Below are 144,179 nucleotides of genomic sequence, written 5' to 3' on the forward strand. Positions count from 1 at the left end.
GACCTACTGGGGGATTGACTCAGGATTTGCTTCCTTTGGCAAGTGTCATACCTCCCTGGTTGGGAGTAAATGCAAATGGAAATGTGTTCAGAGAACTGTCCTTAATTCTTGAAGAGATTTCAGATCCTATTGCTAATAATAGCTGCCCAACAAAGATCCTTAGACTCTGGCCACAATTGTCCCTCATAATATTATAGCCCTTAATTATCTCTTAGCTTAAAAAGGAGGAGTCTGTGCTGTGGTCAACATCACCTGCTACATCTGGATTAACTCTTGAAGGTAACTTCAAACTCAATTCCAAATATAACTAAGTAAGCCATTTGGCTTAAAAAGGTGATTCCTTCAGCAGGGTCTTTCTTTGACTTATCTGATTTTGGTTGATTTGGGTCTCAGAAACCATAGCTCTAAAGTGCATACCAAACACTGGAAGTTATCCTGCTTATTATAATCATAATAATGCCCTGGAGCATTGTATTCTTTGGAAAGCTTCAACTTCATGCTTGTAGCCACTAACTGTCAAGCAAATGATTCCGTTAGGACTGTAACATTAAAAGAGTGAAGAGAATGATGATATTAAAGATTGTGAACTTGAAGCTATGACCTGTGAATATCACAGGGGTTAAGTGAAAACACCATAATTTACAGATATCACACAAAGGAACAACAGAACTGTGAGAATAGAAGAGGATTGTTGAGAGTGTGCTAATACCTTAATTTTGATTACATCTTTCAATTAAGCTGAGAGTCTGGTCCAAAAGGGTGAATCATTAAAAATAGAAATTAACAGGCCCCAGTGGAGTCACTTGTGCTAAGCCCATGATGACTCAATACCTAACCTAATCATAGTTACAATCTTCCTTAGGAATGTAATCTTAACTGGTCAATCTGGAATTCTCTGGTTAACATAATGAGATAATCTGCCCACATAGTCTCCTTCTATCCCTCCATAGGTAGGTTGCCTAAGCCTGAAATATGTATATTTCATTTATGACTTCCTTTTCTAGACTTTAAAAACCGTTCCCTTTCAGTAGTTCTTTGGACCTCATTTTCTATTTCTTAGATGGGATGCTGTGTGATTCATTAATCATTCAATAAAGCCAATTAGATCCTCAAATTTACTCAGTTAAATTTTTGCTATTTAATACATATAGGATGCATTAAGTGAGAATAAATACATTTGCTTCTTTTACATTTAGTATACTGAATAATGTAACAATCACCATATCAACTTCCCAGAAAGGTAGTGATATGAAATTTGGTATGATGTGATTTGGGGAAAGGACACAGAATTTGAAATAACTCAGCATGAAATTAGCCAAATAAATTTGTGAAATGTGTCATTATATGGACAATAGTGAGTTTTCATTAAGATACTATAAAGAAAGGAAACGTAATTATAACAAACTTCATGGTACTAGTCAGGTTTACCATTATTTTACACTTGATCATAACTGCCTCATATATGCACAGATAGAGACAGTGACCTCAGTCATGTTAGCAGAACCATTTATAATCACTATACCTAAGTGATATAGAATATCAGAAAAAACAAATACCCAAAATGAGGATGCTTATGTAGTTGTTTAAACTTCTTTATACCAAACATACAAATGGCATTAATATATTTGTGTATGTCTCTATTTGAAAGTCATCTCACATTTTTGACAAATCATAAAGACAAACATTGAGAACTTTGAAAGTTTACAGACATTTGGAAGTTAAGATTATTTCTGAAAAGTGTTCCTATTACGTAACAATGTCTTGGTAATAACACTAAACTCTACTTAGTATAAAACAAAGATTTAATGATTGCCTAAGCCTATTCTTTTCATTAAAGTTCCACTAATGAGCAATTGCTAAGGCAGTATTTCATTCTGAAAGAGGAAGATATTGCTTTCAAATTTAAATGAATTTAAATTAGCATTTAAATGTATCCTATAACACATGTATCAAGCAGAATTATTATTCAATAGTATGATCCATTGTTGTGATAATTATTATGTACCATTTAAGGAACACTCACTGTGTATTTGGAGCCTTGCTAAATAAAGTGTGCTTAATTCTGTGGAATTTGGATGACTTTTTTCCTATAAGAACAGAATATATCAGACACCTCACTTCAAGCATAGCACACAGTGATGAAAGGTTAAAGGACTCTGATATATTTTTAATTTTTGTTTCTTAACAGTTTTATCTATTTAGAATTTAAGAACTCAGGAGAAGTACATTTTAAAAGTTATAGGTCACTGGTTGGCTTGCTATTTTTTTGTGGATTTTGTAGGTTAATTCTGAAATTATATCTTTTCAAAAATAAAACATCTTTAATATTATTATATTTTATCTAGTTATTTGATTAGTATTCTTTTCATAAATGAGATTTCTGTTTTTATCTGATGTATTATATAATTTTAATTCAAGGGCATTCATATTAATTTGGAAAAAACACTGCAGTTGCTGATATTACATAATATAACTCTAAGAAGCAATATTGAATATCCTAATTGAAACAGTATTTTTTATATCAAAAATTGCTTTTTATTTTGGTTAGATTATCAAATATTTTGCTTGGTAATCTTTCAGTGCTTTCCTTCAGTTGTGTGACTTTGATATCAAGGCATTTTTTGAGACAAAACCTCATTGAAGAGCTGAAATAGCTACATTCAACCACTTCCCTTGTTCCCATGAAAGTCTATAAAAAAACAAATTGAGAAATAAACAAAAAGTCATCATAGAGGTAAGGTCATTGAACACTAAACACTGTTCAATATTAAATATTGTAGTTGGAAGTATGTTAACTTGGACATTTCTTCAAAGTGAAGAAATTTGCTAACGTCAAACCATTTGATTAGAATTATTATCTTTCAAAGGTTGTGGTTTAAAAAGAAAGAAATCTTTCTAAATCTTGCTATTTTAAATCATCTCAGTGAAGTAGGGATCACATAGTTTATGAATAAAATATTTTGTGGTACAAGATGTTAGGCTAAAAACCTACAAATTTAGCAATAAGACTGAATTGGTCATCTTGTAACTAAAAATCGTTTATCATTTCATTAAGGTACATTTCTCTTTTTTGTGTGTGTATGTATATATGTGTATATATATATATATATACAAACACACTATACATATATATGTAGATACAATATATACAATATATACACATACATGTATATATACATGAATAAAAATAAATAATATAAAAGTACAGGTAAAGGGCATTACGTTTTTTTATTAACAGCTATTTTGTATTTTGATATTTGAATGATTTCTTATTATAAATTCCTATGGAATCCACTTCCAAAAAATATACTGAGAGTTAACTAGTGTTTGGTAAAAGCCTTAGGGTAACTTTAAACACTAATAAGTATTCAATTAAATGCTGAATAAGCTTCAGAAATGTGAATACTGTAATTTATAAAATATTTTTTGGGAGCAGTAGATCAGATTGGGAGAGGTAGATCCAAGGTTCGAGTCCCTGAAATTTGACAGCTATCTGGGTAGTGAGAAGGATGGCCTCTTCCAAGAAGGTTCAAAAACAGTCTTTGTACTTAAAGATTCCAAATCAGAAGAATGGGAGAAAATTAGAAGTGTTGTTTCTAGACTCATGGTCAGATAATTGAGAAAACTGATAGGATTGGCATCCAGATCTCATTTCTAGCAAATATAATTATAGTAAAACTAATTTCTTTACAAAAAAAACAAAAAACAAAAACAAAAAAACAAGTCTGTTCTCTTTAAACATGGACTGATCATTTATATAAGTGCAGCAAGAATAGTGACTGACCACATAGGCTCTTTTTAAATCTGTTTTGCTGGAACTTTTCACATGATATTAGATTGGACTTTTAAAGCCTCTGCAGACTAAGAAGCCACATCAGAGACTTGCCATCAGGCTTCACTTGTTGTACCTATATAGTTTTAATTCCTTTCATCTTGAGGTCTTCAAGATATCCTGAGTAATAACTTTCCTTACTCAGCTGATGAGGCTGCCAGGAACCCTGTAGGCAAGATACAAGGCTCTTTTTTAACAAGAAACTTTATTGGCTCCATGAAGTCATCCTTATTTTTCTTTAACTGTGTTGTTTTATCTGATTTTATGCATATTCCCAAGTATGACATTCCATTTAAAGCTTTGGTTTCCAATTGTGTCCTGTTATAAGGAGAACAAATTCTTATTGAACTTATGCAAATAATAACATTACCAAAAAAATAAGGCAACTCAGTAAGTTCCCAAATTCTAGAAGGATGAGGTAGAGAGAAAAAGTAAATATTTCAATTCTATTTACAAAGGTATACTTACCAAATTGCTGTAAGTCATAGATAGCTTAAGAAAAAAGAAAAAAATATTTTCTTAAATCCAGGAAAATAACACATTAGGCACTAGCAATGTTTCAAAGAAAAAGTTGTAAGAAAATTTATAATCATGCCTATCAGTTTTTTCAGACTCATGTTATTATTTCTTATTCTGCTTGAATTCAGTTTTTTCACTTGTTATCAAGTTTCTTACCTATATCAGTGGTATGATCTGATAGTTATCAGAAAACTATATTCTAGAGTACTTGTCAGTCTTTTCCATAAATCTCTTTAGAGATGAAGCACTTTTGCAAAAGTGTCAGGGTCAAACTGCTGCAAATGATGAGAAAACTAAAAAAAAAAAAAAAAAAAAAAAAAAAAAAATGGCCATGATTAAAGATCTAATGATAATTTATTTAATAAGGAAATGCCATTGAGACGCCTGGGTGGCTCAGCACTTGAGCATCTGCCTTTAGCTTGGGTTGTGATCCTGGGGTCCTTAGATGGAGTCCCACATAGGGCTCTCTGCATGAGCCTACTTCTGTCTCTGCCTCTCTGTGTCTCTCATGAATAAATAAATAAAATCTAAAAAAAAAGGAAATGCCACTTTTTCTGTAACATATTTATAATAGACTGAGAGTATTGACAAATCTATGAATTTCAAATAATTTCTACAATACCTATGTTAGGAATGTATATGCATACACATACAACTTAGAGTTTATCATTGCTTCTGACAATGCTTCCCATGTAATTTAATATATTAAATAAATCTAATTAATTTTAACATCCTCTTTTACAGTGTGACAGAGAAATTCTCTGTAATTTTCCAGGGATCATCTGGGATATCTCAAGGTTAGTTTGAAGTTAAAAAGACCCCCATTTAGAAATTAATTTTTTTTTTATTTTTTTACTTTTTAAAAAATATTTTATTTATTTATTCATGAGAGACACAGAAAGAGAGAGAGAGAGGCAGAGACACAGGCAGAGGGAGAAGCAGGCTCCATGCAGGGAGCCTGATGTGGGACTTAATCCCCGGGACTCCAGGATCATGCCCCGGGCCAAAGGCAGGCACTAAACCACTGAGCCACCCAGGGATCCCTAGAAATTGATTTTAGGTAGTTGTCAAAAACATCAAAAGTTTTGAACATTTGACTAACTTGAACCACAGATCATTATGAAATAATACAAAATCTATTTAACCACAGTGACCACAGAAGTTTTTAAAAGCAAATATAAGACTAGATAATTATGAACAAAACTTAGCTCTTTTAATATTGAGAAATTTCAGTTTTCTAAGTAATCAAAGATCTGATAAAGACAACATGAAGCATAGGAAATTATTTGATAAGATTTAAAATCTTTGCTCTCCAAAAAAATTACCCAAAAGGTAAAAAAGAAAAAAAAACTTTTTATGTCTATCAAAAGCACATTAAAATAGCTTAAGAAAACTTTGTTCTTTTAACTGGAAGAAATGAAATTCTCATTTTACACCAGTGTACTCACAATATTGACTCATTATTTAAAAACTTAAATAGTCCATTTCAATCTAGTCAGCTTGACCATATATGAAATTCTCTTTCCAAAATTCCTTTTCTCTAGACCTACAACTTTTAAAATAATTGTTTATATTATATTTTTCCTCTTTCACATTCTGAAAACAAACAACAGTCATTCTACATTAGGACAAAATTAGTCTTTTTCTCTTAAAATATATACTTTATACTGTTTATTCAAAAAACACATTTTATTTTCCTTCCCTACTTTCATATACAGCTTTCTTTTGGCCTTATTATTTCTAGAAGCTTTAATTACAAGTATTGGTTAGAATGTTTCTGGGAAACAAACAAACTAATCTTTAAATTTGTTTAAGTCATAAAATGTTTGGGATTCTTTTAGGAAAATTAAGAAGTAGCTAGAAATGTCACTTAGCCATGTTAAGACTATCACACTGGGCCTTGGCTCTAAGTAACCAAGAGGTGATAATGAAGCAAAAGGAGAACCCCTCAGAAAAAAGAAAAAAAGAAGTTAACAGGCAGCAATAAAAGAGCTCTTAGAGATAAAAAAGTGAATTGTTAAGGATTGTTTCTTGGAGATTATAAAATATTATCATAATTGATGTTTTCAAAAACACATTGATGTTACAAACCATAAGTTCATTTTTTTCCCCACTGTGTAAACTGGAACAAATCACACAGTTTGAATGTTCAGAGTTTCTATCACTCTTTCTCCCATATCTTTAACTTTGTCAAAGAGGATTTAACAGAACTTTTCTGGTTAGTTAAAAGACAACTACTTCCTTGCTAGAAATCAACAAAGGAATAGACTCAAGTGTCTACAAAGTGTTTATTGGTAGTACTCTCTAAAACTTTTCACTCAACATTAAGGCTTCTTCTGCAGCAAAATGTCAATTCAATGGGAAATATCACAGGAAGAGAGTGTGAGTGGGCCACAAAGTGGCAGATGAATTTCAATAACTTCAAAAAAACTGCATTTAGATAAAAAATAATTTTTCTAATATCCTATATTGATAGAGGGAGTCTAAGCAATACAATGTGACCCTACAGAAGATGTAAATGTGATTGTACATTATTGTCAGAGATTCTGGCCAGAGTGAGTCATTAAAAAATGGCATAAAAATTGCTTCTGAATCAAAAGAATTTAACCACATTTTGGTACAAAGCACCAAGCCCCAACCTGGAATTATATATGAAACTCCAATAACAGACCATAAGTACATATAATGACACTGGGAGGAAAAAACAGGATAGAGAAAAGGAGCTGTGGAACCTATTAGAATAAGAATAGACCAACAAACAGACATTTATTTATTTATTTGCTTATTTATTTCTGGTTTATTTAAAAAAATCTAAAAATAGATATAATAAAAAGTTGAGAAACTCATCAAGCATATAGAGTCGAATACTTTTTCTTTCTACTTCTTTCACTTCTAGTCTGTTTGCAACCCTTTGACTGATTTAAATTCCTGTCATTCTGGTACAGTGGATACAGCATTGTCTTTTTATATTACTCAACTTCTCAGAAAATATAGTCCTAGTCCTCAGATATCTCCTCTTGAGACAGCATTGACTCTAGAGATACAAGACTTAGCTGATTCCCCTTCTAACCACTGTTGCTCCTTCTCTGTCTCTTCCTAGGTTTTTGTCCTCTATTTGAACTCTTTGTGTTGGAATTCCTCAGGATTCCTAATAAGACACCTATCTCACTAACCACATAGTTTTTGTGTGATGTCATCTAGTCCTCTTGACCAAGACTTTCAAATTTGTATTTTCAGGTCTGATATCTCAAGGGAGCTCTGGAATCGTATTTTGGCTGAGTCCTTGACAGATCCTCCTAGATATATTTTGAGTATTAAAAAAAAAAATTAAGGCCCAAAATGCAACTCTTCCTTTTTTAAAGATTGTATTTATTTATTCATGAGAAACACACACACACACACACACACACACACACACACACACACACAGGCAGAGGGAGAAGCAGGCTCCATGCAAGGAGCCAGACATGGGACTCAATCCCGGGTCTCCAGGATCACGACCTGGGCTGAAGGTGGCGCTAAACTCCTGAGCCACCCTGGCTGCCCCAGAAATGCAACTCTTAACTACCTTCTTCATCCCCGCCAATTGTTTCTCCTCCAGATCTTTACTTTTCAGACAATGGCGTGGCCATATACTTCAAAACTTAAGGGACATTTCTGATTCTCTTTATCTTGATCCCAACATAAGACCCATCAGCAAATTCAGTAATTTTACTTTCAGTATACTTCAAATTCCCTCACTCTTCACTATCTTTACAAATACCACATGATCTACCATTATTTCTCATTTAGAACATTGTAATAGCCTTTTAACTGGTCTGCCTACTCTCATGTAACAAAAGTTATCTAGTCTTTCCAGAGTAATGAGTAATGGCAGAGTGAGGAGAAAATCTTTCAGAAAAATGATAGAACATCTAAAAATATAAATGAAATAATTTCACACTCCTTCCTAAAAGAAACTGCATAAAACCTCCAGCGTTCCTTACAATAAAATTAATTCCTTTTACCCAGGCCTGCCTCCCAGTTGCTACCAAACCTGGCCTCTGCTTATTTCAAGGCTTACTTTGTAAACGTTTTCTTGTTTACTATACTCTAGTCAAAACGATCTTTTCTCCTGTTTTCAGAATTACTTTCAACATAGTGCATAGTACTTTCCTCTTAGGCAAAAAGTTCTTCACGAAGATCTTTGCATTACAGATTGCTCTTTTGTATTCAGGTATTGGCTCAAATGTAATAGTCCCCTTTATTGGGCTCTCAATTTTAACTAGCACAACTACTCAGTTCCAGAACATTTTATATCAAATATGAAATTAAGTGTATTATTTTTATAGCATTTCTTAAATGATCTTTTTATTCATTTACTTTCCACAACTTTGTTATCTCTATAAGTATTTTATTCATTTCATTCACTGTCCTGTTCCACATACCTACAGCCACTTTTGCCTCTTTTAGTTACCAATAATATTGCAAATATGCTTTTCAAATAAAAAAAAAAAAACGGTATTGTTTAGGAAATCATACCATTCCTGAAGTGACAATTATTCCTGGTTATTTGAGAGGCATTGTTTTTAGAGAATAATGTATATTTATATGATGCCATGTTACCACAATATTAATAAGCAAATATTGAAATAACTTTTGTTATTTCAATAAGTAATTGAAATAATGGGATACTTATTTAGAGAAATTATATGACTTTCAAAACTTAATTTAAAATAAATGCTTTAAGTTAATAATAAGGCTGTACTTTCCTGACATATGATAAAACTCAGTTTATTCAAAGTATGTTTAAGAAATGATTCTTCATTGAAAATTCCTATAGATTAGAAAGCATACCTATAACATAGAATTCATTTGAATTGGACTTTGTAAATAATTACAGATGGTGACAGAAATAAAATAATAAACCTTACATGTTTTACATTTCTCTACATATTTTGTAAACTTATTTTATAACTCAATAGTTTATTTTTGTTTACTCATTAAAATTATTCTAGATGACATAAGTTACAACTTTGCACTACTTCACAAACTATTGAAAAACTATGATAAGTAAATTAAAGGTAAGCAAATTTAAAAATAGACTATAAAGGATCAATAAATGCTACTCTTTCATATTATAAATTTATAATTATTCAACTTCACTATAAAAATCTTTAACTTTTATAATTTTGTCTCATCACTATGGATGAAAAGTATTCCTATAATGATGATTACTACAGTTTCCATGGTAGCACAATTTCCATTAATTACCTATGTTCATGAAATACTTGTTGAGCCCTCTATTATAAGAACCAAAATATTTTTGCTATTTCAAAATATATGATCACAAAAGTAAAAAATCTGAATATTAATTGTTGCTGTCAATCCTATTTTTCTGTAAAATGAGATCCAATTTGAATTATGAGAAATGACCCTGCTAAATAATAAATTTATGAATTAGCTGGTACAAATCAATTTGGAGGAAGAGACAGAAATAAATAGAATCAGGGACACCTGGGTGGCTCAGAGGTTGAGCATCTGCCTTCAGCTCCTGGCGTGATCCTGGAGTCCCTGGATCGAGTCCCACATCAGGCTCCTAGTGGGGAGCTTGCTTCGCCCTCTGCCTGTGTCTCTGCCTCTCTCTCTGTGTCTCTCATGAATAAATAAAATCTTTAAAAAAAAAAAAAAAGAGATAGAATGCAAAACTGGATCATGGAAATTAATTGTTGGAATTGCTTTCAAATGAGAGATGTACAGTTCATTGTAGGCCTTGTCATTCTGCTTGTGATGATTCTGGACATTTTTGCTTTTATTTTTTTTGAGAGATTTGAATATTTTCAATATTTAGGATGACTTTCAGTAACAGGAAGAGAGAGAATAGGCTTTTGTGTTTTTTTTTTTTTTCTATTTGTTAGGTTAATGATAACTGGGCACTAATGGATTAATTGAAGTGTTGTCTTTCTGTAGGGTAGACAATTGTGAATTTTTAACATAGTACATTTCATCTAGAATGTATTTATTTATTCATTTACTTATTTATTTGACTGAGCGAAACAGAGTAAGAGAGCACAAGCAGGGGGAATGGAAGAGAGAGAGGAAGGAGCAAGCTCCTCACTGAGCAGGGAGTCTGATGTGGAACTTGATCCCAGGACCCCGGAATCATGACCTCAGCCAATGGTAGACACTTAACTGACTGAGCCACCTAGGTGCCCCGCTCATCTGGAATTTAAACAGGATTCATTTCAATTAAGTTTGTAGCACAACATATGCATTTAAATAAACTGTACTTCTTACTATACTCAGTATTACTCCAGGCTATATGCTATAACCAAGAGGGTTTTTTTATAACCCATATCATTTAATATCATAACAGGATTAACTAAAATGATATTTGGCCTCTTACACATTCCCTGGCCTCACAAAACAGACATCGGACTGATGGACATGATTTGATAATTTAAGAAAGATGATCACAGACATGTGTGATACACACTCCATTTCTGTTTCCCTTTGACGATTTATTTATTTATTTATTTATTTTTTCCCTTTGACTTTTTATAGAAGCTTGTGTACTGGTCAAGTACGAGAAGTAAAATGACAGAATTTAGTTCCTTTGAGGACTGCTTCCTATACTTTGAATTTTTTTTTTTTTTTTTAGTAAGAGTTTGAAGTCACCACTGTGAGATCAAGATCTGATCTGAGTTCAAGAGTCGAATACTTTACCAACTGAGACACCCAGGTGCGTTACACTTTGAATTATTTAAGAAAAAGGAAATGCAAACTTATTTGGATTACTGTGTGTTTAACCTGAGAATAACCTCCCCCCAAAATAAACCAGAGTTTGACTTATAGGCCTATAGATATTTATATATGGATACAGATATATATAAATGTAATTCACTGGTGGGATCAGTGGGAATATCTTTCAGTGCCTTGCCAATAATTTAAACCTGAAATTACATTTTCCTCTCTGATATGAATACATATTATTGAGGTTAGGATTTTGGTTAAACTATTAGTTTCACATTGCTATTAATTTTAAAAGTTGATTTATTGTACGGCTTGATATTCTCATATATAGGATCATTGTTGACAAATTACTACCAACTATGGAATATAGAATTAAAGTATAAAATTATTATTGCAAGTTCCATCTAAACAAATTCATTGCTTTTGAATTTAGTATTGAGTCATGTAATAAAAAACACATGAGTTATTGTTTTGACTTATAAGTATTCTGTTCTCAAAAATTGATTACAACAATCATGCAAAAATGGAAATAGGAACTTAGCATTTAACATTATTTTCTAATTTATTCTGTTATTTATTATAATCTCCCAACTATTTTACGCAGCTAGTGATCAACGGACTTCCCAGAAAAAGTGGCTTTGTTTCAGACACAGTATTGGAAAACACTTTAGATTTACTTCAACAAAATGGTAGGAAAATTGCATTAAAAAACAGCTACTGGGTTCTGATGTTATTTCAGAGATGTGGAGAATTTGTGTTCCCTCCTACTTTACAATAAGAAAAAACAAACTTGAAAAACTGCAAGTTTGTGATTTTCTAATTAGATCATGAAAATTGCAATGGGAAAATATTAACATAAAATCAGGAATGTGAGAAGCACTCTCAGGGAGAAACAAGACCCAGGAATTTGCTTACTTGAGACAAAATATTGAATGGCGAATAAGCTGGTGAGAAGAATCAAGTAGGGGCACCTGGGTTTCTCAGTGGTTAGTGTCTACCTTTGGATCAGGTCATGATATCCGGGTCCTGGGATTGATCCCTGCGTTGGGCTCCCTGCTCCATGGGGAGTCAGCTTCTCCCTCTATGTCTACTCTCTCTCTTTCTCTCTGTACAATAAATAAATAAAATCTTTTTTAAAAAAATAAGAATCAATTAGAAGATTTTAACCGATTGCTAATGTCTGAATGCACAAGCATGAAAGCTGAATGCATCACATGGGACCAATGATGTTCACATCATTGTTCTTTTACAGGTTTTTCCTCCATGAACCCCACAAATGTTTACAGAGAAGACTGGAGATACATATATCTTTTTTTCTTTTTTCTTAAGAAAACTTCCTGATGATGCGATCTGGAGAGTGAAGCAATGTCTTAGCTAACATCTGCCCTGTCTCATCATCTCTATCTCCTTATGGAAACAGAGCCCTAATATGCAAAATCATCAAAATCTGTTGCCTGACAGTACAGATGAGAACCTACTGTAGTTGTGAGAGAAAAAGAAGGGGGAAAAATCCCCCCAGGGAGGGTGGAATGCATACTCAGCCCAACATGACCTCTGGAGGAGGGGAAGGGCTATTTGTAAAGGCATCATATCTAGGACATGTTTATAGTACCTTACTAGGATTGCAGCTTAGCCTGAACTGCAAAGAAAAACCCTCATCTCTCTAGCTCCTGACCACCACACTGAGAAGATGTGAGTAAAAATAAAAGTAGAATTTATTTGGGAAAGATGTAAGGAAAAGATCTGTTCCAGTGAGCAGCAGAGTGGAGGATAAAGTGAAATTTCATATAGAAAAAGAGTAAAGCTAGACCTGACAGAGAAACATTAAATCCTACTTAGCAAAGGCAAAAGATTTTCTTTAGAAGATCTTTCTTATAGACTCTTTCTTAATTCCTCACTTTTACATACTTTGAACAGAAAGAGTATTAGATAAATAATTGCACTCTCTTAGCTAAAAAACAACAGAGAAAAAAATAAAGTGGGGCAATTAATGAAATTTATCCAAGATGGAATCAAGTGACATTTCCTTTTATATAATAAGATCCATTTTCTCTAAATATTAAATGATAATCTTGCAGGGTTTGATCGATATGCCTTATGACATCTCTCATATATTCTAACACTCTTATTTAACCTCTCCCTGGGAGCCAACAACTATCATGGGCCAAGTACCTTCAATAACCATCAAACAGTTTATATGCCCAGCCCAACTGTTACCGTCAGACTTTTAGTTGAGAAACATTCTTTCCTCCTTTGTGACATCACATCCACTAACTAAATGGTGTAGTGTGGGGGATTTACTATAAAACAGATGCTCTCCTGATGGCCCATTCCTGGACATTCCTGAGGACTCATAATCAGGTCATAGATAATTTAAACAATGATTTACCTGTATTCTTAATAGAAGTCAAAGATCTAAGAAGTAATCATACTTCTGAGCATAAGTGATACTAATTTTCCAATATAATTTGGACTCAATCTATCAGTCCCTCCAAACATCTAGCAAGATTCACCTTATATTCTCTAAAACCAGAACCAAAGGGTACCAAAATCAAGAAGATGAAAATCTAATAGAAAAATGAGCCCTTAACCCTTGTACTCTTCCTTATAATGATTCTTTTCTCTAGGTTAAAAAAATATCCAAATAGTAGGGATATAGATTTGTTCAGAATCTTAGCAGCATACATATAATAATCATTCCCTACTTACCTGTAGTAGCAAATCCGAGTATTCTTTTATCTTTGTGCACCACAAAGCTGCATATTTCATAACTATAGATCTGTTTTCTGTTCTTTTAGCATCTTTTTTTATCCAAAGAGTCATTTCATTGCTTCCTCCTGGGAAAATCAAAGTCCTCAACAAGGATTCCTAAACCGTCCTATTTTTTTTTTATTTCACATGTCGATCATCTTTTACAGTACTCTAAAATGCAACTGAGCTCTGAAAGTAATTCTATTTACTTTATGTCTTATCTCTAATAGGCTATGCACTTTCTGAAAGAAGTAAAAATTTTGTTAAAGTTTATTTTTTTGGAACATAATTTATCCCAAGGAGGGATATTTTTCACTCCTAAAAACGTGTAACACTTCATAAATTTCCCAGATTAGTAAGTAAGAGATCACACAGATGATTCCTAAGTCTCACTGGAAAGCTATGAGTTCCAAAGGTATTAATTTCCTATTGCTGAACAACAAAGCACAAATTTAGGTGCTTAAAATAACCTACACCTATTATGTCACAATGTCCAGGGGTTAGGAGTCCAGAGAAGGCTTATATGAGCCCTTTGCTCAGTGCTTTGTAAACTGAAATCAAGGCATTAGCCACTTTGTAGTTCTCTTCTGGAGCTTGAGGTCCTCCTCCCAGCTCATTAGGTTATTGATAGAATTTAATTCCTTGTGGCTATGGCACTGAGATCCTCAGCTTTTAAAAACTATTGGGGGATCCCTGGGTGGCTCAGCGGTTTGGCGCCTGCCTTTGGCCCAGGGCGCGATCCTGGAGACCCGGGATCGAGTCCCCTGTCGGGCTCCCGGCGTGGAGCCCGCTTCTCCCTCTGCCTGTGTCCTGCCTCTCTCTCCTCTCTCTATGACTATCATGAATTTAAAAACAAAAACAAACAAAAAAAAAAAAAAAAAAAAAAAAACCTACTGCTCTCCACTGGCAGCTTTAAATCCTGCCTCTCTTTCCCCATAGAAGGGAAACTCGTAATTCTTTAAACACTGTTTCTTAAATATCTAATAGGCTTTTAAAAATGCCTTTAATAAGTTTATTACAACATGCCTAGAAATCTAGGTTTAATGTTTGTCTGTTGATTATATTTTAAGACTAAAACCAGGAAAACATCAGGCAGGATACATTGTAACAGATCTCAACTTACCGCTAGAATACGACTCCTTCCCAGAGGCAAAAATATGTCCAGATGACAGAATTTGTTGTCACTTCAGTAGCTTCCTGGCTAAGTAAAATGAAGTGGTTTTATATATACGCTAATAGTGGAAATGCTTTTGGTATAGTTTATTGTTTTGGAAAGCTTTATAGAGCATTAAAGTGCTTAACCTAAGAAGGAACCCTAATTTAGAATGGTCAGCAGATTATAGGCATTTAATAGTTGTAATGTTTTTTAATGAATTGGCTATTTTCAAGACAGAAGCCCATTCAAAAAGATATCAAAGTAAATGTAAATGTCCTGGTTGATCATTATGCCAAACATTAAGCCCAACCAAAATCCTACTTCTCAACAGAACAAAACAAAACAAAACAACAACAAATCGTGTCTGTAGAAACTCAAAGAGAATATTATGAAATATTATACAATGCAGTTCTTTTGTTCCAGAGTTAGAAAAAAGTATTTATTACACATGGAAATAATCCCTTTTACACCTAGAGTGGCTGCCTGTGACCTCATATGAAATCCTGAAAAAACTTTATATGTCATTACCCACATATTTAGGACAAATTGGCCACTGTATTCAATCAACATTAGTGAAGAAACAAACTTCATTATCTATTAATGAGTGGTGCCAAAACTATATAATACTATTTGATAAACCTATAAGGAAATTTTGATCAGAAACAGATCATGGAATAATCCCCAATAACTGACATTTAGTTGGCAGTATAAAAGCTTACTGGCTATTATCCAAAAACCAGACTGGTATGTGTTACCTTGTTAAATGGATATCTACATTAAGGTTTGTCACTGAAGACACCATCTGCTTTCCATTTTGGTCCATGAGTTTTAAATCTCAGAAGAAGAGTTAAATGAATTTAAGAATGAGATCAACTAGGGCACCTGGCTGGCACAGTCGGTTACACATTAGATTGGTTTTGGCTCAGATCATGATCTCAGAATCATGAGAGCCCTGTGTCAAGCCTTGTGTTGAGCCTCTCAGGCTCCTCATTTGGCACAGGGTCTGCTTGAGATTTTCTCTTTCTCCCTCTGCCTCTCCTTCCACTCACATTCTCATTCTCCCTCAAATAAATAAATAGACCTTAAAGAATGATATAAACCAGACCTTATTCTTAGGATCCAAATCCTAATCACTCAAAGGGAATTCTGGATTTTTTGTTCTCTGCTCAGGCCTTCTCATTTTTTATAAAAGAACCCAAAATAGAGTGGATTCTACATGCTATATATAATTCAGAGACTAGCCAGGGGAAATAAGACAATGTCATCAACTCTTAGCCAAGAATGTCACTTAATTGGAAAGGAAGCAGTAGTCCAGAATAGAGTCATTTTAGATATAATGTTGTGTTTTGAGGGTGGATATATGTGATTTTAGGAGAAGACTATTGTGCTTGCATTTCCTACAAGTTAATCTGGCATTTTAAATATTGCTATTAATATTACTATTCACTGTAATTACTATTAATATACTGGGGAACAAAGAATCATTAAATTGAATATTTTGGCTAAAACTCCCATATTGGTTCTGTAGACTCTTAGGATTAGGAAACAATGAGGTGAGTAGTTGCCTATTGACGATGACATAATTGTTTGTTCATAAGCAAGAAATTCAGCAACAATGTAGATCCTCCTCCAGGAGTATATTTGCCAAAGTGCTCTTGTAACTACTCAATGTAAGGATAATAGTAGAGAGTAGTGTTTAAAGAACCAATGTTGAAAAAACTAGCATCTCATGTGGTAGCACCCATAATTTTGTGTGTGTAACAAGGGACTGTTAGGCATGCTTAAGTGAGAATCACTGCTCTACAAAGGATAGCAATTTTTTCCATAGAAAACAATCATTATTGCCCTTTTATACTCCAACAAAATCAACAACACGTTGTTTTTTCCTGTATTAAGCTAAAGTGGGGAAAACAATATAATTTTGTCAACTTGGACAAATCAGAAATAAGCAATTACAAATAACAATAATCAATGTTTATATCCTTAGAACCTAAGAGTGAGCCTAAAAACATCAAAGAAATATTCTAAAAACTACAAACTACTCTGCTAGTTTTTTTTTTTTTTTTTTTTTTTTTTTTTTACTCTGCTAGTTTTCAAGAAAATAACTCCTGGGATATACAGTATGTATACTCAGCATGGTTCTTTGAAAATACAGAGTATCCAAAAGTGTTATATAATGAAATAAAAATGTTTCAATAGACCATTGAATGAGATGCTGTGGAACAAGGATTGCATAAGAATGCAGATCTATAGATTGCTCTCATAAAATATATAGATGAAAATATCAGTATACATTTAATAGGTAGTATTCCTTTCAATCATAAAAAAATTGACACCTGAATATTATGTTTGCATCACAGATATGTAATAGGAGAACATTCACTCTCATATTAAAACTTAATATTAAAACTAAAACATTAAAATCCATAATGATACTCATAGGGGATAAGAATAAAAGATATATATCACTGCATTATTAGTGAAATACAAATTTCATGTATGAGTGTTGCATATTCTAACTGTATACCCTGTGTTAATTTGGATCAATGTTTAATCTTTAAAAGATATGAAAGCACACAAAACAAGTACTATGAAAATATAAATCTATACAACAATAAATGGAAATATATACACCCACTTGTTAATGATTGTTACTTCTGGGAAGAAGCATGAGATTAAGAATAAGAAAAGAGTTTTCAATTCTTATTCTATAGAAGGCTGAATTGTTTAAAAATGAGTATGTATCCTTGAGTTACTTTTTTTCATTTTAAGGACAAGTAAAATATAATTATAATTTATATATCTGAATATATTTGCATAAATACTTGGTAATGTTTCAAGAAAATATTTAGTCAATTTAAAAAGATATCTGTGTTAAATACCATAAAAATCAAAGCAATGTCTCTTTCTGTCTTTCTGTCTTTCCATCTCTCTCTCCACACACACATGAAATGAAATGATTTTTTCTTAATCTTCAGAAGTATACATAATAATTGTATTATGAAACTTTTGTTTGAAAACCAATTTATTAAATTGGTCTGTAACATTTGGATAACTTCCAGTAGTATAAAGGAATAAAATCCAGAAATTAAGTATTTCCTATGAAGATAAGATTTATGCATGAGAATGCTCTGAAAGGAAATTCATCTTTTTCACAATGAGGATGATCATAAAGTTGAAACTATAGCATTGTTTAAAATGGAATTATGAAGAATAAGGTTAAAATATGAGTAAAAAATGCATATTGGATAATGAGATCATTTTTAAATAGGATTTTTAACACAGAGAAGCCGCTTTAAAAGAAATGATTAATGGTTCTTAACATTCACTTTATGTAGTGTTATATGGCTATGCACTGTAATACCTCTTTTTCATGTTTATATATAACAGAAGATAAAAATATTAAATGGTGCTTTCCCACAGAGTACTGAAAGATATATACAGAGTGACATCAAAAAGGAGAGTTACAGAAACTACTATTTATATAATGAGTACATATATTTTCCTGCAAAAGTAGCAGTGATGTATTTACTTATTATTTATATTTATATTTATATATTTTAGCTGTGGTGTTTTTAGTAATTATTTATTAGTAACTAATGTAGGCTATAGAATAATCAGGGCCATCCCTAACTGCTTCTTTGCCTTATTCACTAGTACTAACTCTCTTTATGCTCAACACATACATTTTGTACTGCCATACTCAAATATTTCCAATTTCCTATTCTTATATTTTCAAATGTGGCAAAATTTCTTCATTTTTTAAAATTCAGGCACAATGGCATATAACATTATATTAGTCTCAGGTGTACAACAAAACGATTTTATATCACAAAAGAATCATCACAATAAGTCTAGTTAACATCTGTCATAGTTATAAATTTGTATGTGTGTGTGATGAGAACTTCTAAGATCTACTTTCTTAACCACTTTCAAATATATAGTACAGTATTATAAACTATAGTCAACGTACAATACATTACATCCTCATGACTTGCTTATTTTATAACTGAAAGTTTGTATCCTTCAAAAAAATAGAAAGTTTGTATCTTTTGACCCACTTCATCCATTTCACCCATTCCCTACCTCTGGCAACTACCAATTTGTTGTCTGTATTTATGAGTTTTGTTTGTTTGTTTGTTTTCTGGCTTTTACATTTTTATTGTTGTCATTGTTTCTTATATTCCATATACAAGTAAGGTAATATGGTATTTACATTTCTCTGTCTGACTTATTTCACTTAGTGTAATGCTGTCAAGGTCTATCCATGTTGTTGAAAATGGCTATATATATATATATATTGTTTTTCCTTTATCCATTCATCCATTGATGAACATTTAGGTTGTTTCCATATCTTGGCTATTATAAATAATGCTATAATGAACAGGTGTCTGCATATATCTTTTTGAGTTAGTGTTTTTGTTTTCTTTGGATAAAAACTCAGAAGTGGAATTGCTGTATCATATGAAAATTCTATTTATTTTATTTTTTTTAAGGAAACCCCACATCTTTTTCTACAGTGGCTGCATCAGTTTACATTCCTACCCACAGTGTATGAGGGTTCCCTTTTCTCCACATTCTTGCCAATAACTTTATTTCTTATCATTTTGATAAAAGCCATTATAACAGATGTGAGGTAGTATCTCATTATGGGTTCATTGCATTTCTCTGATAATTAATGATGATGAGCATTTTTTTCATGTACATGTTGGTCATCCATATGTCTTCTTTGAAAAAATGTCCATTCAGGTCTTCTGCCCATATTTTGATCTGATTGTTTGTTTTGTGTTATTGAGTTGTATGAATTCTTTATATATTTTATATATTCCTTGTAAATATATATAATTTGTAAATATTTTCTTCTATTCCACAGGTTTCCTTTTGTTGATGTTTTCTTTACCTGTACAAAAGTTTTTATTTTGATTTAATTCCACTTGTTTATTTTTGCTTTTGTTGCCTTTGCTTTAGTTAGATCCAGAAAGATCACTCCCAATACTGATGTTAAGGAGGTTACTGCCCATGTTTTCTTCTAGGAGTTTTATGATTTTGAAACATATATCCAAGTCATTAACCCATCTCGAATTAGTTATTTGTGTATATTTAAGATAGAAGTCCAGTTTCATTCTTTTGCATGTGGCTGCCCAGTTTTCCTGACAGCATTTATTGAAGAAATGATCCTTTTCTCATTGTATATTTGTGACTCCTTTGTCCTAAGTTAATTGCCCATATATTCATGGGTTTATTTCTGAACTCTATTCTGTTCCGTTGATCTACGTGCCTATTTGTTTTTAAGAGTTTATTTATTGAGAGAGAGAATGAACAGGAGGGGAGGGGCAGAGAGAGAGGAAGAAGCAGACTCCCTGTTGAGCTGGGAGCCTGATGCAGGACTGCATCCTAGTATCCTGGGATCATGACTTGAGACAAGGCAGATGCTTAGCTGACTGTCACTCAGGTGCCCTTTTATGTGCTCATTTTCATGCCAATTCTATACTGTTTTGATTCTATGGATTTGCGATATAGTTTGAAGCCAAAGAGTGTGATGCCTCTGGTTTTGTTCCTTTTTGAAATTGCTTTGGCTATTTGGGGTCTTTCATGGTCCATACAAATTTTAGTATGATTTGCTCTATTTTTGTGAAAAATGCCATTGGAATTTTGATATTGATTATACTGAATCTGTAGATTGCTTTGGATACTATGGACATTTTAATATTAGTTCTTCCAATCTATGACAATGGAATATCTTTCCGGTCATTTGCCTTCAATTTCTTATATCAAATGTCTTATAGTTTTCAATGTATAGGTTTTCACCTCCTTAGTTACATTTATTGCTAGGTATGTCAACTTTTTGATAAAATTGTGAATGGCATAATTTTCTTAATTTATCTTTCTGACAGTTGTTTGTGTATAAAGACAGCATACTTCTGTGCATTGATTTTGTATTATGCAATATTACTAAATTTATTCATTATTTCTAAAAGTTTTTTGGTGGAGCCTTTAGAGTTCTCTATAGTGCCATGTCATCTGCAAATAGTGACAGTTTTACTTTTTCCTCTCCAATTTGTTTACCTTTTATTTCTTTTTCTCAATTAATTGCTCTGGCTAGGAATTCCAATACTATGTTAAATAAAAGTGGCAAGAATGGGCACTCTCACTGCTGGCGTTAGAGGGAAATTTTTCATCTTTTCACTGTTGAATATAATGTTAGATGAGGGCTTGTTATCTACAGCCTTTATTGTGTTGAGATACAGTCTCCTATATACTCCACATTATTTCATTATTTATTATTCTTCATCTCAAGAATAAAGTCCACTTGATCCTTCTAATGTATTGCAGAATTGAGTTTGCTAATATTTTGTTGAATATTTTTGTATGTTCGCTCATCAGGGATATTGGCCTGTAATCTTTTTATGTGGCATTCTTAATTTTTGGAATGAAGGTAATGCTGGCTTCATAAATAAGTTTGAAAGTGTTCCCTCCTCCTCTTCCTTGTCTTTGTCTTTTTTTTTATTCTTCTTCTTTTTTTTCTTTTTGAAAAAGTTGAGAAAGATTAGTACTCATTTTTCTGTCAGTGTTTGGTAAAATTTCCTAGTAAATCCATCTAGTCCTGGTCCTTCATTTCTTGGGAGTTTTTGATTACTGACTTAATCTCCTTACTAGTAACTAGTCTGTTCAGATTTTATGTTTCTGCATGATTCAGTTTTGGTAGACTGTATGTTTCTAAAAATTTATGCTTTTTTATAAGTGTTCATATTTATTGGCAAATAATTATTAGTCTCTTAGGATGCTTTATATTGCTGTGGTATCACTTGTAAAGCCAAATCTTTCATTTCTAAGTTTAAGCCTCTTCACCTTTTCTTGGTGAGTCTAGCCCTTTAGACTTTGATTCTCATTGTCAATATTTATATATAATTTTAAAAAAACAGCTTTTAATTGGATTATTTATTTCTTAGGTGTTAAATTATATAAATTCTTCATATATTTTGGATACTAACCCTTTATCAGATATGTCATTTGCAAATACCTTCTCTCATTCTGTAGGTTGCCTTTATTTATTTATTTATTTATTTATTTATTTATTTACTTATTTTGTAGGTTGCCTTTTAGTTTTGTTGTTTCTTTCACTGTGCAGAAGCTTTTTATTTTGATGTAATCCTATTAGTTTAGTTTTGCTTTTATTTCCCTTGCCACAGGAACATATCAGGAAAATGTTGCTATGGCCGATGTCAGAAAAATTAACTGTGCTCTTTTCTAGGATTTCTATGATTTTAGGTATCACATTTTGAATTTTTTGTGTGTGTGTGTATGTTGTAAGAAAGTGGCTCAGTTTCATTCTTTTCTATGTAGTTGTCCAATTTTCCTAGCACCATTTGTTGAAGAAACTGTCTCTGTTGAAGATTAATTGACTATATAATCGTGGATTTATTTCTCCGTTTTCTATTCTATTGATAGCTTGTATAGTAAAATAACTTGAAGTCTGGAATTGTGGTATCTCCAGTTTTGCTTTACTTCTTCAAAATTGCTTTGGCTATTTGGAGTCTTTTGTGGTTCTATATAAATTTTAAGATTGTTTGTTCTAGTGCTCTGAAAAATGCTGTTGTATTTTGATAAGGATTGCATTAAATCTGTAGATTGCTTTGGTAGTATAGAAATTTTGACAATATTAGTTCTTTCAATGCATGAACATGAACTGTCTTTCCATTTCTTTGTGTCATCTTTAATTTCTTTAAAAAAAAAATGCGCAGAAGGAATGAGCATACCTATCTCCAAAAAAGACATTCAGATGGCCAACAGACACATAACAAGATGCTCAACATCACTCATCATCAGGGAAATGCAAATAAAAACTACAATAAGATATCACCTCACACTTGTTGAGATGACTAAAATCAAAAACAAAAACAAAACAGTAAGTGTTGGCAAGGATATGGAGAAAAATAAATTCTCCTGTACTATTGGTGGGAATGTAAACTGGTGCAGCCACTGTGCAAAACAATATGTAGTTTCCTCAAAAAGTTAAAAATATAACTATGATTCAGCAATTATAATTTACCCTCAAAATACGAAAACACTAGTTCAAGGGATACAGGCACAACTATGTTTATGGTAGAATTATTACAATAGCCAAATTATGAAAGCAGCCCAAGTGTTCATCAATAAATGAATGGATAAAGAAGATATGGCATATATATATACATATATGATCTATATACATCTGAAGTAATTATTGATAGGTACATATTTATCACTTTTTGTTAATTGTTTTCTGGCTGTATTGGAGTTCCTCTCTGCTTCTTTCTTCTCTCTCTTCCTTTGTGCTTTGATGGCTTTCAATAGTGGTATGCTTAGATTCCTTTCATTTTTACCTCTGTGTAACTACTATAGGTTTTGCTTCATCATTATGAGGATTGTGTATAACATATTTATTACAGTCCCTTTTTATTTTAAAGATTTTATTTATTTATTTATTTATTTATTTATTTATTTATTTATGAGAGAGTGTGTGTGTGAGAGAGAGATAGAGCACAAGGGAGGGAGTGGCAAATGGAGAGGGAGAAACAGACTCCGTTCTGAGCTGGGGGCCTGATGAGGGCCTCAATCCCAGAACCCTGGGATCATGACCTGAACCAAAGACAGACACTTAACTGACTCACCTACCCAGATGCTCATTGTAGTCCATTTTAAATTGATAACAATTTAAGTTTGAATGGATTCTAAAGCTCTACATTTTTACTCTCTCCAACATTTTTCAGCTTTGGATGTCACATTTTACATTTTTTATCTTGATATGCGTAACTAATCATTAACACTCTCTTTTTTTACCATTAATGGTAACGAACTTCTTTAACTTTGCTTGTCTGAAAAACTCTTTGTCTTCCCCCCCAATTCTGAATGATTAACTCTTCTAGGTAGAGTATTCTTGGCTGGAAGTTTTTTCTTTCAGTACTTTGAATATATTGTGCCACTCCTTCTGGCCTGTAAAGCTTCTGCTGAAAAATCTGTGGTTAGCCTTATGGGATTTCCCCTGCACATAAAAAGTTATTTTTCCCTCACTGGTTTAAGATTCCTCCCCTGTCTTTAACTTTTGATATTTGAAGTATAATATGTCTTGGTGTATATCTCTTTGGATTCAACTTATTTGGAATAATTTGGGCTTTCTGGATGGATGTCTGTTTCCTTCTTCAGCTTAGGGAATGTTTCAGCTGTTATTTCTTCAAACATGTTTTTGCCCTTTTCTTATTCTCTTCTTTGGACACCCCTATAATGTAAATATTGGTCTTCTTGATATTGTCCCATAAAGCCATAAAGTGCCTTACTCTATCTTAACTTACTTTCTTCTTTCTCTCTTTCTTTCTTCTACTCTGATTGGGAGAGTTTCACTGATATGCCTCTGCATTCATGAATCCTTAATTCTGTTTCATCAAACCTGCTGTTGAACCCCTCTAGTGTATTTTTTTTCAGTTCAGTTATTTTAGACTGAATTCAGATCTGTGACTTCTACTTGATACTTAAAAAAATATTTTAGAGGTGCTGGGTGGCTCAGTTGGTTATGGTCCAACTCTTGAATTCAACTCAGGTCAGGATCTGAGGATCATGAGATGGAGCCCCATGTTGGGCTCCATGCTCAGTGTGGAGTCTGCTTGAGATTCTCTCTCTCCCTCTACCCCTCCCCCTGTTCATGTGCTCTCTTTCTCTCAAATAAATAAATAAATAAACCTTTAAAAAATTACCCTTTAGGGTTTAATTGATGGTTTAGAGGTTATAGAGTTTTGTAGCACCTAGGTAGCTCAGTTGGTTGAACATCTAACTCTTGGTTTTGGCTCTGGCCATGATCTCTAAGTTGGGAGACTGAGCCTCATATTGACCTTCATGCTCAGTGGGGAGTCTGCTTCTCTCTCCCTCTCCCTTTACTTCTCCCACTCCCTTTGAAATAAATAATCTTAAAAAAAAAAGAAGTTGTAGAGCTTTGCTATTTTTTGTTAAGTGCTTTCAGAATTCTTTCTCCCTATAAAAGTGGCTGATTTAAGTCAGCACAAAGTAGGTGTTTAGGGCATTATTCTTTTGCATTAAAGAGAGGACCATTTTGAATTTTAGAAATGAAATGTTCATAAAGTGGATGACAACTGGTCAGTCCATCAAAATCCCGATATATTTTCATAGTAGCCAAAGTTATAAGCCATAAATATTAGTTGATTCTGTAGAAATAAAGAAATATTCACAGATATCAGAGATACATCTATATGACTCCTCTCTGAAAGGTCATAAATATATTATAAACCTGCATTTACTAAATAATCACCCTCTGCCTTGAAAGTTACAGAAAGCACAACTTTTATGCAGATCATTATCAAAAGAAATCAGAATGCCTTTGAGTGATTACAATCTATATTGTAACAAGGGAGCATATATCGGATTTTAAAATGGTTTATTTAGGCTGAACTTAATCTCTCTTATTTAATAAAAGTGAGTTTTTTTTTAATGTGTTAAAAATAGTTTTCTGGAAGCCAATTGCTTTCTGCATAACAAACCTTTACAAATATTCATAAAATTTGAGCAGTTCTCTTTCTAGGACTCAAACTTAAGAGAACAGGCAAAATTCAAACAAAAATACAGATAAATAAATTAATAAAAATATAATTTACAATAATGAAAAATTAGAAAATACTAAGTATTCAATAATGAGAAATTGGAAGTTATGGCACCCTCATACAATGAACTATTAGGAAGCCATGAATGATCTTGTTCTCCAAGAATATTTAATGATGTAGGACATGCCTATATTGTATGTTAAAAATGAAAAGAAAATGAAAGTAAAGTAAAAAAAATTACTATTTGCCAGGTGTAACAAAATTATTGTTTTAGGAAGAATTATCAGTAAGTCGAAAAAGTATTTAAAAGATGATTTGTGATAAACCAAACTTTGGTTCTTTTTTTTTTAAGATTTTATTCATTTATTAATGAGAGACATAGAGAGAGAGGCAGAGACACAGGCAGAGGGAGAAGTAGGCTCCATGCAGGGAGCCTGACGTGGGACTCGATCCCGGGTCTCCAGGATCATGCCCTGGGCTGAAGGCGGCTCACCGCTGAGCCACCAGGGCTGCCCCAAACTTTGGTTCTAAGATCACATCACAAAGACTATTTTTGTTAGATTCTGTTTGGACAAACTTGTTATATGGAACATTTTGAGCATAAGTGGGAATTTAAATATGCACCAGATATTAGTTGGTGTTAAAAATAATAATTAATTTTGTTAGATTTAGTGTTATTTTAACTATGCAGGAAAATACTTCTTTAGAGATGCTTATGAAAGTATATGGAATGTAATATTATGGTTTCCATAATTTGCCTTAAAATAAGTTTAGGGAAAATATAGAAAATTAAAAGTCCATGTCATACATGCAAAAGTACCATATTTAAAAATAAAAAAACAAAATAATCATATAAAACAAATGAACAAACAAGTTTAAAATTTGACCATGAAAATAAAAATGATAAAAATTAGAAAGTTTTCCAAGATGGAAGGAAGTTGAAGGAAATTTCCTATTTTTTTTAATAATGAAAAATGAGTGTTTAAAGGCAGTAGATAAGAAAAGAAATGATGAAAAGAAGAGACTGAAAATAGTAGATAAAAAGTACTAATGAGGAACTAAGATAAAAGATTGGGTAGAAGATAGTAGATAGTTTCTATAGAGTAAGAAGAAGAAACAGTCTTTGAAAGCAAATCATCTGTATCTGATCTTCTGAAATGTAGAAGCGAGGATTTTGAGGTGCAGTCAGTATACAAAAGATGATTTGTTTCGTACTACTGTGATGTGTGTATATGTACCTAATGTTCTGAGCAAATGCACAGAAATAATGGAATTACTCTCTTATATGTTACTTTTGTAAATTTCATTTCTATAGAAATCAATTACTTTATACTACTTCTCTCACAAAACCTTCGCATGTATCTGCCAGCCCAGTAAGGTATATATTTTCCTTTATGTACAGCATATGTTCATATTCCCTTTTCCCAAATATGCTGGATTTGGGAGAAAAAAAATCACAAAATGCTTACCCTAAAACATGTTGATTGTTTACATACTATACATATCTCATTTCATACCAAATGTTTTTATTTGTTGCTAACAGAGTGGTACAACCCTCCTCATCTCTCCTCCCACCTCTTCTCTATGACATCTGATTCTGTGTTGAGAAACTTTCAACAGAAGAAGTTAGTGAGATAATCACGAGGTAACATTTTATTAAATAACTTCTAAATTTTTCTTCTTCGCTTTTTCTTTTTCCAATCCTCCAACTAATTACCAATATAAATCATGCGAGGTACTTAGAAAGTGCTGTGCTTTATATCCATTGCTTTTATCTGGACTCCAGCCAATTTTACTTTTCAACTTGGTACAATTTGGGTAGAATCTAACCTAATCTCAGTGCAAGCAATAGATTGTTTCCCCAATATCTCATAATACTATTCTTGATATAATATCCATTTTTAATAGTTTCTCTATGTAAGTTCTAGAGCATGAAATAATTTATATAATTCATATGAATAGGAAGCTTATTGCAAAATCTTTAATCCAATATTGTAAATAAATACCTTTTCTGTATATTTTTGAAAATAATGCTCTCAGTTCATCAGAATTATTCTTTTGGTTTTGTTAGTAACGTTCTAAAGTACTCAAGTATTCTGTATTTAAAGAAATAAAATAGCAAAACACTATCAACTAAAAATCTGTAATGTGATTCATTTCTGGTACAGCAACTTTTAGTCAAATTATATAAAAAATAATGTAGAATTTCAATATTGTATTTTCCTGTTGATGTTTTGAATATGTTAGAATACTGAAGTCTATAGTGGTTTTCAAATAAGTACATAATGGACAGATTTTTGAAGAAATAATTGAAGAAACATGTTACTCTCTTATAGTATTTAATCCATGATCTAAAATGAAATGGTGAACGATGAAATTAAAACATCAAATGGAAAGAATTCTTTTTTAACAATAAAATTATGTTTTAAAATAAATTGATTATTTACATTGCTCTTTCAAACTCTTGCCCCAGGATAATATTTTTTTCTTAAAATATATGTAAAATTTATAAAATATAATCAGAGATTACATAAGAAATATTTATCAATTTCTCCCAATTATACTTAATTTTTAAATAGAAAATGTAAGTTCAATAGAGACTGCATGTAAAATTATAGACAATTTTATGAATAGCAGATATAGAATAACATTTTGCATGTACATGTATAAATAACATTTACAGAATATTTAGTATTCCATTTTATGAGTATAATCATCAGAACCATATATCACATATATATACATGACACCTAAAATAACCTTAGTTATAATTTTAAAGTAAGCAAAGCATACACTTAAATATGATAGAGTTTTAAATTTAGATTTAAATCTAATTTGGATATGCACATAGCATGATTCTATCATTTGAGAAGAAATAGCACATGATATTATATATTATAAATTATGTGATACAAATATATCTCTGTGGTTATTTTATGTGTTGAGGATTTAACAAACCTTTATTAAATAAAGGTGTCAATGTGTAGAAGGCATATTATTACCTGTTACAGTGGATATATGTGGAAATAATTCCTATTTGTGTCTCTGGGAATGCTCACCTATGGTCAAATCTTAAAGAGCTTCTAAGCTACAAGAGTATAGAAGTCATGGGAAGTTTTTAGTAAAATAATTTTAATTTTCACGTGAAATTCTAAATATGCAATGAAAAGAGAAATAAATAAGTCCATTAGAGAGCCAGATTCAAACAGTTATGCTAACAATTAATCAGACCAAACTGGAATCCCTCTATTACTTATCCAACTGATAAATCAGCCTATGATTATTCTTTTTAATCATTAAGATCTTGGTTTGGCAGAAATGAACATTAAGTGTCAAAATTCCTTAAGTATTTCAAAATGTGAAGGCAATTTCAGATTCATATATAACTTCAAATAAAAAGTGAAATGTAACTGTCACCAGGGAATATTAATAATCACAACGTAAATAAAACACAATGTTTCCTTTTAAGTCTGTTGACAGCAGTAACTAATTAGTTGAAATATCCCTACAGATCCAATTATGATCAGCTTAAGTCCTAAAAATATCATGGCAGAATTCTGGTTTTGTCTCCAACATTTTAAGATCCTGAAAATTGCCACATACAATTTTTCAACAACAAAAAAAGTAAACAAACTGAAATAAATGACTTATTTGGGACCCATCAGAAAGTTGAAGTCACAAAACAAATTCTCATCTAAAATCTAGAGACAGGAAAATATAGTCACACTTAGGATCTGTTTACTTGGAGCAGAAGTTACTGAAGGCATAAACGTGTAGGAACATTTTCAAAGTAATTTTGATGAACTCTAGGGCTAGAGTGTAGGTTAGCATGAGAGTAAAAATCTCGTTGGGAGAGAAGTTACCTTATGAAGTTCCCTACCCTTTTGTGTGTTTTACTTCCAGGAACCCTACCAAGTTCAAATGGTGAAGAGCCAAAAGAGATATCCTCATAGCTCTGGAATGAGGCAGGGCAAAGACACAATTTTCAAATATTTCCAGAACACCCTCACAACAAGTGTCTACCTAACAAAGAAAAAGATTTGAGTAGAGCTTTATTTCACTTGGGAGAAGGACACTTAATCACCTGTACCACCTCTAGCTTTCCTGTCTCATCCAAGGGGATGTGGAAGCTACAAAACACTTGTGAAGATCGCAGACTGTGGACAAAAACCCATAAAAGACTAAAATGTAATCACAAAGTTATAGAATGCTTCCTTTCTCTCATATCTTAACACTACATTAATAGGGTGCAGTGTACTAGCAGGATAGCTATGACAGCTAAAAGTTACAACTCTAAGAGTTATTAGGAAAAGCTTTAAAACAAAGGAAGCAAAAATAAAAAAAGTAAGTGAAAAGATTTGATATCTCTGATATCTACAGCTACAGCAAACATTAGACACAACCCAATTCTAAGGTAAAGTAACATAAATCTTTACACCAAAGGCCTATTTAGCTTTGTTCCTTTACCTGGTACATCATGTCTAGCTTTTAAGAAAACAATTATAACTCATCCTGAAGGCAGAAAAAACAGCCTAAAGGGATAAAGTAAGCATCAGAACTAGACTGAGAGATGACATACATTTTGGAATGATCAAACAAAATTTAAATTAAACATAAATAATATGTTAAGGGCTCCATTGGAAAAAGCAGATAACATGCAAAAATAGATGGGTAATGTAAACAGATAGACAAAAACTCTAAGAAAGAGGGAACCCTCCTGGGTGGTTCAGTGATTTAGCGCCTGCCTCTGGCCCCAGGCGCGATCCTGGAGTCCCAGAATCAAGTCCCGCGTCGGGCTCCCGGCATGGAGCCTGCTTCTCCCTGTCTCTGTCTCTGCCTCTCTCTCTCTCTCGAATAAATAAATAAATAAATCTTAAAAAAAAACCTCTAAGAAAGTAGTCTTAAAATGCTAGTAGCAACAACAATAACAAACACAACAACAAAACACTTAAAGAAATGAAGAATACCTTTGATGGGCTCATCAATAGATTGATCATAGCCAAGGAAATAATCAATGAGGTTAAAGATGTGCCACTAAAAACTTCCCAACTTAAAAAGCAAAGAGAAAAGAAGAATGAAAATAAATAGAATATGCAATAACTGTCAAACAATTACACAAATCATAACATAACAAGAATACCAGAAAAAGAAACAGAAAAACGAACAGTGAAAAATATTTAAAGTAATAATCGCTGAGAATTGTCAAAAATCAATGAATATAAAAAACACAGAGCCAACCAAACACCATGTAGATAAATACCAAAAACTCTATACCTAGGCATGTCGCATTAAAACTATGGAAAATCAAGAATAAGAGAAAAACTTGAAAGAAGCCAGGGGAAAACATCTTACTTAGGGAGAAATGAAGATAAGAATTACATGTAATTTTTAAAAATCAGAATCCATAAAAACAAGAATAGAATGGAATAAGATATTTAAGCTATTGGGGAAAAAATTCACCATGCAAAAATTCTATATCCAGTGAAATTATTCCTCAAACAGAAATGCAGTACAAGAAATGGTAAAAAAAAGAAAAAATTTAAGGAAGAGAAGAAAAACTATATAGCTCAGAAGCTCAGATATACAAAATCAAGGACGAGTGTTGGAAAAGGTTAAGGTAAAATGAAATACTAAAAAAAAAATAAATAAATAAATAAAATAAAATAAAAAAAAATAAAATGAAATACTTCCATTTCCTTTTTTTGTAATTAATCTAGATATTAATAATTTAGTAGTTAAAATAATAAAAAAAAATGTATTGGGTAGTTATACCATATAGATGAGTGAAATAAATGGCAGCAAAGTTGTAAAGAAGAGAAGGGAAAATTTTAAATGCTGTTAAAATATACCTGCAATGCATGTGAAATGATCTAGCATTGCTTTAGGTAGAATTAGATTAGTTATAAGTATACAGTATAAATAATAAAGCAAGACCTAAAAAACGTTATCAAAAAAGAGTGATATGCTGAGAGAGGATAGAAAATGCAATCATAAGGGATCCCTGGGTGGTGCAGCGGTTTGGCGCCTGCCTTTGGCCCAGGGCGCGATCCTGGAGACCCGGGATCGAATCCCACATCAGGCTCCCGGTGCATGGAGCCTGCTTCTCCCTCTGCCTGTGTCTCTGCCTCTCTCTCTCTCTCTCTCTGTGACTATCATAAATAAAAAATAAAAAAAAATTAAAAAAAAAAAGAAAATGCAATCATAAAATGCTTAATTAAAACAAAAGAAGTCAGATAAAAAGGAGTAGAAAAGAAAAACAACAAAGCACAAGTGCAAAGAATACAAAAGTTACAAATATAAAAGATATTAATCCAATGATATCAATTATATACCACCTAAACACACCAATGAAAAGATAAGACTGCCAGAGTAGACAAAGCAGAATTCAGAAAAAGGAAATTTATCAGGGATGAAAATACATACTGATAAAAACTCAATTATCTCAGAAGATCTAACAGTCTTTTATATGCATACATCTAACAACAAAGTGTCAAAATATAGGAAACAAGAATGAAGAGAAATATAAGGGGAAATAGGCAACCCACTATAATTGGAGAGTTTAACATGCTCTTTTTTCAGTAACTGATAGATCCAGTAGGCATGATATCAGTAAGGATATAGCTGACTTGAACAAAACTCAATAAACTGGATCTAGCTGACATTTGTAGACTATTCCATCCAACAGCAGCAAAATACACATTTCTCAAGCTCATATAGAATATTCTGGGTCATAAACACAATCTAATAAATTTAAAAGAATATATAACATTCAAAATATGTTCTTAGATCACTGCATAATTGCATAGGAAATTTTAAAAAATAGAAAAATAGCTGAGAAATTCTTAAATATTTGGAGATTTTTTTTTTTAAAACTTCCCACTAGCTCCAAAAAAAAAGTTTAAATATAATAAAATATGTACAGAATCTATGTGGGGAAAAAGAAAAACTCTGATGAAAGAAGTCAAGGAATATCCACATAAAAAAAAGAGATTCCATGTTTATGGATTGGAAACAATACCTTTAATATATCAGTTCTTCCCAAATTGATCTACAGACTCAGCACAATTCCCATAAAATCCAGGAAGCTTTTTTGTAGATATTGAAAAATGGATTTTAAAGTTTTAAGGAAAGGTCAAAAACTTAACCTACAACATTTGAAAAACAACAAAGTTGGAGGACCCATGCCCTCTGATTCACTTTAATGTATAGTAATAAAAACAGCATAGTATTGGTGAAAGAATATACACTTTATTGAAACAAAATAGAGATCATAGAAACAGACCCACACAAACATGTTAAACTCTCCTGATTTTTGCCAAGGTAATAAAGGCAATTCAATATAGAAAAGACCATCTTGACATGGTGCTGGAAATATTAATCATCAAAAGACAAACTTTGCAACTTCCACAACTATTTATTAAAAATGGATTATAGGCATAAATGTGAAACATGAAACTGTAACACTTTCAGAAGAAAACACAGGACAACATCTAGGTGCTTTGGCAATAATTTTTAAGATAAAACACCAGTAACATAAAAGAAAAAGATGATATATTGGATTTCATAAAAATTATAAAGACATCTGTTCTGTAGAAGATACTATAAAGAAAATAAAAAGTAGTCACGGTCCCAAAGAAAATATATGCAAAACACCTATATGATAGTAGACATAATTTAAAACATACAAATCACCCATAAAACAGCAACAATAATACATAAGCCAAATTTTAAAATGGGAAAAAACTTTGAACTGACACTCCCATCAAAGAACATAGATAATTGCTGTTAAACAAACAGCAAACAGTATTATTTGTCATTAAGATTAAAATAAGATACTGCTATATAGGTCTAAGAATGGGCAAAATCCAAAAAAACCTGACACTACCAGTTGCTAGTAAAAATGTAGAGCAAGGGCAGTCCCAGTGGCGCAGCAGTTTAGTGCTGCCTTCAGCCCAGAGCCTGATCATGGAGACCTGGGATTGAGTCCCACATCAGGCTCCTTGTATGGAGCCTGTTTCTCACTCTGCCTGTGTCTCTGCCTTTCTCTCTCTCTGTCTCTCATGAATAAATGAATAAAATCTTAAAAAAAAAATTGCAGAGCGAGAATAACTCTCATTCTTACTGGTAAAGCACAATGGTATAAATAAACACTTTGGAAAACATTTTCTAAGTTTCTTACAAAGCTCAATATAATTTTTCCATAAAATCCAGCAATCACCCTCCTGAGTATTATGCAAACAATTTGAAAATTTTTTCAGTATGTCATCACATCAATGTTTAGAACAGATCTTTTTTTAATCACCAAAAACTGGAAACCACCAAAGTGACCTTCAATATGCAAGTGAATAAACAACCTGTGGTATATCAATATAAAGGATAGCATTCAGTAATTTAAAAAAAAAAAAAAAAGCAATTTATCAATGAAAAGACATAGATGAAGCTTAAGTACATACTGCTAAGTGAAAGAAGTCAATCTGGAAAGTTTACATAGTATATGATTTCATTTAAATAAGATTCTGTAAAAGACAGTGAAAAAGACAATACAAGGATTAGTGGGTGTTAGGAATTCAGGCGAAGTAGATAGTTCCTCAGTCCTTAGATATGGGCTATGCAAAATGACATATTGCCAAAGAATACAATATAAAAAAGGAGGAGGGAGTAACTTTACAGTAGAGAAATTGGACAAATGCTACCAGGTCAGCTGATCAAGGTCAATATCAATTGTGATAAATCATGTTAATAGGTACCCTTGATATAGTGTCATGAAATGGCACATTACTTTTTGTGGCCTTCCTTAGAAAAATGTATAGTTTCAGTCTAATCATGAAAAAAAAAAATCAGATAAGCCTCACATCAGGGATATTCCACAAAATACCTGCCAGAACTCTATGAAAGGCTTTTTTCTATCAAAAACAGTGCCACAGACAAAAGACCCTAAGAAGGCATTGGTGGCTTGTTTTCATATGGTATCCTGGATGGAATCTTGGAACTAAAAACAGACATTAGATAAAAATGTTAAAATCTGAAAAAAAAAATCTGAAAAAAAACATAGACTTGGTCTAATATGTCAATATTGGTTCATTAATTGTGAAAACACACCATATAATTTAATATGTTACTTATAGGGAAAAAATGGGCATGGGAGTATATGGGAACTCTCTGCACTGTATTTGAAATTTTTTTCTGTAAATCTAAAACTTCTAAAAAAGTTGGCATTAAAAAAAACTATTAAACTATCAAAGAGATCTTACTCCTTTCATATATTCATGCTAACAAATATAGAATTGATTAAGTGGTCTTTTTTAAAGATAGGATGAAAGAAAACACCCTATAGTGTGATAAGGTAGTGATTTTATGCAGTTTTCCCTTTTCAACTACTGAATACAAATATTCTGACAGAATTTGTTTTACATTATTAAATCTGAAAGAGTTTTCATACCTCTTATACTAATGCCAAAATTAAGAGGCCAGGAAATGTATCCATTTCAAAGGAAAAAGGAAGTCCTTAACCAGTTTCTGATGCAAAGGCCTGCGCTCTGAAAAACAGAGAAACAAACCAGACGGAAGATCAAATGTTAGATGAAAATTAATGACAAAATTACTTTAAAAGACTTAGAAAAAAATCTAGAAATTCATGATGTGTATTTTCTTTTTTTCTGGCTTACTAAAAGATAAGTGAAAGCAGAGTTCCCATACACATGTTTCTACAGATATGAGATCAAACAAAGAAACACTGTCTCAAATGCTCTAAACACTTAGTTTCCCTCCAAATACATTTATTTAGAAAATTGTTTCCTGTTCAGTATACAAGAAAGCATATTTTATTGTTAAAAAGAATAACCTGGAAATGAGAAACCACTTGTTGTAATTAAAAATAATAATAACTATTATTTATTAAATACATAGAGTATGATAGGTATTGCCCTAAATATTAAAGCTGGATTATCTCATTTAACCATCAAAACCTTAATAGGGAGTACACATTACTATTTTATTTCATTTCCATTTTACAAAAAAAAGAAACCAAACGTATGATCATTTACTCACATATCTAGTAAGTATAAGTGCTGAGATTTGAACTCAGGAATAATGCTTCAGACTGACGTCTACTTTGCTCCCTAGTCATAAATGAACAAGAATATTTAGCCTACAGAGAAACTTTTCCTCAGTCCAGGAGCATAGAACATTTGTAAATATCTCTGCATCCACCTAAATATATAAAGCAAATTTTAACAGACCTAAAGATAGAAAAAAAACAGCAAAGAATAAGAGTTGGAATTATTAAGGTGTAAAATTGAGAAACCTTTAATAGACGCACTAAGAAAAAAGAGAGAATGTAAATAAAATCAGAAATGAGATAGGAAATGTTACAGCTGATACCGCAGAAATGCAAAAGATTGTAAGAGGCTATAATAAACAATTATACACTAACAAGTTGGACAATTTAGAAGAAATGGATAAATTCTCAGAAATATGCACTCTACCAAGACTCAGTCGTGAAGAAACAGGAAACCTGAATATACCAATATTAGTAAGGAGATTGAATCAGGAACCAAAAACCTCCCAACAGGGGCGCCTAGGTTATTCAGTTGGTTGAGTGTCCGACTCTTGATTTGGCTCAAGTCATGATCTCAGAATCATGAGATCAAGCCCAGCCTCAGATTCTATGCTCAGTGCTCAGTACAGAGGCTGCTTGCTTATCCCTCTCCCTCTGCTCCTTTCCCAGCTTTCTAGAAAGAAAAAAGAAAGAAAGAAAGAAAGAAAGAAAGAAAGAAAGAAAGAAAGAAGGAAGGAAGGAAGGAAGGAAGGAAGGAAGGAAGGAAGGAAGGAAGGAAGAAAGAAAGAAAGAAAGAAAGAAAGAAAGAAAGAAAGAAAGAAAGAAAGAAGAAAAAGAAAAGAAAGAAAGAAAGAAAGAAAGAAAGAAAGAAAGAAAGAAAGAAAGAAAGAAAGAAAAAGAAAAAGAAAGAAAGAGAGAGAGAGAAAGAAAGAAAGAAAGAAGAAAAAGAAAGAAAGAAAGAAAGAAAGAAAGAAGAAAGAAAGAAAGAAAGAAAGAAAGAAGAAAGAAAGAAAGAAAGAAAGAAAGAAAGAAAGAAAGAAAGAAAGATCTTAAAAACAAAACAAAACAACCTCCCAACAAACAAAAGTGCAGGTACTGATCTCTTTACTGATAAAATCTACCAAAAATTTAGAGTTAATAGCAATATTTCTCAAACCCTTCCAACAAATAAAAAGGAATATATCCCATGTAAATGACCCAAACACTCCAGAGATTTTCAGATTGGATGAAAGAACAAGACCAAATTATATATGAGCTTCAGGAAGCTTACTTTAAATATACCCAAAGATACTCTAAAGTTTTAGGAACACCTGGGTGGCTCAGTGGTTGAGCATCTGCCTTCAGTTCAGGGCATGATCCCAGAGTCCCGGGATTGAGTTCCACATTGGGCTCCCCACAGGAAGCCTGCTTGTCCCTCTGCCTATATTTCTGCCTCTGTGTGTGTGTGTCTCTCATGAATAAATAAATAAAATATTTAAAAAAACACACAACTATATTACAAAGCTATAGATTTCAAAACAGTATGGTATTGTCATAAACATAGACACATAGATCAATGGAACATAATAGAGACCAGAAATATGTCCATCCATATATGCTAAATTAATTTACAACAAAGATCCCAAGAATACAATGGGGAAAGGATAGTCTATTTAATAAACAGTGCTGGGAAAACTGGGCAGCCGCATGCAAAATAATGAAACTGGACCACTATCTTATACCATACACAAAAATGAACTCAATTTGATTTGAATTCTTAAAGATTAAAGAAAGATAAAAGATTTGAATGTAAAATTTGAAACCAGACAACTCCTAGAAGAAATTCTAGATAGTAGGCTCCTAGACATTGGTCTTGGCAGTGATACTTTCAGAGTTTGACATTAAAAGCCAAGGCAACAAAAGAAGAATAAAAAAATGGGACTACATCAAAACAAATAGCAAAATAAACCAACAAAATGAAAAGACCACCTACTGAAAGGGATAAAATATTTATAAATCATATCTGATAATGGGATAATATATGAAATATAGAAAGAATTATATAATTCAGTGAAAAAATCCAAATAATCCAATTAAAAAATGAGCAGAGGAACTGAATAGCTATTTTCCCAAAGAAGACATACAGATGAGTAACAAGTACTTGACAAAGTGCTCAACATCAGAAATCTTAAAGGAAATATATAGCTGCTGCCTGAGGACTGCCTTCTAATTAGCCTTCATCTACCTGGCTGCTGATTGGGATCTTCCTGGAAGCCTGAAAAAAGGTAATGGTCACTTCCCCCAGAGTCTTCCTCCATCTTCTTCCAACAATAAAACAAAGCCACCAGCTTTCCCTGGAAAGATGTCCACACATCTAGCACCCCAACTTGGCTGCCACTCAAAGGACAGGCTTCCAAATAAACGAACTCCCTCACAACTCCCATAGGACTATAGTAAACAGAGAAGCAGTTTTTAAGTGGGTATATGTATATTCCCCACAAATAAACACTGAGCTCAGAGAAGAAGAAAGACAAAAACACTCATCTCCCAGTTTCTTTCAGAAAGAGACACGATGCATACATTTTCATCTGTTGCCTGTGGTTCTGGCTTCTAATTAGCCTACATGGGAGAGAGGCTTACTGGGATCCTCCTAGGAACATGAAAGAGCTAGTGGGCACATTCAAACCAAGTTTCCAGCTTTTTCCTAGAAGAAGGTTTTGTTGGTGTTGTTTTGTTTTAAATCTAGCACCCAACCGTTAGGGCTTCCAAACAAGAAACTGGTTCCTGAGTCACCTAGTTCTGGGAGCTAATGAGGTTTGACTTTTGTGAATTCTTTAGGACTACACATATTAAAGAAGTAGTTCTATATGGGTGTACAAGCATTTCCAGTGACTATTCCCTCTGGCTCAGCAGAGAATGAGTAGGCAAAAACACACAATTCTTGATTTCTCCTGATAGGGGCTGGGCTGCATATCGAACGTCCTGAGTTTCTCCGCTGCTGACTGAAGGGTCAATATCTCAATTAGTCTTCATCAGGGAGCTAAAGGCAGGCAATTAGTTGCTCTCCAGGAACCTAAAGAGATGTGTGGGCATTTCCCAAAACTTTGGAACAGTGACAGGTGTTAGTATACCCTAATCTACTGGAAGCCACTAAGAATCCACACAGCAGCTTGAACAAACACAAAGGTTTGAGAGATAACCAAGAGCTCAGACTAGACTGATTGACAAGATTTATCTCCTCCATGAGCCAGTCTTGTCAAGACTGGGAGAGGTGACTATTTTACATAATGTGTAGAAATCAATGGCAAGGAAAATAAACAAGCAAGAGAACATGTTCCAAACAAAAGAACAAAATGTTTAGATACTGACCTTCAAGAAGCAGACATGAGTTGTTTACCCAAAAAGAGCTCAAAACAATCATAAAGATGCTCACTGAAATAAGGAAAGGAATGCAGAAATAAAATGAGAATTTCACTAAAAGACAGAAAATATAAAAAAGGACCAAGCAGAGATCATAGAGCTGAAGAATACAATTATTGAAGTGAAAAATTCAGTATAAGGGTTTAACAGCAAACTAGATCAAATGGAAGAAAAGATTAATGAACTCAAAAAGAATAGAAATCATACAATTAGAAAATCAAAAGAGAAAGGAAGATGAAAAATGTGATGATAGCTTAAAGGATTTATGGGACATAATACATGATTTACAGGATCCCAGAAAGAGAAGAGAAAGAAAGAAGGCAGAAAGCTTATCCAAAGAAGTAATGGCTGAATACTTCCCAAAACTGTACAAAGAAAGAGACATCCAGATGTAGGAAGACCAAAGAATACCAAATAAGAGACTCCAGAGACCTATTATAATTAAGTTGCCAAAAGCTAAAGGCAAAGAGAACTTAAAAGAAAAGTTACTTCAAGAAACTTCAAGAACTTCAAGAAAAAAGTGACTTGCTATGTATGAAGGAACTCTTAAGATGAGTGTCAGTGGATTTTTCAACAGAAATCTAGCAGTCCAGAGGGAGTGAGATATATCCAAAATGCCGAGGGGGAAATGCCAAACAAGAATACTTTACCCAGCAAATTCATCCTTCAGGATTGAGAGAGAGCTAGATATTTTCCCCAAACAAGCTGAAGAAGTTCATCACCAATATGCCAGCCTTACAATAAATATTAAAAGAAGTTCTTCAAGCTGAAACCAAAAGGATGTTAATTGGTTACCAATTAACCAATTAACATCAGGTAAATATAGTTAAATTTAGAAGACACTAATGTTAAAATAGTGGTGTATAAATCACTTATAAATAATAAAAAATTTAAAAGACAAAAGCATTAAAATAACAATAGCTTATTTGTTCATAGATGCACAATATAAAGATATAAATTGTGATATCAAAAACATGAAATGTTTAGTAAGAGAATAAAAATGTAGAGCTTTTGTATGAAATCCAGTTAGGTTGTTATCAGTCAAAAGTAGGCTGTTTTAAGATGTTTTAAGCATCCTGATACTACAGAATAAAAACCTCTATACACACAAAAGATAGAACTCTATCAAAGCATACATGAAAAAAAAATCATCCAATCATAAATCAAGCAAGTGAGGAAGAAAGGGAAAAAAATATTAGAAAACAGCACAAAAGCAATTAACAAAATTAAAGCAGTAAATCCACATCTATAATAATTACTTTAAATGTAAATGGACTAAATTCCCCAATAAAAAAAAAAGTGATTGGATGAAAAAATTAAAACTCACTATAAGAGACTCTCTTTGGCTTTAAGACACACATAGACTGAAGTGAAAAGATGCAAAAATATTCAATGGAAATGGAAACAAAAAACGCAGAGATAGCTATGCTTGTCCATACAAAATAGAATTTAAGTCAAAAACTGTAGTAAGGAACAAAGAAGGTCCTTATATAATGATAAAGATGTCAATTCATCAAGAAGGCATAATAATTACAAATACTTATGCATCCAACATCTGAGCAGCTAAACATATAAAGTAAGTATTAACAGATTTGGAGGGAGAAATAAATAACAATACAACAAAAGGACACTTCAAAATTTTGCTTTTGATAATGGATAGACAATCTAGACAGAAAATTAACAAGGAAACAGTGGACTTGGCTATGTATTAGACCAGATGAATCTAATTGACACATAGAACATTTCATCCAATAGCAGCAGAATACATATTCTTCTCAAGTAGACATAAAACATATACCAAGGAAGATCTTATTTAGGTAACAAAGCAAGTCTTAACAAATTTTAGACTGAAGTCATTCATACCTAGTAATTTTTCTGACTACAGTGGTATGAAACTAGAAATCAAGTCCAGGAAAATCGAAGGAATTTTGAAAAATTGAGGAAAATTGAAAAATTCACAACTTCATGGTGATTAGACAACATGCTCCTGAACAAACAATAGGCCAAGGATGAATTTAATAGGGATGTTTTAGAAAATCTTGAGACAAATTAAAACAGAAACATACTAAACTGAGATGCACCAAAGCAGTTGTAAGAGGGAAATTTGTAGCAATAAATGCTACAAAATACATTAAGAAGAAAGATCTCAGGGAATGTCTGAGTGGCTCAGCAGTTTAGCGCCACCTTCAGCCCAGGGCATGATCCTGGACCAGGGATGGAGTCCCACGTCAGGCTCCCTGCATGGAGCCTGCTTCTCCCTCTGCCTGTGTCTCTGCCTCTCTCTCTCTTTCTGTGTCTTTCATGAATAAATAAATAAAATCATAAAAACAAAAGAAGATCTCAGATAATCTAAAAAATCACAAAGACCTAGAAAAAGAAGAATAAACTAAGCTAAAATCAGTAGAAGGAAGGAAATAACAAATATCAGAGTTGGAATAAATAGAGAATAGGAAGATGTTAGAAAAGAAACAAAAGTAGGAACTTTTTTTTAAAAGATAAACCAAATCAATGACATTTTAGCAAGAGAAGACAAAATCAGGAATGAAAGAGGAGACTTACAACTGAAATAATAGAAATACTAAGAGTCATAAAAGACTACTATGTACAATTATACCTCAACATATTGGACCACTTAGAAGAAATGGGAAAATTTTTAGATATATACAATCTACCAATATAGAATCATGAAGAAATATAAAATCATAACAGACCAATTACAAAGAGGGAGATTGAATTGGTTGGTAATCAGAAACCACCTATCAAAGAAAAGCTCAGCAGCAGATGGCTTCCTTGGTCAGATTTACCAAACATTGAAAGAAGATTTGATACCAGTCCCTCAAACTCTTCCCCAGAATTGAAGAGGATGGAGCAGTTTCAAACTTATTTTACAAGAGAAGCATTACCTTAATATCAAAGGCAGACAGACATTGCAAGAAAAGAGAATTACAGGTCAATATTCTGGATGAATATAGATGCAAAAAAAATTTTTTTAAGATTTTAATTATTTTATTCATAAGAGACATGGAGAGAGAGAGAGAGGCAGAGACACAAGAAGAGAGGGAAGCAGGCTCCCATGCAGGAAGCCCAATGTGGGAATCGATCCAGGGACTCCAGCATGACGCCCTGGGCCGAAGGCAGACACTTAACTGCTGAGCCACCCAGGCATCCCAGATACAAAACTTCTTAAAATATCAGCAAACAGACTTGAACAATGTATTAAAAGGATCATACACCAAATTAAGTAAAATTTATTCCTGGGATGCAAAAATGGTTTGACATACACATATCAATAAAAGAGATATATCACATTAATAAAATGAAGGATAAGAATCATATAATCAATAGATGCAAAAAAAAGTATTTAACAAAATTCAACATCCTTTCATGACAAAAACTCTTAATAAGTTGGGTTTAGATGGAATATACTTCAACATAATAAAGGTCTTCTATGCCAAATCCACAACTAAAAATAGTTCAATAATAAAAAACTAAAATTTTCCCTTTAAGATTGGAAAGAAAACAACAGTGCCTCTCTTGCCACTTCTATTTGACATATACTAGAAGTCCTAACTAGAGCAATGACGTAAGACAAAAACAAAACAAAACAAAACAAAAAACAAAACAAAACTAAAATGTATCCAGAGGAAGAAGCAAAATTGTCTGTGTTTTCAGATGACAATATTATACACATAAAACCACCAAGATGCCACAAAGAAACTGTTAGAGCTAATAAACTGGTTCAGTGAAGTTGCAGGGTACAAAATCAGAACACAGAATGAATTGTGTTTCTATACACTAATTACAAGTGATCAGAAAGAGAAATTAATAAAATAATCTTTTATTTATAATAGCATCTCTCAAAATAAGATACTCAGGAATAAAATTAACCAAGGAGGTGAGAAACGTGTACATGGATGATTATACACATTGGTGAGGAAGACACCAAAAGTGATCTATAGATCAATGTAGTTTTTATCAAAATTTAAATGGCATTTTTTAAAGAAATAGAAACAAAATAAAAATTCATTTGAAGCACAAAAGACCCCAAATAGCCAAAGCAATCTTGAGAAAGAACAAAGCAAGAGACATCATACTTATTTGATATATGTTACAACATGATGGAACTTTAAACTTTTTTTCTAATGGATAAAAGGGAACCCTCATGTGCTATTGGTGGGAGTGTAAACTGGTGCAACTGTGGAAAATTATGGAGATTCCTAAAAACAAATTATTTTAAATAAAATTATTTTTAAATAATTTAAATAATTTTTAAATAAAATAATTTAAAAATTATTTTAAAATAGTTTAAATATGATCAAGTAACTCCACTACAATTTGCCCAAAGAAAGTAAAAACACGAGCAGCCTGGGTGGCTCAGCAGTTTAGTGCTGGCTTCAGCCCAGGGCCTGATCCTGGAGACCTGGGATCGAGTCCCACCTCGGGCTCCCTGCATGAAGCCTGCTTCTCCCTCTGCCTCTCATTAATAAATAAATAAAATCTAAAAAAAAAAAAAAAAAGTAAAAACACTAATTTGAAAAAAACAGGTGTACCCTTCAATGTTTATTGCAAAATTATTTAAGTATCCAAGATACAGAATTAACCCATGTCCATCAATAAATGAATACATTAGTAGGTGATGTATATATATTTGTTGAATTATTATTCAGCCATAAAAAAGAATGAGATCTGCAACAATATAGATGGACCTAGAGAGTATTATGCTAAGTCGAGTAAATCAGAGTAAGACAAATATCATATGATTTCACCTATATGTGGAATCTAAGAAATGAAACAAATGAGCAAAGAAGCAAGCAAAGAAAAAAGTAGACTCTTAAAAGTGAAGAACAAACTGGTAGTTGCCAGAGAAGGGGGCAATAGGTAAAATAGATAAAGGAGATTAAGACATATGAACTGCCAGTTATATAAGTAAGTCACAGATATGAATAATACAGCACAGAGAATATAATCAATAATATTAAAATGATGAGGTTTGGTGACTACACTTGTAATGTATAGAATGAGAATGAGAATGTATAGAATGAGAATAATTGCTACTCCTCTATATTCTTATATGTTTATAAGTGCATCTATTCAATCCTTCATGATAGTCTGAAGATTTCATCTGAATTTTACTTTAATGGATTGAGAGTTCTGCACATATATAATTCCAGACTTTCATATAATTATGCCATATTCTTTCTCAATCATAAATCCTCTCTCTAGTAATCAGAGCACATATTTTTATAATAATTTTAAAATAAACATGTAAGATAATGTAATTTTGGAAATGTTACTTCAGGAATCTTCCTGCTAATTTGGTCTATAAATGAATGAAGAGGTTGGTTCACAATATTTTTCAGTGAATATCCTCCACAGTTTTCAACAGAATTGGGAATTTAAAATTCTACAGAACACTAAGGTCAATATTATTTTCTTTCTCTTTATACATTTTGTTCTTTTTGGAAATTGCAGCAATCTAGATTTTTAAAGGACTATTTTAACCCTGGCAAATTAACATTTTCCATACCACTATGTCTTAAATGACCTGCAGATTATGGTGAAACATATTTTTATGTAGCTTCATGGGTCTTTTATCAGCTCAGTAGAGTTTTATTTAATTACTTTTATCCTTTCAACAAGGAGAAATCTATATACACAAAGCAATTCCTTTCAGAAAATTTGCTTTTCACATCATACTGTTCCCCTGGGATCCTATCAAATTTGCACGTAAGAGATGCAGTTGAAAAGTCTGATTAATGTGCATTATTCTAACACATCGCTTTTCACTGTGGGCTGTGTATCTGTTGAGATGATTTAAGGTAATGTATCTAAGCTTCTTCTCCAGAGATTGACTCGGAAGTTCTAGGGTTTTACAGATTCTACAGGATATAGTAACGCATAGATAGAATTGAAAGTCGTTGTTATAGTTCAGTTTGAAGGGTCTATCAGCATTTTATTTAGCATGTCTATGAGATCTTCAACTTGCCTCATAACTAACTTCTCTGATACATAATTAGATGCAAAAAGACAGGTTAAGAGGTAAAAACAATGCCCTATTCCCTTAGAAAGATGTACCTACTAAGGAGAAGTAGTCTTTTCAATTTACCTGTGTAGTATATATTAGATTACTCAAATGTACAGAGAAAAAAATGTATGGATACATACGTACATACATATAGTTATAAATATATTTGTATATTATAGGCCTCATAACATGAAGAGAAAGAATTGCCAGATCTGTGGATTATTTTTCTTTTTTTGTTAAAGTACCCCAGTTACACCATTGATGGGGTTCTTGTCCGGAAAAGCCAGTAATCTCCTGGAAAAAGTCGATATTTGTCACCTTTTAACCGAAACAGTATTATAACACATACATAATGGAAGTATCTGCATTTAGTGCAAGACATGTCATAAGAAATGCATTGAATGTGTATTATATGCCAAGGTTCTTTCCCATAGGAAACTCGGTTTCTTGTGAGAATAAAATATGTAAGTAAGGGGGGCAAAGTCCATAAGCTCAATGATCACATGTACAAACAGCACATTTTTAGAACACTGTGAGAATTTTTAGAACTGTGAGAGTTGAGACCGTAGTGAACAATTCTTGGAGGAGGTTACACCTGGATTTTCTCTTTGTAGTATTTTTTTATTCAAATGTAATATAATACAATGTAGCATTGATAACATTTATGTCTTTTGTGAAAGACCAGACCCAACAGAGCAATCAATGCAAGCTGGGTAATATAGCACAGAACTTTTTTTTTTTTTTTTTTTTTTTTTTTTTTTTTTTTTTTTTTTTTTTTTTAGCACAGAACTTGTGTAGTATTCCAAAGTGTTAAAGCATGTGCATGCCTCACTATCATTAAAATTTATATCATTAAAAAAGAACTCTCTATAAATGAAAATTATATAATTGCAGTGTATCTTTCATAATATATATTATATATAAATATATTTTGTATATATAGTATAAATAAATATATATATAATAAATATATTTTTATAAAAATTACATTTTAACTAGTGGACCTGGGCCACTATTATGGTATCATTTTGAATCCCGGTTTTGAGAAAACTTGTTGAATTTTACCCATACTATTACAACAGTCTGGTACAAACTGAGACTTCTCTAACAGGGGAAAAATCATAATATCACAGTAAAATAAGACATAAGTGTAGGATTTAATGTTACAATTAAAAATATATTTTGTAGTTTCAATTATCCATTACAGAGAAGTACATACTGATTTCTCTATATATGGTATGTGTAAATGTTGGGACAAAAACAATATGAATACTCATAGATACATTTTTATTGAATACCTATGCTCCCTTTGGAATTGGAGCTTCAGGAATGAATGAGATGTAGGTCCAGCTCTTAAGGAGCCTGCTTATACTTCTTATTGAATTAAAATGTTTACTCTTAAAATGAATTTGTACCTCACAAATAGTTAATGGTAAGATTTTCTTTTTCCTCTTGCTGCTTTCCAATACACTTGAGGCGTAGGTATCTGGGAAGCAAATTAAATTCACAAAATTGTCAAATTAATCTGGTTGTCTCAATTCATATAGAAGTTTTGTTTGAATGGGTTCACAATATCATAGTTCCATTGATTACTCCCTTCTTTGAACATCTACTAAAGTATTTTGCTTCATCATTCATTCAATAATTATTGGAAAAGTTGTATAGCCCAATGATAAAAAAAAAAAGGTAGGATTGTGAGTCAGGAAATTTGGGTTTGCTTTTGGACTGCAGGAATCACATAGTTATGTGAAATTTGTGAAGATTTAGTTTCACCATTTGGAAGATGGGCATAGTAATAGGACTTAACTCTTAAGATTGCCTCGGAGAATTGTATGAAGTAATACCGCATTGTTTTTAGTGTACTGATAGAAACATAGAAAGCATGCCCCAAATGTTAACTAAACAAGATGACTATATAATTTATTGTCAAAACTTTGAGATACTTTTGAGAGCAAAAGGGGAAGAGTATTACTAAGTATGCTGAGACAACAGGTACAAATCAGAACCACCCAGGGGGGAAAAATGGATGTAAGCCATACCAATAACAACTACATTGCAGATGCTCAGTATCAGCAATTAAATATCCTACATTGGACTGTTTTTGAAGTTATTCTTCATCTCTCTGGTCAGATTTCCTAACTAGATACCTGCATTCTATACACTGTTAGTGGCATAATCACTAACCTAGTCTCTCAGTATAAACTTAAGAACTGTTTGTGTATCTGAATGCCTCACTGAGCTTATCAACTAGTTGAAAATTTAATATTTTTTGACAATGTCTTCTCTTCTCCATTCTTTTTTTTTTCTTTTTTTTTCTCCATTCTTTTAACTCCTGTTGTATATGTCCTCAAATGTGAGTAACTGAAGAAGCCTTCATACATATTGCTTAAAATGAATGATCTAAAGCATCTAACTTAAGAGACTTGTCCTACACACACAGACATACACACAAGCAACCTAAATGCAGTAATTCAAAAGGGGAAACTGAAACCTTCCCAAATTCAAATGGAATGCCAGTAAATACAGACACATGAGAATATGTTTAAAGCAGCAGTAGTTTATAGTAATTTATACCAGAAGAGTTTGCAGATGTCAAAAGAATGAAACTGGACCACTTTCTTAAACCTTCAGAAAAATAAATTCAAACAGATAAAAACCTAAATGTGAGACAGGAAACCATTAAAATCCTAGAATAGAACACAGACGGTAACTTATTTGACACGGCCATAACAACTTCTTACTAGATATGTCTCCTGAGACAAGGGAAACAAAGATAAAATTAATTATTGGCACTTCATCAAAATACAAATCTTCTGCATAGCAAAGGAAATAAAACTAAAAGGCAACCTTTGGAACGGGAGAAGATTTTTGCAAATGACATATCTAATAAAGGGTTAGTATCCAAAATATATAAAGAACTTATAAAACTCAACGCCTAAAACACAAATAATCCAATTAAAAATGAACAGAAAGCACAAATAGACATTTTCCCAAAGACATCCAGATGGTCAACAGACACATGAAAAGACGCTCAATTTTGCTCATTATCAGGGAAAATACAAATCAAAATATAATGAGATATCACCTCACACTAGTCAGAATTGCTAAATTTAACAACATAAGAAACAGGTGTTGAGGTTGTGGAGAAGGGGAACCCTCTTATACTATTGGTGGGGAGGCAGATTGGTGCAGCCACTCTGGAAAACAGTATGGAGGGTCCTCAAAAAGTTAAAAATAGAACGACTCTATGATTCAGCCATTGCACTACTAGGTATTACTCCCATAATACAAAAATACTAATTTGAAGGAGTACATGCACCCCAATGTTTATAGTAGCATTATCTATAGTAGCCAAATTATGGTAAGGGCCCAAATTCCATTGACTGATGAATGGATAAAGAAAATGTGATTATATATATATATATATATATATATATATATATATATATATATATATATTTACACATATCTTGGATATTAGTCATCTAAAAGAATAAAATCTTGCCATTTGCAATGACATAGATGAAGCTACGAGTATTATGCTAAGTAAAATAAGTCAGTCATAGAAAGACAAATACCATATGATTTCACCCAAAACAAACAAATGATCATAAAAAGAGAGGCAGGGATCCCTGGGTGGCGCAGCGGTTTGGCGCCTGCCTTTGGCCCAGGGCGCGATCCTGGAGACCCGGGATCGAATCCCACGTCGGGCTACCGGTGCATGGGTCCTGCTTCTCCCTCTGCCTGTGTCTCTGCCTCATTCTCTCTCTCTCTCTCTCTGTGACTATCACAAATAAATAAAAATTTAAAAAAATTAAAAAAAAAAAAAAAGAGAGGCAAACCATGAAACAGACTCTATTTACTGTAGAGAACAAACTGATGGTTATCAGACGGGAGGTGGAGGGGAATGGGTTAAATAGATGATGAAGACTAAGGAGGGCACTTGTGATGAGCATCAGGTGTTGTATGTAAGTGCTGAATCACTAAATTGTACACTTGAAACTAATATTACACTGTATTTTAACTAGAATTTAAACAAAAACTTATTTAAAAAGATAAAATGATAAACTTTTGAAAAAATGCATATAGAATCATAGTGTATAACCAGAAAGTTCAAGGAAAAGTCTAAATGAGCAATGAAGAGCACACTCCCTTTCAAAGTTCCAGGAAGTTTCAGAAAAAGAAAAAAAAAGATGTGGGAATTGAGATAGAAATAATAATGATACATAAGCAAATATCTGTACATGTGTTCCCAATATCTACTCATTCACCTTCAGTGTGATGGGGAATATATAATACAGGTTGAAACCAAAGATCTAGGTGAAGACTGACTGAATATATTATAAGGTCAGAACACCTAACATGGATATAACACCCAGGGGCAAAATCTTCTGTGATTTAGCACATGAAATCTTTCCTTATTATTTCTATTCACACTAAGTTAAGAGTACATTATTGTTGACAACTGATGTCAACTATCCAATTGTACAATAAAGAAATTGATGTGTCTACAAAAATAATCTTTTAAAACTGTCTATACTAAACCTATATATCCTTCAATCAAAAATAAGTCCAGACAACTAAAGATGACCTGATGTATGAGAAAAATTTAAAATAACAAATAGAAGGACCAATGTGGCAACAGTAAATAATGCTGAAGGGAATTGAGACAACTCAGGAACAGAAGAAAGTTTTTAAAACAATTCTATTAGTATAGAATTCTATATTAATTCTGAAAATAATTAATATTCAGAGTTTGATGGCATTCAAGGATTTCTTATATTAACCAAAAAACAACTACAAAAATGCTTACAGCAACTTTATTTTATTATTTTTTAACTTTATTTAAAATTGTTGCGGGGTACCTAGGTAGCTCAGTCAGTTAGGTGTCAACTCTTGATTTTGGCTCAAGTCATGATGTCAGGGCTGTGATATCGAGCCCTGTGTGGGGCTCTGCACTGAGTCTGGAGTCTGCTTAAGATTCTCTCTCTTCCTCCCCCTTTGCCCCTCCCCACCCCACTTCACTCACATGCTTTCTCTCTCAAATAAAATAAAATAAAATAAAATAAAATAAAATAAAATAAAATAAAATAAAATAATAAAATAGCCCCAAACTGGAAAAAGGCTTTTTCTGACTAGTAGAGTGGATAAACTACAATATTTGTACAGTGTAACAACATACAAAAACAAAAAGAATAAACTATTTCTAATAATATAAATGAATCTCATAGACATAATAAAGAGTGAAAGAAACCAGAACAAAACAAACATATACTCTATAATTACATTCATATGCATTTCAAACTTAGGTAAAACCTATCTACTGTAATAGAGGTTCAAATTATGATTACCTTTGGAAGCATTAGATAGTCACTGGGAGGAAGAATGAGGGACCTCCAGAGTGTTAAAAATAGCATATATTTTAATCTGAAAATTATATATATCTATATTCAATGTTCATATTACAAAATATATATTATAGATAATCTCACTTGGCTATGTCACTTTCTAATTTTAAGACCTCAGGATAATTATTCTGTCTAAATTCTAGTTTCCTCCCAAGTAAAGGTGGATTAACACTACTTCATAGAGTGCAAGCACTTAAAATTAAGGAATATAAAGTTAAAGGCATAAAATAATGTCTGGCATATTGTAAGTACTCAATAAATAATTATATATCTCTAATGTAAGTCATAAACCAACACATTTTTGTTTCAGTTAAATAAATGAATGCCTCAAAAAAATTCACTTGATTAATATCGTAAAGAGTCTGCAAATTATGTTCAGTATTAATTTGTAACAATTCAAAATAACAAATAATTTGTATCAATAAGGCTAATTATGATAGTTGAGATTTTGCTGAATAGATGTTTACTTTTAGTTATTTTTTGAGAAGTTCTTCTTAACTGGAAACTCTTGGTTACAACATTATGTAGAGAAAAAAGGAAAACCAACCAACCAAACAAAAACTGAAAAAAAAAAAAAAAACACCTTAAAACATCAAAAACAAATACAAAAAACCCAACGCAGACATATATATCAAGTACAAAATGTTAGACCTCTCTCTTACTAAATTATAGTTTTGCAAGATTACTCAGTACATATTTTAAACATATAATAAAAACATTAATTTTAGTTAATTAAGTTTATATGCAGAGGAAATTGAAATATTTAATGACCCACCTTTATTATATCATGTCACTTCAGCTGCTATGTTCTTCCTACCAACCATTACATAACATTTCCTCCTATTCAAAATGCAGCTTAAAATACAAAAATCTCACTGTGAATTTCAAGCTATAACTTCAATTAACCCCTACATGCATTTTTTTGTGATACTTCTATATTTATCTAGAAAAGATCATTTTTTATTCATTACATATTAGGTACCACCATTCCTTAAATTCATTATGTATTAGATATTGCCATTCCTTACATTCCTACCCTGAGTCTCTTTTCTCATTTTATATATTGCCTCAACCACCTATCTTTATTATTTATATATTGATGATGCCCAATGTTTTGGTCTTCAAATGACACATTTCTGAATAAGAAATGTTTTCTAGAGATACTTTTATTAAGATCAAAATTAAATGTACCGTCTCATCAAACTTGTTCCTCTCTTCCAATATTCTATTATAGTAAATGTCCATAGAAGTTGCCCGACCATCCATTAGCCAGAAATACAGAAAGGTGTGTGTGTGTGTATGTGTCTACCTTTCGCTTTTGTATTGAACTAGCCCCAAAAACTATAAGGACTGTGCTCCTATTTCCAGAACTTTTGTTCTGCCTTTCATTTACCACCTGAAGCATTGCAATACTTTTTGACAGACATTTCTGCTCCAGGCTTTGGTAACCCCAAGCTATTCTTCACAACAGCTAGAGTCACACATTGTAAAAGTATAAATCTGCCATATAACTCACCTTCTTAGAATCCCTCGGTTTTTTCTCATAACTTTGAAACAACTTTATATAATAAATATAAAATACAAACCTTGTAACAAATACAAGGCACATTTCGGCTTTCTATTCCTGTCCAAATCCTTACACAGGGCAATAAAGCAAATCTCATATCTCTCTGACTTTTTACACAATGGTATCTCTGTATGGAGCAACCTTCTTTTATCTCTTCCCCCCCATCAGTCTAATCGATATGTTTGTGATGGCCTTCTGTGTGCCAAATATTATTTTGTGATTCTCCTTGTGACTCTTCTATTATTCTTCACGACTCAAGTCATGTTTATATTCTCTAAAATCATCCCTAAAACCTTTTCTGATCATAATTATTTTCACAAGGGCTCATTTCCTTGTTAAAGCTAAATTGTGGCCTGTTGATGGAGGGGCAGGAAATGAGCCTTAATAAATTTCTTCAGCATCCTGAAATATTTCAAAAGTATATAATCTAAGTAAAATCAGCAAAATGACTGAGGAAATGCAGCTTAAAACAAGTCTCCTAGCTTCTCACAACCACCTCTTCTCAACCTAAGGTTCTTGTATATAGAAAATCTGGAGCCACCACAGCCCTGATCATATTTCATCATGATTATTTTATCCCTAATATCATTTGAACTCTTCAAAAATTAATTTATCCAAAGTATAGGCTTCTTAAAAATAAAGACTATAAGGATCCCTGGGTGGCGCAGCGGTTTGGCGCCTGCCTTTGGCCCAGGGCGCGATCCTGGAGACCCGGGATCGAGTCCCACGTCAGGCTCCCGGTGCATGGAGCCTGCTTCTCCTTCTTCCTGTGTCTCTGCTTCTCTCTCTGTGTGTGACTATCATAAATAAATAAAAATTTTAAAAAAGACTACATGTTTCTTATATATAAAAGTAAATATATAGAAGCAGTGTGAAAATTAGAAAGCATCTAGTCCAATATCCTAACTAGATGATAAGGAGACTGTAACTTCTCCAAGAATGAAAGTCTCTGTGTATTATCAAATTTTGGAATACTTTGATGCACACCTCTAGTTACATGTAAAAGTATTCTAAATTGAAGGAAGTATACAAGACTGCTTTGAAATACCTTTTCTCTAAAAGTAACGGCATTGACATTATATCTTAAAATATTCGTATAGTAAAATTTCCATAAAGACTTAACTTCTAGCTAAGCTATATATTCTAAAGAAAATATATGTCAAAAATATAACCTGTGCATGATACACAGAAAAAACTGTTGAGTAAAACTAGAAATATACTAGCAATATGAAAAGCATATTCATTCCATCAAGTAAAAAACCTTTAGTATACAATCACTTAATTGCATACTCTACTCAGTTTCCTTGATACATATGTCCTTCTAGAATATACATAGTTAATAAGAGTCTTTATATGTGCCATCCCATGTTATATTAAAAATTCACACTCTCAGTGATACTGGAATGCTTAATAAGTGCTAGGCGCTGTGCCATAAGTTTTAAATATACTATTGATTTCATTTTAATTTTTACTTATAATCACAAGTGTATAGTTTGAATGTCTGTATTTTCCTCAAATTTATAAATTGAAGCCCTAATCCCCAATGTGACAGTATTTTGAGTGGAGCCTTTGGGAGATAAAGGAGGTCATGAGGGTAGAGCCCTTATAAGGGGATGGGATTAGTGCCCTTATAAGATGATGAAAAAAGAAAAGGGTTTTCTCTCTCTCCACCATGTAAACACTAATACCCTGAATAACATTATAAAGGAAATTGTCTGCAAACCAAGAAACAGACTCTAAGCAGGATTAAATCCGTCAGTGCCTTGACCTCAGACCTCTCGGCCTTCAGAACTGGGAGAAATAAATGTCTATCGGGTAAACTATCCAGTCTATGGTATAGAGCAACCCAAAGTGACCCAGAGAAAAATTGGTAGGTGGAAGTGAAATGTTGCTGTTAAAAATACCTTAAAATGTGGAAGCAGTTTTGGAATTGGACATAATTACCTTAGCAGGAAAATTGCCAGTTTAAACTGAAGGGGGCAGAGAATGAACGAAATGTCTTAAAAAAGGTCGTGGGCTTTTCAGACCCTATACTGCCACATCATATAGCTATTTGGCTGCAAACATACACTACACTTTAAAACATGGGAAGAATGACCCTGAAGTCCTTTCAGAGATCCTCAGGGCTGCCACTCCCACCACAGGTCCGGAATATACAAGCTCACATAAGCTTCCACATCAGTTTCATAGTTGGTGCTGCCGGCCTTCAAATGCATACATGTATGTATATGTATATGTATATGTATATGTAGGCCATTATTATAATTTAGATTTTTTTAAATTTCACTGACTACCTATGTTTAGTTTTATGTCATCTTATCACATGAGTCCATATAAGAAAGAAATCTGAAGGAGAATATATAGTTTTAAAAAAAATAAACTTTCAAAAATGACCTTAGTACTAGTAAAAAGAAATATTTTGGCAGCACTGGGCCCAATATGACACTATTCTGACTTCCTTATAATGAACCATTAATTAAATGTGCATTATAAATTTCTACTGTCTAAGGGGGATATATAAAACTCTCACACATCATCATTACAAATAACCTACCAGTTCCTTGAATTTTATGAAACTCATTTCCTAATTTGAAACTTACTAGAAAAAAAAAGAAAAAGAAACTTACTAGAATCCTACTCCCTCACTGTTGCTATTGGTAGTTCTGCATGCAAGGGATAATCCTGGGGGAAAAGAGAGAAAAAGAGAGAAAGTAGAAAGTAGCTGCACACAGGAGAGTTCAGTGGCCACAGGGACTTTCCCATCACATAAGATCTGTCATTAGACACTTTAATTTCCTCATTTTCTAGTATTTGACTTAGAAAAATTACCATCAGCATCTTTTTCTTTTACAATGTCATCATCATTGTCCTTTTTATATCTTTGTACATTTTATTTTTTTAAGATTTTATTTACTTATCTGAGAGAGAGAACACAAGCAAGGAAAAAAGCAAAGAGAGAGGGGGAAGCAGACTCCTCACTGAGCAGGGAGCAAAAGGCGGGACTCCACCTTAGGATCCGGACATCATGACCTTAGTAGAAGGCAGATGTTCAACTGACTGAGCCACCCAGACACCCCACTATCATTGTATATTTTAAATAAAACCACATAACCAAATGCAAAATATAAAAACAACTTCCATATAGGATGTCAAAATTCTACTGCTGAACCCTGGAACCCTGTAAAATGTCTTCACTTAAAAAGAAAAAAAGCTTCCTTGTCCTGATTATAGAATTCATATGTATTTGAAAGAAAAATTGAAATTACATAAAAGTGTTACCAGGAAAGCATAAATAACACTTAAACTCACAATTCCAGAGAAAACCAAAGTTAATATTTATAAAAAACTATACAAAAATTAATAAATACAAATAAGAATATTTATAGATAGTAATGCACATACATAAACAGATGTGATAATTACACATCATTTCAAAAACTTAGGATCAAAAAAGTTTAAAAAAACAACAAAAAACTTGGGATCATATTACTTGTTTTCTATCATGTTTTATAGTTAAAAATAAATACCAAGTATTTTGACATATCAGTTAATATCCTTTGAAAATATGACTTATGTCAACTGCATACTATTCTACTTAAAAAATGAAGTATAATTAATATAACTTTCTCAGAAATTAGAAATTGCTCAAATGTATAAGTAAAGCTCACTGAATATTACTTTGGAACAATTACTTAAAAGGAAACTTTGGATCTTGACCATGTTGTTAGTCTTTCTCTGTAATGCAGTAATTTATCCTTCTATATTCTGTATTAGAAACACTTGTTTCCTCAAATGTCACTAACTGTGATGCATATGTATATATATAATTTTTATATATCATATTATATCATAAAATATATATACATACCAATATATTATATTTATTGATTATATAATTAATATAATTGATGGTATATAATAATACATTAATGTATTATAATATATTGATATTAATATAATAATATTATGTTTTATAATTTAATTATATGTAATTAATATAAAATAATTTATATGATTAATCCAAGTATACATTATATTTGTTATATATAATAATATATATATTATTTATATATATTGTATAAATATATAAATCCCCAAGCATTGTTGGTCAAGTTTCTCATTGTAATCTCTGTATCTGGCATTTTAAATTTCTCCAAGCTGAGGTAAATATAGCAGAATTGTTTGGGGGTCCCTTAATGTTAGGGAACCTGCTAGGGGCCTATCCAGCCTTTGCTAGTGCTGTTTTAAAACCATGGTTTTGGGATCCCTGGGTGGCGCAGCGGTTTAGCGCCTGTCTTTGGCCCAGGGTGCGATCCTGGAGACCCGGGATTGAATCCCACATCGGGGATGGAGCCTGCTCCTTCCTCTGCCTGTGTCTCTGCCTCTCTCTCTCTCTGTGTGATGACTATCATAAATAAATTAAAAAAAAAAAATTAAAAAAAAAATAAATCACTAGAGGCTTTAAAAAAAAAAAAAAAACCTTGGTTTTAACCCCATCAATGTCTGCATTACTCATCACATTTCTTTTTTTTTTTTTAAGACTTATTTATTTATTTATTCATGATAGAGAGAGAGAGAGAGAGAGAGAGAGGCAGAGACACAGGCAGAGGGAGAAGCAGGCTCCATGCAGGGAGCCTCACGTGGGACTCGATCCCGGGACTCCAGGATCGCGCCCTGGGCCAAAGGCACACGCTAAACTGCTGAGCCACCCAGGGATCCCCACTCATCACATTTCTTAACAACTCTCTAAAGGTTTCCATCCTTCTGGAACAAATCTCCTGACTTCCCTTTTTGGTTCTTCTTTGTTTCACTCATCACTATTTGCTTTATTCATCCTATTTCTTAATTGTCTTATCTCCACCTTATGAAATCCAATGCCTTGACTTTCTGCTCTGCCTTTCTGTCTTCTCCTGTTAATTAACCTAATGTTTTTGTTACCATCTGAAGACCCAAGAGGGAAAGCTCAGAGACCAAATTTGATCTGAACTTCCTTTTAGTTGTGCCATAAGTTTTAATGGGGTTTCTTTTAACCAGGACATTTATCAGGGCCTGGATAATTAGCATACTTGGTGGGTGATTATCCCAATTATCAAGAGCCTAGGAACACCTAACTTGCAGATAAAGTATATCAGCTGCTTCTTCTGGAGTGTTCCACTTGGCTTTTATAGGAGGTAGACAGGCAGTTTTCCCCTCTCAGGATAAACAGACCTTATAGAGGATTTTATTCAGACTATCAGGCTGATTTTTTTCTCTGGAAATAACCTACTTTGTGTCTGGATCATGTAAAGCCATCTAGGATTGTCGATAGCGTGCTGTGGGTCTTGTGTCAAGCCAAACATACTTTTTCACCCTGTGGCATTCAAAACCAAAGATAATGCCTCTGAATTACTCTTACAATCCATTTTAGTAAAAGTTCTTCAGGAAGTGATGATTGGCATCCACAAAATGACACAGCTCCTTCATGCTGTATCCCCAATTTTAATAGTTTCTTGGCTTTGCTCTTCCCTGACATGGACTATCTTCTTGATAACCAAAGAAGTCTTGGAGATACTTTCTGTTGTCTCTAACAATGTTTTCCCTCAGAAGCCAGCTTTAAGTTTAGTGGCTAAAACTGCTATTAGACTCTGAATGTGATCTAACATCCATAATCAAGCCAGTATTCTCTTAATTTCATTTTAGCTATTACATATAACAATAACCAAGGAATTGAATTTTTCTCACTTCTTTTGTTAGTTTGCATTTCCTTAGGCATCCAGTGGACCAACTCCCCAGGAGTTTGATCCACTTCTAAATTCTAAGTAACTTTTACCTTTAATAATTGATTGCAGTACAGCTGCTGCTGCATGCCATGGGTGACCATGTGACCACCCAGGATTTAAAGATTCCTCATTTCCTGCCCTTTTATCTTTTCTCTTCCCAAACCACATATTTCTGTTAGCTAGGGCCATTCTGATAAACCCCACCTTTCTGATATCAAGTGTAATAGAAACAAAACAAAACAGAGCTCTCCTCTACTCTCAATGATCTACTCACAGATGAGTGATGGGGGATAGCTTGGTTCTTACCTCGTGGAGTTGAAGAATGATTCTCGTGGACAAAGGAGAGTGAGTAAAAGCAATAGAAGTTTATTAAGCAAAGATACCGAGAAAACTCTCAGAAGTGAGAGGAGTCCCGACAGAGTTGCCACTGAGGGCTTTTTGGCTGGCCTTTTATAGAATACCTGACTAGAGAGTTGAAGCCTAGAGATTTCTTGAGTGAATGACATTTGACAGTTTTGAGTCTCCGTGATGACTTGATAGCCATCAGAGGAAGACACTCCCTAGCATTATAGAGCTAGGGGCCAAGATTTACTTCCTTGTCTCTGTTTTTGTTGCATCTCACTGTCCTGGGGATTTATGGGAGCCCAGAGATTTGTGAGAACCTGACTCTGGGCCTTTCCCTTATCTTTCCCTGCCCAGCCTTATCTGTCCCTAACTCACTAGTCTACTTCTCTTCTGGTTCTTTGATCACCAAATAGATGGGTTTATTTCTCACACCAAGCAACTCTGTAGCACCAACTGAGTGTTCTCCAATTTAACTTAATTCTGATATCATCTGCCCATATATAGTATCAGATCTCACAAGTTAAGGGCTCAGACCACAAGACAGCCCCTTCCCTCCCCTCCTCATACTCAACACCAATTTCAAGACCAGTTTGTCACTTGTGTTTTGGACCAGTTGGTTATAAATCAGAGATTTCCATGAACCCCTCCTTGTGTTTGATTAATGTGCTAAAGGAACTCCTAGAACTCAGGAAAACATTTTACTTTACTAGATCACGGGTTTATTATAAAAGGATATAACTCAGGAAATGTCAGATTGAAGAGCTATATAAAGCAAAGTATGTGGGCAAGTGTGTGAGCTTCCATGGCCATTCTGGGCATGCCACTTTTCCACCTCCATATGATGACCAACATAGAAGCTTGCTGGTATCACTTTTATTGTATGACATTTTGATAAATATAAAAGAGAAAGATATGAACTCTATATTCCCAGAAAAAAATAACAAATAAGAGAATAGATGCAGATTAAAAGACAATGGAATGAGTTCCCAGGAAAATGAATGGGAAAAGGTGAGTGTGGTAGGTAGAAAAACAGCCTTCCCCAAAAATTTGTGTCTTAATCTCTGAAGCCTGCAAATATGTTAACTTACCAAGGATAGGGAAACTTAGGTTGCATATGGAATCAAAGTTGCTAATCAAATGATCTCAAAATAGATTATCTTACAAAGCTGCAAACTTTCTATAATGTGTTTCCACTGCACTTTACTTATCCCATCCCTCTAATGTTCAGTATCAGATAAATACCACTCTCTCCTCTCACTAATAATGCTCTGATTTATTTCTCCTCCTGGATATCTATGATCATTTGAGGATATTTATCAGGGAGCAGGTTTTCTAGACCTGACAGTGTGTGTATATACTTGATTTTACATAGTAGAACACCATTGCTTCACCAAAATTGGAAACACAGTCTATATTATACCGAAAATTCTATATATATATGCAGGCTTTGCACACTTGGAATCTGTCTTCCTACTCCTGAAAGAACACTACATATTTCCCCTAAAACATCCCATCCATGAATCATAAGTATAATTTCAAAAGAGTGGAAGTCTGTATTTTTTCTGGTAAGCATATTAACAGAAGAGAAAATGCATTATTAAAAATACTGAAATTATTAACTATCTGGTAAGATCATATTATCATTGCAACATTTATTTGGAAGTTCTTTACTACACTGAAGTTGACAATGGGTAGGCCTCACTGTAGTGTGTGGAATACAAAAGGATTTGCTATCTAGGGGTGTTTTGTCTGTTGGTATGAGTTAATTATTTTGAGAATGAAATTTAGAAAGCTTAACTGATGAAGAATTTGCATAACTAGCTATAGAAACATTTTTTGACAACAACATTAAGGATTATTAGTCCCATAGGTTTCTCATGTAGTTGTACCAAGAATATTTTTAACATGAAACTTTTCCTTAATATTGAGAGTTTATTACACTTCATATACCTTGGTATTTCCTTCTATCTTTTTATTTCATTTTAGTTTATTGATTTTAGGCTTCTCTAATCATTCTAGATTACTCATAGTAATTCTTTCTCTCTTTAGCATAAATTAAGGTAAACAAATAATTGCATAATTATTGGAAACCTAGAATTTATCTTCTTTGTTAAATGAATGACTCTGAAATCTCTGGCAAACAAATGTATTGAGATCTAGAAAGAATCTAAAATATAGTTCAACTTAGGCATTATTTATATCACAATAGCTCATGAGCTGTAAAACTGATATTTGAACTCTTAAATATGACTTTTAAGGGTATTGTAAGTTTCGAAGATTATGTCCTTAAGAGCTTTCTCATGTCTGACAGAGCACATTAAAATAGCTTCAGCCTCTAGATTCTGAGATTTTTGCAATGGTGCTTTGTCTTTGGAGAGCTAATGGTTGGTTTTCTATTGAGGGGAACTGAAGTCAGGAACAACCCATTTCTCCATTTAATATGGTGTGTGGCAAGAGTTTATTTTTTAAAAAGATTTTATTTATTTATTCATGAGAAACACAGAGAGAGGGGAAAAGATATAGGGAGAGGGAGAAGCAGGCTCCCTGCAGGGAGCGTGATGTGGGACTCCATCACAGGATCACTGGATCATGACCTGAGCCAAAGGCAGCTCAACCGCTGAGCCACCCAGAGGTCCCAGTCCCTCTTTTTAGACTAAGTTTTCAGCCACAGAACCACCCAGGTGGCTCAAAAATCAAATGTCTATAGGAATAAAGATTTATCTCTGCATTCATAATTCTGTTTTATTCATCTATATATCTATCCTTACACCTGTACCACACTTTCTTGATAATTGCAGTTTTATATTTTTAACTCTGGAAGTGATAATCCCTCAGCTTTTTTTTTCTCAAAATTGTTTTGGTTATTTTAGGTATTTTGTTTTTCCATGTAAATTTTAGAATTACTTAGTCAGTATTTTAAAAATATCCCTCCTGAAATTTTGATAGGGTTTGAGGTGACTCTATACACTAACTGAGAATGATTTCCAACTTAATAATAATGAATCTTCCAACTTCTGAGGATACAATGTCTATTTATTTAAATCTTCTTTTGTTTCCTTCAGGAAAGCTTTCTAATTTTCAGTGTACAAATCTTGCTCTTTGTTTTATTTTGCTGTTTTTGTCAAATTTGTTTCTAAGTATTTTAATTTTTTATGCTCTGTTATTCAAAGTGTGTTCTTAATATCAATTTTTTATTGTTCATTGATAGTATAAGACATGTATTTGATTTTTTTAAATATTGACTTTGTTTGCTGTGGTCTTTCTGTACTCACTGTAAGTTTTTAGTGTGTTTCTTAGTACTTTTGATATAAAGGATCATGCTATTTGCATGAAGTTTTACTTCTTCCTTTTCAAACTAGATGCCCTTTATCTGTTTTTACTTGATTGTACTATGTTGCATTGTGTTAAATTGCTTCCATATATTAAGTACATTTTTCGTTGCAAATAACATGGGGATAAGTTCTAAATTTGTGTTTTCTCACTTTTCTCAAGTTTTCATTGCATAATCAGTGAATTATTATGAATATTATTTTTATTCATATTCTTTTGATTTTCTAATTCTCTCAATAGAAATTACTCCAAATATTGTATACTAGAAGGAAAATAACACTGTTACAAAAAATGTTTTATAAGATATAAATCAGTTTATGCTATATGTATACAAGTTACATATTTTATATATGTTTGCATATAAATACATATATGCTTAAATTCTAATAAATAACTTGTTGATTTGCATATATAAGCTCAATCCATTTATTCTCTTTTTTACTTCAGAATTTACATTCTTGTTCTTAACATGATTATACACTATTATAGGAAGAATTGCACCATCAAAAAGGTCATATGTTGAGGTCCAAACCCCAAGTATCTCACAATGTGACTGCATTTGGTAATCCTTTAAAGAGGTAATTGAGTTAAAAAGAGATCATTGAGGTGTACCCTAATCCAATATGACTGGTATCCTTATAAGAAAAAGAAATTTGACCCAGACATTTACAGAGTGAAGATAATGTAAAGAGTCAGGGAAAAGAAAGCTTAAAGATGGCTTGAGAAATAAATAGTCCAGACCCTTCCTCCATGACCCTTAGCAGAATCAGTCCTGCCAACACCTTGGTCTCAGACTTTTAGCCTCCAGAACTATGAGAAAGTAAATTTCTGTTGTTGAAGCCACTCAGCCTGTAGTACTTTAATATGGCAGCCTTGGCATACTAATGATACTTGAGTCCCAATAAAGTAGTATATACATCTCTGAAATGAATTATATTTTTGTCATCTTTATGTCTTTAATAACCAGGACAGTGATGGTTACTCAGTCTTTAGTTGAAAGTCATCAAATGTCAGAGAAAGTATCCTGTTTTTCTAATTCTAGATGTTCCAACTGGTGTATAGGAACTATTGCCATATCACTAATCCTAAGAAAACTTTTATAACTGCACTGGTTTTTTTATATATTACACCTATATATTATTATACATCTCTAGATATTATACATTATTTATACTATATATAAGCATATATAGTATATGCATTAAATCTACTATATATACACTATATATATAGATAAATATATCAGGTCAGAATTAAAGAACACCAGAGTATCAAGCAAGGCAACCTCTCCATACTCTATTCTTAGTTTTGAGATAAGCCTTTAGGATTTATACTATATTTTTCTTGGGAATATAGGCCGTTTTCAGACTTTTTGACACTGTGTTTCATAACTTGAGCTTCTTAATTCATTACAACTAATTAAGTAATTAACAGAATAAATAGACATGTAAATGTTAGGTATGACTCAACCCAACTCAATACATTCATATATATTACTAGGCAGTTGTTTTTGTAAGATATTTTGTGTGGGATAAAGTTCTGGGAAAAGAATACATTAATTAGAAGAAATAAAAATGGTATTTTACTTCAAGTAATATAAGTTAGAGAGATAAGGTTATAAATCTAAATAAGTTTATACTTATTTACTTAAATAAGATTTGTGCAAACCTTGCTATAGAAAAGAAGTTATGGTATAAGAGACAAATACATCACCAATGTGATATCTAATAAAATGTTTTTTAGCTTCTTTGTAATTCCCACTTCTTTCCATTGTTCTCTCTTAGCTAACAATCTAGCTTCAGAGCTTACTGAGAAATAGAATTCAACAAACAAAAATCCTTCATAGAACCACAGATAAATCTACAAATACAAGGTTTGGGGATTTCTTCACCCTAACAAAAACCATTTCATTTCAATTGGTTTGAAATTTCATTTAGAACATCATCCTAGGGGATCCCTGGGTGGCTCAGCGGTTTGGCGCCTGCCTTTGGCCCAGGGCGTGATCCTGGACCCTCGGGATCGAGTCCCGCGTCCGGCTCCCGGCATGGAGCCTGCTTCTCCCTCTGCCTGTGTCTCTGCCTCCCTCTCTCTCTCTGTGTCTATCATGAATAAATAAATAAAATCTTAAAAAAAAAAAAAAAAAAAGAACATCATCCTAGGGATGCCTGGTTGGCTCAGCGATTTAGCTCCTCCCTTCAGCCCAGGGCGTGATCCTGGAGTCCGGGGATCAAGTCTCGCATCGGTCTTCCTGCATGGAGCCTGCTTCTTTCTCTGCCTGTGTCTCTGCCTCTCTCTCTCTGTCTCTCATGAATAAATAAATAAAATTAAAAAAAAAAAAAACATCATTCTATTTGGTTCTGTTCAATATCCTCTTCAGTTTTTTCAAAGATATTTTCCTTTAGATATATAGCTCTCACTCCCTTTTCTCCACTTTACTGGTTTCCTACCCAACGTTATAGCTTTTCCTCTTTCTACTTGATCAATCTTTTCTGTACACAATTGTGCTCTTTCTCCATCATCTAAAATCACACCTTTATTACAAACACTCCTCTTCCTGTAGCCTTTATAATCTTGACAGCAAAATTCCTCTAAGGATATCTGTACACATATGCTCTCTTCCTTCTTTCATGCACTATGCTGCCCATCAAAGAGGTAAAACTCTTCTTATCAAGGTACCTAATAATTTGTGATCCATCATGTCAAATAGGCAGGTCCACTACTCATCTTCCTGACCTGGCAGGCTCTCTTTTTCCTGTTTTCATGACAACATATTCTCTAGTTATTAATTCTTTGTCTCCTTTGTTGCTTCTTCTCCTTTGTTCTCTAATGTTAATTTCTACAACACTTAGTTTTTTCTTTTCTCTAAATATGTTCTATCTTATGTGACTCCATAATAAACAGTGAGCTCCTTCTCTGAAATTTTCACTTAAGACTTTCATGATCTGGTGAATTCCTCCTCTGGCTCTTTGCACAGCTAGCTCTTTCTTACACTTAAATTTCACCCACTTGAGACAAGTTATTTCTATTTTTTTTTATTATTATCACTGTAACCCCAATAACTTGTTGAATTTCTGGCACATTGTCAGTGTTCAATAAATATTTTGGTTAAGTGGGGAAAAAAAGATTAAATCCTTTGTTCTTATAAAACAGATACTGAGGCCTGATTTATCAGAGAATTCTTTGTAAAGGATTTACTCTTTGTGTCATATATTCTATGGATTTGGACAATCATTAACAAATATCTATCAGTATAATATCATTTTCACTGCCCTAAAGATCCTCTGTTCTGTGCCTATCTATCCACACCCCACCCCAAACCCAGAAACCACTGATCTTCTTATTGTCTCTCTATGTATTTGCCTTAATGTGTCTTTTCAAAGTGGCCTGTGATTCAGATAGTTCAGATAGACTTTTATACTCTTGCTTTGCAAACTACATGCTCACCACCATTTGTTTAAATCATCAGAATTTTATGTACACTGAGTTTGGGGATTTTTAAGAGTAATGAAGGACATCACAGAGACATTATATTTGCTATTGCTAAGTAGCTATGGGAACCATTTTAAAAATAATATGTTAAGTATGTTAGATTTTGAATGCCATGAAGACAATGTCACAAATTTTCAGGGTATTTCTGAGTATTACATTATTTATTTGACTCAACTTGCTAGCTAAGAAATGTATAAAATATGACACTGTAAACAGTACCTGTTGCTCATAGAGGTAAAGAATTTAAAGAATCTAATATATATTATCTCTTTCAACCAATGCTTTGAGTATGTAGTGTCCATAAAATGAATCATATATATCCTCTTTAGGGTGCTGTTTACATATATATAGCATGTAATGTTACAAAATAGAATGAAAAGTCATCTTTAATTAGGATAATATTAATTCATGTAATGGAGATTTAAAATTTAATAGAGTATATAACTATTTGCTCACTCAATTCCAGGAAGTGATAAATTAAAGAATGGTTCACAGAGGAAGTGAGCCTTGTAATGACTAAGCAGACGAGTTTGATAGAACATTCTAGAGGGAGGAGAGGGTAAAATTTTTTTTTAAAGCTAATTACTTTTCATATAACCCAATCCATGGGTATAATGACAAGAAAAGGCATAATAAAGGGAGGCAAACAAAGAGCTTTCTGTTATAGTTGTATAAAAAAATAACGGTAAGGAAGAGTAGAATTGTCTGTCTCGGGGTCCCTGGGTGGTGCAGGGGTTTGGTGCCTGCCTTTGGCCCAGGGCATGATCCCGGAGACCCAGGATCGAATCCCACATTGGGCTCCCAGTGCATGAAGCCTGCTTCTCCCTCTGCCTATGTCTCTGCCTCTGTGTGTGTGTGTGTGTGTGACTATCATAAAAAAAAAAAAAAAAATTGTCTGTCTCAGCCTTAAAATTTAAGCACATCCCTTATAATTTAATTTTTCTTTAATGATTCTTCTATGAATTGTTTATTCATTTAAACATAAAACAGTTGCTATAGACTGACAACTTTGAAGTAATATATTATAAATACATTGAACAAATAATGCTACAAATAATTCTTCCTTGGACAGTGATATTAAGAAATTGGATCCTCTGGGAGGAAAGTTGCAATAACCAAGCCTTAGTGGTCAAAACACTGCTTAATGGAGCATAAGGCAAGACTCGTCGAAAGAAGGACACCATGGGATTTCACCATGGGTGAAAGAAGCTTCACCATGGGAGAAATTTCTAAAAGTACAGAGGCAATAATCAGATGGGTTCATGGTCACTGGGTGGACTGTCGCATATGGAGAATAGAAACCTATCACATATCAGCCCCAAAGATTACAGGAAACTTTCTTACCAGGCTATGTTGAGAAAATATTTAATACCTTGTCAGCTACATACTTCCAATATTTCCTTGTTAAGATTTTGATTACAGGGCAGCCCCGGTGGCCCAGCAGTTTACCACCAACTTTGGCCCAGGGTGTGATCCTGGAGACCCAAGATCGAGTCCCACGTCGGGCTCCCTGCATGGAGCCTGCTTCTCCCTCTGCTTGTGTCTCTGCCTCACTCTCACTCTCTCTCTCTCTCTCTCTCTCTCTGTGTCTGTAATGGATAAATAAATAATCTTAAAAAAGATTTTTATTACATTGTGTGCCCAATGAATGTGTATTATTCTATAAAAGAGGATACTTCTCTCAAATACTTAGAGAAGATGGGGATTTGAAATTTCTATCTGGTAGAATTTCATATATGCCTCAAATATTTTGACTATAAAATAAGTTTAGTATCACTAGGGATTTGTTTTGTGGATGGATCAGTGCTCTTTGAGCTTACATAAAATTGCTTCCTCAGTTGCTCACATTTCTTCAATAGTTAAATGTACTAACCTATCAGGAGTGATCCACAATACAAAATTCCATTGGTATGTACAGGTATTTCCAGAGTTCCTAAGCTAGAATATGTGATATATAATTTCTCTTTAAATAAATAAAACAACTTAAAATTTAGATATCCAGCAGGTAAGTAGAAACTCAAAGACTAAATCAATACTAAATAATAGAACTCTTCTTAACTATTTGCTGCTCAATAAAAATAAAATTATCTGGGTAAGTGCTTAGAAAAAATGATATTCAAAACTATCAAAAACACAGGGTCATTTAGTTTAATAACATGACTAAACTGATCATTATACTCTTTATTCTAATCTGGCCTAGAATATAAGAAAATTAATAAGTCCAATTTTTTCTCATAATAGATGTGTTTTGTTACTTTGGTCTTCTGTCTAATATTCTGGTAACAAAATGTTATTATATAGTCATTTTTTTAAGTTAAAGAACATGAAATGCTCATGTTCAAATTCGTTCCATTAGGATGGTTTGACTGAAGTCAGAGAAACAGAAAAAGTTCAGTGAGGAGAATATTGCTGACTTGGACTACTAGAATGGAAGACACCAACAGGTGTCAAACTGTCATATGTACCCAGAGAAAATCTCTTCTATGCTCCACAGCTAGCCTCTAAGATTAGAGGAGTCATAAATAACTACTCTTTCTGTGCATAACCTCAGCCAGCATTTCTTATGATTTCTTTCCAGCCTGAAGTTTAAGGAATAAATTTTTTTAAAGATTTTATTTATTTATTCATGAGAGAGAGAGAGACAGACAGAGACAGGCAGAGGGAGAAGCAGGCTCTATGCAGGGAGCCTGATGTGGGACTAGATCTCAGGCCTCCAGGATCAGGCCCTGGGCTGAAGGCAGTGCTAAACCGCTGAGCCACCCGGGCTGCCCTTAAGGAATAAATTTAATAAAGATTTACATGGTTTGGGCTATCAACAATGAAATATCTTTCAGAATTCCTTTCTTTCTTGAAAATGATATTCGATAATATGTAGCAAATATGTGTGTATGTGTATATATCTCAAGCAAATTATATTTAAATATTTTTTAAATCAAGGAAAGACAGAAAGCAAATAAAAATATTAGGGTTTTACTCATGCTAGACATGTTTGCCTCAGAAATTTTATCTAATGTTGTTCCTTTCTCCAGGTATTTTGTGAAATTAGATGTCTTCTTGTTAGCACTAGAAATGCTTCCAAGCACCATGAAGAAGTGTTGGAAGTCAGAGAGTTATAAAGGCACTGGATAAAAGAACAAAATATATGCATTGAAAAAACAGAAGGTTCAAAATGTGTCATGAATTTGTTAGTCTCAGGATATAACACACCAATTCTGTTTGTCTCCTGCTTTTAAGCTTCACCTAGAAGTGATATTCTCTGCTTGTTGTTGTTTCTTTTGTTCCATCAATGCTGGCCACTTTGGTGTCAGAGAAAGCAGGTGTCAGCATCAATCTAGTTTGTGTTGAGGATTTTGGCCAATCCAATTGGTTGAATTGGTGAAGTCTGAAATAAGACTTTCTAGGGACAGAAGTAAAAGCCAGTAAGTTACTGAAAAATTATGGTAATAAAAGAAAAGATATTCAGTTAAAGTTTCTATGATTTTGAGAAATAAATTTAAATAAAAAATACATATTTTGAGAAATAAATGAAAAAAATACATATTGAAGTTTATGTAGGATTGATTTGGAAGGTTTACAGAAGAGTAAGAACCAAAGTCAAAAGCAATTAAGTGGTTCTTGAATTTGTGATTTGGAATTGTCACTGACAATTGAAGAAAGGCTCTAGCCTCTGAACCATATTGCATATGGAAGCTTCCACATCATAAGGCTTCAAACTGTTGAGAGCCAGTTTTTTTTTTTTAATATTTTATTTATTTATGCATGAGAGACACAGAGAGAGAGAGACAGAGGCAGAGACACAGGCAGAGGGAGAAGCAGGCTCCACTCCATGCAGGAGCCTGATACGGGACTCGATTCAGGAGTCTCCAGGATCCCATCCTGGGCTGAAGGTGGCGCTAAACCGCTGAGCCACCAGAGTGGCTCCAGAGCCAGGTTTTTTGTTTGTTTGTTTGTTTTGTTTTGTTTTGTTTTGTTTTGTTTTTTATGATAGGCACACACAGAGAGAGAGAGAGGCAGAGACATAGGCAGAGGGAGAAGCAGGCTCCATGCACCGGGAGCCCTACGTGGGATTTGATCCCGGGTCTCCAGGATCACGCCCCGGGCCAAAGGCAGGTGCTAAACCGCTGTGCCACCCAGGGATCCCCAGAGCCAGGTTTTAATAAAAGGAGCAGGTATTGGGAATTCTCCATGAAAAAGTGTGAATAGAAATAATATTATTGTTGCTTTTTATGAAAGGAGAGATCTAGAAATCACAGAACATTCCTGATGAATTTCTTATGTTAGCCATTCTAACAAGTGTATAATGACAGTTCTGTTGGTCTAAATTTAAATTTCTCTGCTGGCTAATTATGTGGATGATACTTTTATGTTCTTGTTATACATCTATATAATCTCCTTGATAAAATATTTATTTATGCCTTTTGACCATTTTGTAATCAGATTGCTTATTTTATAAAATTGACTTTGAGAGTTATTTATATGTTATGGAATCAATTTCTTTTACAAATATGTGATTTAAAAATATTTTCACCCAGTATGTAATAACTCCTTTTTATCCTCTTTATTGAATTTTTGGCCTGGAAATTTATTTGTTTGCTAATTTGTTTATATGGTACAACCATCAACTTTTCCTTGATTGGATTTTGATTTTAAAGTCAAGTCTGAGAACTTCTTGCTTAGTCCTAGATTATGAAAATTTTTCTTTTTTCTTTTTTTTTTTTTTTTGAGAGAGAGAATGAGAAAGTGTGAATGGGTTGCATGTGGGGGAGGGGCAGAAGGAGAAAGAGAATCTTAAGCAGACTCCTCACTGAGCTTGGAGCTTGACATGGGGCTGGGTCCCATGACCCCAAGAACATGACCTGAGCCAAAATCAAGAATCGGATGCTTAACTGATTAAGCCACCCAGAAGCCCTGAAGATTTTTCTCTTATATTTTGTTCTAAAAGTTTTATAGTTTTCCATTTAACATTTAAGTAAGTGATCAATTTTGAGATTTTTTTTTGTTTAAGATGTAAGTTTTAGTTGAGGTTTATTTTATTTACCTATGGATGTTCAATTGTTCTTTTTTTATTATCGCTATTTCTCTGCTGAGATTTTCTGTTTTCATTTGTTTTAAGAGAATTCATAACTGCTTATTTAAGTTGTTTTTATAATGGCTGCTTTAAAATTCTGGTCACATAATTTTAGCATATAGTTTATCTCAATATTGGCATTGGTTAAATTTCATTTCTCTTTCATATTATGATTTACTGTTGGTACAATCTTATGGAATAAATATACAGAACTTATTGATCTTGTTTATCTGAAACTTTATACCCATTGATTGATGACTTCCATTCTATCCTCTCCTCTGTACCCCCTTATCAATTGAGTTGATTTTTGTGTATGGTATAACAGTACAATTTCATTCTTTTACATATGCATAACCACTTTTCCCAACATCATTTGTTGACAAGACTCTCTTTTATCCATTGTTGGTATTCCTGGTAACCTAATCAAAGTTGGGCTGGTTATATATGTGTAGATTACATTCTAAGCTCTCTGTCCTGTCCCATTGATTTTCTGCCTTTTTGATGGTACCATATTATTTTGATTATGGTAGCTTGGTAATATATTTCAGAATCAGGCCCTCTTGATTTTTTCTTCTTTCTCAAGATTTATTTGGTTATTTGTAGCCTTTTGTGGTTTCATATGAATTTTAGTATTATTTTTTCGATTTCTGTAAAATTGCAATAGAGATTTTGATAGAGATAGCATGGGAATTTTTTCTAATATTTAGATTTTGATGGGTAATGTGGACAATTTAACAATAGTAAGTCTTCCAATTCAGAAACTTGGGATGTCCCGCCATTGGTTTGTGTCTTCTTTAATTTCATTTACATATCTTTTATATATTTTTTAATAATAAATTTATTTTTTATTGGTGTTCAATTTGCCAACATACAGAATAACACCCAGTGCTCATCCTGTCAAGTGCCCCCCTCAGTGCCCGTCACCTATTCATCCCCAATCCCCACTCTCCTCCCCTTCCACCACCCCTAGTTCGTATCCCAGAGTTAGGAGTCTTTATGTTCTGTCTCCCTTTATGATATTCCCTACCCATTTTTTCTCCCTTCCCTTCTATTCCCTTTCACTATTATTTATAATCCCTAAATGAATGAGAACATATAATCTTTGTCCTTCTCCGATTGACTCATTTCACTCAGCATAATACCCTCCAGTTCCATCCACATCAAAGCAAATGGTGGGTATTTGTTGTTTCTAATGGCTGAGGAATATTCCATTGTATACATAAACCACATCTTCTTTATCCACTCATCTTTCGATGGACACCGAGGCTCCTTCCACAGTTTGGCTATCGTGGACATTGCTGGTAGAAACATTGGGGTGCAGGTGTCCTGGCGTTTCATTGCATCTGTGTCTTTGGGGTAAATCCCCAACAGTGCAATTTCTGGGTCATAGGGCAGGTCTGTTTTTAACACTTTGAGGAACCTCCACACAGTTTTCCAGAGTGGCTGCACCAGTTCACATTCCCACCAACACTGTAAGAGGGTTCCCTTTCCTCCGCATCCTCTCCAACATTTGTGGTTTCCTGCCTTGATAATTTTCCCCATTCTGACTGGTGTGAGGTGGTATCTCATTGTGGTTTTGATTTGTATTTCCCTGATGGCAAGTGATGCAGAGCATTTTTTCATGTGCATGTTGGCCATGTCTATGTCTTCCTCTGTGAGATTTCTCTTCATGTCTTTTGCCCATTTCATGATTGGATTGTTTGTTTCCTTGGTGTTGAGTTTAAGAAGTTCTTTATAGATTTTGGAAACTAGCCCTTTATCTGATACATCATTTGCAAATATCTTCTCCCATTCTGTAGGTTGTCTTTTAGTTTTGTTGACTGTATCCTTTGCTGTGCAAAAGCTTCTTATCTTGATGAAATCCCAATAGTTCATTTTTGCTTTTGTTTCTTTTGCCTTCGTGGATGTATCTTGCAAGAAGTTACTGTGGCCGTGTTCAAAAAGGGTGTTGCCTGTGTTCTCCTCTAGGATTTTGATGGAATCTTGTCTCACATTTAGATCTTTCATCCATTTTGAGTTTATCTTCATGTATGATGAAAGAGAGTGGTCTAGTTTCATTATTGTGCATGTGGATGTCCAATTTTCCCAGCACCATTTATTGAAGAGACTGTCTTTCTTCCAGTGGATAGTCTTTCCTCCTTTAACAATATTATTGACCATAAAGTTCAGGGTCCACTTCTGGATTCTCTGCTCTGTTCCATTGATCTATGTGTCTGTTTTTGTGCCAGTACCACACTGTCTTGATGACCACAGCTTTGTAGTACAACTGGAAATCTGGCACTGTGATGCCCCCAGCTCTGGTTTTCTTTTTTACAATTCCCCTGGCTATTCGGGGTCTTTTCTGATTCCACACAAATCTTAAGATAATTTGTACCAACTCTCTGAAGAAAGTCCATGGTATTTTGATAGGGATTGGATTAAACCTGTAAATTGCCCCGGGTAACATTCACATTTTCACAATATTAATTCTGCCAATCCATGAGCATGGAATATTTTTCCATCTCTTTGTGTCTTCCTCAATTTCTTTCACAAGTGTTCTATAGTTTTTAGGGTATAGATCCTTTACCTATTTGGTTAGGTTTATTCCTAGGTATCTCATGCTTTCGGGTGTGATTGTAAATGGGATTGACTCCTTAATATCTCTTTCTTCAGTCTCATTGTTAGTGTATAGAAATGCCACTGACTTCTGGGCATTGATTTTGTATCCTGCCACACTACCGAATTGCTGTATGAGTTCTAGCAATCTTGGGGTGGCTTTTGGGTTTTCTATATAGAGTATCATGTCATCGGCAAAGAGGGAGAGTTTGACTTCTTCTTTGCCAATTTGAATGCCTTTAATGTCTTTTTGTTGTCTGATTGCTGAGGCTAGAACTTCCTGTACTATGTTGAATAGCAGTGGTGAGAGTGGACATCCCTGTCTTGTTCCTGATCTTAGGGGAAAGGCTCCCAGTGCTTCCCCATTGAGAATGATATTTGCTGTGGGCTTTTCATAGATGGCTTTTAAGATGTTGAGGAATCTTCCCTCTATCCCTAACTCTGAAGAGTTTTGATCAGGAATGGATGCTGTATTTTGTCAAATGCTTTCTCTGCATCTAATGAGAGGATCATATGGTTCTTGGTTTTTCTCTTGCTGATATGATGAATCACATTGATTGTTTTACTAGTGTTGAACCAGCCTTGTGTCCCAGAGATAAATCCTACTTGGTCATGGTGAATAATTTTCTTAATGTACTGTTGGATCCTATTGGCTAGTATCTTGTTGAGAATTTTTGCATCCATGTTCATCAGGGATATTGGTCTGTAATTCTCCTTTTTGGTGGGGTCTTTGTCTGGTTTTGGAATTAAGGTGATGCTGGCCTCATAGAACGAATTTGGAAGTACTCCATCTCTTTCTATCTTTCCAAACAGCTTTAGTAGAATAGGTATGATTTCTTCTTTAAATGTTTGATATAATTCCCCAGGGAAGCCGTCTGGCCCTGGACTTTTGTGTCTTGGGAAGTTTTTGATGACTGCTTCAATTTCCTCCCTGTTTATTGGCCTGTTCAGGTTTTGTATTTCTTCCTGTTCCAGTTTTGGTAGTTTGTGGCTTTCCAGGAATGTGTCCATTTCTTCTAGATTGCCTAATTTATTGGCGTATGGCTGTTCATAATATGTTTTTAAAATCGTTTGTATTTCCTTCGTGTTGGTATTGATCTCTCCTTTCTCATTCATGATTTTATTAATTTGAGTCTTCTCTGTCTTCTTTTTAATAAGGCTGGCTAATAGTTTATCTCTCTTATTAATTCTTTCAAAGAACCAACTTCTGGTTTTGTGGATCTGTTCCACAGTTCTTCTGGTCTCGATTTCGTTGAGTTCTGCTCGAATTTTTATTAACTCTTCTTCTGCTGGGTGTAGGACCTATTTGCTGTTTTTTCTCTAGCTCCTTTAGGTATAAGGTTAGCTTTTGTATTTGAGTTCTTTCCAGTTTTTGAATGGATGCTTGTTATGCAATGTATTTCTCCCTCAGGACTGCTTTTGCTGCATCCCAAACATTTTGAATGGTTGTATCTTCATTCTCCTTAGTTTCCATGAATCTTTTTAATTCTTCCTTAATTTCCTGGTTGACCCTTTCATCTTTTACCAGGATGGTCCTTAACCTCCACGTGTTGAGGTCCTTCCAAACTTCTTGTTGTGATTTAGTTCTAATTTCAAGGCATTATGGTCTGAGAATATGCAGGGGACGATCCTAATCTTTTGGTATCAGTTCAGACCTGATTTGTGACCCAGTGTGTGGTCTATTCTGGAGAAAGTTCCATGTGCACTTGAGAAGAATGTGTATTCAGTTGAGTTTGGATGTAAAGTTCTGTAGATATCTGTGAAATCCATCTGGTCCAGTGTATCATTTAAAGCTCTCGTTTCTTTGGAGATGTTGTGCTTAGAAGACCTATTGAGTGTAGAAAGCACTAGATTGAAGTCACCAAGTATAAGTGTATTATTATCTAAGTATGTCTTAACTTTAGTTATTAATTGATTGATATATTTGGCAGCTCTCACACTCGGGGCATATATATTGAGGATTGTTAAGTCCTCTTATTGGATAGATCCTTTAAGTATGATATAGTGTCCCTCTTCATCTCTCACTACAGTCTTCGCGGTAAATTTTATTTATCTGATATAAGGATGGCTACCCCTGCTTTCTTTTGAGGACCATTTGAATGGTAAATGGTTCTACAACCTTTTATTTTCAGGCTGTAGGTGTCCTTCTGTCTAAAATGAGTCTCCTGTAGACAGCAAATAGATGGGTCCTGCTTTTTTATCCAGTCTGACACCCTGCGCCTTTTGATGGGGTCATTACGCCCGTTCACATTCAGAGTTACTATTGAAAGATATGAGTTTAGTGTCATCATGATATCTATTCAGTCCCTGTTTTTGTGGATTGTTCCATTGGACTTCTTCTTAAAGGGGAATTTTGAGAGTCCCCCTTAAAATTTCTTGCAGAGCTGGTTTGGAGGTCACATATTCTTTCAGTTCCTGCCTGTCTTGGAAGCTCTTTATCTCTCCTTCCATTCTGATTGAGAGCCTTGCTGGATAAAGTATTCTTGGTTGCATGTCTTCTCATTTAGGACCCTGAATATATCCTGCCAGCCCTTTCTGGCCTGCCAGGTCTCTGTGGAGAGGTCTGCTGTTACCCTAATACTCCTCCCCATGAAAGTCAGGGATTTCTTGCCTCTTGCTGCTTTAAGGATCTTTTCTACATCTTTGGAATTTGCAAGCTTAACTATTAAATGTCGAGGCGTGAACAGTTTTTATTGATTTTTTTGGGGGGGGGGGGCGGGATCTCTCTATTTCCTGGATCTGAATGTCTGTTTCCCTTCCTAGATTGGGAAAGTTTTCAGCTATGATTTGTTCAAATACATATCTGGCCCTCTGGCCCTTTCAGCGCCCTCGGGAACACCAATTAAATGTAGATTTTTCTTCCTCAGGCTGTCACTTATTTCCCTTAATCTATCCTCATAGTCTTTTAATTGTCTCTTTTTTCCTCAGTTTCCCTCTTTGCCATCAACTTGTCTTCTATGTCATTCACTCGTTCTTCCACCTCGTTAACCCTCATCGTTAGGACTTCTAGTTTGGATTTCATCTCATTCAATTGATTTTTAATTTCTGCCCGATTGGATCTAAATTCTGCAGTCATGAAGTCTCTTGAGTCCTTTATGCTTTTTTTCTAGAGCCACCAGTAGCTGTATAATAGTGCTTCTGAATTGGCCTCTGACATTGAATTGTAATCCAAATTTTGTAACTCTGTGGGAGAGAGGACTGTTTCTGATTCTTTCTTTTGAGGTGAGGTTTTCCTTCTAGTCATTTTGCTCAGTAAAGAGTGGCCAAAAACAAGTTGTATTGGGAAAAGGAGAAAAAGAAAGAAGAGAAAGAAGGAAAGAAAAAGAAAAAAGGAAGAAAACAAGAGAAGAGAAGAAAAAAGAAGAAAAAGGGGAAAAAAGAAAAAGAAATAAAAAAGGGGGGAAGCAAACGGAAATCAACAAGCAAAAAAAAACAAAAACAAAAACAAAAACAAAAAACAAGGGGGAGTATCCTCTGATTCTGTATACTAAGTCCCTTGACTTCCCCTGGAACTTTCCAGTGCTGCTTGGTCAATAATTTGTTTTTCCACTGTCCGTCTAGCTGGTCTTCTGGGGGAGGGGCCTGCTGTGCTGATTTTCAGGTGTTAGCACTTGGGGGAGCTGCTCTGTCCCCTGCCTGATGCAGGGCTCAGTGGGGGTTGTTTACCCCGTGAGGCCCCAGGAGGAACAACCGCAGTGGTTGCCGCAGCTCTGGAGCCCTGGAGTCAGCTTCCGCAGGAACTCCAGAGCTCTCCGTCTGCAGGGCCTGGAGGCTCCGGGGCGGGGCCGTTGCTCTGCTCAGCTCGGGGCAGGAGCGTCCTCGCTGTCCTGGGCCCTCCCGGCCTCTGCCTGTCCCGGGGGAGGCCGGATCCTGGGCTGTGTCCCGGCGCCCTGTGCTCCGGAGCCTGCGCTGGTGGATTCGCGCTCCTGCCCCGCAGCCCCCTCCGCGGAGCCGCCCCCGAGCCCCTCCGAGCTGCTCCGGGTCCCGCCGTGCGCGCTGCAGCCCTTAGGGAGCTCGGCGCACTCTCCTGGGTGCGCAGGTGTCTGTTACTGTCCCCGGGAGCCCGAGGGCATCCCCGCCCTCCCGGGTCCTGCTCCAGCTCCCCGCGAGCCCCTTTCCGCCCGGGAAGGTCGGTGCAGCTCCTGCATCTCCGGGACGGGGCTCTCCTGTCCTGGGGACACTCGCCCCGGCCTCAGCCCGGCTCCTCGCGGGCCCCTCCCCCTTGGAGGCCTTTGTTTCTTTATTTCTTTTTCCCCCGTCTTCCTACCTTGATAGAAGCGCGAACTCTTCTCACTGTAGCATTCCAGCTGGTCTCTCTTTAAATCTCAGGCCGAATTCGTAGATTTTCAGGATGATTTGAAGGTTATCTAGGTAATTTGGTGGGGACAGGTGATTTGGGGACCCTACTCTTCCGCATCTTGCCCCTCCCTGTCTACATATGTTTTATAGTTTTCAGTGTACAAGTCTTTCACCTGTTGAAATTTATTCCTAAGTATTTTATTTCTTTTGTGCAACTATAAATGAGATTGTTTCTCTAATTTCCTTTCAGATTATTCATCGTCAGTACATGATAATGCAATTGATTTTCACGTCAATTTTGTGTTCTGCATCTTTAATGAATTCCTATATTATTTTTAACTGTTTTCTTAAATAGAATTTTTATGGTTTTCTGTGTATAGGATCGTGTTGACTGCAAAAAGAAGACAATTTTACTTCTTCCTTTCCAATTTGGATGCTTTTATTTCTTTTTGTGGCCTAATTACTCTGGCTGGGGTTTCCAGTAGTATGATGAACAAGGATAGTGAGAATGGGCATTCTCACTTTGCTCCTGATCTTAGAGGAAAAAGTTTCTCTTTTTTTTCACAATTGAGTAAAATTTTAGCTGTTGGATTTCATACACAACCTTTATTATGCTGAGGTAATCTTGCTCTCTTCCTAGTTTTTTGAGAGTTTTTATCATGAAAATTGTTTAATTGTACCAAACACTTATTCTACATCCTTTTAGATGATCACATTTTTATCCTTAATTATCTTAATGTGGTATATAACAGTAATTGATTTTTACATTTTAACCACGTTTGTATCCCACAGATAAATCCTTCTTGATCATGGTGTATAATTATTTATAGTAGTGGATCATAAGGGATCATAAGGGACTACTGTGGTATCAGTTGCAACATCTCTTTCATTGTTTATTTATTTGAGCCCTCTTTTTTTTTCCTTGTTGAGTCAAACTAAAGGTTTATCAATTTTTCTTATTTTTTCCAAGAACTAACTCTTAGTTTTAGTGATATTTTTCTAGTCTTTTAAGTCTCTGTTTCATTTATTTATGCTCTGATGCTTGTTATTTCCCTCTTTCTACCAGCTTTCAGCTTTGTTTGTTCTGTTTCTAGTTCCTTGAAGTGTATAATTAAGTTATTTGAGGTCTTTCTATTTCTTGAGGCATCTATCACTATAAGCTTTACTTCTAAAACAACTTTTCCTGCATCCCATAAAGTTTAGTATGTGTGTTTTCATTTTTATTCTTATCAAGGTATTTTCTAGTTTATTTTGTTTATTGATTTCTTTGTTGATCCATGCTGTCCCAGAATGTTTCAATTTTTCAAACAGTTTGTGAATTTTCTGCTTTTCTTTCTGTTTTTGATGTCTAGTTTCATTACATTATAATTACAAAATATACCTTGGTGTAATTTAATATTTTTGCATTTGTCAAGATTTGTTTTGTGACCAAATATGTGATCTATTATGGAGAAATATCTGTGGGTACTTGAGAATAATTTGTATCCTGCTGCCATTGGGTAGAATATTCTGTATATGTCTCTTAGATAGATTTAGTCTTTAGTGCTATTCAAATCCTTTATTTCCTTGTTGATATGTAACCCGGAGGTTCTATTGTGTATTGAAAGTGGGGTATTGAAATTTCCTACTTTACTATAATGCTATCAATTTCTCCCTTCAGTTCTGTGAATGTTTACATAGTTAGATGTGCTGGTGTTGGATGCATATATATGTATATATGTATGCATCTCTTCTTTCAGTTTTGACTTAGACTCTCTTCCGCCAGATATAAGTATATTCATTCCTACTCTCTTTTGGTGACTGTTTATATGGAGAATCTTTTTCCGATATTTTCTTTTAGTTGTGTGGTTTTTTTTTAATTTAAAGTGAGTTTTTTCTACACAGCTTATATATTGAGCCTTATTTTTAAAATCCATTCAGTTACTTCGTGTCTTCCAATGGAGAGTTTAACTTTAAATTATTATCAATAAGGAACAATTTGATATTGATATTTTGTTACTTTCCTATTAATCTTTTGTGTTTTGTTGATTTTCTGTGTGCATATTGATATTCTTGGTTTCTTTTTTTCTTTTGTGTAATTGCTATAGTTTGTGTTTGTGTGTCTATGTGTGTGGTTACCTTGGGGCTTACATAACATATCTTATAGTTAAGGTAGTCTATGTTAAACTGATAACAACTTAAGCCCAATAACGTACCAAAATTCTATACTTCATCTTTTCTTCAGCTCATATTTTATGTTATTGTCACAATTTACATCTATTCTTACTGTGCATATTTTGACTTTTTATAGTTATAGTTATTTTGCATGCTTTTATCTTTTTTTTACTAGAATTAAAAGTGATTAACCCACCATAGAATCATACCATATCTGTATATATGTGTATGTGAATATATGTATATATATTTATATATGAACATACATGTATATAATCTATTTCATGTTTTTCATGCTTTCATGTTACTATTTAGCATTCTTTTATTTCAACATGAAAAACTCATTTTAGTATTTCTCATAAGGGGGTTCTTCTGTTTGTCTGGATATAAATATCTCCTTTATTTTAAAAGACAATTTTGCCAAATATAGTATTCTTGATAGGTTTTTTTTTTTCTTTAAATGTTTTGACTACATCATTTCACTGCTTCCAAACCTGCAAAATTTCAGTTCAAACTTTCACTCATAGTTTTAATGGTGATTCTTCTGTATATGACATATTGCTCTCACCACTTTCAAATTTTTTTGTCTTTGACCTTTTACAATTTGATTATGGTGAGTCTTGGCATGGATTTCTTTGGTTCCTTTTACTTGATACATTTGGGGCTTTGTGTATCTGAATGTCCATTTCATTCCTTAGATATTGGATATTTTCAGCCATTATTTCTTTGAAGGAGTTTACTGGACCTCACTCTTCTCATTCTGGGACTCCCATCATGTGGATCTTGATCTTCTTGTTGATGTTCTATAAGTCCTTTGTTTTCCTCATTCTTTTCCAGTCTTTTTCTCTCTTTTGACTGAATAATTAACAGTGATCTCTATCTGACTAGGAGTCCAGTGATCCCTTTTATCTGCTTGATCTAGTCTGATGCCTTTTCTGGACCACCTCGTGTCATTGGTCCATGCTCAGATCTGGAGGCAGGAAGAGCAGAAGCCCGCAGACTTCTGTTTCTTTATGTCACTTGGTAGAAAGATGGGAGATATCAGGCTTTATGAGAGCCTTATATTTTCTGCCCTAGTTGTTGAGTTGACATTGGGTCAGATTGTTTGGATTTTTCTGCTGCCTCTGAAGGCAGATAAGTTAACTAATTATCTGGTTATTGATGAGGATTAGGCTTGCCTACCAAGGCTATTATATTGCCAAAATAGGGGGATTAAACAGTCCATCAGTGCAGTGACTATGGACTATGTTTGGGATTAGCCTATAAGTCTTTGAAGTTGCCACTCTGAATCACACGTGTGTGTGTCTTGGCTCAAGAGCAGGTGTTAGAACACCTTACTATTTTTTTTATTATGCTTTTTTCATTCTCTGTCATTTATCCAGAAAGAGAAAACTATTCTTGAGGTTTTTGTCTGTGCTGGTGGTTCTGTGTTAAAGGCCTCTCCAGCACCCAATTTGGAAGATATACATGAGAAATTAAAAGAAAACTCAGTGAATTCACCTGGTTATCATTCCTCAAGTCTAGAAGTGTCTAGGCAGTCTGCCTTTTGATTTTTAGCTTTCAGAGGTTGTTTTATTTTTTTCACTGAATTACTTTCAGAGTATTTAGTTGTATTTAGAGGGAACAAACAGGGAAAATGAGTTTATGTGACCTCATTCCAGAAACTAAATTGGCCATAATTTTTGAATAATGTTTTGCATTAAAAATGTAATAAAGTATAAACACCTTTGAGTAACACTCCAAGGAATAAAAAAAGTCAAGTCAACCATTTTTGTTATATAAAGAGTTAAGATAGACATTATAGGAGATACTAAAATTTGTGAAAGACACAAATAATGTTCTAGTATTTCCAGAAAAGCTTAGTAAAAAGAACAATGTAGGGAAGAAAAAAGAAATGAAAATAAACATTTTTTTTTGTTCTGGGGAAGTATATGGTAAGCACCATAAGAGAGATTAAAAAATAACATAAGACTGATTTTTTAAAAATATGTATCTTAGGTAATAAGTAATTTATCATTTACGTTAAAAAAGAGGTACTATTATTTATGCCAATTTAGCATGTATAAACTGAAACATTCTCAGCAATATATGATCACCTTATCCTTAAGACTTTTTGTTTTATTTTTATTTTTTAAAAAAAAGACCCTTTTATTTTAACTACTTATTTTGGAAATGTTTATGCATATGCATATTTATAAAATAATACAGTAAATCCTTATTTTCTCATCATCTAGGTTTACTAACTATAAATCTATGGCCAGTTTTCATTCTTCTGTATACCCTTATCCCCCTTCTGCTCTTTCAATACTTAAGAACAAATTCTAGGTAGTTTCCTGAGTCATTCCTTGGTCAAAACACTAATATCTTTATTGTATGACTTTCTCTTTTTCTCCACCAGGCATAACCACGTTCAGCCATATGTTGCTTTTTGTTTTACTTATAGGGCTGATACTCTAATGGTTCAACTCTGCCAGAAGATAGATCCTTAACAATTAGCCCGGCACACTGACCAGCACAGGATAAGAAGCCAGAGCATCTATGACCTCAAGTTTTGCCTGCCTTCTTTTCTGGACCAATATTTCCATAATGGTGGTTTCATAATGACTCTGACTAAAGCTCTGCTGTACATGAGGATCATACCCCTGCTACCCTGGCTTGGGGTATTTCTGTCCTTTTGTGAATACCCCCAGGCTGAAGACCCCCAATATCAGAATACCCCAGAAGTAGTGATTCCTTTGAAGATACCTGACACCAGCAGAGGCATGAAGCCTTCTGGCTGGCTCTCTTACAGCCTGCGTTTTGGGGGCAGGAGACACATTGTCCACATGAAGGCCAAGAAGTATTTGCTGTCTAGACACCTCCCAGTGTTCACCTACACAGACCAAGGTGCTCTCCTCGAGGACCAACCCTTTGTTCCAAAGGACTGCTACTACCACGGTTATGTGGAGGGGGACCCAGAATCCCTGGTTTCTCTCAGTTCCTGTTCTGGTGGCTTTCAAGGATTGTTACAGATAAATGACTTTGCTTATGAAATTAAGCCCATGACTTTTTCTACTAAATTTGAACATCTGGTGTATAAAATGGATAGTGAGAAGACTCAAATTTCAGGCATGAACTCTGATTTTATGCAAGAGGAAACTGTATCCCAACTGGAGTCTCAAAAGATGAATAATTCTACTCAGAAGCAAAGTGCTTATTCCAGCTGGTGGGTCCATATGTATATTATGGAATTAGCAGTGGTGGTGGACCACAGTCTATATGTTCATATAAAAAAGAATATTTCAAAGTTTAATGAGGACCTATATGCTATGGTAAATATAGTGGATTCCATTTATGATGGAATGGGTCTTAAACTGTCATTGTTTGGTTTGGAGTTCTGGACTGAAAGAAACTATGTTCAAGTAAATGATGCACATAGATCTCTGAGATATTTCTGCGTTTGGAAAAATAGTAACTTTGGTTTGCGCCTGCAACATGATACTGTACATCTTTTTATAAATCAAACAGTACGAGGAATGAGTGGTTTAGGTTATCGTAATGGAATGTGTCAGCCATTGCAAAGTTGTGCAATTATTACTACTACAAATAAAACCTTGAACAAGATTGCAATTGCAATAGCTCATCATCTTGGCCATAATCTGGGTATGACTCATGATGATGCCTTTTGTAAGTGTGGACATCCTAAATGTATAATGCATGTTTCAAACCCACCAGTAACTGCATTTAGCAATTGTAGTTATTCTTATTTTTGGTCATATAGTTTACAGTTTGCACAATGTTTGTTCTACAAGACACATCCAAAGGACATATTTTCAAAGAAGCGTTGTGGGGATGGTATTGTTGAAGCAGATGAGGAGTGTGACTGTGGATCTTTACAGAGTTGTTCAACAGATGCCTGCTGTCTGACAAACTGCACTCTGACCTATGGGTCTATTTGTGCTTTTGGGCTTTGTTGCAAAGACTGCCAGTTATTACCACCAGGAATAATGTGTAGAAAAGAGGTCAGTGAATGTGATCTTCCAGAGTGGTGCGATGGAAGATCCCCATTTTGCCCAAAGGATGTATATGTGGAGGATGGAATTCCCTGTAATGAAAGTGCCTATTGCTATGAAAAGAAATGTAACAACCGCAATGATCAGTGTAAGCAGATTTTTGGCGAAGATGCAATAAGTGCAAGTCCTAGTTGCTACAATAGCATGAACACTCGTGGGGACCGTTTTGGGAACTGCGGCATCCTCAAGTCTACATATATAAAATGTAATGTCTCAGACAGCCAGTGTGGGAGAATTCAGTGTGATAAAGTGACACAAATGCCCCTTTTGAGAGACCATTCCACCGTGATTCATACTCACTTCAATAATGTCATCTGCTGGGGTATCGACTACCACTTCGGGATGACCATACCTGATCTTGGAGAAGTGAAAGATGGCACAGAGTGTGGCCCAGAACATATCTGCATGAACAGGAAGTGTGTCCATTTATCTGGCTTGGATAGTAATTGTACGCCTAAATTCTGTAACATGAGGGGCATTTGCAACAATAAACATCACTGCCATTGCAACTCTTTCTGGGACCCACCCAACTGCCTCATTAGGGGCAATGGAGGTAGTATTGATAGTGGCCCACCCCCTAAGAGAGAAAAGATAAAGAAGAAGTACTTGTTAATAGCCTCACTTTTTTGGTTGCTTCTTTTATTATGTTGTCTTCTTTGTCTTTGTATAAGGAGAAAGAAAAAAGAAGTTCCGGCTCAACCTGATAAACAACCGCAAATGGTTCCACCTCCACCTGCAAAGCCAGAGAAAAAAGTCCCACCTCCACCCCCAAAGCCACAGAAAATGATTCCACCTTCACCTGCAAAACCTCCACAAAAGGCTCCTACTCAGCCTGCCAAGCCACCGCAAAAGGCTCCGACTCAACCTGCAAAGCCACAGAAAAAAGCTCCGACTCAGCCTGCAAAGCCACAGCAAAAGCCTTCAGCTCAGTTTTCAAAATCACAGCAACAGCTTTCAGCTCAGACTTCAAAATCACAGCAACAGCTTTCAGCTCAGTCTTCAAAATCACAGCAAAAGCTTTCAGCTCAGCCTTTAAAATCACAGCAAAAGCTTTCAGCTCAGCCTTCAAAATCACAGCAAAAGCTTTCAGCTCAGCCTTCAAAATCACAGCAAACTCTTAAGAGTCAATCTAGCGTAACAGTTGGCCCAAGTGGGAAACAAAGGCCATCAGTCACAAAGAATGTACCCAAATAAATGTGCATTAAAAAAGGCAATCCCTAAAATATTTATACTTACTCTTCATTATTTTAAACAATTAGAAGATTTGTTTTTCCAAAAATTTGTCTATATTTTCTGGGGAAAGGCATGGCACGTGGATTGTGTATGTGTTTTTAAGTTACTGCTTCTCAGCTTCAAATCCCCTTCCCATTTTGTACACTGCATTACAGGGATCGCATTTCTGCTCTACCAGCCTTCTTCCTATAGGGAACAGGGAGAATGAGTGAGAGTTTGGAAATCCAGACATCTATCTACTTTTTGATGTCAATATCACCTCAACATGTTTTACATTGGCAGCTTTACGTAGTAAATGTATATACTATTATATATAACATTTATTTGTTTACATTATAGCTATAATAATTATTATTATTATTAAATTTACTCCAGACCAACTTCATTGTCAGACTGAGAGATAGCAGCATAGCTGTCTGGTGTGCTGTCACCAGAGTTCTGAGTCTCAGATTTTTTTAGCTTTCTACCAATATTGCAAATCTTCTTCATCAGCTTAGAAGAACCTACTGTCAGAGTTCGGAGTGTCACATCTATGCAGTCTTTTTGATTTAAGTAACCCCCAAGCTTTTCCCTTTGCTCCTCAACTCCTTGAATGAAATTACTCTCTTACAATTAGTATTTAATGGCTACTCACCAGTTAGCAGCATAGTATCTCCCTTAACTTGTTCTATTCTTCCATATATGTTTTTACCCAATTCTTATACTTAATTCTATCCCTCTAAAATCACTGATGTGGTTTTACTTTTTCTGAATGAATCCTGACTGTTACAGTACTAGTCTTGGCATAACAAGGAAACTGAAAGTGAGGAGGTGTCAGAAGTTTTTGTTTGATATATCTTTACTAGTGACCTTGATCATCTTGAGTAAAGTACTAAAATTTATTGCAATTTTCCAACCACAAAAAGAAAGGATAGGATAATAATATCAGTTGTCTCTCATTTTGGAGGATTCTTTGGTTATAAAATGAGATAAAGAAAATGCTTTTGATTCTAGGTAAGTCTAGGAAGATAAAGTCATTTTTCCCCTCAGAAAACAAAACAATTGTATAATACAGAACACATTTTATTTAATTATATATTTAAAGTATCAGAGAACTGTGAAGGAAATGGAGATTAAAAGACTTAAAAACTACAAAGAAAGGAAAACATTGAGAAATGTCAACACTTTTTTCCCTGAGACAAAACTGATTGTTCCCTGTAGTGTGATGATTCTGAATTCAAAGGGAAGATCCACTTGGCCCTTCCAGTTAGTAGGCCTCTTTTGAAGAAAGAGAAACTGAAACTTCTTAGTGTGTAAAAGAGACTAGGTTGATAGATTGGACACTTAATAGGGATCAAATTCAAAATCATTTTTCTCTACACCACATTAGCTGAATTTAAGTCCTCTGTGGGAGGCTGGGGAGAAGGTTGAAGCTTTTAAAGGAAGAAATATCTGTAATCTGTTTTACTCCGGAGGCAAAGACCTAGTGGAAGGGATTTTCCTAAAGGACATGTATTATCTTCCCGTTAAAAATTTAGCCTGATTTTGAAGGAGATTGGAATATAGGGTAGAGAACTGAGTTTAGAAGATTTGCGTATCAGAACAGAACATAGTTACTGATTGCTTTCATAGCTGAGAAAATAAAAGCATATGGGCTCTCAATAAAAAGTACAGTAAGATATATGTGTCTTGAGTTTCTGACAAAAATCAATTGTTAATTGTTTTGGAATTATCAGTCACCTGACCTATCTTCCAAACAGGAAAAATGAAAAGTTCTCGTCAAAGGAAATTCTACCCTAAACTCCTATGATTCTTTATACATAACATGTAGCAGACTATAAGATTATCACATGTATCGAGGAAGAAATTATGACCAATAATAAAGAGAAAATAACAAACACAGTAAAAGAGGAGCCAGAAGTCATCTAAAATATGATCCAGAGTGGAAAAGATAATAAAAAAATTCAGCATGATTACTATTTTAGAGAAACTGAAAGAAAAATAAATGAACTATGTGAAAGAGGAAAGATTCTCTTTACCAGAAAATTAGAATCTATTCAAAGTTATCAAATATATCATTCTAGAGCTGAAAAAATAAAATATCTAAATTTAGGAAATTAGTAAACACTTTGAAATATATATTGCATTGTTCAATTAACTATTAACTAGAACAGTCAGTGAAAAAAATTACACACATAGCAAAAAATATTAAAGATTAAGATAAGTGATATGTGAAATATATAAAAAAAACAAAAATCATTAGAGTCCTCATCGAAAAGGAGAAAGATAATTGAATAGAAATAATAAAAAAGATTAAGTTAGAGAATTTCCCAGAAGCATGGAAACACACCATCCAAAAAACTCAATGAATTTCAAGCAGTATAAACAAACACACACTTAAGAATATCATTGTATAACTTGAAAACCAGACACTGAGAAGTAAGAGCTGCCAGGTACATAATATCATATCTTAAAAGGAATGACAATGAAAGTTGGCTGTCCTCAACAAAATGTTTGAATGCAGAAGATAATGGAATAAGATATATTTTTTAAATATTTATTTATTTATTCATGAGAGACACAGAGAGAGGCAGAGACCTAAGCAGAGGGAAGAAGCAGACTTCCCACAAGAAGCCAGATGTGAGACTCGATCCTGGATCCCTTGAGCTGAAGGCAGACTCTCAACTGCTGAGCCACCCAGGCATCCCATGGAATAAGATATTTACTCAATAAATATAATTGCCAAATTAGAATTCTTTAATTTATGAAAACAATCTTCAAGAATGAAGAAGAACAAAACTTTCCTTTGGTAAATAAATCATTGCCAGCAGTTCACACTCAAAGAAATATGTTTCTTTTTAGTAAGTAAAAACCTACCAGGAAGAAGCATGAATATGCAGGTGGGAGTAAAATATACAAAAAACACTAAGTATGTGGATAAAAAATTAAAATTAATGTACAAAACAATACTACTAGTATCTATGGATTACAAATATGTACAGAACAAAATGCAAACATATTTATCACAAAAGCTGGGAGGCATGCAATAGGCAGTTAACAGGTCTGAGCATATAACAGTACTGGGAAGAGGTAAATCAATGATATGGATTGTGATACATGATGTTGAGAATGCATGCCACAATCTTTAAGGTAACCATGAAAATGATAAGATTATATAAATATAAGAAACTGAAGAAAAAGTGCATAATAAGTGGTATTTGATGACTATAGAAGGAAACAAGTGAGGGAAACAAATATAATGAAGGTATTTGAAAATAGAAAAAAAAAACTGTGGAATATTTTGCAATGATAAAAGGCAAATAATCAAGAGCTAGAACACCCTAAATGTGTAAGCATCCACTAATATAACTTCAAATATATAAGGAAAATTATGGAAATAGACAAATCCACAATCACCAAGAGGGATAATTCTAATCAATTCTCTTTATTGTGATAGATAAAGTAGAAAAATAAATCTGCAGGATAAGATTTTCAGTACATATTTAAAAACTAGGTGTATTATATATATATAAAAAAAGGAAATAATAAACTCAAAAGTGGCTAAATTAACTTTAATTCATCTGCATATAGATTCTTACCAAAGGCCACCTTATGGTGGGCCAGAAAAATGCATCAACAAATTTCATATTGCTTTAATCAAGAAGAGTGGTTTCTCTAAAGCTTACATATTTAATCTAGAAGTCAACCTCATTAGAGATAACTAAAAAAACTCCAGTTGCCTGATACAATCCTGACACTGGTCTCACTTTTGATTACCAACTAAAATTTTGCACCCATTCTAATGTACAGTGACAGTACCCAACACCACCAAGCAATTCTCTTATGCTAGCAGGGTAATCTACAATTCAATTCAGTTCTAATCTTGTCTACTGGGAAATAGCACCAGATCACATAGGGTAGGGCTCAGGCCTATAAGATTGCTGTTTTTTTTTTTTTTTTTAACTTCAACTTTTTATCTTTTTAGTTCATACAATAATTTATATCTGTGAAAGAAAAATTTATTGAATGAAAGCCACTGCTTATGATTTACAAAGCAATGAAATAACTTTAAGAGGTAGCATTTAGTGAATTAAATAATACAAGGTTTTTTGGATCTGTAATTGATATACATTTGATTAAAAAAAACAAACGGTTTGTATTAGGTCATCACATATATTTATTTATACAATAATCAAATGCATAAAACATAAGCAAGTAAGGTTTTATGGGACCCCAACAGAGGTATCTTTTCCTTAATCTTAAGAAAACCAAACAGTTTTAAAAGCTAAAGCTATTAAATTTACAGATGTGCAAAACATCAAAATACTTTAAACAAAAACTATTTTTAAGAAAAAAGTATGTTTTCTCATTTTCTATTCTTGGCATAAATGTTAATTCTTCCCAGTAGAACCAAAACCTCCTGAACCCCTTTCAGTGTCATCTAAAACTTGAACTTCCTCTATTTCTGGATAAAAAATCCGTTCACAAATGAGCTGTGCAATCCGATCGCCCTTATTGACTTCAAACTTTTCTTTGCCAAAATTAAATCGCACAACACCCACATTTCTGTATTATCTGTACTTCTGACAGACCAGCTATAGTTTGGAGGTTCTAATGAGCCCTTCCTTGGGGTTGATTAATTTGCTAGACTAGTTTACAGAACTCAAGAAACATTTTACTTACTAGGTTATGGTTTTATTGCAAAAGGATATAGAGCAGGAGCAGCTAGATGGAAGAGATGCATAGGGCAAGGTAAGTGGAAGGAGAAAGGAGCTTTAATGTTCTTATCAGGTATGCCCCTCTCCATGCCTCACCATGTATTCAACAACCAGGAAGCTCTCAAACCCCTGACCTGGGATTTATGGAGGCTTCACAACCTAGGCATAATTAAATTATTGACCATTGGTAATTTAACTCAATCTCCAACTCCTCTTTCCTCCATAGAAGTGGTGATGGGGGACAGGGTGAAACTAAAAGTTCTAACTCTCTAATCACATTGTTGGCTATGCTGGCAGCCAGCCACCATTTTTATGTGATTTCCAAAAGCAGCTTCATTAATGTAGCCAAAAGACAACTGTATTGTTCTCCTCACTTAGGAAATTTTAAGGGTTTTAGGTGCTCTGCCAAAAATAAGGATGAATGCCAAATATTTATTTTTACTATAGATCATAATATATCACAGCTGGAAATAAAATTATTTTTAATAATCTATGTGTCAAGGAGAAAATAAAACAAAAATTAAGAAATGTGTTGAACTGAAATATAAATAACTACAATATAGTAAGTTCCTTAGTATTCAACTGAAGCAGTGTTTTAAGGAAAATATAGTCTTATATACCTGTATTAGAAAAAAAAGACTGAGGGATCCCTGGGTGGCGCAGCGGTTTAGCGCCTGCCTTTGGCCCAGGGCGCGATCCTGGAGACCCGGGATCGAATCCCACGTCGGGCTCCCGGTGCATGGAGCCTGCTTCTCCCTCTGCCTGTGTCTCTGCCTCTCTCTCTCTCTCTCTGTGACTATCATAAATAAATAAAAATTAAAAAAAAAAAAAAAGAAAAGAAAAAAAAGACTGAGGATACATTGATTTAACTTTCCATGGCAAAAATTAAGAAAATAGCAACACTTTAGATCTAACATAGTTAGAGAGAATGTCATAATAAAACTAGAAGAAAAAGCTAGTGAAATTAAAACAGATGCACAATAGAGAAAATCAGCAAAAGTATAATTTGTTTCATTGAATTAAAATATTATAAAACCTTCTTTTGACTTATGAAGAAAATAAAGAGAGAAAATACAGGTTACCATGAGCAAAAATGAAAAGGGGATATCACAAAAAAAGCTGGTATAAGGAAAGAATAGGAAGTATTTTACCAATAAACTTGACAATTTGGATAAATAAGCAAGTTTACTGAACAATCTAAATTACCAAGCCAACATTCAAAATAAATATTAAAGAGATTGAATTAGTGTTCAAAGAATCAGCCTGTCCCAGATAATTTTTTAAGTCAACTATTCCAAAAATACAAGATATATATACAATTAATTTTCAAGAACTTTAGGGAAAAAACAATGGCTCAAAACTCTGAGTATGGGGTATCTTAAATCTCAAACGTGATAAGGGCAAAATTTGCAAAGCAATTTCTTTTATGAGTTGATCTAATACACTGTTTAAAGACTTTACTTATTTATTTGAGAGAGAGTGCACGAGTGGAGGGCAGGGACAGAGGGAGAGGGAGAAGCAAACTCCTCACTGAGCAGGGATCCAAAAGCAGGGCTGAATCCTAGGCCCCCAGGGTCATGACTTGAGCTTAAAGCAGAAACTTAACTGACTGAGCCACCCAGATGCCTAGATCTAGTATTCTTAAAATGTTTATATATCAAATAAATTTCAGTGTTTTTGTAAACTATAATGTATCATTATGATCAAATTGTTTAAGTTTTAGGTATTTTTGATTAAAAAAACTCTATAATTCACAATAACAGTAACAGAAAAATATCTCTCAATAGCCACAAAAAGTTATTTCATCAAAGTCAACATTCATTTGTAAAATAACTTATAAGAACCAGGATGGAATTTCCTAAATATAATTAGATTTCTCTAGAAAAAAAAATGACCAAAAACTACCTACAGAGAACATTATATATAATGGTGAAGTATATAAGACTTTCTAAGGACTTTGATGAAGAGACAGAAATGGCACCTTCTTGCCACTTCTGAACATGTTACTGGATACACTAGACAGAATAATACGATAAATACAATAAATAAAATGATAAAAGGATGTGAATGGAAGGAGTAAAACTTGTTATTTACAGATGACATTACATTATACCTAGAAAATACAAATTATTAGAATTATTATGTTAATGGAGGAAGGTAGCTGATTATAAGGTCAGTTTCCATTCTCAATTTCTAGCCCTCAGCAACCAAGCATAAAGAAATGAAATTAGGGGATCCCTGGGTGGTGCAGCAGTTTAGCGCCTGCCTTTGGCCCAGGGCGCGATCCTGGAGACCTGGGATCGAGTCCCACGTCGGGCTCCCGGTGCATGGAGCCTGCTTCTCCCTCTGCCTCTCTCTCTGTGTGACTATCATAAATAAATAAAAATTAAAAAAAAAAAAAAAAAGAAATGAAATTAAAAATTAGTTTTATTTATATCAGCATCAAATATAACATTTTGCAATATATACACATATAATATTTTGTAATATATACATTAATCATTATATTGTGTACCTGAAACTAATGTTATATGTCAATGATGTCTCAAAAAAGAAAGGAAACCAACTGAGACTTTGCCAACAGTATATAAACTGGTAGAACAGACTTGGGTTTGCAAGGACCCCAGTCACAGAAATCTTTATGTGACTTAGACCTACATCCTACCCCTGAGATTGCTAAGAAATCAGAAGCATAGAAAATGCTTTTGATAAGTGGAGAAAATTTACTCTCTTGTACATTCTCACTGTTCTTGGATTACTGGGCTCTGCTGAAGTTGAATGCAAAGGTAAACTAAAATGTTTTAAAACCATAGTCCATTCCCCTCTAACTCAAACATTGATAAGATCAATTCATAAGTTCAGTTCTTTGCAGGAGATTAGTAGTTGGGCTAACTGCATGTGAACTCAATCTAATTAATGCTCTAGCCCAGCACCAGCTCAACTCATTTTGTGAAGGAATCTGAATTAAAATAAAATAAAATAATAAAATAATAAAATAAAATAAAATAAAATAAAATAAAATAAAATAAAATAAAATAAATAAAATAAAATAAAAAGGTTTGCATCTATTGAGATGATTATAAGTTTTTATCCTTTATTTTGTTAATGTAGCACATCACATTTAAGGACATCACACACACACAGGCCATTATATCTCTGATGAAGATAGTTGCAAACATTTTCAACAAAACACCCCCAAATTGGGGATCCCTGGGTGGCGCAGCGGTTTAGTGCCTGCCTTTGGCCCAGGGCACGATCCTGGAGACCCGGGATCGAATCCCACGTCAGGCTCCCGGTGCATGGAGCCTGCTTCTCCCTCTGCCTGTGTCTCTGCCTCTCTCTCTCTCTCTCTCACTGTGTGCCTATCATAAATAAATAAAAAATTAAAAAAAAAATACCCCCAAATTGAATTAAACAGCACATTTAAAGAAGCACATGCTTCTTTAAATGGGATGCAAGGATGATTCAACATACACAAATAACTAAACCTATAAAATTCAACATCCATTCATGATGAAAACTCTCAACTTTAAACTTAGGTTTAAAAGGAGCATAACTCAACAATGTTGCAAGCCCACAGCTAATAACATACTAGATGAGGAGAGGTTGAAAGCTCTCCCTCAATCATCGGGAACAAGACAAAAATGCTCACTCTCACCATTTCTATTCAATATAGTACTGGAAATACTAGCCAGAGCAACTTAGCAAGAAAAAGAAATAAAAGACATTCAAATAATAAAATGAAATGAAAAGAACAAATAAAGAAAAAATAAAATAAAATGAAAGAACAAAGAAAATTGTCTCTATTTGCATATACCATAATATTTTCTGTAAAAAATGCTAAGAACTTTATTTAAAAAACTTGCTAGAGCTAATAAGTAAATTCAGTAAAATTGCAGGATACAAAATCAACACGCAAAAATAATTTTCCATCAATGCAATAATAATAAACTAGCTGAAAAGATTTTTAAATAAGCCCATTTAAAATAGCTTTACTTAGAAATAAATGTAACCAAGAAGGTGAAAGACCTGTATACTGAAAACTATGAGCTATCAATGAAAGTAATTGAAGAAGACACAAATAATGGAAAGATATTTTCTATTCATGGATTAGAAAAATTAATATTGTTAAAATGAACATAATACTCAAAGCAATCTACAAAGTCAATGCAATCTCTATGAAAATTTGAATGACATTTTTCACAGAAATAGACATTCCTAAAATTTGCATAGAACCACAAAAGACTCAAATATCCAAAGAAATATTGAGAAAGAAGAACAAAGCTGGAGGCATCACAGTTCCTGATTTCAAATTATATTACAAAACTACAGTGTTAAAGCAATATGATATTGTCATAAAAACATAAAATGGAACAATATAGCATAGAAGTAAACCCACAGATAAATGGTCATTTAATCTATGGCAAAAAGCCAAAAATATACAATGGAGAAAGGATAATCTCTTCCATGAATGATATTGGCAAAACTGGGACAGTCACACGCAAAAGAATGAAACTGATAACTGTTTTGTGCCATACACAAAAATAAACTCAAAATGGGTTAAAGACTGGTTCCTTGACATTGATCTTGTTAGTATTTTTTTTTATTTAACAACAAAAGCAAATTAAACAAATGGGATTAAATTTAAAAGCTCTGTGCAGCAAAAGAAGCCAATGAAATAAAAAAGCAACCTATCAAATGAGAGGAAATATTTGCAAATCATGTATCTGTTAAGAAGTAAATATCCAAATTATACAAATAACTCAAACAACTACAAAAAACAATCATATTTAAAAATTAGGCAGAACATATGAGTAGATATTTTTCAAAATAAAACATTCAAATGGCCAATAGGTACATGAAGAGGTGCTCACTATCACTAATCAGGGAAATGCAAATCAAAACCACAATGAATATCAACTTACATTTGTTAGAATGGCTATTATCAGAAAACAAGAAGTAAGTGTTAATAAGAATGTATATAAAAGGGAGCTCTTGTGACTGTTGGTAGGAATGTAAATTGATGCAGCCACCATTGAAACAGTATAAAAGTTCTTCAAAAAAATTAAGATAGAACTACCATATCATCTAGCAAATCCACTTCTGAGTACAGGCATACCTTGTTTTAGTGCACATTGCTATATTGCACTTTGTAGATACTGCGTATTTTACAAATTGAAGGTTTGTGACAATCCTGAGTCAAGTAAGAATATGGGGACCAGTTTTCTTTTTTTTTTAATAAATTAATTTTTTATTGGTGTTCAATTTACCAACATACAGAATAACACCCAGAGCTCATCCCGTCAAGTGTCCCCCTCAGTGCCCGTCACCCACTCACCCCCACCCCCCCGCCCTCCTCCCCTTCCACCACCCCTAGTTCGTTTCCCAGAGTTAGGAGTCTTTATGTTCTGTCTCCCTTTCTGATATTTCCCACACATTTCTTCTCCCTTCCCTTATATTCCCTTTCACTATTATTTATATGGGGACCAGTTTTCCAACAGACTGTTCACTTCATGTCTCTGTGTCACATTTGTGGTAATTTTCACAATATTTCAAACCTTTTTATTATTATAATATTTAAATGTTGCAGTCTTATGATAAAACAGTAACAGATGAGGAGTTGCTTCCTATGGATGAGTGAAAAAAATGGCTTTTTTAGATGGAATCTACTTCTGGTGAAGACACTGTGAAGATTACTAAAATAACAACAAAGGACTTAGAATATTACATAAACATAGTTGCCAAAGCAGTGACAGGGTTTGAAAGAATTGAGTCTACTTTTGAAAGAAGCTGTACTGTGGGTAAAGTGCTATCAAGTAGCATTGCATGCTACAGAGAAATGGTTTGTGAAGAAAGGAAGAGTTAATTGATTTGGCAAACTTCACTGCTCAGTCTTATTTTAAGAAATTGCAACCCTTCCCCAGCCTTCAGCAACCACCACCCTGATCAGTCAGCAGCCATGAGCACTGAGGCAAAATCCTCCACCATCAAAAAGATTACAACTTGCTGAAAGCTCATATGATGCTTAGTGTTTTTTAGCAATATAGTATTTTCAAATTAAGGTATATATGTTGGGTTATTTTAGACATGATGCTACTGTACATTTTAAATAGGTTGTCAGATAGGGTAAACATAATATGTACCAGGAAACCAAAAAATTCATTTGACTTGATTTATTGTGATATTTGCTTTATTGTGATGGTTTGAAACCGAACCTAGAATATCTCGCAGCACACTTGTATTTATCAAAAGGAAACAAAAACACTATATCAAAGAGATATCTGCATTCCCATGTTCATTGGAGCATTATTATAATAAGCTAAACATGTAAACAACCTAAGTGTTTACATCAATGGATGGATGAAGAAGAAATATATATATATATATATGTAAATACATATATATATAATTTAAATATATATATATAAAACCTTAAAATTATCTGATGACTAATATTTCCCATATCCTCAAAGAAACCCAAAGACATCAGAAAATAAAGGGACACGAAACTAATTATAGAAATTACAGTCCATTCGGGACCTAAGTGGCTTAGTCGGTTAAGCATCTGCCTTAGGCTCAGTTCATGATCCTCGAGTCCTGGAATCAAGCTCAGGGCATGATCCCAGAGTCCTGTAAGGCTCCTTGTATGGGAGTGAGTCTGCTTCTCGCTCTCTGTCAAATAAATCTTTTTTTTTTTTTTTTAATTAGAGCCCAAATATTTATTTAGGAAATCATACAAAACTATTGCATGATTTGTTCAACCTCCCCCAGATAATTTTTTCCCTCCATAATCAGATCTATTAAATATAGGTAATTATTTCTTACCGTAGCCATAATAAAACATTTCTATCTCCTCAATATAAAACCCTTCCAATGTACTCTTTAACTATTCAAAAGGACTTCTCAAGTTTATCATATAAAGATGTGTTCTGTATATGGACAGGTGGGCATTTTAAGTACTTATGTAACTCCTTCAGTTGTTCACTTTAAGAACCAAATGTAGTAACTTATCATGAGTGATCCAAGACCCTAGATTTTTATCTCTGTGTGTCAGGCTTTACTCTGGCCCAAAGTTCCTAGATCAAAATATGTGATCACAATTTTTGTTTGTCCCCACCAAAATGAAACAACTTAAACTTTAGACATTCAACAGGCACATATAAAGTCAATGCCTAAAGTAGTCGTGGGGTTTCTGGATGGTTCAATTGGTTAAGTACTGAACTCTTGGCTTAAGCTCAGGTTATGATCTCAGGGTCATGACCTTGAGCCCCACATCAGCTCTGTGTTCAACACCCTGAGTCCGCTTGGGATTCTCTTCTTTTCCCTCCCCTATCATCCCTCCCTCTGCTCAAATTCTCTCTCTAAAATAAAATAAATAAAATCTTTTAAAAAATCGTCTTAAATAAATGAGTGATTCTCAAGTATAAAATTCAACTAAAACAAAACTAATACATCTTTTATACTTGCCTAAGATTTGCAAACAAATAAAACAGTCAGTTATGAAAAGAAAACCATGGCTAAATAAAGTTAGCCAATTAACCATTAGTCTTACCCATCTGATTAAAACTAAAGTGTATAGAAAATTGGATAGATCCAAATTTTTTGCACTATGCATATCGATATTCTCATGCATGTATCCCTCCTACCCACTTAATACCTAGGCAATTAAATATGTCTGTATAAAAAAAAATAAAATAAATAAATAAATATGTCTGTATATTAAATTAAGCCAAAAATATTAAAATCATCATGGTCCAATTTTGTCCTTTGTGAACTGGTTGTGACCAAAACTATGGAAAAATGAGAAAGTCCAATTAGGGAGAAGGAACAGGTCTACACTTATTTAGATAAAAGCATAAAGGAAAGATGTTATCAGATCATACTGGCAAACAATATCAGAAAAAATCTCCCCCTGTCCTAAAGCTGAACTCTCAAAGATAATAAATAGCTGAACTTGTTTCTGTAACTTATCCCAAACAAACTGCTAAATGTAGACTTCCCAGATTAACATTTTTAACTGCTAGCTAGTCCATCTACTTATTAAATTTATTCCCACACTTTTTTTTGTCCACTTCTCTCTTCTTCTGAATTTTACTTTTATTTTTTTCTTGCTGACAGTTCAACAGTTCTCTCTTAGAGGTTGAAGCATATTTGTGTGCAGATACTTAAAGTCTCTGAGATATTGTTTAATTATTAAAAAGAGATTTAGAGATAATTATTGATGTTTGTTTTCCTTAGAGAAGGTTTGATAATAGGGGCAAACTTTCTGTCTAGACCTTCAAGTATTCTATAATATGATTCATTTTTTAAAAGATTTTATTTATTTATTCATGAGAGACACAGAGAGAGAGAGAGAGGCAGAGACACAGGCAGAGGGAGAACCAGGCTCCATTCAGGGAGCCTGACGTGGGACTCAATCCCAGGACTCCAGGATCATGCCCTGGGCTGAAGGCAGCGCTAAACCGCTGAGTCACCCAGGCTTCCCAATATGATTCATTATTAAGGAAACAATCCGGGAACAGGAGAATAGTATGAATGAAAGTACAGAAACTGAAGTGCTTAAACAAGAATGTAAGATGTGGGTAAGAAAGCTAGTTGGATTTATTCATATTGGAAAGAAATTAGAAGTAAAGCTTGGATGGGTGTGGTAAAGCCACAGTTGGGAGGGACTTTAGCCAGTTGCCATGGTGTATGAAACTGAAAAAGTCCTGTTGCTAGGCAGCTAAATCTTGATCTTAATCAAATGAGAGATACTGGGCAAGTCTTTGCCATGTGAAGTCTCCATGTAAAAATCTTTGTACATAAGATTGGTGATAAAAACTATAAGCAATATAGTTAGAAAGAATCATGAAGACCTTACTAATTTTTCTGTTAGTTAAGTCATTTAAGAAGTTTAACTGTGAAAACAGAATTATCCACTACATGTGCATTCATGAATAGGTGCACAAACACATGCACACACACACACACTTACACACATACAATTGGATTATTTCTTGCCAAATTTTCACATCTTGTTTAGGATTCATTCCCTTTAATATATCCTTTCAGTTGTATTTTATTTTGTTGAGATCCACAAAAAGGTGTTTTAGGAAGTTATTACAGTTTATAAAACAGTGATTTAGGCTATGAATGAGAGTAAGAGAGAGGTGGTAATTAGGGCTCAGATATTGATGAATTTGAAGGAACTGGAAAGGAAAGGCATTTATATAAGATGCATAGAAAGTCTGGCACATACTATTAGTGGCATTATTACATTTATGAATGAAAATGTTATACTCTCAGAAAATTTGATCTCTGGAGTCATCAAATACTAATTAGTGAGGATATCCTAATTAGTGAGGATAAAGATTCTGGCTCAAAATTTCTTTGACATCTACTCTCCTCTTATTATCTGATCCCAAACTGAGGTGTAAGGAATACATTCTGATGAAATTTTATATAGGTTAAGTTTCTTTATAACAGTACAATATTTTTCATTAGTAATCCCTTTCCATTATAATGACTTTCAGGACTCCATAGCAAGTATGGAACAAATGTATATCATTAAAACATAAAGATCAAATTAGTATTTTACTCACAATTTAGAGATGCTTATCCTCAGAGGTTTCATCTTGTGATCTTGAGTTATTTTTTATGTGCTTTTGGCACTTTGCATGGTGCCTACCCATTAATATCAGGAAAGTACTTATGTAAATGAGGTGTTCTTTTCACCTTAATAATGAAGATAATGTTTAGCTTGAAACAAGTTCTTTCTTCTTATCTGAAACCTGGTATCAAAGTATAATACAAATATTGAATCCTGTATTAAATAAGAGTAATGAGGAACTCTTGATTTAAATATTTAAACAACCATGATTGAAACTCAATGTGAACAACTTGTGGGAAAAAAAATGTAGAATTGTAGCAGTGAAAGAATCAGTTCTTTTTAGATTGAGGAGCAGGGCAAATCGTGGTTGGATTAATGGACTTCAGAACAAGGCTGCATGAGGATGGAATGGAAAAAAATGTGTTACTGAGGGGGATCCCTGGGTGGCTCAGCATTTAGCACCTGCCTTCATCCCAGGGCATGATCCTGGAGCCTCGGGATCAAGTATCGCATCAGGCTTCCTTCATGGAGCCTGCTTCTCCCTCTGCCTGTGTCTCTGCCTCTCTCTCTCTCTCTCTCTCTCTCTGTGTCTCCCATGAATAAATAAATAAATTTTTTAAAAAATAGTCTATTTAAAAAAATGTGTTACTGAAAGAAGTGGAATAAAATAGAAAGAAAAGTTATTTGAGACCCTAAGAATTATTTCAAGAATAATTTTAGACTAAGAATAAAAATTTTGATCTATTTAAGATGGAAGAGCCAGGATGGTTGACAGGGATAATGCAATATAGGTCATGGCCACAGGTTGATGGCTAGAGATAATGAAAGTGAGTTGTAAAGGTAAAAAACAAAACAAAACAAAACCCCGAATCTTACAAAGATTGTCCACTTGCTTGCTAAGCATAGTCAGAATATGGATAAGATGGTGGAAAATAAATTTATATAACAGAGATGAAATTCTTTGAGAAGTAAGAGTTAGAAAAAGGTAAATAGTGATTTAATGAGATGGCTTCCAAGTTTAGTGTTTTGGAAGTGGCTTTGGTAATCAAAGAAAACTATAACCAAATATCTAATCTGTATGACACATGGGGATTCTGACAATGGGAATCCTCCCCTCTATAGGGCTTCAAATTTTTGAGATATAAGTTTTAGTAGAATTAAGTAGAATTAAAAACAAGGAGCTCTCCATGAAGAAGTGTGAAGAGAGAGTCAATTGGTGTTGCTTTTCATAAAAGGAAGTGACAGGAAAATAATTCCAGAGAGAGAAGAGGTCAAGACATACTGAATCAAGGTAGAAAATGTAGACAGACATGAATAAAGCATTCAGGAGATGATAGGTGCTGAATTAGGCATCTTTCATTTTCATATTACCTTCTGTGAGAAGTGATATTTGATCAGTGTGTTTTAGATCTCTCATAACAGACTTCTCTTTCCTCTATTTCTTTTTTTAACTGGGCAGAGGTTCTTACTGTCATTGACTTAAATAATCTCATATCTTTATAACCTGATAAGGACTATGGATTCTCTCTCTAAAAAAATAAAACAGGCACATTATATGTAAAATATGGAATGCAATTTTACAAGCCCTTCAAGTCTCTTCGTATCCTAACTACTCTGCCCAAATTAGTAAGCTAGCCATTAGCTTATTTAGGCCTATAGCATTCATTTACTTTTTCCCAAGTGTGTAGTAGTGTCTGCACCATTATCTGGTTATATTAATTCTTTAATAAAGAAAGACTGTAACAAGAGAGTATTCCAGCTGATGTGATAGTACCAGATATTTCATTTTTACAAAGACAAAATAAATACATTTGAAGATTGATCTCTTGCAATTCTAAAAATGCTAAAGTTTAATGCTTTTCCCCCACAGAGAAAATCCCACCTTTCACAAAAATTTTCCTCTCCCTTTTTCAGATTCATTAATTTCCTCTTCGGTTCTTTTTTTTTTTTTTTTTTTTTTTTTTAAGATTTTATTTACTTATTTGAAAGAGAGCACAAGCAGTGGGAGCAGCAGGCAGAGGTAGAGGGAGAAGCAGGCTCCCTGCTGAGCAAGGACCCGGATGCACACCTGGATGCTGGACTTGATCCCAGGCCTCTGGGACCATGACCTGAACTGAAGGCAGACACTTAATTGACTAAGCCTCCCAGGCGCCCCTTACTCTTCAATTCTAAAGCCACTTCCTTTTGTCCTTACTTCCCTTGTCCCTCAATTTCCAACTATTTCCTAATTCATTTAGTTTATTTTACATTTCATATGGTCACAGAACTTGAAATATGTTCTTTTTCTTAAGAATGAAATAAATCATAAACACAGTTTGGTAACATACATCTATCATCTAAAAATACTTCCCATTTAAATTATGCTATTGTTTATTATTAATTGAACTAACCTAGCATTACAGTGAATACTAACAGTTAACACCTTGAAATTAACACCTTGCAGTTTTACAGGGTTAGAAGAGAATAATATGGGGGAAATAATAAATAAGTTATTGTGCTATAGGGCAGTATATGTGAACTACCATGAAAGAGTTTTCAAAATAATTTATTACTGTTTCTTACATATACATCTCTTGAGTAGTGTGACCAAATAACTTACTATTTGAAATTCAAAGCAAAAATTATTAATATTTATGTCAAGTCAACATATATAAATTTAAATACCCTCAGAAAAATACAAATCAAAACCACAATGAGATACCACCTCACACCAGTGAGAATGGTGAAAATTAACAAGACAGGAAACAACAAATGTTGGAGAGGATGTGGAGAAAGGGGAACCCTCTTACACTGTTGGTGGGAATGTGAACTGGTGCAGCCACTCTGGAAAACTGTGTGGAGGTTCCTCAAAGAGTTAAAAATAGACCCGCCCTACGACCCAGCAATTGCACTCTGGGGATTTACCCCAAAGATACAGATGCAGTGAAAGGCCGGGACACCTGCACCCCGATGTTTCTAGCAGCAATGTCCACAATAGCCACACTGTGGAAGGAGCCTCGGTGTCCATGGAAAGATGAGTGCATAAAGAAGATGCGGTCTATGTATACAATGGAATATTACTCATCCATTAGAAAGGATGAATACCCACCATTTGCTTCGACGTGGATGGAACTGGAGGGTATTATGCTGAGTGAAGTAAGTCCACTGGAGAAGGACAAACATTATATGGTCTCATTCATTTGGGGAATATAAAAAATAGTGAAAAGGAATAAAAGGGAAAGGAGAGAAAATGAGTGGAAAATATCAGTGAGGATGACAGAACATGAGAGACACCTAACTCTGGGAAACGAGCAAGGGATAGTGGAGGGGAAGTGGGCAGGGGGATGGGGTGACTGGGTGATGGGCACTGAGGGGGGCACTTGACAGGATGAGCACAAGGTGTTATGCTATATGTTGGCAAACTGAACTCCAATAAAAAAATAAGATACAAAAGAAAAAGAAAGAAGAAAGAAAGAAAGAAGAAAGGAAGAAAGAAAGAAAGAAGAAAGAAAGAAAGAAAGAAAGAAAGAAAGAAAGAAAGAAAGAAAGAAAGAAAGAAAAAGAAAAAGAAATACTCCCAGAAAAGCAAGATTTATGTTCATCTTTTCCCCAAGACGTTTTTGATTTAAAAACTGGTTAGATAAATACTCATAGATATATTTAGGGAGTAGTATAACGAATCCACGTGTCCATTATCCAGGTTTAATAATTATCAGGTTTAATTATTATCCAGGTTTAATAATTATCCAGGTTTAATAATTAACCTATAGTTGATAGGTTGATAATTATTAGTAGTTCATCACTGTCTCTTTTACCTTTCCAATCTCATTCAGCTTCCCCAATATTAAGAACACATCCAAGGCAGTATATTGAGTCATGTCTTGAGTCAAATACTAATCACTTTCATCCCAGACACTTCTTCTTCATTCCAGTAAGCTCATAACTGCCCTCATTCCCATACCTATTTTAATTTTTATAGTGTTGCTTATCTGATGGTTCAATCTCCCAAATGATACATCCTTAAAAATCAGCACTGCATACAGCCAGCTTAGATGGAGGAGACAGAACAGCAATATTTCTATACTTGCTCTCTTTTGTTTTCATCAGTGGATCCATATGATTCCTCAATAATGGTTGTGAATGAGATGCTGGTACATGTGAGGATCACTCTCCTCTGGAAGGAAGAGTTTCTAGCCCTTTCTGGGTGGTCTTTGGTTGGGTACTCCCAATGCCATGGTCTTTGTAAGTAGTAATTCCCTTATTTTTAAATTTAAATTTATTAATATATAGTGTATTATTAGTTTCAGAGGTGGAGTTCATGATTCAACAGTAATAATACTCAGTGCTCATTACATCAAGTGCCTCCCTTAATGTCCATCACTCAGTTACCCCATCTCCTCCTCTCCTCCTGCTACCTTCAGTTTGTTTCCTATGATTAAGAATCTCCTATGATTTTTCTCCCTCTCTGATTTCATCTTGTTTTATTTTTCCCTCCTGTCTCCTATGATTTTGTTTTGTTTCCACATATGAGTGAGATGAGTAAGATCATATGATTATTGTCTTTTCTCTGATTGAGTTACATCACTTAGCATAACACTCTCCAGTTCCATCCATGCCATTGCAAGTGACAAGATTTCAGTTTTTTGGATGGCTGAGTAATATATATATATATTCAACTGTTGACGGACATCTGATCTCTTTCTATAGTTTGGGCTATTGTGGACATTGCTGCTATAAACATTAGGGTGTGGGGATCCCTGGGTGGCTCAGCGGTTTGGCTCCTGCTTTTGGCCCAGGGTGCAATCCTGGAGTCCCGGGATCGAGTCCCGCGTCGGACTCCCTGCATGGAGCCTGCTTCTCCCTCTGCCTGTGTCTCTGCCTCTCTCTCTCATAAATAAATAAATAAATAAATAAATAAATAAATAAATAAATATTTAAAAAATAAAAAAATAAAAAAATAAACATTAGGGTGCAAGAGCCCCGTCAGATCACTAAGTTTGTATCTATTGTGTAAATACCTAGAGTGCAATCGCTGGATCTCAGGATAGCTCTATTTTTAACTTTTTGAGGAACCTCTATACTGTTTTCCAGTGTGGCCCTACCGTCTTGCAACTCACCAGCAGTATAATAGGGTTCCCCTTTATCTACATTCTCACCAACATCTTTCATTTTCTGACTTATTAATTCTAGCCATTCTGATTGGTGTGAGGTGGTATCTCATTGTGGCATTGATTTGTATTTCCCTGATGCCAAGTAATGTTCAGCATTTTTTCATGTGTCTGTCGACCATTTATATTTCTTTGAAGAAATGTCTGTTCATGTCTTCTGCTCATTTCTTGACTTGGTTATTTTTTCTTTCATGTTGAATTTGACAAGTTCTCTATAGATTTTAGATATTAGCCCTTTATCTGGTAAGACAATTGCAAATATCTTCTCCCATTTAGTAGATTGCCTTTTGGTTTTGTCAACTGTTCCCTTTGCTGTGCAAAACCTTTTTATCTTGATGAAGTCCCAATAGTTCATTTTTGTTTTTTTTTCCCTTGCCTTAGGAGACATGTCTAGCAAGATGTTGCTGTGGCCGAAGTCATAGAGGTTGTTGCCTATGTTCTCCTATAGAATTTTGAGTCTCATATTTAGGTATTCCTTTCATTTTGAGTCTACTTTTTAGTATGGTGCAAGAAAATGGTCCAGTTTCATTCTTCTGATGTTTTCACAACACCATTTGTAGAAGAGACTGTCTTTTTTCTATTGGATATTCTTTCCTGCTTTGTCAAAGATCAGTTGAGCATAGAGATGAGTATCCATTTCTGGGTTCTCTAATCTTTTCCATTGACCTATGTGTCTGTTTTTGTGCCAGTACCATACTGTCTTGATGATTACAGCTTTGTAATAGAGCTTAAAGTCTGGAACTGTGAGGCCACCAGTTTTGGTTTTATTTTTCAACATTCCTTGGCTATTCAGGGTTTTTTATGGTTCCATATAAATTTTAGGATTATTTGTTCCAGCTCTGTGAAAAATTTGATGGTATTTTGATAGGCACTGCATTGAATGTATAGATTGCTCTAGGTAGCATAGATATTTTAACAATATTTGTTCTTCTAATCCATGAGCATGGAACATTTTTCCATTTCCTTCTATTTTTATATTTTGAAAGAGCTTCAAAGAGTAAGTATTAATTCTTCCTCAGTTTCTTTCATGAATGTTCTATTGCTTTCTAAGTACATATCCTTTGTCCCTTTGGTTAGGTTTATTCCTAGCTATTTTACAGTTTTTGGTACAATTATAAATGGGATCAATTCCTTAATTTGTCTTTCTTCTATCTCGTTGTTAGTGTACAGAAATGCAGTTGATTTCTATGCATTTATTTTACATCCTTTGCTGAATTTATACCACTTTGGTGAATATTTGTTTGAGTTCTATCAATTTTTCTACTCTTTTGGATTTTCCACATAGAATATCATGTCATCTGTGAAGAGTAAGAGTTTGACTGCTGAGGCTAGGACTTTTAGTACTATGTTGAACAACAGTCATGATAGTAGGCATCCCTATCATGTTCCTGATCTTAGGGAAAAAGCTCTCAGTGTTTCCCCATTGAGAATAAAAACTGTGGGTTTTTTGTAGATGGCTTTTTGATACTGAGGTATGTTCCCTCTTTCCTTACACTGTGGAGCATTTTAATTAAGAAAGGATGCTGTACTTTGTCAAATGCTTTTTCTCCATCTATTGAGAGTATCATATGGTCCTTGTCCTTTTATTTATTTATTTATTTATTTATTTATTTATTTATTTATTCATTTATGATAGACATAGAGAGAGAGAGGCAGAGACATAGGAGGAGGGAGAAGCAGGCTCCATGCCGGGAGCCTGATGCGGGACTCGATCCCGGGGCTCCAGGATCACACCCTGGGCCAAAGGCAGGCGCTAAACTGCTGAGCCACCCAGGGATCCCCTTAATTCTTCTTTATATGTTTGGTAGAATTCACCTGGGAAGCCATTCGACCCTGGACTCATTGTTGGGAGATTTTTGATTACTGCTTCAATTTCCTTGCTGGTTATGTGTTTATTCAGGTTTTCTATTTCTTCCTGTTTCAATTTTGCTAGTTTATACATTTCTAGGAATTCATCTATTTCTTCCAGATTGCCTAATTTGTTGGCATACGGTTGCTCATAATATTGTTCTTATAATTGTGTTTCTTCAGTATTCATTGTAATCTCTCTTCTTTCATTCACAATTTTGAGTCTTTTCTTTTTAATAAATGTGGCCAGGGTTTATCAATTTTATTAATTCTTTCAAAGAATCACCTAATTTCACTGATCTTTTGTACTGTTATTTTGTTGTCTATTTCATTGGTTTCTGCTCTAATTTTTTTTTTTTTTTTTTGTCTGCTCTAATCTTTATTAGTTCTTTTCTCCTGCTGGGTTTAGGCTTTATTTTCTGTTCTTTTTCCAGCTCCTTTAGCGGTAAGGTTAGTTTGTATAATTGATACCTTTCTTGTCTTTTAAGAAAGACTTTTATTGCTATATATTTCTCTCTGAGGACTGCCTTTATTGAATCTCAAGGGATTTGAACAGCTTGTTTTTTTTTTTTTCATTTTCATTTGTTTCCATGAATTTTTAAATTCCTCTTTAATTTCTTGGTTGACTCATTTATTTTTTAGTAGGACGCTCTTTAGCCTCCATGCACTTGGTTTATTTCCAAATTTTCTCTAGTCATTGAGCTCCAGTTTCAAAACACTGTGGCCTGAAAACATGCAGAGAATGATCCGAGTGAAGTTGAGACCTGATTTGTGACCCAGTATGTGATCTATTCTGGAAAATGTTCTATGTGCACTTGAGAAAAATGTGTATTCTGTTGCTTTAGGATGGAATGCTCTGAATATATATGTGAAATCCATCTGGTTCTATGTGTTATCCAAAGCCCTTGTTTCTTTGTTGACATTCTTAGATTATCTGTCCACGGCAGTGAGTGGGGGTGTTAAAGTCCCCTACCGCTATTGTATTATTACCAATATGTTTCTTTAATTTTGCTATTATTGGCTTATATAATAGGTTGTTCCCATGTTAGGGGCATAAATATTTACACTTATTAGATCTTCTTGTTGGATAGATCTTTTAATTATGATATAGTACCCTTCCTCATCTTTTATTACAGTCTTTGTTGTAAAATCTAATTTGAGGGCATCTAGGTGGCTCACTCAATTGAGTGTCCAACTCTTGGTTCTGCTCTGGTCTAAGGGTCCTGGGATTGAGCTCACATCAGCTCCATGCTTAACAGGGAGTCTGCCTGTGAATTCTCTCTTTCCCTCTGTCCCTCCCCCCACATAGACTATTTCTTTCACTTTCTCTCCCTCTATCCCTCTCTCTATCTCTTTAAAATAAAAAAATAAACCTTTTTTAAAAAACTAAAAAATAAAAAATCTAATTAGTCTAATATAAGAATTGCTACCCCAGCTTTCTTTTGATGTCAATTAGCATGATAAATGTTTTTCTACCCCCTCACTTTCAATCTAGTGGTGTCTTTGGGCCTAAAATGAGTCTCTTGCAGACAACATATTGATGGGTCTTGCTTTTTTATCCAATCTGATACCCTGTGTCTTTTGATTGAAGCATTTAATGCATTTACATTCAGCACAACTATTGGAAGATGTGAATTTAGTGCCATTTTATTACCTGTATTACATTTTATTGTTTCTGTATTGCCTCTGTTCCTTTCTAGTCTATGTTACTTTTAGATTCTCTCTTCGCTTAAAGGAACTCCTTTAGTATTTCTTGTAGGGCTGGTTTAGTGATCACAAATTCTTTTCTGTTTGTCCTGGAAGCATTTATCACTCCTTCTATTTTGAATGATATTTTTGCTGAATAAAATATTGTTGGCTGCATATTATTCTCATATACCACCCTGAATGTATCATGCCAATCCTTTCTGGCCTGTCAGGTCTCTGTAGATAGGTCTGCTGCCAGTCTGATATTTCTACCCTTGCAGGTTATGGACCTCTTCTCTTAAGCTGCTTTCAGGATTTTCTCTTTGTCTTTGAGATTTGCAAGAAGGTGGAGTTGACCTGTTTTTATTGATTTGAGCAGGGTTTTCTGTGCATCCTGGACTTGAATGCCTGTTTCTTTCCCTGGATTAGGGAATTTCTTGGCTATAATTTGCTTCAATATATCTTCTACCTCCCCTTCCCCTCTTTCCTCTTCTTTTGGGATGCCAATTATTCTAATATTGTTTGACTTTATGGTATCACTTATCTCTTGAAATCACCCCTCATGATCCAGTAATTATCTCTCTTCTTGAAATCACCCCTCATGATCCAGTAATTATCTCTCTTTTTCTCCATCATTTTGTCTTCTTTGTCAGTAATTCTCTCATCTGCCTCATTTATCCTAGCAGTTAGAGCCTCCATTTTTTACTGCATCTCATTAATAAATCAGGGACTAGCCTTTGGTCAAAATGACTGCTACTATTGTGATTATATGAAAAGGGACCTGAAACCCTTGGTTTCCCTCAGCTTTGGTGGCTTTTGAGAAATGTTATAAATAAATGATATTGCTTATGAAATTGAGCCCAAAAGGCTTTTTGCTACATTTAAGCATCTGGTATATAAGATTGACAAATTGATTGAGGAGACAAAATTTCCACCCATAAAATGTGGCTTAACAGAAGTAGAACAATTGAAGTTTTAAGAGAGGAATAATTCCTCTCTGAAACACAATTCTTATGAGGGACAATAGAATCACATATATCTTGTTAAACTGATAGTTGTTGGTGGACCATATTTGATTTCTTTATTCAGAAAGTAATATCTCAAAGATGCAAGAGGAAATCTGCGTTGTAACTGATATAGTGAATTCTTATTTTGATTCACGGGCAACTGATGCAGTTTTATTTGGGTTTGTGATATGGAGTCAAGGAAACCCCATGCAAACAATTGATAAAGATAAGTCACTGAAAGATTTTTGCACTTGGAAGATAATCAGCCTGAATTCTCTCCTGCATCCTGATGTTCCTCCATCTTTTTGTAAATAAATATTCTGACATTACTTTGAGTATCACTTATGTGCAGGGATATGTAAGCATCAAGTTGATTGTGTATTTGAAAGTTTCAGAGGAATCAATTTGAGAGATTTTGCATTCACTGTGACTCATGAACTCAATCATAATTTGGGTATGAAACATGATGAAAAAAATGTGTACATATGAGTAAAAAGTGTATATAATGTATCCAACAAAGTTAGAGATGAGTAAATTTAGCAAATGCAGTTTTTAAAATAAATGCAGCAAATACAGCTTATTTTTATAACACCATTGTATAAAAATGATCTATGCATAACTCTTAAAATTCAAGAGATATCTTTCTACAGCACAGTGGCAACGGTGTGGTTGAAGGAGAGGAGCTTGAAGAGATCTCCCTAAGAAGAGATCCTTGGAGCACTGTATAAAAGAGAGGTGTTCTTTCAAACTCTGCTGAGTCCTGAGGCTTACTGTGCTTTTATATTTTGTTGCAGACTACAAATTCATGCCATCAGATGAAATTGTAGAAAAGAAGAGAATGAATATGAATTTCCATTGTGGTGCAATAGGATATCTTTTCAGTGTCCAGAAGATGTGTATGTGCAGAACAGGATCCCATGAATGTGGCTACTGTTATGAAAAGAAATATAATAACCATGATGAACAACTTAGGGAAATTTTTGGCCATGAAACAAAGAGTGCAACTCAAAGTTGTAACAGAGAAATAAATACCCAAAATAATTGTTTTGGTCACTGTGGTAAGCATGTAAAATGTATTTTCTAAGATATCCTGTACAGAAGAGTTCAGCATGAAAAAAAATTCACTTTTTAAGAGATCATTCTACTATTCTTTAGACTCATTTCAACACTGGGATGCAGACTACCTTTATGGGATGATGATACCTGATATTGGATGAAGTGAAAGCTGGCACAGAATGTAGTTCAAAATATATCTACATCTTATGTCCAATTCTCTTTTTTGAAAAGTGATTGTTTGCCTCAGACCTATAACATAGAGGGGATCTAAAACAATAAAAATCAATGCCACTGCAATGTCAAGTGGTCCTTTAAAATGACAAAAAACGTAGTGACGCTTGTGCTGAAAGCTGTCCTCCGTCCACCCCTAACTCCTGAAAAGAGGTACCTGCTACCATTTTGGTTGAGACCTTTCTTTATTTTAATTTTTACATTTATTTTCCTTTTTTAAAAAGTGAACAAAATAGAGGCACCAGTGGCTCAGGCAATTTAGCATCTGCATCTGGCTTAGGTCGTGATCCCAGGGTCCTGGGATCAAGCTCTGCATTGGGCTCCCTCCTCACTATGGAGCCTGTTTCTCCCTCTCCCTCTGCTTCTCCTGCTGCTTGTGCTATCTCTTTCTGTCAAATAAGTAAGTTTTACATTTAAAAAAAATTGAACAAAATAACCAGAGGAAGAAAATCACAGTAGTTCAGATTTACTATAAGAAAGAAGAGGACAAATTTGAGTTTAGAAAATAAATCCGATAAATCTTCCCACAACTTAAGTTTTAGTTTGCTAGCCAAACAATGTTAGTGTACATGTCAGAGGTTACAGATAAATATTATTCCCCTTTCTGACTTTAATTTTTTCTGTGTATTCGAAATGATGTCTATCCTTATTCTAATCCAACTTCAGTCCTACCCTCCTGTTTTGTGTTGCTATTGTCAAATACATCACATTCCTATATTATAGGTCCAACAATATAATTTTATAATTAATGTTTTGTGCAAATAATTTTAAAATCAGAGGAGAATAATATGTACTTACACTATCTTTTATCAGTATCTAAATAATTACCTTGAGTGGTATTCTTTGTTTTGTGTGTATGTGTGTGTGTGTGTGTGTGTATGGGATTGAATTACAGTCTGGTGTCACTTTCTTCCAAAAGAAGTATCAATTTAAAAAAAAAAAAAAGAAGTATCAATTTCCTTTGGTATTTCTATAAGGCAAGACTCCTGAAAACAAGTTCACTCTATTTTTTTCTTTTTGTATTTTGTTTTATTTGTTATGTTTTAAAATCTAAAACATCATTGATTATGCTTGGATTTTGAGGGGATATTTTTGCTAGATATAGGATTTTTATTTGATTTTTTTTTCCCATCAGCATGCTGAGTATGTGATTGCACTGCCTTTGGAGTTTTATTTTTTCTGAGAAGTCAGCTGTCAAACTTACTGTGCTTTCCTTATACTTGATAAATCATTTTTCTTTTTGCTTTTAAGACTTTCTTTATTGTCTTGGACTTTCATAATTTTTAGTATGATATGTCAGTCATTATTACTTTGAATATTTTTTCCCCCAATTTCTTTCCCTTCTGCTTCTGAAGCTCTCATCATGGGCATGTTGGTCCAACATGTTTTAGTTGCATTATTTTTCTTCATTTTTGATTATTTTTTTCATATTGCATCCTCTCTATTTATATATATTCAAGTTCACTGAATTTTTTGTGCCAAATCAAGTCATTCTTTTAGAGATTTTTCATTGGATTTGTTGCCTTTTTAACTCTGGAATTCACATGTGGCTCTTTTTTGATAATTCTTATCTTTTATTGATATTCTCTCTTTGGTTATTACATTTTTATCTATTCATAAAGTAGTTTCTTTTGAATAGTAGTTCTTGGAATAGATTTATAATAGTTGTTTTGAATTCTGGATCTGCTAATTCTAGCAACTAAGTCAGCATGAGTCACTTAGTTAAAATAGTTTGTGCCTTTCTCTGACTGACTTATTTCACATAGCATTAAACTCTCTAGGTCCATCCATATTGTTGCAAATGGCAAAATGTCATTCTCTTTATTGCTGAGTAATATTCTATTGTCTATATATATATACCACATATTCTTTATCCATTCATCTATCAATGGACACTTGGGTTGCTTCCATATCTTGGCTATTATAAATAATGCTGCAATAAACATGGGGCTGCATACATCTTTTTGAATTAATGTTTTTGTTTTCTTTGAGAAAATACCCAATAGTGGAATTACGGATTAATATGGTAATTCTATTTTCAATTTTTTTTTGAGGAGTCTTTATACTGTTTTCCACAGTTGCATTTCTACCATCAATGCATAAGGATTCCTTTTTCTCCATATCCTCACCAATACATGTTATATTGTGGTTTTGATTTTATCTCTTCTGAACAGGTGTGAGGTGATATCTCATTTTGGTTTTGATTTGAATTTTCCTGATGATTAGTAGAGTTGAACATCATTTCATGTGTTTGTAAGCTGTCTATATCTTCTATGATTTCATTCATATGTGGAATTTAAGAAACAAAACACATGAACAAAGAAAAAAGAAACAAATTAAAAAAGAAAAAAACAGATTCCTAAATATAGAAAACAAACTGGTTCTCTATATGGGCATAGTCTATGCCTTGATATTTCGGTCTTTAGTATAATGGTCTACTTCTGAAGTAACTCTTCCACTGTATAAGGCCTAGTGTTTCCTGGTCTTCTTGATTTGCTGGTCTTAACATGAAACCTTGGAATGAGGTTTGAATTCTGGATCTGCTAATCTGGAGCAGAACCAAACTATGTGTGGGAGCTGAGTGGTTGGGCTAGGCCATGGCCACCTGGCGTGAGCTTCCACAACATTGCATAAGTGGCTTGCACCTGCTTGAATGAAACCAGAGTTCCATGTTTGGAGTTGAGAGTTAAAGTGGGCACCATCATTTTGGCCACACCTGTTTAGAACAGAATTCATATGACATAAAACCTGAGAGGGGTAGGAGATTAGAGCTCACAGATTATCCCTCTTCTTCCAAAGAATTAGGATAATCTATGGGTAGATTTTCTCCAATTGTTATATCTCCTTAGGCAAATTCCAGATATTAAAAAAAAAAAAAAAAAAAAAACAGCTTTCACTAGATAAGTGATTGATGTGCTGGTGAGAATGTATATGGAGCTTCTGACACAACCAATCCAAACTTCCACTCCTATAGCAACTTGAAGAAGAAAAAAGCAGGGGATTATGCTACCAGGCATCCTGAACTATGATAAAACTATAGAAATTAAGAGTGTGGACACTGACCAACGAAATAGAATGGAGAGACCAAATAGTCTTTTTAATAACTTGTTCTGGGTCAATTGGGTATCCATATGGAAATGATATATCTTTTTCTCTGTTCACACTATATAGTTCAGAAGAATTTAATAATAAATGCTAGAGGTAAATCAATAAAACCATTGGAAAAGAAACCCACAGGTCAACTTTATAATCTTGGGAATGGCTAAGTTTATTCAAACCAAAAAAAAAAAAAAAAAATCTGTAAATTTAAAAGAAAAATTCAATCACACTTTGAAGTTAAGAGGTTCTCTATCAAAAACTTTCATTAAAACAATAAAAATATAAGCCATTAGGATATTTGGAGAATGTATTTGCAAAAAATATTAAAATGGTATATATTCATAATATATAGAACTACTTTGAACCAAAGAGGTAAAAGAAAGATGACCCAATAGAAAATTGGGTCTTGATGGATTCTTGATGGTCAGTAAACATGAAAAAGTATTTAGTTTTTATAGTTAAGGGAATGGAAATTAAAACTGCAACAATTGATAACATATTACTTACACAAATGTGACTAAAATAAAAATTTTGGAATGGTCAAGCGTTAGTAAGGATATGGACTAATTGGAACTCTCATTAATTGATGTTAGATATGTAAACATGCCTCTATTTAGAGAACTGCTTTTGAAGTATTTACTAAGTTTGATGGTACATACTCTGGAGCAATTCCAATCCAAGTTATAGACTCAATGGGAATGTCTCCATATTGTTACTGAATGACATGTAATAAAATGTTCATAGAAATACTAATTATACGATGCCTGGGTGGCTCAGTGGTTGAGCTTCTGCCTTTGGCTTAGGTCGTGATCCCCGGGTCCTGGGATTGAGTCCCAGGTCAGACTCCCTGCAGGAAGCCTGCTTCTCCCTCTGCCTATGTGTCTGCTTCTCTTTCTGCGTCTTTCATGAATAAATAAATGAAATCTTTTTTTTTTAATGAAATACTAATTATGATGGCCAAGAAACTAGAAACTACCAAAAAGTCCATCAACAGTAGCCTGGATAAGTAGCTTGTCTTATATTCATTTTTTTTTTTTTTTTTTTTTTTTTTTTAATTTATTTTTTTATTGGTGTTCAATTTACTAACATACAGAATAACACCCAGTGCCCGTCACCCATTCACTCCCACCCCCCGCCCTCCTCCCCTTCTACCACCCCTAGTTCGTTTCCCAGAGTTAGCAGTCTTTATGTTCTGTCTCCCTTTCTGATATTTCCCACACATTTCTTCTCCCTTCCCTTATTTTCCCTTTCACTATTATTTATATTCCCCAAATGAATGAGAACATATAATGTTTGTCCTTCTCTGACTGACTTACTTCACTCAGCATAATACCCTCCAGTTCCATCCACGTTGAAGCAAATGGTGGGTATTTGTCATTTCTAATAGCTGAGTAATATTCCATTGTATACATAAACCACATCTTCTTTATCCATTCATCTTTCGTTGGACACCGAGGCTCCTTCCACAGTTTGGCTATCGTGGCCATTGCTGCTATAAACATCGGGGTGCAGGTGTCCCGGCGTTTCATTGCATCTGTATCTTTGGGGTAAATCCCCAGCAGTGCAATTGCTGGGTCGTAGGGCAGGTATATTTTTAACTGTTTGAGGAACCTCCACACAGTTTTCCAGAGTGGCTGCACAGCTTGTCTTATATTCAAATGCTGGGATACACAGAAATGAGAATGAATGATGTAAAGTCATATAAAGATATGAATTTTACAAACAAAATACTGATGAAATAACTAGCCAAAAGAAAATGCATATTGTATAATTCCATTTTTATAAGTCACAAAATAAGTGAAAACTCTTCTATGTTCTTGGAAATCAGATAGGACCTACTCTTCAAGAGGGGTAAAAGGAGAGGGAACCTAAAGGATTCCTTTGATGTGCTGGTAATTTTAGGATTCTGGAGTTCAATATTGGTTAAATAGACATATTTCACCATGAAAATCCTTTGATCTATATCTGTGATATGTTCATTTTTTAGTGTATGTTATACTTTAATCAAAATTAAAAATAATTCAATGCACTCAAAGTTTTAGAATTAAAAAAAATAACAAAATCTGCAAACTTTGTTCCATTTGCTTCATGGCCAAGCTTGATGGCTCTAACCTCTTGTCTTTGTTTGGTTTAGTTACAAATAAAAATCAAAATTTAACCCTTAAATTGTGATTTCAATGCTAAAACAAATATTATATTAGGATAGGCAGGAATTCTTACCTGTTTTCTTCCATTGTATATTTATAAATATATTATTTTAAATATTAAAAGAAAAACTTTAAAAAATGGAATAACAGAAAAAAATAATAAAATCAATTAGATAAGTCCTTTTATAGAATGAAAGTGAATCTAATTTTAAACATATAATGGGAATTGTATTAGAGAGTGCAGAGGGGAGAACTTTTGAATATTAAGATCAAAAGCCGGAGGAGGGGCAAGACGGTGGAAGAGTAGGGTCCCCAAATCACCTGTCCCCACCAAATTACCTAGATAACCTTCAAATCATCCTGAAAATCTACGAATTCGGCCTGAGATTTAAATAGAGACCAGCTGGAATGCTACAGTGAGAAGAGTTCGCGCTTCTATCAAGGTAGGAAGACGGGGAAAAAGAAGTAAAGAAACAAAAGGCCTCCAAGGGGGAGGGGCCCCGCGAGGAGCCGGGCTGAGGCCGGGGCGAGTGTCCCCAGGACAGGAGAGCCCCGTCCCGGAGACGCAGGAGCTGCACCGACCTTCCCGGCGGAAAGGGGCTCCCAGGGAGGTGGAGCAGGACCCAGGAGGGCGGGGATGCCCTCGGGCTCCTGGGGACAGTAACAGAGCAACTGCGCCCCGGGAGAGTGCGCCGAGCTCCCTAAGGGCTGCAGTGCGCACTGCGGGACCCGGAGCAGCTGGGGGGGGGCTTGGGCGGCGGCTCCGCGGAGGGGGCTGCGAGGCCCCGGGAGCAGCTCGGCGGCGGCTCCGGCAGAGGAAGAGACTCCGTGTGGGGGCTGTGCAGCCCCGGGAGCATTGGCGTGGGACACAGCCAAGGATCCGGCCTCCCCCAGTGGACAGGCAGAGGCCGGGAGGGCCCAGGACCGCAAGGACGCTCCTGCCCCAGCTGAGCAGATCAGCGGCCCCGCCCTGGAGCCACCAGGCCCTGCAGACGGAGAGCTCCTGAGTTCCTGCGGGGGCTGACTCTAGGGCTCCAGAGCTGGCCTCCGCCACTGGGGCTGTTCCTCCTGGGGCCTCACGGGGTAAACAACCCCCACTGAGCCCTGCACCAGGCAGGGGCACAGCAGCTCCCCCAAGTGCTAACACCTGAAAATCAGCACAACAGGCCCCTCCCCCAGAAGACCAGCTAGACGGACAAGTTCCAGGAGAAGTCAAGGGACTTAAAGTACACAGAATCAGAAGATACTCGCCCGTGGGTTTTTTTTTTTTTTTTTTTCGTTTTTGATTTCTGTTTGCTTCCCCCACCCTTTTTTCCCTTTCTTTTTCTTTCTCTTTTTCTTCCCTTTTTTTCTTCCTTTTTTCTTTTTCTCTTTTCTTTCCTTCTTTCTCTCTCTTTTTCTCCTTTTCCCAAATACAACTTGTTTTTGGCCATTCTGCACTGAGCAAAATGACTAGAAGGAAAACCTCACCTCAAAAGAAAGAATCACAAACAGTCCTCTCTCCCACAGAGTTACAAAATTTGGATTACAATTCAATGTCAGAAAGCCAATTCAGAAGCACTATTATACAGCTACTGGTGGCTCTAGAAAAAAGCATAAAGCTTTTTTCCCCCCGTCTTCCTACCTTGATAGAAGTGTGAACTCTTCTCACTGTAGCATTCCAGCTCTAGAAAAAAGCATAAAGCATAAAAAAAAAGCATTCTGGAGTCTTCATGACTGCAGAATTTAGATCCAATAAGGCAGAAATTAAAAATCAATTGAATGAGATGCAATCCAAACTATAAGTCCTAACGATGAGGGTTAACGAGGTGGAAGAACGAGTGAGTGACATAGAAGACAAGTTGATGGCAAAGAGAAACTGAGGAAAAAATAGACAAACAAGTAAAAGACCATGAAGTTAGATTAACGGAAATAAACAAATAAATAAATAAATAAAAAATAAAATAAAAAAAATAAAAAAAAAAGATTAACGGAAATAAACGACAGCCTGAGGAAGAAAAACCTACGTTTAATTGGGGTTCCCGAGGGCACCGAAAGGGCCAGAGGGCCAGAATATGTATTTAAAGAAATCATAGCTGAAAACTTTGCTAATCTGGGAAGGGAAACAGGCATTCAGATCCAGGAAATAGAGAGATCCCCCCCTAAAATCAATAAAAACCGTTCAACACCTCGACATTTAATAGTGAAGCTTGCAAATTCCAAAGATAAAGAGAAGATCCTTAAAGCAGCAAGAGACAAGAAATCCCTGACTTTTATGGGGAGGAGTATTAGGGTAACAGCAGACCTCTCCACAGAGACCTGGCAGGCCAGAAAGGGCTGGCAGGATATATTCAGGGTCCTAAATCAGAAGAACATGCAACCAAGAATACTTTATCCAGCAAGGCTCTCATTCAGAATGGAAGGAGAGATAAAGAGCTTCCAAGACAGGCAGGAACTGAAAGAATATGTGACCTCCAAACCAGCTCTACAAGAAATTTTAAAAGGGGACTCTTAAAATTCCCCTTTAAGAAGAAGTTCAGTGGAACAACCCATAAAAACAAGGACTGAATAGATATCATGATGACACCAAACTCATATCTTTCAATAGTAACTCTGAATGTGAACGGGCTTAATGACCCCATCAAAAGGCGCAGGGTTTCAGACTGGATAAAAAAGCAGGACCCATCTATTTGCCGTCTACAAGAGACTCGTTTTAGACAGAAGGACACCTACAGCCTGAAAATAAAAGGTTGGAGAACCATTTACCATTCAAATGGTCCTCAAAAGAAAGCAGGGGTAGCCATCCTTATATCAGATAAACTAAAATTTACCCCGAAGACTGTAGTGAGAGATGAAGAGGGACACTATTTCATACTTCAAGGATCTATCCAACAAGAGGACTTAACAATCCTCAATATATATGCCCCGAATGTGGGAGCTGCCAAATATTTAAACCAATTAATAACCAAAGTGAAGAAATACTTAGATAATAATACACTTATACTTGGTGACTTCAATCTAGCTCTTTCTACCCTTGATAGGTCTTCTAAGCACAACATCTCCAAAGAAACGAGAGCTTTAAATGATACAATGCACCAGATGGATTTCACAGGTATCTACAGAACTTTACATTCAAACTCAACTGAATACACATTCTTCTCAAGTGCACATGGAACTTTCTCCAAAATAGACCACATACTGGGTCACAAATCGGGTCTGAACCGATACCAAAAGATTGGGATCGTCCCCTGCATATTCTCTGACCATAATGCCTTGAAATTAGAACTAAATCACAACAAGAAGTTTGGAAGGACCTCAACACGGGGAGGTTAAGGACCATCCTGGTAAAAGATGAAAGGGTCAACCAGGAAATTAAGGAAGAATTAAAAAGATTCATGGAAACTAATGAGAATGAAGATACAACCATTCAAAATCTTTGGGAAGCAGCAAAAGCAGTCCTAAGGTGGAAATACACCGCAATACAAGCATCCAGTCAAAAACTGGAAAGAACTCAAATACAAAAGCTAACCTGACACATAAAGGAGCTAGAGAAAAAACAGCAGACAGATCCTACACCCAGCAGAAGAGAGTTAATTAAGATTCGAGCAGAACTTAACGAAATCGAAACCAGAAGAACTGTGGAACAGATCAACAAAACCAGGAGTTGGTTCTTAGAAAGAAGTAATAAGATAGATAAACCATTAGCCAACCTTATTAAAAAGAAGAGAGAGAAGACTCAAATTAATAAAATCATGAATGAGAAAGGAGAGATCACTACCAACACCAAGGAAATACAAACGATTTTAAAAACATATTATGAACAGCCATACGCCAATAAATTAGGCAATCTAGAAGAAATGGACGCATTCCTGGAAAGCCACAAACTACCAAAACTGGAACAGGAAGAAATAGAAAACCTGAACAGGCCAATAAACAGGAAGGAAATTGAAGCAGTCATCAAAAACCTCCCAAGACACAAAAGTCCAGGGCCAGATGGCTTCCCAGGGGAATTATAATAAACGTTTAAAGAAGAAACCATACCTATCCTACTAAAGCTGTTTGGAAAGATAGAAAGAGATGGAGTACTTCCAAATTCGTTCTATGAGGCTAGCATAACCTTAATTCCAAAACGAGACAAAGACCCCACCAAAAAGGAGAATTACAGACCAATATCCCTGATGAACATGGATGCAAAAATTCTCAACAAGATACTAGCCAATAGTATCCAACAGTACATTAAGAAAATTATTCACCATGACCAAGTAGGATTTATCTCTGGGACACAAGGCTGGTTCAACACTAGTAAAACAATCAATGTGATTCATCATATCAGCAAGAGAAAAACCAAGAACCATATGATCCTCTCATTAGATGCAGAGAAAGCATTTGACAAAATACAGCATCCATTCCTGATCAAAACTCTTCAGAGTGTAGGGATAGAGGGAACATTCCTTGACATCTTAAAAGCCATCTATGAAAAGCCCACAGCAAATATCATTCTCAATGGGGAAGCACTGGGAGCCTTTCCCCTAAGATCAGGAACAAGACAGGGATGTCCACTCTCACCACTGCTATTCAACATAGTACTGGAAGTCCTAGCCTCAGCAATTAGACAACAAAAAGACATTAAAGGCATTCAAATTGGCAAAGAAGAAGTCAAACTCTCCTTCTTCGCTGATGACATGATACTCTACATAGAAAACCCAAAAGCCTCCACCCCAAGATTGCTAGAACTCATACAGCAATTCGGTAGCATGGCAGGATACAAAATCAATGCCCAGAAATCAATGGGATTTCTATACACTAACAATGAGACTGAAGAAAGAGAAATCAAGAAGTCAATCCCATTTACAATTGCACCCAAAAGCATAAGATACCTAGGAATAAACCTAACCAAAGAGGTAAAGGATCTATACCCTAAAAACTATAGAACACTTCTGAGAGAAATTGAGGAAGACACAAAGAGATGGAAAAATATTCCATGCTCATGGATTGGAAGATTAATATTGTGAAAATGTGAATGTTACCCAGGGCAATATACACGTTTAATGCAATCCCTATCAAAATACCATGGACTTTCTTCAGAGAGTTAGAACAAATTATTTTAAGATTTGTGTGGAATCAGAAAAGACCCCGAATAGCCAGGGGAATTGTAAAAAAGAAAACCAGAGCTGGGGGCATCACAATGCCAGATTTCAGGTTGTACTACAAAGCTGTGGTCATCAAGACAGTGTGGTACTGGCACAAAAACAGACACATAGATCAATGGAACAGAATAGAGAATCCAGAAGTGGACCCTCAACTTTATGGTCAACTAATATTCGATAAAGGAAGAAAGACTATCCACTGGAAGAAAGACAGTCTCTTCAATAAATGGTGCTGGGAAATTGGACAGCCACATGCAGAAGAATGAAACTAGACCACTCTCTTGCACCATAACACAAAGATAAACTCAAAATGGATGAAAGATCTAAAACTGAGACAAGATTCCATCAAAATCCTAGAGGAGAACACAGGCAACACCCTTTTTTAACTCGGCCATAGTAACTTCTTGCAAGATACATCCACGAAGGCAAAAGAAACAAAAGCAAAAATGAACTATTGGGACTTCATCAAGATAAGAAGCTTTTGCACAGCAAAGGATACAGTCAACAAAACTAAAAAACCTACAGAATGGGAGAAGATATTTGCACATGACATATCAGATAAAGGGCTAGTTTCCAAGATCTATAAAGAACTTATTAAACCCAACACCAAAGAAACAAACAATCCAATCATGAAATGGGCAAAAGACATGAAGAGAAATCTCACAGAGGAAGACATAGACATGGCCAACATGCACATGAGAAAATGCTCTGCATCACTTGCCATCAGGGAAATACAAATCAAAACCACAATGAGATACCACCTCACACCAGTGAGAATGGGGAAAATTAACAAGGCAGGAAACCACAAATATTGTAGAGGATGCGGAGAAAGGGGAACCCTCTTACACTGTTGGTGGGAATGTGAAATGGTGCAGCCACTCTGGAAAACTGTGTGGAGGTTCCTCAAAGAGTTAAAAATAGACCTACCTGCCCTACGACCCAGCAATTGCACTGTTGGGGATTTACCCCAAAGATTCAGATGCAATGAAACGCCGGGACACCTGCACTCCGATGTTTATAGCAGTAATGTCCACGATACCCAAACTGTGGAAGGAGCCTCGGTGTCCATCGAAAGATGAATGGATAAAGAAGATGTGGTTTATGTATACAATGGAATATTACTCAGCCATTAGAAACGACAAATACCCACCATTTGCTTCAACGTGGATGGAATTGGAGGGTATTATGCTGAGTGAAGTAAGTCAATCGGAGAAGGACAAACATTATATGTTCTCATTCATTTGGGGAATATAAATAATAGTGAAAGGGAATATGAGGGAAGGGAGAAGAAATGTGTGGGACATATCCGAAAGGGCGACAGAACATAGAGACTCCTAACTCTGGGAAACGAACTAGGGGTGGTGGAAGGGGAGGAGGATGGGGGTGGGGGTAAATGGGTGATGGGCACTGAGGGGGGCACTTGAAGGGATGAGCACTGGGTGTTATTCTGTATGTTGGCAAAGTGAACACCAATAAAAAATAAATTTATTGGGATCCCTGGGTGGCGCAGCGGTTTGGCGCCTGCCTTTGGCCCAGGGCACGATCCTGGATATGCGGGATCGAATCCCACATCAGGCTCCCGGTGCATGGAGCCTGCTTCTCCCTCTGCCTATGTCTCTGCCTCTCTCTCTCTCTCTCTCTCTCTCTCTGTGACTATCATAAATGAATAAAAAATTTTAAAAAAAAGAAAATAAATAAATAAATAAATAAATTTATTATAAAAAAAAGATCAAAAGCCTCTTTTAGTTAGCAGGATTCATTAATTAAATAGCACTGATATTTTGAAATAAAATAATGATTGACTTAGGAAAGGAGCCCTTTATAAAATGAAAAATTTCTAATAATTTTAAAATCATTTTTGTTTTGTTTAATAGGGGAAATTAATCATTACATATTGTCTCTGCAATTAATAAATCCAATTTGTTCTAAATTCAATAATTTTGCAAAAGACATTCTTTGTACCAATAATCAGCATGATTAAATTCAAATGACCTAGTAATGTAGTTATGTAATGGGAATTTTATCAGGAAAATTAGAATGTAGAGGAAGATATAATATAGCTGACCCTTAAACAACATGGGTTTGAACTACATGGGTTCGAGATCTTTTTGATAAGTATAAAACTTATTATTTTCTCCTTTTATGATTTTCTTAATATTTTCTTTTCTTTATTGACTATGTTATGGGTAGGACTTTCAGTCAAGAGTAGGATATTAGTAGTTAAATTTTTGGAGAATCAGAAGTTACATGTGTATTTTCTACTTCACAGGAGATCAATGTCCCTAACTCCCATTGATACAGGAGAGCTTGGTTCTTGTCCCATGGAGTCTCACAGACAAAGGACAGTAAGTAAAGTGATAGAAGTTTATTAAGCAAAGACAGAAAGATCTCAGAAGTGTGAGGGGTCACAACAAGGTTGCCACTGAAGTTTGTGTGGTTGGTCTTTAATTGCATGCCTAATCAGAGAACCTAAATCCTTTTAAACATATCCATTGATATTACCATGGAGTAAGGACTAGTGATAACATATATATTTTTTAAGATTTTATTTATTTATTCATGAGAGACAGAGACAGAGAGAGAGGCAGAGACACAGGCAGAGGGAGAAGCAGGCTCCATTCAGGGAGCCCGACATGGGACCCGATCCTGGGTCTCCAGGATCACACCCTGGGCTGCAGGTGGCGCTAAACCACTGAGCCACCCTGGGCTGCCCCAATGTGATAACATCTGTAATGGCTTACTTCCTTGATAAAGTCTGGTTATTCTTTGTGGGTCACAGATAATTATCATTAAAAAAAAAAAAAAAGACACCCTCCCCACCCACATGTAGGGCAGGGTAGTCTGGCTCTGTCCCTAATTCACTGTCTTGTCCAAAGGTCAACTGTACTTGGAATAATTATACTAAACATGGGACCACTAAGCAAAGTGTAAAACAAAAAATTGATAATCTCACTATTTGACCTATGAACATTCTTACCTCAGATCACAGCTGCCTAAATATCGATCTAAACTTTTTTCATCGGTCTGTTATACTAATAATAATGAAAGAAAAATAATTGTGAATCTTTATTTTACTTTTTGTCATACATATTGAGTTAGGGACAAATAGGACTAGGCAGGACTAGGACGGGACCACAGATGTAGGCTCACAAAAGTCCCAAAATGCTGAGGTGTAAGGAAACTAGAGATAAGAGAACAAGCCAGACCACCTTGCCCTAAGGTAACCAAGGGAATCATTGACTCTAAAAAGGAAGTAAGTCATTTAAAATGTTACCATTAGTCCCTACTCAATGGTGATATGAATGGATATGTTAAAAAGATTTAGGTTCCCTGGCTGGCTTTTAATAAAAGACCAAACCTACAAGCCCTATGTGGCAATCCTGTTGGGCCCCTCACTCCTGAGAATACAGCCTCAGTGTCTGTAAAAAGATGCATGTATTTTCTTTAATAATGTAACATTGATCTATGGTTTAACAACTTCATTAATAAATTTTAGTTATTTTTGCAAGCATTAATTTCATGTCTTTCATTATCTCTCTTTAATCCTAAAGTTCTATGCCAAATATAAATGATGATTTCAAAGAAGCATACAGTAGAGAGTATAAACTTTGTAAAATTATTGTAATCTATTTTAAAACAATCATTAAAGGAGATTTTTAAAAACTACAAAAATCATACATGGAAGGTATATAAAGGAAAGATTTAAAAGCCAATGTCATTTCTGAACATGCATGACATTAAACATAATCAAAGTTGTCAGTTGTTTCCCCCTAGATAGTCATAAGAATAAAAATTACACATGAAACTGTGGTCTGGCTCCCTACTTCAATGCTAGAGTGATAAGGTAAACTTATTTTTATTTCTTTATTTAAATAAATTATTTAGGAATAATTTTAGGTTAAAAACATATTGCAAAGATAGTTCAGAGATCCTGGAAACCAAATCTTATGCTGAGTTTATCCTATTGTTAACTGTTTGCATTACTATGGTACATTTGTTACAACTAATTTTTATAAAACTAATACAATATTATTTACTAAAGTCCATATTTTTAAAAAAAATTAATTTTACCTGACCTTTTTTCCTATCCCAGCTTTCTATAAGAGATAAGACCTTACACTTGGTGTTTTATTTCTTTAGACTCTTCTTAGCTGTGACTCTCAGATTTGCCTATTTTTGATGACCTTGACATTTTCAGTGTATTGGTCTGATTTCTTATAGAGAGTCCTTCAATTTAGGTTTATCTGATTTTTTTTTTTGACTTAACTGGGATTATGGATTTTAGGGAGGAGGATCACAGAGGTAGACTGCCATTTTCATCACAATGCTATCAGGAGTACACGCTATCAGCAGGATTTATCAGTGATGATGTTAACCTTAATTATCTTGCTGAATTAGCCTTTGGTTTCTACAGGTAATGTTACTTCCTTTAATCCTATTTCTAGACTGTACTCTTTGAAAAGTAATCACTATACATAGCCCACAGTTATGGGGTGTGGAGACATATTCCAACTCCTTGAGGGAATATCTATATAGATTATTTAGAATTATTCTGTGTAGGAAATTGGTCCTCCCCCATTTATTTATTTATTTGGTAATTTATCCATATCAGTACGAACTCAGGATATTGACTTTATACTTTGTCACTCAGATTGCTCTAGCTTTGGTCGTTGAAGGATTTTCAGTTAGTTGCTGCATCCCTTTAACATAAGAAGGTCATTTTTTATTTGAAATACTCTGGTATTATAAGATGTATTAGGCTCATTTTGTACCTGTGTCAGTTCTAGAATTGGTCATCTGTCCAAGAAGCCCTAATTCCTTTTACTGTAGAATAGCATTAGAAACTAAGATATAGGCAGTGAGTTTGCATGTGTGCCCATACGCAAACACCCACATAAAGATATAGTAACAATCTATATTAAGCTACAAATGAGTTCATTCTGATGTGCTGATATATCTTATCCTACTCTACTACCATATGGTTTATTCTTGTCTTTACCTCTTGATTATCTGTACTCTCTCACCTCAAACAATGCAATACTGAGGGATTTCACTCTTAGCATTTACTATTTATTTACTTATTTGCTCAAGATCACTGTATATGCACTGTATATGCAGAGGATATAACCACTGGATATCCTCATGACAAACAAATTTACCACACAGAATTTGTTTTCCAGTTTTCCACCCATTCCAAAGTTATTTAGGTTATCATCATTTTTTCCTTCTCACTTCAGTGAAATATCATATTTGCAATACAGTTAAAATTTTCTTTTGCTGTTGTCAGCATTGCATTGCAGAATTCTATAACTTAGCATTGATTTTTGAAAGTTGCTTAAGTTTTCTCTTTGTGCATTAAAGATACATTCAAGTATCACATATCTTCCATTATAATATCACACAGAATAGTTTCCCTGTGTTAAAAAAAAATCCTTAGTCTTCACGTTTTCATTTCTCTCGCCAACCTAGCCCATAGCATTTTTAAGCCACTGCTCTGTTTTCCATCTATATGGTTTTGACTTGCCAAAATATCATAAACTAGGGATGCCAGGGTGTCTCAGCAGTTAAGCATTTGCCTTAAGGCCTAATCCTAGAGTCCAGGATTGAGTCCCACATCAGGCTCCATGCATGGAGCCTGCATCTCTCACTGCCTTTGTCTCTCTGCCTCTCTCTCTGTGTCTCTCATGAATAAACAAATAAAACCTTAAAAAAAAAATCATAAACTAGACTGAACTACCATATAATGTGTTGCCTTTTGAGACTCCCATTTCTCAGTGCTATGAATTTAATTTTCATCTGTGTTGCATAGTTTGATAGTTTATTACTTTTATCACTGAAAAGAATTGCATTGTTCTATGTACCATAGTTCATTTAACCAGGCACTTATTGAAAGTCAGCTTTGTTACTTCTAGGTTTTGGCAATTATGAGCAAAACTGTGATAAACATGCACATACATTTCTGCGGATATATTTTCAGTTTCCTAAATATCTAGAAGCATGATTGTTGGATCATGTGGCAAAACTATATTTAAAGTGTATTTATGTACAGTATCATGTCATCTGTGAAGAGGGAGAGTTTGACTTCTTTGCCAATTTGAATGCCTTTTAATTATTTTTGTTGCCTGATTGCTGAGGCTAGAACTTCTAGTACTATGTTGAATAGCAGTGGTGAGAGTGGACATCCCTGTCGTGTTCCTGATCTTAGGGGAAAGGCTCCTAGCGTTGAAGAAAGAGAAATTAAGGAGTCAATCCCATTTACAATTGCACCCAAAAGCATAGGATACCTAGGAATAAACCTAACTAGAGAGGTAAAGGATCTATACCCTAAAAACTACAGAACACTTTTGAAAGAAATTGAGGAAGACAAAGAGATGGAAAAATATTCCATGCTCATGGATTGGAAGAATTAATATTGTGAAAACGTCAATGTTACCCAGGGCAATTTACACATTTAATGCAATCCCTATGTAAATACCATGGACTTTCTTCAGAGAGTTGGAACAAATCATCTTAAGATTTGTGTGGAAACAGAAAAGACCCCGAATAGCCAGGGGAATTTAAAAAAAAAAAATCATATCTGGGGGCATCACAATGCCAGATTTCAGGTTGTACTACAAAGCTGTGGTCACCAAGACAGTGTGGTACTGGCACAAAAACAGACACATAGATCAGTGGAACAGAATAGAGAATCCAGAAGTGGACCCTTAACACTATGGTCAACTAATATTCAACAAAGCAGGAAAAACTATCCACTGGGGAAAAAAGACAGTCTCTTCAATAAATGGTGCTGGGAAAATTGGACAGGAATTAAACTAGACCATCTTACAGCAGGCACAAAGATAAACTCAAAATGGATGAAAGATCTAAATGTGAGACAAGAATCCATCAGAATTCTAGAGGAGAACACAGGCAACACCCTTTTTAAACTCGGCCACAGCAACTTCTTGCAAGATACATCCATGAAGGCAAGAAAACAAAAGCAAAAATTAATGATTGGGACTTCATCAAGATAAAAAGCTTCTGCAAAGCCAAAGAAACAGTCAACGAAACTAAAAGACAGCCTACAGAATGGGAGAAGATATTTGCAAATGACCTATCAGATAAAGGGCTAGTTTCCAAGATCTATAAAGAACTTATTAAACCCAACACCAAAGAAACAAACAATCCAATCATGAAATGGGCAAATGACATGAACAGAAATTTCACAGAGGAAGATATAGACATGGCCAACAAGCACATGAGAAAATGCTCCACATCACTTGCCATCGGGGAAATACAAATAAAAACCACAATGAGATACCACCTCACACCAGTGAGAATGGGGAAAATTAACAAGGCAGGAAACAACAAATGTTGGAGAGGATGCGGAGAAAAGGGGAACCCTCTTGCACTGTTGGTGGGATGTGAACTGGGACAGCCACTCTGGAAACTGTGTGGAGGTTCCTCAAAGAGTTAAAAATAGACCTGCCCTATGACCCAGCAATTGCACTGCTGGAGATTTAACCCAAAGATACAGTTGCAGTGACACGCCGGGACACCTGTACCCCAATGTTCATAGCAGCAATGTCCACAATAATCAAACTGTGGAAGGAGCCTCGGTGTCCATCGAAAGATGAGTAGATAAAAAAGATGTGGTCTATGTATACAATGGAATATTACTCAGCCATTAGAAAGGATGAATACCCACCATTTGCTTCGACATGGATGGAACTGGGGTATTATGCTGAGTGAGGGCATTATGCTGAGTGAAATAAGTCAATCGGAGAAGGACAAACATTATATGGTCTCATTCCTTTGGGGAATATGAAAATTAGTGAAAGGGAATAAAAGGGAAAGGAGATAAAATAAGTGAATATATCAGTGAGGGTGACAAACATAAGAGACACCTAACTCTGGGAAACGAACAAGGGGTAGTGGAAAGGAGGTGGGAGAGGGGATGGGGTGACTGGGTGATGGGCACTGAGAGGGGCACTTGGCGGGATGAGCACTGGGTGTTATGCTATATGTTGGCAAATTGAACTCCAATAAAAATAATAATTAAAAAAATAAAACATGAAATGAAAAAATAAAAATACAGTGTATTAAATGTGCATATTTCCAATAAAACTAATGTGTGTATTTTTTCCCATTATTATCTTCAATGTGTATATCTTCTTTGGTGAGACGTCTTCTCAGATATTTAGCCCAGTTTTAATTCAGTTGTTTGTTTTCCTATTGTTGAGTTTAAGAGTTCTTTGTATATATTCAATATATCTTTTATCAGGTATATGATATTGAAATGATTTTTATTCCCTCAGTCTTAAACTTGTGCTAACATTGTCTTCCTTAGAGTATAAATTTTTAATTTAAATAAAGCTTTACTTATCAATTTTTCTTTCATGGATTGTGGTTTTTTTGGGGTTCATCTAAATATTTTTCATCAAATCCATGGAAAGCACACATTATCTCTTAGAAGTTTTTCAGTTTTGTATTTTGTGTATAGGTATATGACTCATTTTGAGATTTGATGTTAAGGCGTAAGGTCTCTATCTGGGTTATTATTATTACTAGTCTCATTAGTATTGTATATGGATGTCCTTTTGATCTGTAATTGTTTTTCTTCATCAAGTTGTCCTTGTGATTTTCCCAAACTTAGTTGACAATATTTGCCTATGTCTACTTCTAGATTCTATATTATGTTCCATTGTTCAATGAGTCTATTTTATCATTTTTTCCTTCTTCACAGATATTAAATTTGTTTTTTCAAATCATACTGTGGTGATCCTTGCAATATTTCAAACGTTTTCATTATTATTATATTAATTATAGTGATTTTTGATCACTGAATTAACTATTTTTATTTAGATTGCCATGTACTGCACCTATATAAGACAGTGAACTGAATCAATAAATGTTGTATGTCTTTTGACTACTCCATTGACTAAACTATTCCCTCATCTCTCTCACTTTCCTTGGGCATCCCTATTTCCTGAAGCATAGCATTGTCAACATTAGGTCAGTCAAAACCTTACAATTGCCTGTGTTTAAATAAGAGAAAGAGGTATGTTTCTCACTTTAAATAAAAAACTAGAAATAAGCTTGGTGAGAAAAGCATGTCCAAAGCCAAGATTGGCTGAAATATAGGCCTCTTGACCAAAGAGTTAGCCAAGTTGTAAACACAAAGAAATGTTCTTGAAGGAAATGAAAAGTACTAGTACAATAAACACAAATGATAAGAAAGTGTAAGTCAGTTATTGCTGATGTGGAGACAGTTTTAGTGGTCTGGATGAAAGATGAAACCAGGCACAATATTCCCTTAAGACAAAGCCTAGTCTGGAGCAAAACCCAGACCCTATGCAATTCTTTGAAAGCTGAGAAGGGTGAGGAAGCTGCAGAATAAGTCTGAAGCTAGCAGAGGTTGCTTCATGACGTTTTAGAAAAGAAGCTATCTTCGTACCATAAAAGTACAAGTTGAAGCAGCAAGCAAGTGCTGATGTAGAAGCTGCAAGTTATCCAGAAGATGTAGATAAGATAGTAAATAAATGTGGCTGCATTGAACAACAGAATTTTCAATATCTATCAAACAGCCTTCTGTTGGAAAAAGATGCCATCTAAGACTTTCATAGTTAGAAAGAAGTCAATGTCTGCCTGTCTTTCAGAACTGCAAAGGACAGGCTGACTCTCTTGTCAGGAGATAAGGCAGCTAAATTGAACCAATACTCATTTGTTATTCTGAAACAGGCCTCTTAAGAATTATGCTAGATCTACTTTGCCTGTGCTCTAAAAAGGGAATAACAAAGCCTGGATGGCTGCTCTTCTCTGTATGACACAGTTTACTGAACACTTTAAACCCACTGTTGACTTACTACTGAGAAAAAAAGGTTCCTTTCAAAGTAAGACTGCTCAAAAAACAAAACAAAACAAAACAAACAAACAAAAAAGTAAGACTGCTCATTGACAATGCACTTGGTCATCTAAGAGCGCTGATGAAGATGTACAATGAGAGTAATGTCATTTTCATGTCAGCTAACACAGCAACCATGCTGCAGCCCATAAATCAAAGAATAATTTTGACTTTCAAGTCTTATTATTTAAGAAATGCATTTAATATGTGTCTAGCTACCATAGATAGTGATTCTTGTGATGGATCTAGGCAAAGTAAATCAAAAATCTTCTGGAAAGGATTCACCATCTGATTATCAAGAACATTTGTGATGATGGGAAAAGGTCAAAATATCAACATTAACGAGTGTGGGGGAAGTTGAATGAACCCTTGTTGATGACTTTGAGGAGTTCAAGACTTCAGTGGAGGAAATAACTCTAGATGCAGTGGAAATAGAAAGAAAACTAAAATTATAAATGGACGTTGAACATGTGACTGAACATGTGCAATCCCAGATGAGGAGTTACTTCTTATAGATGAGCAAAGAAAATGGTTTCTTGAAATAGACTATATTCCTGGTGAGGATTATTGAAATGACAACAAAGAATTTAGAATATTACACAAATATAGTTGACAAAGTACTGGCATGGTTAGAGAGAATTTACCCCAATTTTGAAAGAAGTCCTACAGTGAGTAAAATACTATTAAACAGCATTGCATGTTACAGAGAAATTATTTGTGAAAGGAAGAGTCAATAAATGTGACAAACTTTATTGTCTTATTTTAAGAAGTTGCCACAGCCATCCCAACCTTCAGCAACCAGTACCCTGATCAATCAGCAGCCATCAGTGTCAAGGCATGACCCTCCACCAGCAGAAGATTATGACTCACTGAAAGTTCAGATGGTGGTTAGCATTTTTTTAGAAATAAAGTATTTTTAAATAAGTTATTGACATTGTTTTTTATACATAATGCTATTGCACACTTAATAGACTATAATGTAGTGTAAACTTTTGTATGGGGAAACCAACAAATTCAATTTGCTGAGGTTCATATATAGCATACTATATACATAGTAGTCTATTTTAAATTGATGGTCACTTAAGTTTGAACACATTCTAAAAGCACCATATTTTTACTCCACATTGTATGAATATGACATCATATTTTACATCTTTTTATTTTGTGTATCCCTTTGAAAATATAATTAATTTTACTATTTTTGTCTTGTAACCTCCATACTATCTTTATAAGTGATTGATCTATTACCTTAATATATATATATTTTTCACCAGTGAATATTTTTTCTTTCATAATTTTTATCTAGTTATGGCTTTTTCTTTTCCACTTAAACAAGTCCCTTTAACATTTCCTATAAGGGTGGCTTAATGTTTATTAACTTTCAATTCTGAATAATAATCGTGGTGGGTAGAGTATTCTTGGTTGTAGATTTCTTCCTTTCAGCACTTCGAATATATCATACCATTCCTTTTTGATCTGCAAAATTTCTGGTGAAAAATCAGCTGATGGCCTTATGGGGTTTCTCTTGTATCCAATTGTTTGCCTTCCTCTTTCTGCTTTTAAGATTATCTCTTTATCTTTTTTTTTTCCATTTTAATTATTACTTGTTTTGGTGTTGATTTCCTTTCATTCATCTTTCTGAGGGGGTCTCTGTGAATCCTTACCCTGGATCCCTTTTCCTTCCTCAAGTTAGGAAAGTTTTAAACCATTATTTCTTCAAATAATTATTCTACCTCTTGTCCTTCTGGGAACACCTATAATGCAAATGTTAGTATGCTTGATGTTGTCCCAGAGGTCTCTTAAACAATCCTTATTATTATTTTTTTCTTTTTGCTGTGGCTTCAATAATTTCCACTATCTCATATTCCAGATTGCTAATCCATTCTTTTACCTCTTCTAATTTGCTGTTGACACCCTCTAGGGTAATTTTCATTTTAGTTATCATATTCTTCATCTCTGTTTGGATTCTTTTTATATTTTCTATCTATATGTTGAAGTTCTTCTATGTTAATCTGCTGTTATTTCAAATCTGATGATCATCTTTTGACCGTAAATTTGAACTCTTTTTTAGATAGATTGCTTATCTCCATTACATTTAGTACCCGCCCCCCCCCCCCCCGAAATTTTGTTATGTTCTTTCATTTGGAACTTATTCCTTTGTCTCTTTTTCTCAGACTCTCTGTGTTTGTTTCCATGCATTAGGTAGATCAGTTTTGTCTCTTGATCTTAAAAGTAGTAGCCTTGTGTAGATAGCATCCTGTGAGGTGTAATAATGTAATACCTCCAACCAAGAGAACCTGGCAATCCAGGAACGTTTCTTTGGTTAGCTGTGTGAGCCCTTCTACTGTGATTGGGCCAGGATTGTGGGCAGGCATATTGGTGTACAGGCATGTTGGTGGACTTTTGGAGTGGCTGATTATAAGGCCAGGCTGCTGGTATTGCAAGAATGCCTTTAGATAAGTCTAGACCCCAGCACAGCTAGTTGAGAAGCTTAAGTGCAACAGCTGTGGGTGAGCTATTAGATAGGTTCATCTTACTCCTAAGAGCAGGAGTTGCTTTGGAGAGGTGCTGGTCCTGGCCAGGGCTATACAATGTATTCATAGGGCAGTAGTCCCTTTGGGGGAATGCTAGTCTTTATCAAGGCTTCTCAGTTGGTGTGGTGGGATTCATTTTGGAATGGTTCCTGGTGGGGTGTGTGGGTAAGATAGGCCAGGTCACTGGAGAATGCCAAAGCAGAGAAAGTGCCACTAGCTAGGTACCTGGAGAGTGTCAGAACTGGCCCCCACAAAAGTTGGGCCAGCTGGGCTAAAGGAGAACAGGAAAAATGGTGTCAAATATAACTTCTGTTCCTGAGGAAAGTTTCTGAAAATTTCTACTCCTCTGGCAATGCCCTAAAGAGTCACTAAGTCACTTTCACCTATAACTCAGGCACTTTACAAACTGTGGCTTCTATTCTGGGTCTTGGGATGGAATGGTATATTGTGTTGTCCCATTAAGAATAAAGTTTCAGTTTCCTAAAACATTCTGGCTCTCTGAGCTAAGTCCAGTGATTTTTCAAAGCCAGACTTTATGGGGGATGGTCTTCCCAGTGAAGATCCCAAAGTTGGAGGATGATTAATGTGGGACTCAAACAAGTTATTTCTGAGGAAGGACCTCCATGCCTATGATATCCCTTCCACTTGTGGGTTGCCATGCTGAGAGTTTGGTTTCCAACCATGTCTCTGCCCCACCTACCCTTCTCAATGTGGCTATTTATTTATTTATTTATTTATTTATTTTATCCTTAGCTGTGCAAGAGCTGTCATGCTAGTCTTCAAGTAACTTTCACAGTGGGTTGCACATATGTAGTTGCAGACAAAATGTCCATGAGAGAAGCTCAGGATCTTCTTGCTATGCTATCTTCCCAAGACTCACATTTTCTTCACTTATTTGCCATTGATGGACACTTCAGTTGTCTTCACATCTTCCCTATGGCAAAATAATGGTCAAATAGGGGCTAAGGAGGAAGATGGAAGAGTAGGAGGACCCTGGGTTCACCGTGTCCCATGGATGCAGCTGGGTAACACTCACATCAATGCAAATAACCTAGAAAATGACCCCAAAACTAGCAAAACAAACTCCACAATGTAGACAAGAGGCCAAATTGAGGAGGGTAGGAAAGGCATAGATATGGTGGGGATCTAAAACCTTTAGATCTGGCCATTGAAGGGAAGGAGCTGTGGGTATGGAGAGGGATAAGAAGTAAACTATCACATCAAGGAGCTTATCCAGGGAAGATAAGTCACCATAGCTTTTGGCTTTGAAAATCAGAGGGGCCAAATACCATGAATTCTTATAGCAAGTGGGACTTAAAGCTTGGAACTTTTAAAATTATTGAGCTGCCCAAAGGTTGATAGGAAGCTGAGTCCCCACCCTTAAAGAGATAGGACAACAAACAGCCCAAGGAGATACATCTTAGAAGCAGCAGTTTGAAAAATGCCTAAGGTATGCACCAGAGAGAGTTAGTTATTACTAATCTGAGTTTGCTCAGGGACTTCTCCAAGAAAAAGAAGCTGGCAGATGCCATTAATGTCCCCCATCTCCCTTCATGAATGCACAGCTGCCTGTAGGGAGGTACCTACTTAACTTGTTTACACTACAGCCCAACCCCCTCCATCTGGCCTGCCTCAATTGTCCTCCATCTGGCCTGCCTCAATTGTGGCATTGCAGGTCCCTTCCCCCAGAAGACTCATGCAAACCTTGCCAATATTGGATCTCCTGACCTCCTATGAAAGGATGTATGTACCTTGTTAAAACAGCAACTATGATTTGCTTGCCCACAGTTCATAGAGTGGTCCTAGCTATACCGGTCTCCCCAGTGACTGTGCATCTACAGGGGAAGAGGACCTACATACACAGCTCATGGTACCACATCCCCACTTGTGTGTGCACTCTGTGGAATGGCCCAGGCCAGCCTGAGTTTAGTGGCAACATCCTGTGAGAAGAGGGTCAGGGACATTTTATTAAAAGTGTGCACCTATCTATTATTTTCAACAGCAACAGACATTGCTGGTTTTTCTAACACCGAGAAAGCATTAGGCAAAATGAAGAGACAGAGGAATATGTTCCAAATGAAATAACAGGACAAAATCACAGCAAGAGACCTAAAAGAAACAGATAATTTATGCCTGGCAAAAAATTAAAGGAATGATTATTAAGATACACATTGGACTGAAGACAAGAGGAAATCAGTGAGTCCCTTAACAAAGAAGTATAAAATAAAATCCTAAATGAAAAACACAATAATTGAAAAACACAATAATTGAAATTAAAAATACACTTAATGTAATAAATAATAAGGTAAAGGAATGAATTAATTACCCAAAAGACAAAGTAACAGAAATTAACCAAGCTGAGCAAGTGAAAGAAAAAGAATTATGCAAAATAAGAATAGACTTAGGGAACTCAGTGACTCCTTCAAACAAAATAACATTTGCATTATAGGGATCCCAGAAGAAGAGAGAGAAAAGGGGGCAGAAAACCTATTTAAAGACCTAATAGCAGAAAACTTCCATAATTTGAGGAAGGAAATAGATATCCAGATACAGAATATCACAGAGATCCCCCAATAAAATCAACCTAATGAGATCTGCACCAAGAAGCATAATAATTAAAATGACAAAACTAGCAAAAAAGAAAAAAATTAAAAGCAGCAAGAGAAAAGAAGAGACTTCTATACAAGGCAAACCTCATGAAGCTATGATCAGGTTTTTCAGCAAAAATATTACAGGCCAGAAGAAAGTGGCGTGATATATTCAAAGTATTGAAAGGAAAAAATATGCAGCCACAAATACTCTATATAGCTAAGCTATCATTCAGAATAGGAGATATAAAGAGTTTCTCAGACAAATAAAAACCAAGGGAATTTATAACCACTAAAAGAGCCCTACAAGAAATAGTAAAAAACACTTTGAGTGGAATGGAAAGACCATAAATGAGAGTATGAAAAGTAGGAAACATAAAAAAAGTAAAAATAAATATTTCTGTAAATATCCGTCAAGGAATTCACAGAATAAAAGGATGTAAAATTGACACCATGGACCTAAAATATATGTGTGTAGTCAGGGGGACAGGAATGGAGAATGGGCTCAAAATTAAGTGACCATCAACTTCATAAAGACTGCTATATGTGCAAGATGTTATATATAAACCTAATGGTAACCACAAATCAAAAATCAGTAATAAATACACAAACATTAAGAGAAAATAATCCAAGTATATAACTAAAGAGAACCAACAAACCATGAAAAAGAGCAAGAGAAAAAAGGATCGGAGAGAAACTACACAAACAACCACAAAAGAAGTAACAAAATACAATAAATATGTATCTATCAATAATTACTGTGAGTATAAATGTACTAAATGCTCCAATGAAAAGATACAGGGTAATGGAATGGATAAAAAGAAAAACAAAACAAGACCCTCTACATGCTGCCTATAAAAGATTCATTTCAGACCTAAAGACATCTACAGATTGAAAATGAATGGATGAGAAACATCTATCATGCAAATGGATGTCAAGAGAAAGCCAGAGTAGCAATACTTATACTGGACAAATAGACTTTAAATTACATTCTCCTAAACAATGAGTGAGTCGAAGAATAAATTTTTTAAAAATTACATGGAAACAAATGACAATGAACATAAAATGGACCAAAATGTTTGGGATGCAGCAAAAGCAACCCTAAGAGGGATCTTTATAGCAATACAGGCCTCAAGAAGCATGAAAAATCTCAGTTAAACTACCTAATCTTACACCCAAATCTTATGCTCAAACCTTATAAAAACTGAAAAAAAAAAAAAAAAACAAACAAACAAACAATAGAACAGACAAATTAAACCAGAAGCTGGTTTTCTGAAAAGATAACAAAATTGATAAACCAGCAGCCAGACTCATCAAAGACAGAAAGAGAGAGAGAGAGGACTCAAATAAACGAAATCAGAAATGAAAGAGGAGAAATAACAATCAACTCTACAGAAATGCAAATAATTGCAAGAGAATATTGTGAAAAATCATATGCCAACAAATTGGGCAACCTAGAAGAAATGGATAAATTCCTAAAAATATATAACTTACAAAAACTGAATATATATCTTTAGATTTGCTTTTATTTCCTTGCTTTTGGAACAGATCTAAAATCTCATCACCAGGATTGATCAAGCGACTTACCACCTGTGTTTTCTTCTAGGAGTTTTGTGGTTTTAGGTCATACATTCAAATTTTTAATCCATTTTAAGTTCATTACTTTGCATTGTATAAGACAGTCAACCAGTTTCATTCTTTTCCATATGGTTTCCAATGTTTCCAACACCATCTATTGAGAAGATTGTCGTTTCCTCATTGCATATTCTTAGTACCTTTGTTGTAAATTAATTAACTATGTATGTGTGCATTTATTTCTGGACTTTCCTGTTTCATCGATCTATGCATCTCTTTTTATTCCAATACCATACTGTTTTAATTCTTTAGCTCTGTAATATAGTTTGAAACCAGAAAGTATTATGCCTCTAACTTTGTTCTTTTTTTCTCAAGATAGATTTGTATATTCAAGGTCTTTCATGGTTCCATAGAAATTTCAGGATTGATGGTTTCTTTCTGTAAGAAATGCTACTGGAATTTTGATAAAGATATCATTGAATTTGTAGATCGCTTTGGGTTGTATGGATATTTAAATACTAATTCCTCCAATTTATAAATATAGAATATCTTTCCATTTATTTGTGTCTTGTCCAACTTTCTCCCCAATATTTTATAGTTTTTACTGTACAGGTCTCTCATCTCCTTGGTTAAGTTTATTTCTAGGTATTTTTTGGGTGGGAGTGGCTTGATGCAATTATGAATGGAATTATTTTCTTTGTTTTTTCTGTTAGTTTGCTATTACTGTAGAGATATGTAACAGATTTTTATATATTGATTTTATAGTTGGCACCTTTACTGAATTCATTTCTTAGTTCCAATAATTATTTGGTGAAGTCTTTAGGGATATTGATATAGATACATATTTATATATCTATATATAAAATATGATATTATCTTTACATAGAGATCATTTTGTTACTTTACAATATGGCTGACTTTTATTTCTTTTTCTTCCCTGATTGTTCAGGTTAGGACCTCTAATACCATCCTGAACAAGTGATGAGAATTGGCATTCTCGTCTTGTTTCTGATTGAGCTGACTGATATAAAAATTGAGATCTGAATTTTTTAGTTAATAACATAGAGGACATTAGTAAGCTTGAAAAAAGTAGCTATGAAGAAATAAAGGAATAAAAGCATGTTTAGAAAGTGGTAATAGAATCTAGTACAAAAGTGAAGGATTTGGCTATATACAGGAACCAGTGTAAAAAAGTGAATGTATGGGCATGAATGCCCATAAGTAAAGTATGGTTTGTAGAAAATTGATTGCTTCTACTTTATATATAAAACTATTAGATAAGACCATTAGCTGAGAGTCAATTTAGGAGAGATTTTCCAAGATTGAGAAGAGAAGAGTGATCCATATGACTAAGAGAATAATAAACCATAAATATCTAGTAAAAATAGGTATCAGTCTGAGTTAGCAGTTGATACTAAGCATGCTTGTGAGCTTAATTTTTAATGAATTTATAAAGAAACTACTCTTCAGAATTTGAGGTTTTCCTCAGCATAGTTCTGATCATGAGTACATAGTTAGCCTATAAATAGTTTTTGATTTTGATTAGTCTTGTTCCATATAGGGATCACTCACAGAGTGAAAACAAGTGATTCAAACAAATACACAAAAAATTTGTGAAATTTGCCCATGACATTTGAACTATACTGAGTATGGGATGTGGAGGACATGCACAGGCAAAGATTGTTTAAATGTGATAAATTCAATGGATTATAAGTTTTGATCGTATTGAGAAGTTTATAAAGTTGAGTACCAGAGAGTGTGATAATTCTTCTTGACCTCAAGAAGTTCAAAATTTAGGGCAGCCTGAGTGGCTCAGCAGTTTAGCGCTGCCTTTGGCCTAGGGTGTGATCCTAAAAACCCAGGATTGAGTCACACATTGGGCTCCCAGCATGGAGCCTGTTTCTCCCTCTACCTGTGTCCGTGCCTCTCTCTCTCTCTGTGTCTCTCATGAATAAATAAATAAAATCTTTTTTTTTTAAAGAAGAAATTCAAAATTTAATGTTGCAAAAAAAATGTGACAATTAATCTACACACACACATACACACACACCACCTAAATACAGCAATTCAAAATGGTAGACAGAATCTTCCTTAATACAAATGGATTGTCACTAAGGGAAGACACATGATAACAAATTTAAAACATCATTACTGGGAGAGGACAGGAAGAGTTCATAGACATCATCTGTTTAAAGTATTGGAAATATGGAATCATCATGTTGGAACTAGAAACTTCATAAAGTCTAAGTGGGGCATGGAAATCTCACTTTCATTCAGAGTCCCAAAAAGTTTCAGGGAGGGAAAAAAGAGGAAGTGACATGAAAATAATGGTAATATGACTGCTGAATATCTATAACGTGTTCTGAGTATCCATTCACAGCCAGTAAAAATGGAAAAGTCAGTATTAGGATACCTAATGAGTGTAGAGTGCCCAGTTGCATAGTCCTCCACAATCCGGCATTTGAAATAGTTTCTGATTTTGTCTGTTGCTTTTATAATCACTAGCAAAGACATGATTGTATTTTTGCACATTCAATGAGCCCTCAATCTTCCTATTATGAAATGAAGAAACCTGATAAATAAATAACTATGGAAAAACTCTTTCAAATTACCTACGTTAAATCAATGTTTTATTTATAAACAGATGCCCAATTGATTATGATCAGACACATGAGAAAATCTTTAAATAAAAAGAGAAGGACCAATGTGGCAGTAATTAACAATTAAAACTAGAGGAAATAGAGATGATTCATAGAATTTTTTTAAATCCCAATCAATAGGGGAGCCCAGGTGGCTCAGTGGTTTAGTTCCTGCCTTCAGCCCAGGGCCTGATCCTGGAGACCCAGAATCCAGTCCCACGTCAGTCTCCCTTCATGGAGCCTGCTTCTCCCTCTGCCTGTGTCTCTGCCCCCCCGCCCCTCTGTCTTTCATAACTAAATAAATAAAATATTTAAAATAAATAAATAAATAAATCCCAATCAATATATTCTAAGATTTACTGCATTTATAGACATCAAGGAGTGCTTATGTGGATCACATACAAGAATGCTCATAGAATCTTTATTTAAAATTGTCACAGGGGTGCCTCGATGGCTCAGTTGGTTGAGTGTCTGACTCTCGATTTCAGCTAAGGTCATGGTCTCTGAGTTGTGAAATCAAGCTCTATATCAGGCTCCAAGCTCAGTGTGGAGCTTGTCCCTCTCCTTCTGCTCTTCCTCCCACTAATGCACTCTTTTTCTTTCTGTCTCAGAAAAATGAATAGATAAAATCTTTGAAAAACTAAATAAAATAAAATTGTCACAAACTGGAAATAACCCAAATTCTAAATAGTAGGATGGGTAAATAATACATAATATTGCACAATGGAACTCTGTGCAACAATTGTAAAATAAAACATGAACAACAGAGGAGCTAAGCATACATAGTAAAATGAATAAATCTTGCAGTCTCAAGGAAAACTGAAAGAAGTCAGACATAAAATAATACTGTAAGATTCCATTTCTGTTAAGTTCCAAGTTAGGCAGAATTCATCTACTGTATTAGTTTCAATTTGTGATTATCTTTGTAGGTATTAGGTATGACAAAGAATGAGGAAGCCTACTGAGTTGCTTGAAAATAGACTACCTTAACCTGAGGATTTGTTATATCTATCTTTCTATCTATCTATCTATCTATCTATCATCTATCATCTATCTTCTATCTACCATTTATCTATATTTTATCTATATCTATAGGTATAACTGTACATTCAGATCACTTTCACTGGGAGAAACAAACCATCAAAGGATACTCCCAACACCATCTATTAATGTCTATACTAAATAACTACCTTTCCTTCTGAAATTACAGAATTTTCCTGCTCATAGGTAAAGCCAAATCTTCCAAGTTTGCACTGGATTTCAGTCATTATTGTTTATTCAAGAATACCTTTCCAGCATTCTCTATCTCTTCTTCAGTCATTTCCCACTCTCAATTAGATAATTAACCATATTGATACTTTCCCTATCTCACAGAAGCTCTACCTTTTTCCAAATTCCCTTTCCTCTCTAGCTGTATTTTATTGTCATCTCCAGTTGAGCTCTTTGAAATATTTTTTCTATACAAATTGTTTCTAAGTTCTCTTCTTACTATCTCTTGAATTTACTCCAGTCTCTAAGTTCTCTTCTTACTATCTTGAATGTACTCCAGTCAGGCTTTCTCCTTGATCATGCTACTGAAATAGTTCTTAACAGTCTCATTAATGATTTTCCTCTGTGGAATCAAAATGTCAATTTTCAATCATCATACTTGACATACTTACTAGAGATTTTAACAGGGTAGTTAACTATCTCCTTTTTGAAATAATTTTGTCACTTTTATCATGGACAAACAATTTACTTTGCCTTTTATTTCACTGGTCACTCCTGCGTATTCTTGGCTGGTTACTCTCCTTACCCAAAATCTATGCACTTAATTTGTCCCAGTTTTTTTTTTAAAGATTTTATTTATTTATTTATGAGAGAGAGAGAGAGAGAGAGAAGCAGAAACACAGGCAGAGGGAGAAGCAGGCTCCATGCAGAGAGCCCGACGTGGGACTCGATCCCAGGACTCCAGGATCACCCCCAGGACCGAAGGCAGGCGTTTAAACCGCTGAGCCACCCAGGGATCCCCTGTCCCAGTTTTTGATTCCCTGTTAATCTCTATTTTTAAGTTTCTTGCTCCCTCTCCTTTCTCCTTTTTGTGACCTCATGGCTATAAATACCATCAGTGTGTTAGCCATTAGTATATTCCCAGTCCATATCTCACATCAGTTCATATCTACATTGATCTGCATATTGGTACTTTACATTTTACCTGTCCAAAACTGAACCTCCTCATATTTCTTCTCAAATCTTCTTCAGTTAAAATAATCGCCACTTTATCTTTTTAGTTGTGTCAGACTGAACTTTAAAGTTTTCCTTGACTACACCTTTATTTAGTTTGCCTCTTCACTTTCAATCAACCAATATTGTGGAATATTTAGAGTTTGTTTTTAGAAACTCATCTGGCCAAGAAGTGGAGATAATTTGGAATGAAGAAGTGCTAATGAGATAACTTAAACCAAGAAAATCAGTAACCTGTTATGCATATTCAGGAAAAAATAACAGTATTTCCTCAACTTGATAAAAAAAAAAATACCTGGAGAAAAGCCATAGAGCTAACATCATATTTATGGTGAAAAATTAGCAATTTTATCATTAATAGTGCGAACAAAGCAAGGATGTCTCCTGCTATACTCCTTTTCAATATTGTACTGGAAGTTTTACCCAATAAAACAAGAAAGAAATAAAATGTATACAGATTGGAAAGAAGAGATAAAGTAACCTAATAATTTGTTTTGAAAATATTCCTTCTTTTTTAAATTTTTGGACAATTTTGAGAAGAATTTGTGATAACTCCTTAAATGTTTAGTGGAATTCACCAGTAAAACCATCTGGGAGTAACCTTTTCTTTGGAAGTTTTTGTTTACTGGTTCCATCTCATTATTTATTATTGTTCTCTTCATATTTTCTATTTCTTCATCATTTGTTTTTGGTAGGTCATACTTTTCTGGAAATTTATCCATTTATTTTAAGTTATCTGATTTGGGGTACAATTGTTCATGATACTTGCGTATGAGCTTTTCAAATTTCTGTTACATTGGTTGTAATGTCTCCTCTTCATTCCTGATTTCAATTATTTGAGTCTTCTTTATTTTTTCCCTTTAATTTAGGCATAGGTTTCCCAATTTGCTTATCTTTAAAAAAATAGTTCTTAATTTCATTGATTTTTAAATTTTTTTCTACTACTATTACTTTTATTGCTATTCTAATCATTATTTAAGGATCATAATCCTTCTGTTAATGTTGGGCTAGACTGTCCATATTTTTTTCCATTTTTTTGAAGTGTAAAGTTGGTTTATTTGAGATCTTTCTTTTTTTTAAGAGTAAATGTTTACTTCTATAAACTTCCTCTTGATAGTGTTTTTGTTACATTCTGTAAATTTTGGTATTTGTATTTTGGTTTTTGTTTTGATATTTTTTGTTTTCTCTTTTGATTTTTTTTCTTGAATCTATTGGTTGTTCAGGATTGTGTTGTTTATTTTCTTCCAATTCATAGCTTATCCAGTTTCCTTCTGTTCTTGATTTCTAGTCACTTCATTCTGGTGGAAAAAGATACTTGATATGATGGCAATCGTTTTTTTTAAGACTTATTTTGTGCCCCAACATATGATCTAGATTGAAGAGTATTCCACGTGCATGTGAGAAGAATATATATTCAGCTGCTATTGGATAGAATGTTCTTCACATTTCTCTTAGGTTCATTTGGTCTATAGTGTTCAATATGCCTTAAATACAGTGTTGAGTTTTAAAGAAGCTTATTCAAAATTAAGGAATCATTATAAGACCATTTCCTTTCGAGAAAAAATAAGTGGGAAATATCAGAAAGGGAGACAGAACATGAAAGACTCCTAACTCTGGGAAACGAACTAGGGGTGGTGGAAGGGGAGGTGGACGAGGGGTGGGGGTGACTCGGTGACGGGCATTAAGGGGGCCTGACGGGATGAGCACTGGGTGTTATTCTATATGTTGGCAAATTGAACACAAATAAAAAATAAATTTATTAAAAAAAAAGACCATTGCCTTTCTTGATAGTGCTGTTGACCAAGAATTAAACACCTTTTTCTTTTTTGCCAGTTACAATTGAGTGATAAAAAGGATCCAAAACTTTTCAACTAACCACTAATTTGCTAACAATATTTTTCTGCATGAATGTTTATTTGTATGATATTTACATGTTATACCTACTAGTTCTTCTTTTCAATATATGTAAATATCATGATTGTCTGGTCATACTGAAATACAATGCATGTCTTTTTCTAATTTGGCTGATATTCAATGCTAAAGATTGCTGTCTTCAGAGTTGTCATATGTCAAGATATTATTTGATTATATAATTATTATCACAAGCATGTTCAAGGTATGGTTTTTAAGTAGAGGTAGTATTTTCTAGGCACTTTGTTATAAATATTCTGTTAATCATGACTATTCTTATCCCTGGAAGAAGAAGTAACTCAATGTTTAGAATTAAATCTATACTAAAAGAATTTCTTTACTGTAAAAAGGGAAACGCTCTTATTAACTTATATAAGAACTATTGTTTACTATGATTTATTTAATGCAAGTGATTATTTTTAAAAAGACATCAAACTGACCTCACAAATTAAAATGACATGAGCCATATCAATCTCTCTCACATGCTCAATATTGTCCAAGGAATATTCTGACTTTTGTTTATGCAACAGCAACAACAATAACAACAACAATAACAACAACAACAAACCAGAAGTGACAGAATAAAGTATCTTGAACATTTCAAGCATAATGTGAAGGAGTTTACTGAAGTGTTTCGTTACCCAATATTATCTTGTGTATAATTTTCATAACCCAAATGAACTGAGAAATTGAGTAAAGCAAGTCTCTAAATCTCTATCACAGTGTTCATTTCCACAATAACAAATGACCTTTAATCAGTTGCTTAAACGATTTTAATGGCTTTAAGTTTCATTTTGTTGTTACATTTTGAAATTGAATTGAAACTTTCCATTGACA

The 144,179-nt window shown here is 34.5% G+C and overlaps 1 protein-coding gene and 1 long non-coding RNA gene across 8 annotated transcripts; one reads left to right on the forward strand and one right to left on the reverse strand.

Annotated features, from left to right (window-relative positions):
• Window positions 1-3,274: 3,274 nt before the first annotated feature.
• LOC140615914 (uncharacterized) lies at window positions 3,275-13,330 on the reverse strand. Of its 4 annotated transcripts, none has more exons than XR_012016417.1 (5): window positions 13,301-13,330; window positions 12,082-12,189; window positions 4,508-4,644; window positions 4,301-4,324; window positions 3,275-3,998 (listed from the first exon to the last, which is right to left on the reverse strand). It is a non-coding gene; the product is annotated as an uncharacterized lncRNA (long non-coding RNA). The 4 variants fall into 4 exon arrangements; XR_012016415.1 differs by having other exon boundaries at window positions 13,256-13,327; XR_012016418.1 differs by having other exon boundaries at window positions 11,999-12,189; window positions 13,256-13,327.
• A 12-nt stretch (window positions 13,331-13,342) lies between these two features.
• ADAM29 (ADAM metallopeptidase domain 29) lies at window positions 13,343-84,348 on the forward strand. Of its 4 annotated transcripts, none has more exons than XM_072796040.1 (3): window positions 13,343-13,444; window positions 27,120-27,221; window positions 81,470-84,348. In XM_072796040.1, the coding sequence occupies exon 3, from the start codon at window positions 81,672-81,674 to the stop codon at window positions 84,315-84,317; it is 2,646 nt and encodes an 881-aa protein (XP_072652141.1). In that variant the 5' UTR covers window positions 13,343-13,444; window positions 27,120-27,221; window positions 81,470-81,671; the 3' UTR covers window positions 84,318-84,348. The 4 variants fall into 4 exon arrangements, with proteins under 4 accessions (XP_072652141.1, XP_072652139.1, XP_072652142.1 ...); XM_072796038.1 differs by having other exon boundaries at window positions 81,515-84,348; XM_072796041.1 differs by lacking the exon at window positions 27,120-27,221 and having other exon boundaries at window positions 13,346-13,444; window positions 81,515-84,348.
• The last annotated feature ends 59,831 nt before the right edge of the window (window positions 84,349-144,179 follow it).

Source organism: Canis lupus, chromosome 24, assembly GCF_048164855.1.
Source record: "Canis lupus baileyi chromosome 24, mCanLup2.hap1, whole genome shotgun sequence".
Taxonomy (NCBI): Eukaryota; Metazoa; Chordata; class Mammalia; order Carnivora; family Canidae; genus Canis; species Canis lupus.

What these genes read in the sequence shown, in the direction of transcription:
- ADAM29 (XM_072796040.1), top strand. Translation starts at nt 81,672, where the DNA reads ATGACTCTGACTAAAGCTCTGCTGTACATGAGGATCATACCCCTGCTA.